Raw genomic sequence first — 115,793 nt, 5'->3', positions numbered from 1 at the left:
TAAAACCTTGCTCTTTACTCTTGATATATGCCAATAAAGAAAAATCTTTTTCACAAAGATCCATTAATAAAAATATTCCATAACATTCTGTACTTCCTGAAGTACTATTGGTACTCTCCCATGTGAGTGCTTTATTATTTCAAACGTAACAAAGCTCTAAACTTACTATCAGTAAACCACTGCTTTAGCAAATTCAATATTAATATCACCTAAATTTAATTTTATTGTCTGATCTGATACTAGATCTAGTATTTATTTTTAGCTCACCTCTTTGCAGAGATGTGTTCTGCAGAGTCGTGTTTTTATGTTATCTAAGCATTTACAGTATATACATGCTAAGTGACTACAACTGTTACTGCTACTGCTCATCAGTCATGGCAATTGCAACAGTAATTTTACACGAATAGTCCCAGCTAACATTCTGAAAAACAACTATCATTGCAGCCAAATAATATTTTTGTGGTTGAGTGCAGCACTTCACAGTAACTGTTAAATGGCCTGACCATCTATAGGACATAAGTCAATTTGATCTGCCAATTCCTATGAACTTGACCACCTATGAATTCATCCACATTTGGCAAGCTTTTTTAGCCTTCTTTGAAAAAAACTTTGAAAAATTACCTCTCTAAAACGAATGCAAAAATGGAATGTAATTTGAGGCTATATACTGTATACTAACTACCAAACTGTGGACACAAAGTGCAAAAAGTCCTACATTAATGTCCATCAAGCATGTTTTTTATAATCAGACAATTAAATTGTCAGTAAAAACATTAGAACATGTAAAAAATCTCCATTCCTATTCTTTTCTCCGTTCATGTTAAGGGTTTGGGTGTTTTCTTTATCCTACTGATGGCTGTCATCTGATTTGCAAGCTCTAATTTCTGGATGTCTGAAATCAGATCTGCCTGCAGTTCATGTCCTTCTGTTAATTTCTCACAAGACAGTGTCTGCTTATATTTTGTAATTAAATCAATATTATTTATGTTTAGGTAATCATTTTCATGTTTTTTTTCAATCCATCAGTTGGTTAATCGGTTTCTTAATTTAAGTAAATAACCAGGAAATACCTAGAAAAAGCCAAATTCAACTTAACTTTCAAGATGCTTTTTCAACAAACCTAGCTCCAAAGTCCTACATACATTAACATTGTTGTGTCAGGATTAACAGTTGCCTTACCTAATGTCACCTTATCTAGTCAGATTTCAGAAGCTAAACTAAACTGACAACGTTCATCAACAAGACAGATTTCAAAATCTGATTGCTGCACTAACTACAGTATATTGGCGAACCAGTGGGTGACACTCTTTGTTCTGGACTAGAATTCACTGTAAAACACTGCTCCAGTTTGGCAGCTAGGAACACTTTACTGGAGTGGTAGTTAGAGATCCCAAATACTTGATCATTAAAGATCTCAAGGCACTGTTCATAAGAGTAGTGGTGTTAAGCTATGTCCTGCATAAATTCCACACTTTGCTTTCACAAAGCTTTCCCCCCTTAGTTCCATCACCCAATTGGTGATGGAATTTCTTACTTCTCCACCTGATCTGCTGTGTAAAAGGCCTACTGGCACATAATACTTGTGACACTTGCTGACGTTCAGGTGATGGATAAAGCAGGACCTCTCTTATGTGTAAACCATTCTGGGATCCTTTTACATGATTTCTGCAATACAAATGCAAATAATTTATATTAATCATATGCATCTGACAACGTTCCTTATGCTTTTACTCAATCTTAGACCCATAACCTCTGATAAACATCTAATACTCAAAATATTTACTCAAGAGTACTTTATAGAATACAGTTTAGAAAATGATATGCTTGATATTCTAAGATGTCTTAAAATACAATCCATCTCACTTCAGTTTATTTGTCATATACACAACTGCGATTAAATATCTGATACAAACACCAAAACATAAACATAGAACAGCAGCAGCAACAACAACTTTAAAAAAGCAAGTCAGACAAGCAGTGTGAGAAGAGAAAAAAACACATCAGTGTGAGTAATAATGTGGGTGTGATAATGTAGATGGATTTAGTCAGTAGTAAGGGTAGAGTTCAGTAATCTGACATCTTGCAGGAAACATCTGTCTTTGAATCTGGAGGTTCGTGCCTTTATGCTCCTATAACGCTTACCAGAGGGAAGATGGGAGAAAAGTGATAAACCAAGATGATTGTTGTTCTTACCAATACTTCCAGCCTTCCTGAGACAGCGCAATGTAAAAATGTCCACAATAGAGAGAAGCTGTATTCCAATAATTGACTGGGCTGACCTGATTGTTCTCTGAAACGCCTTTTGGTCAGACAACGAGCTGCTGCCAAACCACACTGTAATACCACACGTGAGCACACTTTCAAGTGCACCTGTAAATTTGGTAAGGACAGTTAAAGATAGAGCAAATTTTTGTCTGAGAAAGTAAAGGCGTTGTTGTGCCTGCTTTGTAGCTCCAGTTACATGCTGGGACCATGTTAAATCATTAGTAATGAAGGTATCCATGAACATACATGGAGATCATACAAACTCCATGCAGATATTACTCCAGGTCCGAATCAAAACCCGGGCTCCAGCATTGTAAGGCAGCAATGTTAACCATTGTGCCACTATGCCCACCAACAAAACATAGAATTTCTTACTAATATTGCTTTGCAATTGTATGATGAAAGTGTTGAGATAATATCCTACATAGTTCAAGTTCAAGTTCAAGTTTATTGTCATCATACTCATATACAGGTATATGGTTCAACAAAATGCTATTTAGCTAGCTCTCAGACAATAAGTAGTACAAAAAAAACAACAATACAATTTTATAATAAAAGAAAGACAGAGACAAAAGGCAGTGTGCAAAAACAACAACAGGCAATGTGCAAAACAACAAAAGCTAACAGGTAATTTGCAAAACAACATCAGATGTGCAAAAACATGCATCAACAGAATGAAATAAAAGGATAGAAAATTATGGGGAGTGAGCTTTTTGACATGTAACGTATAGGTATATTTCAATGTGTGTTTGAGTTTTTGGTAAGAAAGAAGGCACTGTGAGGTTCAGATCATAGGTGAGATAGGCTGTGAGTTTAATAGTTTGAAAGTGCGGGGGTAAAAACTGTCTCTGAGTCTGGTAGTCCGGGCCGGAATACTCCGGTACCATTTTCCAGATGGTAGAGGGTTATACAGTCTGTAGCTGGGGTGTGTGGGGTCTTTGATGATGCTTAGAGCTTTCCTCAAGCACTGTCTGTCATAAATGTCCTGTTTAGATGGGAGGGCAGCCCCAGTGATGGACTGGGCAGTTTTCACCACCCGCTGTAGGGCTTTGCGGTCAGCAATACTGCAGTTGCCATACCACACTGTGATGCAACCTGTCAGTGTGCTTTCTGTAGTGCATCTGTAAAAGTTAGTGAGGATAGAAGGGCTTTGGGTGATGTTTTGGGAAAGTGGGCTAATTATCACATCAAAAGAAGTGTTTTAATATCTTGTACCTGTGTATATGTTTTTATTCCGTTGTGTACAAAAAGAAATCAAGGTTACATTATCTTCTGGAGTTTATTTGGTTTTAATCCTAATCATGCTGACACATTAATCACAAAATGACACCCGCCTTACCATTATTTGTTAGAATTATAAAATATCATACACTGCAGTTAAGGCTCTGTTAAGAAGGTATTCAAATATGTTTATGTTTAGTAATATTAGCAAAGTGGTACATTGGTTAGTATTGCTGTCTTGTAGCACTGGGGATCTGGGTTCAATTCTACATCTGGGGTGTTCTCTGTTGTGGAGTTTGTATGTTTTCCACATGTTTAAGTGGGTTTCCTACAGGTGTTCTGGTTTCCTCCCATAGTCCAAAGTCAGACTTGCAGATTAATTGGTTTCTGGGAAAATTGACCCTGGTGTGTGTGTTTCTCTGTCTGTTGGTGCCCTACCATAGACTGGCATATTGTCCAGGGTGTATCCTTCCTAGTGCCCATTGCTTGATGGGATAGCCTCTGGCTCCCCTGTGACCCTTTATTGGATAAAGTGGTTACAAAATCGTTGGATTTTTAAATATTATACACAAAATATAATGTACAGTAGCATTATTTGATTACATGCAAATTAGAAAAATATATTTATCTTGAAAGCAAAAAAGAGCTATGAAATGGAGTAACTAATTTCAAAACAGCACTGCATTGCCTGTTTTAAATTAAATGATATAATATACAGCATTCAAAAGTCTTACATTTGGAATATACAAGTGCTTCACTTCCAACAATGAATAATAACCCTCACATTCAAATTAACAAAAATAATTAAACGTTATCATTGGGACTGCAATAACGTGACTTCTTTACTGACATAAGACCCTTGACATCCTTTTTACAATGTATTAATAACAGATAATCCAACAGGAATCTTTCAATAGTTCAGAAATCCAGAGGATCTGAAGCCCCAGGAGATCTATCAATGACGTGAGAAAATTGCACAGAACCCCAGATGCCTTCTCAATATGACAAAGCTTTCATGAAGGGATTATTTATAGCAAATGCCTAGTTCTACAGGAACTACAGGGTTTGTAGTGTATGATGACTGCTGAGACTCTCGTGAGGATGTAACTCTCTAGTCTCTAGGAATGTTAAATATCCTGCAGCAGAGACCTGTTTTTGGCGCAATTAGTTTGATTTTTGTTTAAGTTTTGAAGATCAGGCTATCATATTTATTTCAGTCACAGCATTTTCCATCTGAGATTCAAGTGCAAATGCCACAACTTTGTGATGTTTTGGATTAAATATGTTTATGCTGATCCATCCTTGAGCAGTGCTGTAACAAGCCACAGTTTGTAATTACCCTGTTACACATACACCATTCATCATCTTTGTTCGTGATTTCCATATTGTTTGTATCATCATGCTTTACCAAACTATGGAATAACCTAGATTACTATATAATGTGGCTCAGAACCTTTGCACCTAAACCCTGGTATTCAGTAGCTTTCCTGGCTTTATTTACAAGAAAATAAAATATTCTGTAAAGATATATAAAACGAAAATTCTTCAGCTACTATTAGTACTATTGCTAAAGAGAGAAGAACAATTTCTATAGTACGTCAAGACCAGAAGGGCCTTGGACAGTTCCCCGGGGGTCAATGCAAAGCATGGGAGACCTGTATTATTAACAGACCAAATATTGGTGACTGGGAATCATTCTGAAATCCTTAAGTAACGATTATATCTTGTTGGCATAATAGTGTCTCCCTGTCATAAAAGTAAAGTGACGTAAATTTCATTTGATTAGTAAAACTGAAAAGTCAATAATCTAGATTTGTTCACATAGGCAGATTAAAAGTACTTTCAGCTGCTGATGTATTTGTGGTTTCACAGAAGATCAGGCAGAAAATGTATGTGAATAAAATCTTAAAATCTAAAATTAAAAACTTTTGCTTTAAAACAGATATAACTGTCTATTGTAACCATAGCATGAGCAGTATCACCAGTATCAGGTTACTTTTGCATCTCCCGTCCGTATAAACGTGAAATTTAAAGAGACGACTTAATGAATATTATAGTCATCGAGTATATAACACAGTGTAGGCTCCGAGCTTGTAATAATTAACTGGTGCAATCTGAGACCTCATATTTGACCGTAACTTGTTTTGATAATTTTTGGATAGAATAAATTACGATATGCATTTTTTTCCCTCTGCAAGTGAATTTCTGCAAGGGTCTCGCCCCACCCCCTCTCTGTTCTACACAGGGCGGAGACGGTTGCCACGGAAAAGCCATGAGCCGCAACAAACAGAGAAAACAAAGCAATAGAAGAAGATTGACAGCGCCGTGAACGAATTATAATGCATACTTACAAGGGCGGGACTTCTAGCAAGTTAGTTAGAGAGCGAGAGGGTGAATTGAAGCGGTTTGGTGCCGCTGAGGATAGTAACCTGGTCAGGTCAATGGTATGTAAAATGTATTTTTAAATATATTCTTGTTAGCACTAATCTGAAATTTATCCTGTATTCGTATACGCGTGGCTTTTGTCAACTAAAAAATACTGATACTGATTTTCTTAACCTGTCTGACACTTTTCAGGCCCTGCTTGAGCAGGATCTTGACCTAGTAATATTAGAATACGCATTTTGTACATCCACTCCTAATACTATAAGTTCATTCAATAGTTCGTTATTTTATATCGATTTGCAGCTGGTATATGTATTTCAAATATAATGATGGTAGAGGTAGTGCTAAAAAGTGGTAGTTTATTTGACCAAAACTTGTACAAGATGTTTGGTGTCTACGGTAAATGTAGTCTGTTAACAGACTAATTGGTGGCTTTATTTTCTTTTGTAGGTTTCTAGAGATTCGCTACAGTTTATGCTAGTGAGAAACGTGTAAGTTTCTCTTGAAAATCGAGTTGTCAGACTTATACTGTGTGATGAAACTGAACTTCATAAAAACAAATATTGCTACACACTATTATCAATGGCAAACAAAATTTGGTGAAGCAAATTTGGAAAATTAGTTATTTACAGAATTACAATAAAAAAGATGCAGTTCCAGTTTGAAACGTTTCTAGGCAATAATATATAAATTGAACAAAACAAGTAGAGGGCAAACATCCCATCTAGCTCAATTGATTGCTAGTAGGTAAAAGTGGGTGAGACCTTATAAACAGCTTCTGAGGCTTTTAACCCTTAACAGCTTGATTGGGTAGCTTGTTTCCGCTCTCACAAACCCTCTACTGAAATTGTGAATCCTGAACTCAGTTTTTAAATGCACTTCTTTGGTTCTGAATCAGTTATTTGTGTAGATTGTGTCATTACCTTTAAGGATTTTGATTGCTTTAGTCAGTTATTCTTGTTGTATTCTTCAAGTTCAGTCAGCTTGTCAGTGTGACAGTTCTGTGATCCCAGAAATGTATCTTGTTGATTTGAGAGCAGCAATATGTTTTTTTTTAATGTGGTGACCAAATTGCATTGCACTGTTTTAAATTCAACCTTTGTTGAATATTACTAAAATCTGTACGCACAATCTGAAATCCAAAATAAACAGGACATTTCCTTTTTATTATATTCACTAAATGTCCCTACTTTAAATGGGGAACAAAATATGTTAACTAGGATAATTAACTGAGTAAATGATTAATCTTAATTTCAAATTCTAAGGCTGATAAAGCACTAGGGACACATGGCTTTCCAGTGAATTTAATAAGGTATTCAAAAACAGTTGGCTTGCCCACCTATAATTGGATAAGGGAAGGAACAAATATATTTGTTAACCCAAAAGAAGGAAAAGATCGAACTAATTGTGGGTTTCACCAACCAGTTTCTGTACTCAATGTGGGCTACAAGATTTAAGCTTCAATTCTGAACAAAATATTATGAATTTTTTATCCCAACTAATAAATTTAGATCAAACTGGATTATTTTAGAATAGACATAGACAAGATAACATTACATACCCTCTGTATTATGAAGTAATAGATTATCAAAAATACGGGCGATCTTGGTTAGACTAGATGCAGAAAAAGACTTTGATTGATTCAGTTCAGAATTTTTATATCAAACATTAGAGAGGTTTGGATTTGCTGATGTATTGAGACATTTAATTAAAATCTATTCAAATTCTACAGAGCAAATTAATATCAGTAGACATTTTTTTGACATTTTGCTTAAAGAGAAGGATAAGACAAGGATGTCCCCTGCTAAACCTCCTGTTTTGTTTATACATAGAACCTCTGGCAGAATGGATTAGGCAAGACCCAAAAATTAAAGATTTTCAAAGGACAAGAACATAAGATAGCAAGCATTGTATGCAGAGGATATCCAGCTGTATATTTTTTTTGGATAATTTTTTGGATAATCCTAATGAATTTCTTTGCTAGGATAGTGAATCTACTGGAGACATTTGATATTGGACTATAAATTGAATATATAAAAAAGAAATTGTTTTGTGTGATTATAACCCACTGGATCAATGAAAAGAAAGGTTTAAGCTAAATTGGCTATAAACATCCATTAACTATTTGGGAGTTAATTTATCTGAAGACTTATCAAAACTGTTTATTTCAAAATTCAGCTCTCTCTCTTAAAAGATGATCTAGCTAGCTGGAGTCTGCTTCCTCTCTCGTTGGGATCTAGAATGCAAGTTATTAAAATGATTGTCCTATTATGTAACATATAATATAGAACAGTGGTTCTCAAACTTTTTGGACCAAGTACCACCCCTGATCAAACCAAAGCATTCAAGTACAACCTACAAGTCATCTTCTCATAGGAACCCCAGAAATTCTCAATGACCAACATGAGCGCACATGCGTGCACACACTCACATACACATATAATAAATATTATAATAATAAACTTTATTTGATATAGCGCCTTTAAAGGTGGCTTCTCACAGCGTTTTACAGAATAAAAACAGGAACAACAACAAATAAAAATAAACAATAAAAAAGCACCATTTCAGTAAGAGGGGTGAGCCTGTTTAGTCGAGCAAAGCACATGTGAATTCATTTTTCGAGCCTTGATACAATTCACAACAGAGTCTAACAGATTTTAAATCGTCAGGCATTTTCTTGACGGCAAAGGTCTCGCGGTGGATGTTGCAATGCGTCCATTCATTTCTGGAGCAACCTCTCTAATTTGTGCAACTACACCACCGTGTCGGCTTGTCATCGCTCTAGCACCATCTGTACAAACTCCGACGCATTTTATCCAGTCGATGCCATTCTCTTTGATAAATTCATTCAGAAACTGAAATATGTGCTCTCCTGTAGTTCCTGATGGTAGCGGTTTACAGAACAGAAAGTCCTCATGGGACGTACCCTCAAACTCGTACAGTATCTAACGTAAACAAGCAAATTGGCCAAATCGACTACAGACTCATCTAATTGCAGTGGAAAGCATCTGCTCATCTTAACGCGCTCTACCAGCGTACTTTTGATATCATGCGCCATTTCAGTAATTCTACCTCTCTATTTGCTTTTTTTTTAATACAATTGGTCACTTACGTTCATAGCATGCATTCCTATAGAGTGGTATATAACTACATTGTAGCTCTGTGTCCATTCAAGTATTAGCGCGTGCTGTATTGTAGTATATAGGCTGCGTATTCGACACATCTTAAAATAGAAAATATGAAAACCTGTCCCGATTTTTCAGCGCACACAACAAAGTTTCAGGGTCATATGGTGTACCAGCTGGCGGCGCTCTGCATACCACTCCTGGTACGCGTACCACAGTTTGAGAACCACTGATATAGAACTATTATACCCTTTTCATTGTCTTTCAGTAGACATCTCTACAGAACAGGTTAATGGATGGGAAAAATTGATTTCAAGATTCATTTCTAGAGAAAAGCCAAGGATTACAATTAAAATTAACCACAGTTAACCAAAGAATATTACCAACCTTTTATTGTAATATTATAGTGCAAAATGGAAGGAAATGGTGTCTTTGGTCACAGATGAATTTGCAGTACACAAGGTTCTGGGGGATAGATCACTGGCAAGATTATACAGTGCTGCTTGAAAGTACATCTTTCACATGTTAGATAATTAAAAAACTTTTTTCTGAACTCCAAAATTTAATGAAGATAAGCTGAATAATGGGCAACCATACAAAAATCTATAATGTTTCATTATTTATTAAATAAAACATATGTATTTAATAGAAATTCAGTGATCCCTGTGTGCAAAAGTAAGTGAGGCTTTTCATTCAATAAGCCATTGCACATAATTTAGTATCTATGACAGCAACCAAGCATTTCATATACATTGCCTTCAGAAAGTATTCAGACCCCTACACTTTTTCCAAAATTTGTGGTGTTGTAGATTTATTTCAAAATGGATTGAATTTATTTTTTTGCCATCAATCAACACACAATACCCCATAATGATGAAGTGAAAACATGTTTTTAGCAATTTTTGCAACTTTATTAAAAATAAACAACTGAACAACAAATAAACAACTGAAATCTCCCATTTACTTACAGTGGAGTGAAAAAGTTTTTGGTTTTTACCAAATGTGTCATCTTTTGTTATGGCCAAAAAGATCAATTTTAGACTCATCCTTCCAGAGAACATTCTTCCAAAAATCTACAAAAACTTTTGCAAACAGTGATTTTCTGCAAAAGTTTTCTCCTGGCTGCCCTACTGATTGGGATCCAAGCTGGACAACTTTAGTCTCATGTCCAGAAGCAGACAAAGACATCACATCAAGCACACCTTCTGGTTCGTTGCACATTAGATCTATCAATCTGTTGGAATTAGAATTACAGCACTGCTGGTATGGTTCACAAATGACCTCACTTGCATTTTCACTTCTTACTTGCACTTGCGCTGTCACGATCATCGCTATATTTACATTTCAGAGTCCCAGATTTGAGCCAGTGATCCATAATAACCCTTTTGCTTTTACTGCTTCTTTAAATTACACTGAACTTTCAAACTCAAAGTAAGATGTTCAAAAGTAAGAGCAAAACGGTACGAACAATAATAAGTGAAATGGTTGAACCACACTCGCATGTCAAAAAGTAAAAGGCGTAACCACGCAATCATGACAAATAGTGATGCGCTGGCTGACTCAGTTTCAAAAAAAGATTTTAGATTGGGTTGGGCGGGTGCGGGTTGGTATATGACCAAGCAAAATATTGCAGAAAACCGATCATTTGTCTCTTAAAGTGATTTGAAGGTTTAAAACTGACGTTTTACCATATTTAAGCCCTGTTGGTTGTATCTCAAGGCAAAGCGGGAGAAAACGTAAGCAAACAGACAACAGTGTATTGCAAAGAGAAAAACATAATGGCAACCTTGTTAGAGCAGATCAGGACAGTGAGATAAAAATAAAAAAGAGAGAGGGACAGAAGAGCCAGGTGACAGAAGTTTGGCAAGTTAGTCAGCACAATTGAAGAAAAAAGCACAAGTTACATTATCTGCATCGATTGTGAAACACTTTACAAAAATAACAGACTAGGCTACTTTAGTCTGTTTAAAACAAGGTATCTGGGTATGCTGTTTCTAATGGAGTTGGTTCAGACTGGCTTCGGGTCAATACTTTTATCGTTTTAAATCGGGTTGGGTGGGTGCGGGTAAAAAAAAAAAGCCGACCTGTGCATCACTAATGACGATAGACTGCTGCACGGCCGTAATGACGTCGCTGCCAAAACTGACTGACTGTCTCGTTTTCATTGTGTGACATCATTTCATTCTTGATGCATAAAACTAAAGCACTGAAGCACTAGGTGCTGATGGGGAGAATGAAGAGGCGAGGTGGTCCGCCATAGCTCAAGCGTCATTAAAACACAAAGGCAACAGAAGGATACAGCCAAGGAGAATGAATGGAAACTTTGCCCTTTTGGCAGACCCTCAAGCCAGCCAAGCCTATGTCTAGACTGGTACTTGCCCCATTACTGACTTACACAGTCCCCATAGCGGCTGGTGAAACCCCGATGCCTAGAACCAACACACAGCTCCCTCCTCCCACTATTTGCTAGGGGGAGCCCCTTCGTAGCAGACACTGCAGTATTCTTTCCTCTGACTTAAACAGCTTAGACTTGCTTTAAGAAAGATGATTAGGTCAGCCTATGGTCCACCTGGTGCACGCTCCCGGACCACCCTTTGAGAACCACTGCTCTAAACAATAGAATTTGTGGATGTGAACCCATTCTTTTAGAAAAAGTAAAAGCTACTTTTGATTAAACAAGGGTTTCAGAGTAAATGTTACATTATTGAATTGCATTAATGGTTCACAGACTTTCATGCAGCACTCTGGGTAGTAGTACCAATTAGAATTTGGTTTAAGATAATAAGACCTACTTGAGATATCATTTGTTAAACCGTGATTGGTATAATACCTGCATCGTTTGGTAATTTATCTTAAATGCTTCTCTTGCCTGTCACAACTCTGCTTCTTCTATGCTAATATTATTTAATCTAGAACTTTTTATTGGCTTGTGTATTGACTTCTTCCTTGGTAAGCATCTTAGTGAAATTTTCATTTAATACTTCAACTCTTTCCCTTTTAACATCTAGAAGCCTCCCATTTTCATATCTGAGACACTTACATTTTACTTTTGCTGCTGTTAATTGTGTTTTCGCCTCCATTGGAATATTCTTTTCTATCTCTTTCATTGACTTTTAGGGTCCCTTTTTACCTTTAATTGCAATGTGTTGTACTTCTTTTATTTACCTGTATACTGTTTATTTTCATTAAGTGCTTTCTTTCTCTTTGTGTTTTGCTAAATTGATGTACAATAATCTCAAGATGGATTAACATCTCTGATGAAATAAGAACCAAAAACATAGCAGAATTGGTTATGAACTGGATAAAGCCTCGCATAAAAATATAATGTTAAAATGTAATCATGATAGTATTACAAGTTCCACAGTCATATTTGTCAGGATTCTAGTTCTGAAAACAAAAGTAAAATTAAAAACAAATCTATAAGAACATTCTGGAGTGGTGTTTTCATTTTACTCTAAAAATGCATCCATTTTATTGTGGTATACATTTATCTTTTCTAAAAATATTTGGAAACTCGAGAATAAACATTAAAGTGAATTCATTTAAAGCAGGGCTTGAAATTTGGCGCGGGATTGCAGGTATGCCGCACAACTTTAGTTATTCCCACAAATCTGGCGTTTATAATGCGGGAATTTCCTGCACGCATTTATTGACAAGCTATCTCCCAGGTAGAATTAGCCTAAATCAATCCACATGTATTCTCTGTCAGATTGAGTTTTTCCAGTATGTTGCATGGCACTACAGTATGATTTGGTAACGTTACACTATTTGTGTACATCTCGCATTTGTTATAAATGGACAAATAGGGATAGAAAACGGGTTGATTTTAATTTGAAATCGTTCATCGTTAGTTCAGTGTGAAAGCTTCAAAATCTAGCTAAGTAAATTCAATCAAAAGTCTGCTTTGGCAGAAGGCGAGCTCTCAAGAGAAAGTGCCGCTGAGCCTGAAAAAATGCAGTGATGGTGATGAGGAGATTGACAAAAGAAAACGTGAAGAGAAAGCGCTCAAAGATAAGTTTCAGGCAAGTTGGTTGAAAATATACCAATGGCTTGAAATGAAAAACAGAGAAACGAGCTGTTCAGTTTGCAGCACATTCAGTAGTGTGAGGTTTATATGTTGGTGTTAAAAAAAATCGTGTACATTAATTACACTCAAATGCAGTTGCTCATAATGCAGCACTCAAAAGAAAGTGCGAGGCAGAATCGGATAACAATGCTGTGGTTAATGCAATCGGAGCTGCACAATCGCGTGGCGAGGAATAGGTTAAAGGGCTACTTAAAGTGACATTTTGTAGCATAAAGTTAGCTAATTCAATTTGTTGAACTCATGAGATTCATGAAAGATAGGAATATCCTTTTTTGAAGCATCTTAAGATTTATGTATCAAACTGTGGAAGCTGTCTGAATGATGAAGGTTTGTCAGAAATGCATCAAGCTATTGCAAGAACACTCTTAGAGTTAGATGCTGCTGTATTGACAAGTCCTGTGTTTTCTTTAATATTGGATGAGTCCACTGATATAAGTAACAGTAAGCAGCTCATTACCTATGTAAGGTTTTATAAACAAGTTTTTAAGAAACTCTGAAACTGCAGATAGAGGGGCAGAAACCCTTTGACATGAAGCAACTAATAAGCAAAAAAAATTATATGGGAGCAAACGTGGTGCAGAATGCACAGGTGGAGCTGCTATTATGACATGAAGCCGCCAAGGAGTTTTAAAACTCAGAAGAATTAAATTCAGTATGAACCGGATTGTACTGCACAGCTTACCAGCTTGCTAGTGAGTGGTGCTAGTGATGCAGCCAGATGTGTGGAACAAGTAAAAAGGTTCCAGCAAGACTTGAGGGCAATTTTTTGCAGCAACTCCGCTGTAAGGAGCAACAAGCTTCATGAGTTGCAGAAACAGTCAGAGGAGCCTACACAGACATTTACCATATACAGTGAGGTGGTTCTCAATTCAAAGTGCAGTGTCGGCTGTATGCAGATCACTAAAAGCTCTGAGAGATGTGATAGAACATTTGGTTGCCTCCAGCACTTAGGATAAAGCCAACGGTCTTCTAATTGCTGTCAGACAGTTCAATTTTGTAGCCCTCTGTCACTTGATGAAAGATGTACTTGGACATGTAGTCCTTCTCTCAAAGCATTTTCAAAAGGAAGACAGACTTCTCCACAGTCCAACCGATGGTTCAGTATACTTAAGAGGAATTGGGAGAGGAACTATTCCATCCTGGTCCTTCAGAGCAAGAGTTTTTCAGCTTCCTCGAAGGTAACAACTTTAAAAGAGACAAATTGATTGTCATACACAAAAGCCTGCCTCTGACAACGTGAAAAGCAGATACGTGGGTTACTTGATGAAGAAGAGAAAAAAACTATCATCCTTATCCTAAGTTATGTTCTTGTACCTTCAGTGGAGAGGAGATTGGTAACAAGGTAGGACTGTATTTACAATTAACTTATTAATTGTTGCGTATTAATTATTTCGATATACTTGTTTCATTAGTCTACTATTATTCCCCACCAAGATGTTGAAATCCCCCCCTGTGAGCTTCATATTCACCTTCAAAGGGGGAATTCCCCCTCATTTTCAAAATAAATTTCAAGCCCTGATTTAAAGGCAGGATTATTGAAATCTCACAGTGCAATGTGTGTAGCTTTCAGTAGTTTTAGTTCCAGTTAGTATTGGTCTATATAGTGACATAATGGCATTACATATTAACTCTATTTTTTATTTAGACATGTTTTTTCATTTAAATTAATGCACCAGTGGCAGTGCAGGTCTGGCTGATGAAAGATCATGTCTGCTTTGTTGATGTAGCACAAGCATGTGGAGCCATCCTTTAATGCACTATGGATAAATACACTAAGGTGAGCAAAATTGGGGAAGGATCGTTTGGGAAAGCTATTCTTGTGAAGTCCAAGGAAGATGGAAAGCAGTATGTTATCAAGGAGATCAACATTTCAAAGGTAGGCCATAACTGTTCTTTTTTAGTCAGTTTAGCTGTTGGTCGCATCAGTTGTTTGGAAAACTGGAACATAAGCTTAATATTAAAATTATTATTCCATATTCGAGCTATTTTGTGTACTATTGTAAGTGTCCCTAAGAAAAGGAATCTATTTCGTACACACTAAACCCAGGCTGCCCAAATTGCATCATTTGCTTCATTCTGTAATATTGCTACAAGCAGCTCCTTAACTTAATTGAAAATTAACAGGATAATTAGCAGATATTGTAATGAGCTGATCATATCAAAGATTACAGATAATATCTGTGTTGGAGTAGATTGGAAAGACCACAAATTGAGTAGCCCTACTGTAGTCCATACTCCAGATGTGTTTGGGGAATAAAACTGGAGAAAACAATTCTCACAGCTTGTAAATATTTATTAAAGCTCTGAGCAAGGTGGCCAAGTATGCTGTAAACAAATGTCACAGAACAGATTGCATGTTACATTCATAATGCCATCAGAAAATATGGTGCACATCTGAAATACAATAAATCATGTGCTTTAATATTTTTCACTAGAACTAGTTCATTTTCACTAGTGAAAAATTTCAGATGTGCTCTATTGTGCCCCATAACTTTGGGGAGACTAAATACAGTAATGGTTGTCATTTGGATAGAGATTGTGTTTCAATCCTTGGTTGAATTCCCTAGGGCTTATTAATATCCTTAACTTGTTATACATTGGATTCCTTGGAATACCTATATTTAGATGTTCCTTACTGACTTTTGCTGTGTCCATAAACACATTGCCATCAATACATTTTATCTTTCCTTATGTCATGTTTTTTTTGCTCTGAAGATGTCTAACAAGGAGAGGCAGGAATCGAGGAGAGAGGTGGCTGTTCTTGCAAATATGAAGCATCCCAATATTGTCCAATACAGGGAGTCATTTGAAGGTAACATAATTTCAGAGTGCTTCATGAATATTTTTCTCATGTTGATACCTCAAAAAGAGGCCATGGAGACATGTACAGTTGTGAGAAAGTTTGTGAACCCTTTGGAATTATCTGGATTTCTGCATGAATGGCTCCTAAAATGTGATCTGATCTTCATCTTAGTCATAATAAAAAAATAAAGACTTTTTTATCAAACAACACACAACATTTTACATTGTCATATCTTTATGGAACAAATGGTTTAAACACTCAAGGTCATTGATGGGGAAAAAGAATGTGAACCTCTAGGATAATGACATCTTGAAAAGAGGGTAACTGGACTCAGGTATTCCAATCAATGAGTTAGGTTTTCCAATCAGTTCAGGTGTGGGTTTGACCTGCCCTGTCGTATAAAAAAAAAAAATCACACAATTTTGGTTACCTGCTGTTCACAACAGAATTATGTTGGTGCAATATGGCCCGATCAAAAGAGTTTTCAGAGGACCTCAGAAGAAAAGTTGTTGAAGCTCTTAAGACCGGAAAGGTTTACAGAAAGATTTCTTAAGACTTGGGCCTCCATCAGTCTACAGTCAGGCAGATAGTTTACAAATGGAAGAAATTCAGCACCATTGCTACTCTCCCTAGGAGTGGGTGTCCTACAAAGATCAGTGCAAGGGCACCCCGTGCAATCCTCAAACAGGTGACATGGAACCCTAGAGTGACAGTGATGCAGATGAATGTCCGTGTTCGTGAGTCTACCATAAGAAAAACACGGAACAAGAGTGATGTTCATGGGAGGTTAGCATGGAGGAAACCACTGCTCTCCAAAAAAACATTGCTCCCTGTCTGAAGTTTGCTAAAGACCACCTGGATGTTCCACAGCACTGGAGAAAATGAAACACTGCTTACCAACACCAAAACCTCATCCCAACTGTGAAGCAAGGTGGAGGGAGTATAATGGTGTGGGGCTGCTTTGCTGCCTCAGGGCCTGGATGGGTTGCAATCATTGAGGAACCAATGAATTCCAAGTTGTATCATTAATCTACAGCAGAATATCAGGGCGTCAGTCTGTGATCTAAAACTCAAAAGAAGTTGGGTCATGCAACATGACAATGTGGCTCAAACAGAAGAAATGCTGTATTTTAGAATGGCCAAGTCAGAGTCCTAACCTCAATCACATTGAAATGTTGTGGCGTGATCTGAAGCAGGCCATGCAAGCAAGAGATCCCAAAAATATACACGATTGAAACAGTTTTGTATAGAGGAATGGGCAAAAAAAACCTCCTAACCGCTGCGCAGGTCTGATCAGCAGATACAGAAAGCGTTTGGTTGAGGTTACTGCCAATAAAGGAGTTTCCATTAGTTACTAAATATAAGGGTTCACATACTTTTTCCATCAATGACCTTGATTGTTTAAACCATTTGTTTAATAATGATATGGCAATGTAAAATATTACGTGTGTTGTTTGTTAAATAAGACTGTATTATTATGACTTAAATGAAGATCAGATTGCATTTTAGGAGCCATTCATGCAGAAATCCATATAATTTCTAAGGTTTCACAAACCTTTTCTCACAACTGTATGTTTCATCCACCAGTGTGCAGATCTACATTTAATCTTATTACAGTTGAGCTAATCAGAAATGATTTGATAAAAGGCATTAAAGTCCCTAAACACAGTGGGAAGATTAAGTCATATACTGCTCACAATGTTGGTTATGTATAGTGTGATTTGTACAAAAAAGGCCAAATGAAGAATAGATCAAAGAGGAACTTTGATTAAATATCCTTAGCAACTAAGTGGAGAATGTGCTTTCAAAAGCAGATATCGTGTTCACTGGTTGGTTCATAAAAGAAGAACCCTGTGCATTTTCACAGTTGTCCAGTCTCTGATTTTTTTTTAAATCAAATGCCTTTATTTCAACATTAATGTTTTGACATGTAGAAACCAAGAAATTCGAGCCTGAAGTGTTCGTTCGTCCAGCCAAGCTTTATTGCATGCATACAAGGAACTACAATAAGTATCACAATAGTTATAGTACCGATCGCAGTTCAAAGGGGATATAGTCCTACAGAACTTAAATATACGTTTCTCCCCCCTCCTGTCTTTGATGTAACGGAAGGAAGACACCTTCCTTTGGCATCAGGAGTTAAGTGTAAACATTTACCATTTGGGTAAACATTCACCATTTGGGGGTCAGTACAGGGGGGGAGAAAGCCTCTGTGATCAAGCAGGCGTGATGATTACAGTTAAGCATGTAAAAGCCATTAGCAGGCTCCATCAGACATAATCACATTTTAACCTTAAAACATAGACATCTACATTTGTTTGTATAGTATGAAGAAGGGAAACAATAAATAAGTGATAAAATACTTCAAAAATTGTATTTAGGTGTATCATTTTTTATGTACAAGTTTCAGAAAGTAAGAAAACAGGCATGTGTTACTGAAGTCAGGAATACACAGTTAAATTAATTGAGTATAATGAGATTGCTTATAATACTGTGTTTTTTGTGTACAGAAACTGGCTGCTTGTATATAGTGATGGACTATTGTGAAGGTGGGGATCTATTTAAGAGGATTAATACTCAGAAAGGTGTTTTGTTCTCTGAAGATCAGGTAAAGTATTTCAGTATAAAGGTTACGGTCTTAAAAAAAATTGAAGTATTGATGTAAAAATGTTAAGCTGTTAAAAATACTCCTTCTATTTTGAGTGTGAAAAAAATGATTGAGAATAATGTCAGAACCATAATATAAAGGCTTTTTATGAATTCCTTTTCTGGTACCAATTGATTTAATGGCTTTTAATGGAAAAGTCACTTGAATTTGTTGTGTCATAGATCATGGATTGGTTTGTACAAATCTGCCTTGCCCTGAAACATGTGCATGACAGAAAAATTCTTCACAGGGACATAAAATCACAGGTAAGCAAAATGTAAAACATTGAGGGGTGTTTCTTTTTCCACTAAAAGATACTTAAACATATTGAAAACATTATTTGAAGTATAGTGAAGTCTTCCAAAGATTGTTATAATCTTCTAGTTGGTGGACCGTAGTATGGCAATTTCAATTACAGTGCCTTGTAGAAGCATTCAGACTTACCCAGTTTTCGTATTTTGTTGCTTTAAAACTTGCAGTCATGACAGATTAAAGTAACAGTAAAGTTGTTACATGCTCATATTCAAATAAAAAATACAGAAAGTAAATAGATCATCAGTAAGAAAGAAAAAATGGAAAAGTTATGAATTCATAAGCATTCAAGCCATTTTCTATGGCACACCTTAATTTAGGTTGTCAAGTCCAAAAATGTCTATTTTGGTCTGATCAGACCATAGTATTCTCTTCCATTTGGTCTGAGAGTGTCCCACATGCCTTCTGGAAAACTGTAGTCCAGATTTGACGTAAGTTTTTTGTCACTCTTCAATGAAGCCCAAATTTGTGAAGCACCCGGGCAATTGTCATATGCATAGTTTCTTCCATCTCAGCCATGGAAGACTAATTTCTTTCGAGTTGTCATAGGCCTTTTGGTGGCCTCCCTGACAAGTGCTCTTCTTGTCTGGAAATTGTTTTCGAGGGCAACCTGTTCTTCACAGTTATGTCATATTTTCTTCCTTTCTTTATAATTGACCTTACTGTGCTTTGGGGATTTGTAATGCCTTGGAATTTTTCTTATATCCTTCCACAGATTTTTCAGTAGCCCCATCTTAGATTACTTTAGAAGTTCCTTTGTCTTCATGATGTAGTTTCTGTTGGGAGCTGTACTAATCAGCTGTGAGACCTCCCAGAGATAGTTATGTTTTTACTTAACATATCTGAAACACATTGATTGCACACAGGTGGACTCCATTCAACAAATTAAGTGACTTCTAAAGACATTTGGTTTTAACAGAACCTGTTTATGTATTCACCCATTTTACTGTGATCTACTCTATGCAATCACTTATTATCTGTTCTATAATTCTATAATTAATTTAGGAGAATTTGTAGAATTTTGTTTTCACTTTGACATTATAGAGTGTTTTGTGTAGACCAATGGCAAAAAATCCCATATAAATAGTGTGATTCTATATTGTAAAAGTTAGATGTGAACAAGTTCAAGGGGGTGAATACTTTTTATACTGTTGTCACTCTATTTGGACTTCCAACTTGTACTCCGACACCAAAGCTTTGGTTTACAGCATTGTATGAGCCATGAAAACAAAGTCCTTGGCTCTCAGAAGTTTGTGCTTAATTTGGAGTAGTATTGTGTCTTTCATTTTACTGTATACTGAAAAGACTGTGTAAAGACTCTCTCAAAGGGAGGGGGGAGAGTTCAGTTTCTGTAATGTTGTTGCCTTGTTCTGAGGTCACTTGAGTTCTATTTATCCATCCTATCTCAAAAGCATTTGTAAGAATGTTTTCCTACTTAACCTGCATATTCTTGTTTTTCTGTGGAAACTCAGTCAGCATACGGTTCTGATTGTTAGAAGGATCTGAACACTTCTGCAATGCACTGTACTTGCTACATGTTGTATCATCTCTTTTTTGTGTCTCTAATGTCAGTGGAGTTTAATTTATTTCTTTTATTTTGTATCTTCTTTAGAATATCTTTTTGACCAAAGATGGGACAATACAGCTGGGTGATTTTGGAATTGCAAGGGTCCTCAATAGGTATTGTTTTAAATCAATAATGTTTTAAATTTTGTATAAATTCAGTTTTAGAAATCCCACATTTTTTCTGTGAAGAAACCTTGTGTATTATGTCAAGCAGTTATTCTGCAATACTCAATGCTAACAATGTTAGCTCATGTTTTTAAATTGGGCAGTTGGTACTATATAAATAAGGACTGCTGAGGAAGAGTAGGAACACTTAATGAAAAATCAACTTAATTAGAGATGTCAACTGCCTTCAGCAGTTTTTAATAATCCCGAGTTCCTTGTGTTTAGCATTCGGTAATGGTTCAGTTTTGTTTCAAAGTGAATATAATTTTTTCCTGTGTTTGATTTAACTCCCGTCCTAAATTTTTTAATCTGCTTTTTGTTTCTTTCAGCACTGTTGAATTGGCTAGAACATGCATAGGAACTCCATACTACTTGTCACCTGAAATTTGTGAAAACAAGCCTTACAATAACAAAAGGTAGCATATTCTGTAGTTTTATTTACAAAAGAAGTATATGGGCTATGGTTCTGATTATTGTTGATGGATATTGCCAATTAAAATATCAATAAGAAATCAATTGGAGATATTATGGAATTTTCAAATGACAAAATGTGGCCAGTCAAGTCATTTGTCCTAGAACTTTACAAATGGTATATATTTTACTTTTCTGCTGACATAGGAGCCCGTGTTGTTGGTCCACGGGGAAAAAAATTTAAGGCAATGCTATTTTTGCCTGCAGCTGAACAATAATAATACATCTTTAAAAATTGAGGATCAAGTAATCTTGAGTCACGCCATTGTGATGCCCTCCATCAGAGGCAGTATGATTGAACTAGTATGCTTCGTTGTGGGGCAGAAGATGACTTTTTAAAAAAATTAATTTTACTCCCATTCATTCTGAGTCTTTTGTGTGTGATTTGACAGAATTAATGTATCCTACCTTGAGTTCCCCAAGGCTTGAAATTACTGCCTGTTTGATATTCTGTAAAGAATTATGGTGTTTATAATGTTTCCAAGCCTGAGATTGTATTATGTTTTATATTTTAAATATGATTTTAGAGTAGCTAGGATCTGGAAGTATCATAAAAATGGTAATAAGATCTGTCTTGCATCTTACTTTTTCTTTTTGTTGTTATTGCTGTTGTTAAATGGTGAGATGAATTTATCTTGAAATGTTTAATGTTCTTGAAATGTTAAATTATTCCAACTAAAGTTTTTGAAAAGCCCTTTGGCATAACAAGATGCCAAATTCATAAACATTTAATGGAATACACATGTATTTCTTTCCATCTAATTCAGTGATCCTTTGTAAAGCACCCCTAATTCTGTATTTTAAATTTTAGTGATATTTGGGCCTTGGGGTGTGTGCTATATGAAATGTGCACCCTTAAGCATGCAGTAAGTATTCACGTGTATTTTTCAATGCTGTCTACATAACTGTGCTTGTTCTACACTTTGCAGTACCTTTTTTGATTACAGGACATTATTCCTGCTTATCCATTTGAATGCGGAAGTAATTCAAGGGTTTATTTAGTCAGTTAGATGGATTATATGCAGAGAACCGTTTCAAATAGCCAAATTCACATATATAGCCAAGTCCCCTCCTATGTCATTGCATGATGACATTAGAGAAATCTAGTGTTTCTTTAAAACAAATGTACAAAATTAGATGGTTATGTAGAAAAGTCATTTGCAAATTAGTAAAAAATGCAGGACTTTCCATTACTGAAGAAGTGATAAGGTAGTGCAGTTCTCTTGGTTTTGATAACTTTTGCTAAATGAAACTGATGTTTATGGACTTTAAATCAAATATTCAACTATGACATTAATGAAGTGTTACTGTAACAGTCTTTTCTGATACATTTCTTAGTTTTTCATTACAGTTATAAACGATCTCCAAGATGTGTAAAATTAAGTAATAATACCACATTAGAGAACCCCACCCCAATGATTCTATTTAACAATGTAAACAAATTGATATGATCCTTGACAATAAAGAAAAAGCAGAACAAAAAACAATAGTATACTTTATTCATCTTCTTATTTTTCAGTTCGAAGCTGGAAACATGAAGAATCTGGTGCTTAAGATAATCCGTGGGTCCTACCCTCCTGTCTCTGTGCATTACTCTTATGATTTACGCAATCTGATGTCACATCTCTTCAAGAGAAATCCTAAGGATAGACCTTCTGTAAACTCCATATTGGAGAAGCCTTTTATATCCAGGCGAATACAAAAGTTTCTCACGCCACAGGTGAATGAAGTTTTCATGAAAATTTGTTTTTTTACAAAAAAGGTATTCAGTATTCTCTTGTCAGTTCATTGGAAATAAAATAGTGAAAAATAAGCTCATGCGTTTTAAAAACAATTATTGTTTTTAGTTCCTGATTTTAATATTTTGGTTTTCTAGTACACATGGGATGTCAGCTTAGTAGTGTCAATAGGGAGAGCTGTAAAACGGTGAAATGAGCATATTCCCATTTTTACAGACACTTGAGAAAGTGATGCTGTACTGAATATTTTTATTTACTTCGTAGTACACTAAGTTTTAAAAATATTTAGGCTAGTGAAAATGGAAGTGTCCTTTAAGCATAAGGTGTTCCAACCTTATTGCTTATTATTATTAAGCAATAAGGTTTCAAATAATCATAGAAGCCCATGGATTTATTTGGCTGTTTGTGCTGATTCCAAAATTTCTGTATCTTGGTGGCCAAAATAATTACAGTATTTTAAATGAGAACTTACTTGTGCTTTGTACAGTAACTACAGTGGCTATTAAAATAATTCACGCCCCTTGGACGTTATATATTATTGTGTTCCAAAATGGAATCATTGAACTGTATTTAACTGGGACTTTTTGCCTTTGATTGACAGAAAGCTTTCTATAATGTCATAGTGAAAACAATTCTACAGATCCTCCTTTAATAAATATAAAAAGGCAAATAACTGGTTGCATACATATTCACCCCTTAGTCCATATTTGTTAGAGGCACAGTTGGGAGAAAGTGAGTCTTCTTGGAGAAGTTTCTACTAGCTTTGCACATTTGAACACTGCAATATTTCCCATTCTTGCTTGCAGAATGTCTGAAACTCTCTCAGGTTGAATTGGAAAAGTTGGTAAACAGCAATTTTCAACTCCTGTCACAGGATTGGATTGAGGTTTAGGCTTTGCCTAGACTTCTCTAGAACATTTTTTCTTTTTAAACCACTCCAGCATGGCTGTATGTTTTTTGTCATTATTCTACTGGAAGATGAATCTTTTCCCAAGTCCCATGTCTATTGCTGACTGCAGCAAGTTTATCTCCAAGATTTCTCTGAACGTTGCTGCATCCATTTTAACTTCTATCTTCACAAGTTTTTCAGGCCCGAAAGCAGTGAAGCAGCACCATACCATGATACCGCCACCACCACTAGGGGTAGTGTTCCTAGGTTGATGTTCACTGTCACACTTGCGCCAAACGTAATGCTTGTTGTTGAGGCCAAACAGGTCAATTTTGATCTCATCAAACCATAGAATTTTCTTCCACTTAGTCTGAGTTTTCCACATGCCTTCTTGCAAAGTACAGTCGAGATTGGATTTCACAGTTTCTGCCATCTTAGCCATGAAAGCTTGTAATTCCTTTAGAGTTGTCACAGGCCTTTTGGTGGCCTCCATTACAATTCTAGTTTGGAAATTAATTTTTGTTCATCATTTTTCACAGTTGTCCTATATCTTCTACATTTCTTTATAATGGATTTTACTGTGCTTTGGGGATTTGTAATGCCTTGGAAATGTTCTTATATCCTTGGTGTTTTTCAGTAACCCTATCCCAGATTTACTTTGACAGTTCCTTCGTCTTTATGGTGTAGTTTCTGTTGGGAGCTGTACTTATCAACAGTGAGACCTACTAGAGATAGTTATGTTTATCCTGAACTTATCTGAAATTTAATTTACAAAATTAGTTTTGTGTCGATCAATGGCAAAAGTCCCAAATTACAACATTATGATTCTATATCGTAACAGTTAAATGTGAAAAAGTCCAAGGGGGAGTAAATACTTTTGATAGCCACTGTAGTTATTGGATAAAATGGAAATTTTTTAATGCCTACTGCCTACAGTTTGAGAATTAATTATCTTTATTAATTGATTAATGAGAAACTTTTATCACTGAAAATCTAAATGAACCATATGCTCTGCTTGTATCTGTTAGTGCTGTTATTGTACGGCATGTATGGCATTGTACCAACGGTCCTCAAAACTGCTGCCATTACCCCCGTGCCAAAAGAGCCTAACATGGCTCTCGACAGTCTTAACAATTTTCGCCCCATCTCCAACTTACCCTTTCTTGCAAAAATTCTAGAGCTGTCACACTTCAGTTACATAACCACCTCATGACAACCTTTTTGAACCCCTCCAATCTGGCTTCCGTCAACTTCACAGCACAGAAACTGCCCTGATCAAAGTCACTAACGATCTTCTAATAGCTTCTGATTCTGGTTCTCTTTCTATACTCATCCTTCTTGATCTCAGTGCTGCTTTTGACACTGTTGACCATAACATCCTACTTTCTCTTCTTGAGACTATGTTTGGAGTTTCTGACGCTGCTCTCAAGTGGTTCAAATCTTACCTCTCTGATTACTGTCACTTTGTCTCTCTTAATGGGTACAGGTCTGAAATTGGTCTTGTTAAGTCTGGTGTTCCTCAGAGCTCAATACTGGGCCCCCTGCTCTTCAGCATTTACATGTTTCCACTTGGTTAACTTTAAGTTCACATGGCCTCAGCTTTCATTTCTACGCTGACGATACTCAAATATACATCCATACCAAACCTGACACCGATGTGGCTGTGTCTATTCTATCTAATTGCATCCTGACATAAATATTTGGATGACTCAAAACTTCCTTCATCTTAACTGCGACAATACTGAAGTCATGCTTATTGGCACCCCCCATCAACTTCGTAAAACCAGTCCTGTAACCCTATCTGTAGATGGTTCTGTACTTGAGCTTCAATCTAAATTGAAAAGCCTTTGGGTTATATTCGATTCTGGCTTAACATTCGACCCACATGTGCAGCATACTGTCAAAACATCTTTTTTTCACCTCAGAAATATCGCTAGACTACGCCCTATGCTATCACTAACTGTGGCTGAAAAGCTGATCAACACATTTGTGTTCTCTCGAATTGACTACTGTAATGCTCTACTCGCTGGGGTATCTAAATCTACTTTGAACAAACTGCAGTATGTCCAAAACTCAACAGCCAGAATCCTGACCAGGTTTAGTGCAAATGATCACATTACTCCTATCCTGGAGTCCTTGCACTGGCTTCCGGTCAAATTCCATGTAGACTTTAAAATCCTTAGCTCACCTATAAGGCTCTACATGGCTTGGCACCTCGGTACACGTCTGAACTATTATTGCCCTACTCCCCACCTCGCAACATCCGCTCTTCAAATTCTGCTCTCCTTACTGTCCCCCAAGCCCGTCTACATTATATGGGTGACAGGGCCTTCTCCTGTTATGCCCCCAAGCTCTGGAACACTCTCCCCAAGGATATCGGGGAGTCACCTTCTCTAAACTCCTTCAAATCCAGACTCAAAACCCTCTTCTTTAGAAAAGCCTTTACTTAACTGGTTCTATTCTTCATCCTTCTGCTTTTCTTAGTACCACCATCCACGGTCTCCTCTATATATTGTAATTGTGTTTTATCTTGTGTATTCTTTTTACTCGTTGTTGTCATTCTGTAAAGCGCTTTGAGAAGCCACCTTTAAAGGCGCTATATAAAATAAAATTTATTATTATTATTGTTCAATTTCTAACAGTTACGAGTTCTGTCTCCTAGTCATGTTGCCATACATGTGATCCTATTTCTAATTATCAAATGATATTTTTAAACAAGCTATGTAATGTCTGATGTGTATACTTTAAAATGTTTGTGATACTGTAAAGGGTAGATTTTTTTCTTTTCTTCCTTCTGTTTTGATACATAGCTGTGTGCTTAATTCATATTGTATAGCTTAGTTACCTGTAATCTCTGTATCTGCTAGAAACCAACCTTTTTGTTTCATTTTATCTTAGAACAAGACTTTGTTCATTGTTAATTATCTTATAACAAATAGACATTAATACAGAGAGCAGTCTGTTAATGACTAAACTTTTCTGAAATATTTACAGTGAATTATTATAGTAATCCTTATCTTTTCTCTGCAATTTAATATGTAATGATAAGCAATTATTGCAAAATGATGTAATGCTTTTGTAATGCTCTGTATATATGAAAGTGTTAATTCCATTACGACTGTGCCATCTGGATATTACAAGATAGGAGTTCATAGTCTTAGTTTTGAAAATTCACTGCATGATAGCAGTAACTCGTGGAGCAGATTTCCTGGCAAAATTAACTGCAACCTAGAATTCTATATCCAGTACAGTGCTTTTAATGCTAACTGCACAGTCTGCATTTGCAGGTCTTTACTAATTAATAGGTTTTTATTGACAGTCTACTTCTTTTTTTGCTTTTGTATAGATTTTATACTTGTGCCAGACTTTCTATTGCTACTTATTCACTTTTCTGATCATACTGGTATTATATGCAATTCAGTGTGTGCCACTGTAATCACTTTATTTAATCATACTGTTTCTGCTTTTGAAAAATATGCAGTTCTATGCTTGATCTCGTAATAGTTTGATGTGCAGTATCACATCTTCCATAATTGGTAAACTGATTTTCCTAGTATAATTCTCAGTGCAATTTTCAGATTCATCCGCAGCTTTAAGATCTTTTACCTTTAATCCAAACTCTTGTGTATATATTTATATAGCGTTTGATCATATTTATACATTTGGAGCAAGTCCATGTTATATGAAATGGATCAGCATTTTACAAGTCAACTGAAAATCTTAAAACTTTCTTCCTTCTTTTTGTAGCTTATTGCTCAGGAATTCAGCTATCCAGTTCTCCATAAACAGCCTAAAGTCAGTGAGGCTCAAGTAGCAGCAGGTAAACAAATGAAGGGGTACAGAACACAGGGATATACTGTTGAAATGTGCCCTTTTATCTTAAACATATAATCTCCATATTAAACTTTTTTTAATTTGACAATACTTTCCTCAAATGGTTCTAAAGTACCTATATATTTTTAACTGAAGTAAATCCATTGCATTTTTTAATGATGTGAGTAAATCTCCATTAACTGTCTCCAGCTGAGGAGAAATTAATGTTATTATATTTTTCAGACTGCCTAGTGTTTAATTTGCCCCATACAGATGCAGCCATTCAAAGTGTGCGTTACAGACACGTACCGCAGGTGGCGTCGCGCATTGTGACGCAAGATGATGCTCGGTACCGCGGTAGATATTGAATTTTACCACTGAAGGGAAATCTTAGTAGCTGAGCATAAAAAGAATAGGAGCATACTGTAACGCGTGTCAAGGCCATAAACAATATTAATTTTGGAACATAAACATACAGTATATGGCTGGTCTTGGTACTTTAAAGAAAAAATACACACCAGTATTCCATTTCTCCCTAAACATTTTAAGCATCGAAGTCTTTAACTAAAGAGATACTGGAGTCAACAAGCATACTTTTAGAATTTGATTAAAAGGGAATATAATATGAAATCGCGTATCTAACGAAATTAATAACGATATAATTATATTCATGTACCGCAACACAAGAATAGTACACGCTGTACATTGTCTGTCGGTAATGTTTCTGTAGTGCTTTTTCAGCATTCTGCATGTGACTGCGCCGGTGGCGCTGTGTGTTAGTCTCCTGACTCCCATGTCACACGGTCTGTGATCGAATCCCATGGAACTATGACTTTATTTTTTAACAAACATTTCTTTGAAAAAATGAAACGTTTCCCTTGGTCAGAGATTAAATAAAACCTCACTCGCACCAAACAAATTTATATTTCTAAATATCACAACATGATCGGATTTAAGTCTTTTTAATAACAATGAATAGTCACCTATGCGTTACAAAATAAACATTTATATTGATTTGAATCGCGTTTTGATTTAAATCTTAAACGCGTGTTTAAATATATGTGTTTAAAGGCGATATACTGTATAAAAGCGCTGATTCTTATGGGATGTGTTCCGCCGGGGATTCAAAAAATTTATTTTTTTTAATCGCGTATCTAAGGAAAATTGCAGTATAACTTTGTTCATGCACAAACAGTGGCATGTTACATTATTAATTTGGGTGTCTCCTCTTGCCAGAAAGCTCTAAATTGCATTTTGAGTGCGGTTTTTGACTTTTTCTAAATTGCAACCCATAAATAAAGCTGATACAGTTTAGACTTACTGTATTCTAAACTGTATTACAGCAGCACATTGGACAATGCAACGTAAATTGCAAAAATGCACTTGGAATCTGTCCAAGCCCTACTACGAAAATTATTTAAACTGCGACACTTATCATTCATCTTTAAATAAACTTTATTTTATATAGCGTTTTAAGCGAATAGGTAATTAGATTGCTCATAAACCTAATCGCTTTTTCTACATAAACACAGCGTGATTGCTCTCTGAAAATGCTTGTCCTTTATATTTAGGCTCAGATTTCAACTATAGATCGTATTATTATAAACTTTCTTGGAAAAATGTCTTTTATGTAAACCATGTTTGCTATTAATTCATTTAGGACTAAAATACGTTCATTTTCTTCCAATCGAGTCGAGTTGACATTGGAAGCTTGCCACGCCCGGACTGTTACACCAACGCATTAGCATGTTAAAGCGATTTCATTGAAGAGCCTAGCTTTTTAACTAGTAAGTACTGTACTTCCTACTTTGAAAATACCTGTGAAACCGGTTTAATTCGTCACAGCCAGCACTCCCGCAGAGAGGGGGGTTGTACTCGTTAATGTCCGCGCATTTTGAATGGCTGCATCTGTAGTTCACAAAAATAAGAGTTTGGACATGGGAAGCCTGCTGGAAGTAATACATTTCCTCGAGTGCAGCATAGAAATGTACGTGAGGAAATGTACCTTCAGTATTGGTAATGAGCATAAGAAAGACTACAATTTCAGCAATATTTTTCTATGACATGATAATCACAGGATATATATAAACAGGACCTATATGTATGTATTACTACTGTTTCTTATTCAAAGGACTATAACAAATTCGTTAAGCAAGACCTATCTTTTCCATATCCATGTTGACCATTTCCTAGATTTAATTTCCTTACATATAAGTCACACTTAGTGGTCTAGTATTACTTTGTTCAGCTACAGACCTTTATCATTTCACTGCATGCGGCATGTTATTGAGGTTTGCCTTAGTGAACATCTGAGTGAAATATTAATTTAGTACATCAGTACATATTAATTTAGTATGTCACTTCTGTTTCACTGTCTAGAAGTTTTCCATTTTTGTTTCAGCTATAATTTACTTCATAATTAGTGTTTTTTGCTGCTGCAGAACTAACAATTTTAGCTTCTATGTAATATTCCTTTTAGTTTCTGTCTTGACTTTTTCCTTTAACTGCATCCTGTTTTTTAATAATTTTAGAAAGCCTTTTGTTTTACCTAATTGATTTTTTTAACCAGCTGGGATACAGTCTTTTGCTTTTGAATTCTATTTTTTTGTTATAAAAGCACATAATAATAATGACCTGTACATAAAACATTCTGATTTGACACATTTACTGTTTCAATCAAATCGAATGGTCTGCCTTTTTCTGCTGACTTTAGATGTGTTTTTTTGTTGCAGTAATCTTCAACCGGTCTTTTAAGCTGAAGTTTTACTTCAGTTTTAATGAATATTTTTATTTTATTTTACCCATAGTAAAGAGGCCTACTCAGGGACAGGCATCAGCTTGTGTAGCCCCAGCTCAAAAAATCACCAAACCTGCTGCCAAGTATGGAGTGCCTTTAACTGTGAGAAAGTGTGGAGATACAGCAAAGAAGTCTGCAGAGAGGAAGCCACTAGTGAAACATAAACAGGTGGGAGAATAAAGCTTTGGAAGAAACTACATTAGTGTTCATTATTTAATTCGATCTGATCTGTAAGGGTTCTGGTGTGGTCAGAATAAAGATAAAGACCAGCCCCCAAATTGGCAAATTGCATTCTGCAATTTAGAGTCAACTTAAAATTAATTAGATGAGTATATATTATAGACCTCTGAAAAGATGCTACAGAGTATTGCAAGTAATTAAGCTGTGGTAATGGTTTGTTGAAGTGAAATTAAAATGAAAAATGCAAAATGTTGTGAAGGGAAAAATACAAATAAAGATAAATTAATCAAAGCACCTATAAAAGGGTGTCACAGTTACCTGGTTTTGAAAAATATGCGTGAAACATGTTTTGTGGAAAAGTGAAAAAAGTAATGGGGACTTTCTCCAAAGACTCAATTTTTCCCATTAGGATATAAGGAAAATTGTAAACACAAGGAGGCCATTCAGATTATCTGCTTTAGAACTTTTGTATAATACCGATATATACTTGTTACTACCATCTGGTATACATAACAGCAAAATGAGTTGCATACTTAGACTAGTGAATTGACATGAAGATGTAAATGAATATATTTAAATATTTCTCTCATTGTCTGTGATTTTAGCATATAAAACTGTTTAAGTAGTAAAATACTTAATACATTACATACATAATTCCCTTTCTTTGCCTTGGAGTAGGTTGATAAAGATATTTAGTAATCTAACTTAAGAATTTAAGGCTTTTATAAACAAATGCATTACCAATATGAAGCCATTGCAGTGTGGTTTGCATGGTGATTGGTTTTCTGCACAAAATAGGTATCTAGAGTTGAACTGTGAATACTGTCAGCAGGGTGAGCATCTTGAGTCCAAGATACCTGGGCTTGAGACCCAGTTAGCTAACATACAGTGCAGTCCATAAATATTTGGACAGTGACACAAATTTTGTTGTTTTGGCTCTGTACTCCAGCACATTGGATTTGAAATGAATCAGTGACTATGAGGTTAAAGTGCAGAATGTCAGCTTTAATTCGAGGGTATCACAGTCCTTTTTCTACATAGTCCTCCCATTTTAGGGGACCAAAAGTAATTGGACAATTGGCTGCTCAGTTGTTTCTTGGCCAGCTCTGTGTTGCATCATTAGTTCATGCACAAGAGAGCTAACAAAAGGTCTAGAGTTGATTCTAGATGTGGCATTTGCATCTGGAGTCTTTTGCTGTTGTCTCTCAACACGAGGACCAAAAAAGTGTTAATGCCATTATAGTGGGCCATCATGAGGCTGAAAACTCAGAATAAATCAGAGACATAACCAAAACATTAGGTGTGTTGAAATCAACTGTTTGGTACATTGTTAAGAAGCGAGAACGCACTGGTGAGCTTAGCAATAGCAAACGACCTGGTAGACAATGGAAGACTGCAGTAGTGGATGAACAAAGAATACTTTCAATTGTGAAGAAACATCCCTTTTTTGACTGTTGAACACATCAGGGACACTCTCCAGGATGTAGGCACAGGTATGTCAAAGACTACCATAAAGAGAAGAATACACCAGCATAATCTCAGAGTGTTCACCACAAAATGCAAACCACTGGTAAGAAAGGCCAGGTTACAGTTTGCTAAAAAGTACATAAAAAAAGCCTCTAGAGTTCTGAGACAAAGCCTGATGGACGAAGATTAACCTGTACCAGAGTGATGGAAAGAGAAAAGTATGGAGACAAAAAAGGAACTGCTCATGATCCAAAGCATACCACCTTATCTGTGAAACATGGTGAAGGTAGTGTCATGGCTTGGGCATGTATGGCTGCCAGTGAAACTGGCTCACTTGTCTTTATTGATGATGTGACTGCAGACGGCAGCAGCAGGATGAATTCTGAAGTGTACAACAGCATCTTATCTGCTCAGAACCAACCAAATGCTACAAAACGCTTTACCTTGCAGCAGGACAGTGACCCCAAACATACTGCTTAAGCAGCTATGGAGTTTTTCAGGGCCAAAAAGTGGAATGTTTTTGAGTGGCCAAGTCAATCACCCAACCTGAATCCCATTGAGCATGCATTTCACTTACTGAAGACAAGACTGAAAGCAAAAAGTCCCTGAAACAAGCAGAAACTGAAAATGGCTGAATTACAGGCCTGACAGAGCATCACCAGGAAAGATACCCAATGTCTGGTGATGTCTATGGGTCGCAGACTTCAAGCAGTCATCAATTGCAAAGGATTTGCAAACATGCCAAATTTTATTTAAGATTACAGATGCAGCCATTCAAAGTGCGCGTTACAGACACGTACCGCAGGTGACGTCGCTCAGTATGACGCAAGATGACGCGCGGCACCGCGGTACGTGATTGGTTGACCGACAGGGGCACTCGTGGTCCGTTGGTCTGTCGTAGAAAGACTTACAGTAAACGTCTTTGCTGTGCCCGTTGTAGATATTGAATTTTACCACTGAAGGGAAATCTTAGTAGCTGAGCATAAAAAGAATAGGAGCATACTGTAACGCGTGTGAAAGCCATAAACGATATTAATTTTGGAACATAAACATACAGTATATAGCTGGTCTTGGTACTTTAAAGAAAAAAATACACACCAGTATTCCATTTCTCCCTAAACATTGTAAGCTTCGAAGTCTTTAACGTGATACCGGAGTCAACAAGCATACTTTTAGAATTTGATTAAAAGGGAATATATTATGGAATCGCGTATCTCAAGAATTTAATAACGGTATGATTATATCCGTGTACTGCGGCAGGGCTGTGTAGGGCTGTTTCGCCTGCCTGCTTATGCGAGCTGTCTTGTAGCCTACTGGTCTAGGTGCGTGACTACCAACGGGCAGGTTGTGTGTTCAAATCCAGCTGGTGCTGGACCTTCCAGTTTTATTTATTTATTTTTTAATCGCGTAACATAAACATATTACCGTATGCAAACTGTACTGTATACAGTATGTATATGTATATTTAATGTCTTAACTGTGCCCGTTTAATTGAATTTAAAAAAATTATTTAACACGAACATTAAGCTGTTTACATCTTCCGCCTGAGAACAGTCACCCGTTGCTACCCAACGCAGAATGGTGATTGGCTGACACCATCTGACACCCCTCTGATTGGAGAAAAAAGACGTGCTGGTTTGCTATACATACTGTACCAGGAAGAGGATTTCTTTCTATTCAAAACGTGTATTTTAAAAGTTTAAGAAGTAAAAACCTTACAGCGTACACAGATTTCTAAACTGATCAGGATCGTTATCTTTGTCTTATGCATAATAATATTCACCGCTCTGTCCAGCAAATTAATAATAAACTTTATTTTAGATAGCGTTTTAAACGAATAAGTAATTAGATTGCTCATAAACCTAATCACTTGCTTTTTCTTTTTATTTAGGCTCAGATTTCAACTATAGGTCGTATTATTAATAACCATAATAACAACCAACCAACAAAAACAACCATATAAACATAATACCAACCAAAAACATAGATAACAACCACAATACAAAATCAAATATATCAAACCATTTTACTCTCGCAAAGTCCTCCAATTATCATAATCCCGCCCCTTATGCAAAACCAAACCTTCCTCCCATCCCAGTTTATCCTGTTTATCATAAACAAAATCCACCTCAATTTTCAACATAAAGCATTACACAAAATCAATACCTCAACACTCCATACTCAACAACGATAATTCACAAACAGCCAGAACATGTAACTACACATTCCCAAACAGACCTAATTTCCATAGCCCCGCCCCTTATGCAAAACCAACATCCCTCCCCTGTTCTCTCTCTCCCCTGGCGGTTGTAATTGTTTTTATTTTCAAATAAATTTTAGCAAAGTCATGTATTTTAAAAATCTTAGGATTTTTATATTTATGTCTTTATTTAGTGGTTTCATTAGTGACAAAGGCTAAACTTTCTTGGAAAAATGTCTTTTATGTAAACCATGTTTGCTATTAATTCATTCAGGGCTAAAATATGTTCATTGTATTCTAATGAAAGAAGGGTTCCTTTCGCCGTAGTCGGGAGCCTAGTCTTTAACTAGTAAGTACTGTACTTACTGGGTTTTTGAGGGTGGGGGGAGTGTCTTTCGCTGGAAATCTCGCCTCCTACTTTGAAAATACCCGTGAAACCGGTTCAATTCGTCACAGCCAGCACTCCTGCAGAGAGGGGGGTTGTACTTGCAGTGTATGCAGTATACGCGTTATGCTGTTCGTTAATGTCTAAGCCGGAACATATCATTATATCTCATTTTGTATTTCTTAAAAAAAAATCGTTTTCCCAGCCTAACAGTATTGTTTTTAACCTGTAAATTTGCTGGACAGAGAGGTGAACATTATTACACAGAAGACAAAGATAGCGATTTACGTTGCATTGTGTATCGTGCTGCTTTAATACAGTTTTAAATAATTGAAAGTCTAAACAGTATCAGCTTTATTTATGGGTTTTAAATAAAGGTGATTTAAACGCGATTTAAATCAATATAAATGTTTATATTGTAACGCATAGGTGACTATTCATTGTTATTAAAATGACTTAAATTCGATCATGTTGTGATATTTAGAAATATACATTTGTTTGGTGCGAGTGAAGTTTTATTTAATCTCTGAGCCATACTGATTCTTCTGGAAGCCAGTTTCCGCCAGGGAGTAAAAAAAAACACACTATGGTATTCTCTCCAATGCAGTGCAGTTAAAAACATACCTCTGATGCTGCTCCTAAATGAATATCGTTTATGACCATCAGAAGCTTTATGCTCCTTTTCTTTTTTCCAGTGGATTGAACAGGGAGAGGCATTTCATGATGTACTTTTCACTGTTATAACAACAGTGGCTCTGGAACAGTTTTCAACCATGTCGTTTTATAAAAAGGGGATATATGTACACGTTACTGAAGCTAAAAGTTTAGCCTTTGTCACTAATGTAACCGCTAAATAAAGACATATAGAAATCCCTACGTTACAGACTGTATATGGCTGGTATTGGTAGTTTAAAGAAAAAATACACACCAGTATTCCACTTTCTCCCTAAACATTTTAAGCATCAGAGTCTTACATGTGGTTATTTATTGCATAATTTAATTTTGAAAGCCACTGAGACATCAGGTACTACTGTTGTATTTATGAAAAAGAAACAAAACAAAAAACATACTAACAACTGTGCCATCCTACTCCTTAGTTAATACATTTTATTATTCATAAACAGTTAACATTGTTAGCAAAATATTTTGAATTATATTTAACCCTATTTTTTCTTTAGTTTTGTATTTAACTTATTATATGATAGTCAGACTTAATGTATATTTGAACAATGAAAATATATTTTTACAAGATTTTACATTAAGCACTTAAAATTAATATGGTTAATAAAAGTAAACTGTAACATGCTGTAACAAGATCGGTTAAACTGCAAAGAAAATGCTTTCAGAGAAAATGTTTCAGGTGTGAAGAACATAGATCTCTAATGCAATTTCAACCAAACCTGTTCCCACACACCCTGCCCCCACTACCATTAGAATATACACAAACATTTTAGCGTTTCATTCTGAGCAGAAGACCCTCACACCTGAAGAGTGCTGGCTGTGACGAATTAAACCGGTCTAACTGGCTTCGATCACAGACCATGTGACATGGGACTCAGTAAACTAACAGCGCCACTGGATTTGATAATACCTAACCAAAATCCGCAATATGGAAACAGAACCTGTGTGATTGTTGATAGATGATGTACTCGTAACATTTTTTCAAGACGAACTACAACATTTAAAAAATGACTTGTATGTACTTGATATCTCTAATCAATCCACGGGTCCCAGCACAAAACGAAAGTAAAATGCATACCGTTTCGCGCTTCTTATTAGTTGCTCAAAAGTAATTTGACCGTATGAAATGCATAATATAAACCTAGAAACATATACGTGAGCAGTACTTAAGCACTGTAGTATCGGTGTTAAGACATACCTCTCAAATACTGTAAATCAAGTTAAAAATATCTCAAGACCGATTCTGGTCGTAATGAAACCATGTTTCGTGTATGTTTTCTTTTTCATCTTGAAATAACTCATTTCTAAATACCTTTTTCACTGTTAACATCTTGCAGCAACTTTGCGAGCAAAATATACACTCTGACAGTTCATCCTGCTACCAACATTAAATAAAACAAATCTTAAGATTTCTATATTTATGTCTTTATTTAGTGGTTTCATTAGTGACAAAGGCTAAACTTTCTTGGAAAAATGTATTTTATGTGTTGCAGAAAAAACTGACTTGCTTTAACAAAATATGTTTACAAATCCTTTCACCTGGCATTTTCGTAGTTAGAAATTATGGAACGCTCTGTTAAAAGCAAGGGAGTTTTTATGTCCGTTGCAGTTCTTTTGCAACATGAATATAATTATATCGTTATTAATTTCTTGAGATACACGATTCCATATTATATTCCCTTTTAATCAAATTCTAAAAGTATGCTTGTTGACTCCGGTATCACGTTAGTTAAAGACTTCGAAGCTTACAATGTTTAGGGAGAAATGGAATACTGGTGTGTATGTTTTCTTTAAAGTACCGAGACCAGCCATATACTGTATGTTTATGTTAAGATTTCCCTTCAGTGGTAAAATTAGATATGAATATTCAATACTTAAACGGGCACAGTTAAGACATTAAATATACATATACATACTGTATACAGTACAGTTTGCATACGGTAATATGTTACGCGATTAAAAAATAAATAAATAAAACTGGAAGGTCCAGCACCAGCTGGATTCGAGCACACAACCTGCCCGTTGGCAGGCACGCACCTAGACCAGTCGGCTACAAGACAGCTCGCATGAGCAGGCAGGCGAAACAGCCCTACACAGCCCTGCCGCAGTACACGGATATAATCATACCGTTATTAAATTCTTGAGACACGCGATTCCATATTATATTCCCTTTTAATCAAATTCTAAAAGTATGCTTGTTGACTCCGGTATCACGTTAGTTAAAGACTTCGAAGCTTACAATGTTTAGGGAGAAATGGAATACCGGTGTGTATTTTTCCTTGTGATATTTTAAGCTCTAGTTGAATGATAGGTGTCGCATTTTAAATCATTTTCGTAGTTAGAAATTATGAAACGCCCTGTTAAAAGCAAGGAAGTTTTTATGCCCGTTGAAGTAAAACAAAATGCCTGACAAAGTATGGCTTGGACAGATTCCAAGTGCTTGTACAAATGTGCTAAAGAAATTATACTTTGAGTATACAGCTTGTCCAAAGTCATCCATTATTAATACTATTAGTAATATCTTCGGTAAAGGCTTTGATGCATAAATATTTCTGATAAAGGTAGGTTGTGTACTTTTGTCCAACTGAGCAATCTTGCTTTCATAAAATATACCAACATTTTAATGACTGAAGATTAACATGCTGTAATACACTGTTCAAAATTAAAGGCTCAAATGCTGTACATGAGAGGTTAAGCTCCCCCTGGCGGTTTTACAAGGTGACGCCGGATAGTTTCCGGCAGAGCGTCAAATGACGCGCGATTAACCACGTGACACTGCGTGACACTGCGTGATACCGCGACACGCCCACCGGGGTATGCCGCAAAATAACGCACCCATTTTGAATGGCTGCATCTGTATGTTAATGTGTCCAATTACTTTTGGTCCCATTAAATGGAGGGACTGTATAAAAAGGGCTGTGATTCCTATATGGTTCACCCAATATAGACGTAAGTACCCTCGAATTAAAGCTGGCATTCTGCACTTTAACCTCAGAGCCATTGTTTTATTTTAAATCCAATGTGCTGGAGTACAGAGCCAAAACAGCAAAAATTATGTCTGTCTAAATATGTATGGACTGCACTGTATACTACAACTAAATTAGATGGTCTAGTTGACTTGCATTTCAGAGAGATTGTGTACATTTTTCTAGCAGTGGAGCTTTTTACAGGTGCAGGGAAGGATGTGCAAACTAAATGAATGACATCTCAGGAGCTTGCCATATCCAACTTATTCCAGGCCTTAGTGGAGCTTGAACCAAGCACAAACAGCCTGAAAGAAAAGGGGAGAATTGATAGGCTATAGATGGTAAACACTTGGATTGAGCTTGAACTAGAGAGGTACCAATGTCTTGGGGATGTGTATATGCATGTTGAGGGATATTTAAACTGGGGAGCGAGACATGCTATAGAACACAATGCAGATAGGAAATGTACTGTATGATGAAATCAGGAAGTTATGCAGCAAAGGTGACATTATATTGCAGGGAAATTCCAACTTTCCACACACAAATTGGCATATTGTGATATATAATAGAGAAGCTGAAACTGAGATGGTTTAAATGACTAGTGATTTCTTTTTAACACAGGTTGTAAAAGTTCATCCTAGGCCAGATTAAGTCAATAACAGCATCTTTTCAAACACCCAAGATATATTTAAGGGAACCTATATGATGGAACCACCGAGGAATAGTGGCCATAATTTTTTTGATGTATACTTTAAAACACAGAAATGTGATTAAAATAAAGATGTATTTTTTTAGAAAAACAGAATATGAAGGAATAAGGCAGAATGTTCAAGCAGCAGACAAAAAAACAGATGCATACAGATACATACAAATGCATACAAATGGCCTAATGGAGACAGAAAATAAATAATGCAGTAAAATAATGTGGAGCACAATTTCTAGTCCTACAACGGTAAATGAACAGTACAAGTGGGAGTAAATAATAGTTTCTAAGTTAATAGGGGACTAATAATAAAAGAAGATAAACATATACTAACAAGGTTTCTCTTTTCAGCATGGAATAAACCTATTACTTGTTCCTTTGCATACTAAATTGATGTTTCACACAGCTGTTTGAAAGATGTCAGTAACATCTTGTTTTGTAACTCAAACACTACAGTTTAAGCAGTGGTGGGTGATTTTAGCATAATTCTTACTAAGGTTCTAAGGGGGTGTTATTGTAAATACCACCTTTTACCTGTAATTCTTGAGGAAGTAAGGTTTGTTATTCTTAGATTCCTGTCTATAATATTTCAACAGTCACTTAGAATGGGAACAGTAACCAAAAACTGGAAACTCATAAATTTAAAGGGTAGCATTGGAACCAGGAAACTACAGGACCAGTAGTAGTAATGTTATGGAACATGATAGAGCTAAATTTGAAGAAATCTTAGGAAACAAGGCCTTTATTTCTAACAGCTAAAATGGGGTTATAGTGAGACTATCTTGTCTATCTTGCTAGAAATGTTTGAACAAACAATGAGGACATTAGAGTGTCCAGAAAAGTGCTATATACTGTAAGTGTAAGTTGTTATTATTATTATTATTATTATTATTATTATTATTTGCTTATGATATTAAAATAGGGGGAGTGGCTAACAAATACAGCAGCAAGCGAGATAAAAAAATGGCTTGGGCTAACACTTGGCAAATGAAATACAAGAGTGATCCACACTGGTAGTAAATCTAGAGAAGTGTCGATTCATATTACGGTCACATCGGGAGCTGGACAAGGAGGGCTGGTTGCGAGTCACCCATGTACCCTGAGGACCACCTATACAACTGGAGTAAAAACTATAGTTTTCATAATGTAACATAAAAGGTAACCAAAGGTGGTATTCACACATTACAATTAGGTAGTATTATGAAACTGACCCAGAAAAGAGGCAAATCTAATTACTAAATTAATAATACAGCGATAGACTGCAGTAACTAGGATGCTATTGAAAGCAACAGATAAACTTCTCCAGAATGTAATTACTCGCAATACTTTAATGATTCAGTAGCAAGGAAATCCTAGACAGTTTTTCAGGTTTAGGAGCTGCAGACATCTGCAAGGCTTTGCTCTTAATTTTTTGTCCAGCTTTTGACAAAAAATGTAATGTTTTGTTTATTGAACTGGAGCCTTTACCTTCTGTCAGAAACTGAGAATAGTCATTTTGAAGTTTAAAGGCTGAGAAATGGAGCTGAAACATCTGCTAAAACTTTTTTTGCATGATTCTAACCAAACATTGTGAGTCATATTAGATAAGAAAATCTATTGATTCTTGGTAACTTATTACATATTTTTTATTTCATCTGAATATGTTCTCAGAGTCCTTTATGCTGCAGTAATTATCCTTTAATGGGCTAATTATCATAAACATGCAGTTGTATTTTGACTTTGAATTTAAAAACTGTTAAGATAGCATAATATTGGGCTCTTGAAGTAGTGATCAGCATCACTTGTAAACTGCTTGCCTCACGCTCAATAACTGTGAAATAACATGAAAAGCAGCTTGCCTTGTTTCAAGTTTAGCACACTTCTAATTTTTTATGAATGGGAAACAGTTGGCAAAATGCAAGGTTAAAGTCAACATCAGGGATAACAAGAAATTGACTTGTACAGGTATTGCTCTTTCACTTTTACAAATAATAGATAATTATCAGCAGACATGCAGGCTGTGTTTGACACTCATGATTTAGACTATCCATGCCATCTTTAACACTGTGAACCACAATTTGTAGTATAGTATCTCAATTAGATCTATCCTCATGGCGTTGTTTAAATAATTTAAGTCTTTGCAGAGGTATTCCTTACATAAGAGGCATTTTTCCTCTAAAAAATAAGTGGTTTCCTCTAAACATAAACTGGTTACATGAATGTAGTATACATTGAAATGCTTTACATATACTGAATGTTTTAGTCTGGGCCATTCGGGTTTTTAACTAAATCAAGTGTAAAAGTTTGAATCATCCTAAATATAGTATATTTAAGTATTAAATGAATAACTGCTTCTAAGTTATGTATTTTATCACGATGAGCAAAAATATTTAATTCATTTTTATTATTTTACTCTTTATCTTTTCAAAAACAAGAGGGGATAGCTCACTCATTCCTGTACTATATTACCCTTGTTGGATGTGTTCTTTTCAGTCTAATGCCATTTCATATCTTGTCCAGGCTCAACCAGTCCCAGCGAGGAGAGTAAGTCGTGCTGGAGAAGAGAGGGTAAAGTATGAGGTATAAAGACACAAAACTGCATCACTATTAACCCTACTCCTAACAACATAATTAACATGTGAACTCCCTTCACTCTTTCTTAATTTCTTATCTAGCTACCTCAGTCTCTGCTTTTGTCCTTATCTGCAACCTGAAACACAAGTATGCTTGTTGTGCTAACATGTAGTTTAACTTCAGTGTTTCTCCTTTTATTTTCAAACTACAGGAATTTGTCAGGAAGAAAAGATTGGAGTTCATGGAAAAAGACAGAAAACAAAGGGAGCAAGTGAGTCCACCAGTTTTATTTAAACTGCACCAGAATCCTATTGAACTTACATTTGGAGCTACAGTTTTCATAAGTGTATGTTTATAACAGAATAATCCATCTCAAATAGCATTAAATAAGGTAATGAGCTGTTGTCATGTTATTAAGAAACTACACATCAATATCTCAATGTACTTGATTCAAATGATAAAATGCTACACAAGGACTTCTCTTTTTGAAAAACATGAAAACTTTTTTGCAAGATATGTAATCTTTCTTATGTCAGCTTCTTAGTTATATAGCCACACAATATTACCACACACTGTTGTTGTTGTTATTATTATTGTTATTATATCAGTATCTTGGTAAGTTAATTATTCATTAAAAGATCCTCCGAAGTCATTTTCACCTTTATTTATTTCATTGCACTCAATATAAAAAATAATGGTTTTAAAGTTTTATTCCTAAAGTTGCACAGTAGATATGAATGAGGTATCATCTATATACATGTGTAAGTACAGCGTTATTAACATTGACTGGAGTGTTTTAACATTCTGTATGTGAGACATAGCCTACTAGCAAAATTAAAAAGGCTCCAAATGTTTTATAAAGCATGATTTGCGTACAACTTGTTTTATTGCATTGTACTTTTCAAAATTTGCAGATCTATCTCCTGAAGGCAGGACAGATGAAACGATTTGAAAGAGAAAAGGTAAATTTGTTCCTTTGAAACAGAGTCCTTAGTGTTTCAAATTCTGTTCTATTGTCCATTCTACTGACTATGAAATGTACACTGAGTTTATAAAGTCCTTAAGGGAGACTGATGAAAAACTTAATTTGAAACTGACAAAAACATTTATGCTCTCTTACCAGCTCAATCGTATAAATAGAGCTCGAGAGCAAGGCTGGAAGCATGTGCTCAGCTCCAGCGGAGGTGGAGGAAGTCCTGAGCATAAGGTAGGATGTGAAAGCCTCCTCCTCCTCTTCATACAGATGCAGGATTCTGGAGAAATATGATCTGGCAGCAACCATTCTGTCCACTGAACAAAGTTCTTTAACAGTACATAAAAAACTGTTTCAGTTGTTTTGGTAACTGCTGAACTGTATTTTATGTGATTGTCAGGCTTGTTCTGTTTCAGTATTTTCTTAGAGCTGTATTACCTTAAGAAAAATCATTTAATGTTTTATTTGTCAGCGCATCACTTGAAACAAAAAAGGATTTAATGACTGGCTGTCAATGTGGTGAGTTTAGAATGTAAAAGAGTACATTACAGGAGATCATCATACAGATCTAGCCATTCAGAATGCGCAAGGGATACTCCAATAGTTTGCAGTTGAGCAGCTGCATGAAACTGCGGTAGACTGCAGGAAATGGCAGTGTTTTAGAAATTTTCAGTAATGTGACTACAGTTCTTGATAAAACCTCCAGGGGGAGCTATGAAAGCTTAATGAGTCGTGCGGAACATTTGGGCTGTTACCATGAAACACCTGGTTTCAAATCCTGGTCAGTGCTGAGGGTCAATTAGAATTTAAGCTGTACACTGTTTAGACTTTTATTAATTTTAAACTATTATACTGTAGCTTGTGAACGTGATGCATCTTTTTCGGGTTATTATTTACATAGAGAAAATCCAAAGATAAATTTTGGTAGCAGAAAACAAAAACAATACTGTACATACAGTAATCTAATGTACACACAGTAGATGGTAGTGATAGCTAAATATGAAAACATACACAACAGTATTCTACCCTCTTCATAAATATTTTATGCATCAAAGTCTTTAACTTGGTAACTTACAGTGGGTTCTGGTTTTAATGTGCTTGTTCTAACATTATAAAGTTTATATACTGTACTTTACAAGTTGAAACATGTTATCCTTTTCTAAGAATACGTCGTAAGAACACCACTTGCTGTTATTACAAAAAAAAGTTGTAGTACATAATTAATACCACTTGATAATTATATTAATATGGAATCGTGTAACTAAGCAGCTCAAATATCACAAGTGGACATTTTGGAAACATTTTGACATACGTTTTGTTGTAACAGACAAATAAGTTCTGGATCCCTAGATGAAGTTTAAACAGCTGAGCTTATTGCATGCAAGGAACAGTAAGACCAAAGTACTGTTGGAAATACAGGTACAAAACTTCCAGTTTATATAGCACTTTTCAGCCGCTTCTGATGTAGTTCGTTTCCATGGAAATGGGGAGAGGTCACGGTGTTCGGACAGGCCCCAGGCTTTGACCGCTCTTAATGGTCGGTTTTAGGTTTCCTTCGTTGGGGGGGGGTCTCTAGCTGGCATCTGGAATCCTTATCAGTTATCCCCCTTTCCTGCCATAACTCTAAGCCTGGAATGTCTTGTGTCACAAGAAGTCCAGTCCTTGTGCAGAAAGGAATCAGTTAACCTCTTCTTCACATCTTATATCTTCACATCTTTTTTCTTTTTAAAAATACTTTTATTGTCCTTGTAGTGGTAGTGGACAAAGCACTGTAATGTAGCATGCTGCACCCAGGCGGTTCAAAGTGTTATCAGAGCATTACTTTCAGTTTGTTTCTTATATAGCAAATACATAAAAATAGTCTACCATTACAGCTCATTGTTATACGAAATGCATTTTACCTTTACATAATTGAAGTGTTTAAAATGCTTAATTAAAAAGTTAAAAAAACTGACAGCTTACACAAAGATTCTAAGCTGATCGCGAGGAAGATGTTTTTCATGCATTAAAAGTGTTTTAACTATCTAAACCCAGTTTTTATGGATTTAAAGTCATGCAGTGTCTAATTTAGACAGGCACACGTTATTGTTTCTTTGATTTTCTTTAAAATTGAAAGAATCAGTTGCCTAACTTGCCATACAATATTATGTTACATTTTTATGTTTTTGAGAGACTTTTGAACATTTCAATTGATGCATAAAAATGTAGCCTAATGCCTTATCGCGTTATGAGCTTGCTTACACCTGGGACCCGCTTTATTCAATCTAAGGTTTCTAAAAATGCAACCAGGTACTGTACAAGATATTGTTTAAACAAAAGCTGTGAAGATTTTCACAAATTGTAATCTTTAAAATGCCTGTGGTTTGAAGGCTCTGTGTCATTTGTTGGCGGGGTTATTGACATCTGAAGCATCCTGTCTCCAAAATAGGAGTTTTGATATGAAAGCGGAGGTCATGAAAACAGTGACAAATGACCTTGAACAAAATACAAACAGTTTGAAATTGTTATTATTAATAAGTTAATATTGTTAAGAGTGATCAGATACGTTATTATAGTTCGGTTTCAGTGGTGTTTTTAATATCGCTTTGGTATTCTCGATTATAATTGTAATATATAGTATTTCGTTTTAAGACATGTTGTTAATGCTTGTCTTGAATTGCCGCATTGGGATGCAGTATTTTTTAATTGAATTGAATTAAGCCGGTTGAAGTGTTTTTTACTCCCGCTGTTCACAGTATTCACATTTGCTCATTCATGGTTTCAATTTATTTATTGAACACGCTGTGATAAATAAAAATAAAATGTCAATATAATTTACATTATATTTACTACTTTGTTTTAAAAAAAAAATTGTTGCAAGAAAAACACGTGCCTTGACTGGGAATCAAACCCTGGTCGCCGGGTTCAAAGGCACTCTCCCAAGCAATCATTTCGAGAGTGTGCTGAAACAGACAAGTTAAAATGTTTCTAACATAATCATGAGCGAATGAGTCAAAGAAAGTGGAATACGGTAATACTTTGAGCTATATATTACATTTAGTTCCTTAAATTAATATGGTTATTGATTTCTTTAGGTATGTGATTCCATATTATATTCCCTATTAAGCGGATTCTAAAAAGTATATGTTTCTTTACTGTAATAACGAGTGCAAGTATTCGTAGAAAAGGTTAAAACATTGTAGCTTTTTATAAAGTATATAAATTTAATATTGTCAGAACGTGCACGTCAAATCTTTTCCAAAAAGTGTAAGACTTTGATGCATAAAATGTTTATAAAGAAAGTGGGATACTGTTGTGTATTTTTTATTTAAACTACCCCTACTAGCCATATTCAGTTTGTATAATAAATTTATATTCCTAAATTAATATAGTTTATGACATTCAGAGACGTTATGCCCCTGAGTTTTATGCTCAGCTACCAAACTTTCCCTTTAGTTAATATGGAATATTAACATTTCCATATTAATATTCCATATTAAGTGGATTTAAACATGCACAGTAGAGAGATTAAAAGAAGCAATAGTTTCACTAACATGTAATGCACCACAAGTACCACCTGTTGGTCATTTTGGCCAGCCAATCACGTACTTCTGTAGTCCGCAGATGATTTACCAGGGTACAGGGTTTTACCATGCATTTTGAATGGGTACATCTGTATGAAGCCACCAGTAAGCACATACTTATATTTTCCAAGAGCTGAAACTGCCAAGGCAGGAGGAGTTCCCATCACATCACGTCACATCACATGCCCATTATTGCTATTTCAACACTGACCTTTAGAGCATGTCTTGCTCCGGACTTGTCTTTGATCCACAGTAGTCACCTAGCTGACCAGCAAAAGACCAGAAAAAATAATACTTTTTGCTAAGACATGACAGACAGCTGCTGTCCTAAATCCTTTCCCCTTACAGGAGCTAATCTGACATCTCTTCACAATATCACGGATTCACTTTCTATTCACTAATCTCTAGGAACAGTATAGACCATCAACAACACACTGCTCAGTGGGCAATCTGTCAGCTGGCAAGGCTGCGTGGTGACAGCCTTAGGGTTCCATTGTGGCAGGTGCCCAAAAGGCAGAGAAGCCTTCAGGCATGGAAGATGTAGCCATCTCCTGCTAGATGTTGCCCAGCAAGTATCATTCAGATGCAACTGATTGCCTTTCAAGATCAGAAAGAGCCACACTACCTCAAAGTATAAGAAATTATACAACTTTACAGTTAAAAATATGGGTTGAGCACTTCGCCTTGAGAAGAAATCTTAAATAATCAGTTCATACAAATCGGAGTTCTAGCTAATGAAGGCTAATCCCACTGACAGAATCCATTACAATGATTCACCCAGTGTATCTAAGACTATTTTTGATGGAGAAAGTAAACCCAAACTTTCCAAACCTGATCTCAAGTTCCTCAACATTGCTGCAAGTACAGTTTGTTTCATCAAGAATAGTAAAGATGCATTAAAGTATATAATTGTATGAGATGCCCATAACTGCCAAACCTTTTCTGACGAGACTAAATCAAACAGAAAAACAAAAAAATAAGGTTTCCCGGTCAGCCCCCTGGGGAGTTGCTAATACAATCGAATGCTGGCATATTGTGAATGTATTTTGCTTTCATTTTGATTTTATTTTACTTAAATCTTGGTTTATTACGATTGTCCTATTTTATTTTGCAAATGAAAAATTGTAGATTAAGTACCATATTGCTAAGTAATACAGTATATTGCATAATAAAAATTTAATTAATAGATTTAACTGAAACTCTTTAGCTTGAAAGGCCTGTAATTTTCTTAAAATAGGATTGTCTAAATGGTGGAAGACTAGAAATGCTTTTAAATTAGTTTTTTTTTTATATTTTAGGAAGAAGTAGTTCAGATGGGTAGCTGCGTCAGCATGCATAGGCTGCAAGGGCACAAGTAATAGGTTTATTCAATGCTGAAAAGAGAAGAAAGAAAACACGATGTTTCGGCTGTGAAACCTTCTGAAGAAAGCTCCATGGCTGAAACATTGTCTTTTCTTTTTTCTCTTTTCAGCATGGAATAAACCTATTACTTGTTCCTTTATTTTAGGAATACCTGTAAGCTTTTAAAATCTTGAATAAATGAAATTAACTCAGTGCTTACAAATCCTACTGGTATTTCCTTCTGCTTCTGATGGATAACAAATTGAGTAAATGGCATTACCCGTTCACATGTGAATGTGATCAATCACAACATAGCCTTGTACTGTAAATATTGTATTTTTGGTAGAATATTTTTGTTTTTTTCCCTTCTTATGGAAGGTTGCATTCTTTGGGGGTGGTGGGATCCAAGCATCGGCATCAAACAGGGGGCATTATGAACACTACCGTGCTGCTGTAGACCAGATGCAAAAACAAAAACCTCAGAAAGAAGCTGTAAAAGCTGGGGGAGATGTTTCTGTCAGGTAACCAATTTACTACCATTTCAACCAGTTATCCCTGCCTATAGTCAACCTGCTTGTGAATTAAATGTGTTCTTGTTTGAAAGGGGTGTTCCGGCAGCTGCAGGACCCATCTTTCCCCATGGTGCAGCTGAACCTCCTAATCTCCCTGATCCTGATGCAGTGAAGAGGGAGGTGGAAAGATTGGAATCTGTCTCGAAGCAAGCCAACGTCAGCAAGTCAGTATCTGAATACACCTTGTCCAGACACCTCTGGTCAGCTCTAAAGTTTTAGTTTTTTTTCTAATTCAGAGCTTGGGTAAATGTTCAATAATTTTTTGCATGGAATAATAAGCCTTTTTTTGTTTGTCTGAAGTTTCATTTACTCAGGAGGAAGATGGAAGCGTACTGATTTGAATGATACAGTAAATGAAGTTCATAAAGTATATATACTTCATGTCATATCCATATGCTAACAAGTTATTTTCAAGTAATCAATTAAAAATAAAATCTATGAACATTAGAAGGTGATACTACCATTTTGGGTTCTCATGGTTGCCTGAAGGGATAACATTTTTTTTTTCTTCCAGTCGTGTCTTTTTTTTTTACATGACAAAAAGTTATCACTCCCATTTCTTAAAATGTTAACTCACCACTTTGCTAATAACTTGATTTTAAAACATTCATATTCATTTTAATTGTTATTGTCCAGTTATTTCTGAGTTAAGTCTTCAGATTATTATTCAGATTATATTATTACAATATAATAATGTTGAAGGATAAATCACATATAAACATAACAATTGTTGTTTTGTGAGACTCATTTTTTTTTACAAAACCAAAGACACCATAAGTGTAATTTGTCACTGCTTAATTCTTTTCACTTCCCTAAATAAGATGCCCCACTTAATCCTTCTGTTGTGTGCCTTCAAATCTTTGCAGACAAAGAGGACAAGTGGCAGCAGAAAGGGCTAAGCAGGTGGAGGAATTCTGGCAAAGGAAAAGGGAGGCCATGTTAAACAAGGCTCGTGCTGAAGGACAGCTGGTATGGACTGTTCATATTTGCCCTTTTTAGGATCTTGGGAACAATTCTAACCATTTAGCAGCAGACTTTCTTTGGCAGTTTTAGTTTAGAATTGAACTTAACTTAAAAAATGTTAAAAGAACAGAATCCCAGTGCACCATAAGCAGTATGACTTTTATTAGAACTGTAATTAACTAACTGAAGAACCCAGAAATTAACAATTTTAATTTTCAGATAGGTAATTCTTAAAGTATGTTTTTGGTAGTTCTTTGAATCTGAACTATACAGTACATGCATTGTAGACAAAAACTGAAATAAATTTGGCCATGACATGCTTTAAGAAAAACAATAGGTTGAAAATTTGATGTGCTTTTGTCTGAAGAAGAATGCAAAATAGACTATACCTAGATACTATAGACAAAAGGAAAGAAAACACAATGGATATACCTAAAGAATAGGCACTGAGGCATCACAGTGACTAAACGAATGGTGAAGAATGCTGTTCTGAGCTGCAAATTAGACTTCATTCTCAGCCATATGTAGTTAGTTGTCTCTGTCATGTGGCTGACTAATACTGTAGGTCATCCAGTGAGAACTGGCATCCAGAGCAGGCTGTGTTCTCATGCTGTTCAATTAGACATCTCCAGACAAACTAGACTTCAGCTAATTTCCTACTGAAGGCCAGGGCACCTGTTTACCTCCAGACCATTTTTTAGAGGAAAAGGATATATGTTTTTTTTTCCTCTCGGAGAAAAAGAAGCTTGTGCAGGCTGTTTCTTCTGTGTTCAATATTTTGTTGTGTCTAGGAACACAGAGATTACTGAACATCTTAAATTAACTAATGGTAAAATGTCTTTTGCAGCAGAGCAAAAATTATGTAAGCAAACCTTCAATATATCTCACTAATCACCTGCTTAATCTTGTATTAGGATTTTCTTCTCTTCTCTCATACTCCAACAGCTATTTCAGGAGAAGACAGCCTGAGTTAACACTCATTTCTCTGTGACATCTGCTTTTTTAGATGCTTTGAAACTGTGCTTTTCAACCTTAAAAATTCCTGGGGAGCCCCAGTTCTTGAGGTTTTCTTGCTTTTCATTTATGTACTAAAATCAAATGCCAGTTATTTTGGCCACTGAAGTAATTGTTTTACAGTGAAAATCAAAGAATTGTGTAATTTAGGGTTGGTGACTTCTACAGTCACCATAAAGAAAACATTTTCATTGTGCTTTTTTAAAACATTGGATTAAGTTTTTATTTTAACAAAAAAACATAAATGTTCATTTGTCCCTTGCAAAAAAATAAAATGTTAGTGAAACAAAGAAAAGCAATTCATTCAAAGCAAAGCAATTCAATATATTAAAAAGTGAATTGATAAATTCTTATGAATTTAAAGGAAAAACAACAGAGTATCAATATTTTAAGTCCAGCATTCGTTCTGAAATGTGGTGCATTAAATGGTAAACAGGGTGCCCTGCAAAACCTGGCAGCTATCTATGGAAGCAGGCCAAAGTCTGCAGGAGGTGGGAAAGCACAAAACAAGGAAGAAGAGGTAGGACCCCACTCCCCTCCAGCCTGTCAGATGTTTTATAACATTTTTCTTATGCATGACGCATAAAATAGAGAAGTGAAAAAACCTTGCACCATAAAATAAATAGCTTTCCACTGTGCCACAAAAGAAATCCAACTTTACCTGTCCTGCATGAATGTTTGGTCATGTGTATGTGCAATCTCACTTGAATCTTGGACATACTGTAACCGCTTTTGCTCCTGCCCCTAACAACGTTGTTGTTGATTTTCTTGCATTTAAAACAAATAGGAAGTTGTGTGCATTGACTAAGCTCTTTACATGTTTTTTAGTTAAACTAAGTTCAATTTACAGCTGCTTTTTCAGCTATTTATGCTTATCTATTATCACAGTAATTAAGGTGAATTTTCATATTTTGCAACCATCTAAGTAGTAACCTAAATATTGTTAAATTTTTAAAAAGTAGTTTTTTATTTAACTTGCAGGAAAACCTAACTTATACTTAGTTTTGTCTTAATTATGTTCAGGCACCGATATTTTAGTAATTGTTTTTATGTTTTTTTTTTCTTTCCACCAGGAATATTTGGCTAGGCTGCGACAAATACGGCTTCAAAATTTCAATGAGCGGCAACAGATTAAAGCCCGACTTCGTGGAGAGAAGGTATGTGGGATGGCTAGTGTGACCATGTTTATATAATCTATTAGTTGTTGTTATTATTATCACAGTTGCAATAATTGAGTAAATCATGATATTTTATTAGGTCTTTTCAAGATTTGAGTTTTCCTATTCATATATTACTCTAAGAGGGTGGTTGGTAGAGACAAGATGTCGATTCTCATCAGAACCACATTTCCCAGAAAGCAATGAGGAATAACCTGAGTCACCTGACCAGGAGTTGACAGGAAGGATAGACTTCCAGGGGGCTGTCAATACCTGCTGTTTAGGAAGAAGGCAGAGGCTATGTTATGCGAAGCAACAAGACTATAAATATGCTGGGCAAGCGTTCGAGGTCAGATTCTTCCACGAGGAGGATACCTTTAAAGCGGAGACGATGGCACCGAAACTTTTTGGCGTGCTTTCTCTTTAAAGCCCTGGCAATATACAAAGACAGTACGTACAGTTATAATTCAAAATGAATTAAAAACTACACATCCCAGTTAACGTGGTGCTTGTGATCCTTGCGTTTAACCAACAAAACAGGGTGAAAAATCAGTCACATGACTCGGGCTAAATTTCGAAAGCTTAACCTGCAACAAAGTGAAATTTACACGATAGGCTAACTCAGACTGTCAGCTACACGACTGTGTATGTCGCTTAAGCCAATCCTATTTGGCTTTTTAGTTATGGAGGCGGGAAGACGCCCCCCCCCGGGTACCTGGCTTGTCACCATCTTTAACCGTTCTCTGTCCGAATCACAGCAGGGAGAGACACGTCCGAAAAAAAGTTCATCCCAGCTACAATACAAATATATTTTTGTGGTAAGAGGGAGAAAAACATCAGTATTTACTGCTAGTAATTAGTGTATAATTTATAGTTAAAATCTCGACAAACAGAGCAATGTAGGAATGCTCACTTTTTCTGCAACAGAAATAAACAGGGAAAATAAATCCTTTCTGACATCTCAAATCAGTTTCAATCAAGGTCTCCAAAACAAACAAGAAAAAGCATTTTCAGAGAGCAATTACACTGTGTTTATGTAGAATAAGTGATTAGATTTAAGAGCAAACTAATTTCTTATTCATTTAAAACCAGTGGAATTTCAGCTGAAAAAGATCGCACCAGAGACAGCACTATCTCTGCTTGTCATAGACGTTCAGGAAAGGGTGAATGAAAGAAGTCATGTCAAGTACACTAATTCGGTGATCAATAATAACAGTTGTAGGACAAGAAACAAAAGACAGTGAAAACATAAGCTTTAGAAGGCTAAAACTAAAATTTAGTCTACAAATTAAAGGCAAATGAAAATTAAGGACGTTAAAGTGCTAGAGGTGTAAAAAATACAAAAATGCACCTGGGCAAAAAGTTTTAGAAATGGAGCAGGTGTTACTTTGAAATAAACAAACAGAAAAAAGCCATGACTAGACATAGTGCAGAAGAGGGATGCAGGAACACTTGCTTAGATATACAAAAAAATCACATAAAGGTGTGTTACAAATGAACATGCAAACATGAAATAGATTTGGCAGAGTGAGGAATCAGAAAATTACCACGCATAAAAAACTGCAATTCTGTCGGAGAGCCTTATATGAATTAATAGCAAACATGATTTCACGGAGGGCTTCTCAGATAGTTGGGCATTCAGGTAGTTTGCCAGGGGAAAGAATTTGTAAATATATTTTGTTAAAGCAAGTCAGTTTTTTGCAACACATAAAATACATTTTTCCAAGAAAGTTTAGCCTTCGTCACTAATGAAACCACTAAATAAAGACATAAATATAGAAATCTTAAGATTTTTTTTATTCAATGTTGGTAGCAGGATGAAGTGTGAGGTTGAGCTTAGTGTATATTTTGTCGCAGAGTTGCTGCAAGATGTTAACAGTGAAAACAGGTATTTAGAAATGACTCATTTCAAGGAGAAAATTTTCAGAATAATTATAAATCTAGCAGGATAGAGAAAGCACAGAAAATAGGCAGATTAGCATTAGATTGTTCAGATTAGTATGAAAAGCCATTTAGCAAAGAGGGTGTGAGAAGAGTGACAAACTAATATACTTCAGATCTTTTTTTCTGAACCAGGGAAAATCTGATCATGTTTCTCTGTTACAATAATAAAAAACTATTTTATATAGCACCTTTAAAAGTGGCATCTCAAAGCAATACAGTAGGTGTAAAAACAGTTATAAGGACCACAGATTACAAAGTAAATACATATAAGAAAGACAAGCAGTTAGAAGTGCTACCAAAATTAGAAAACGAAGCAGATACAGACACTAAGTCTTCTGAAAAGAAAGGTTTTGTGTTAGATTTAAATGCACTCAGGGTAGGTGACTCTGATATCACTGGGGATACAAATTCAGAGCTCTGGCGTGCAACTAGAGAAGGTCCTGTTACCCACAGAATGTAGATGTTCTCGAGGATAGGTAGAAGACCAGAGTCAGACAGACAAAGGTGGGGAGTAGACAGATAATAAGCCAGATGGGTACTGAATGAGGATGAGGATTTGAAGTTGACTAAAAACATGATAGTAAGCCAGTGAAAGGACTTGAAGACAGGAAAAATTCATAGTTGTACAGTTGTATTTGAAAAGAAGTTTATTTTGGTTTATACAAAAGGAGATTCCAATAAATTTTATACAACATGTCTACCATTTTAATTAATCTTTCTCTTGCATTCTTTAGTATGACACAGATGGTTCAGATAGCCAGGAATCTAGTGATGAAGCAGAACTAAGGCGAAAGAAAATTGAAGCCCTCAAGGTTTGTAATTCACTGTAATAGCAAAAATAACCCAGAAACTAACCAAACTGGTAACTGATTTTAGTTTCAGATAGTTTTATGTTTCAGTTTATTGTAAATGAAAATCTTACATTATTGATTAAGAGTTGAGGATGTTTCAAAGTGACCAATTCTGGTATTGGACACTAAACTGCAGGCCCAAGCAAAAGCTCGAGCAGCAATTCTGAAAGAGCAGCTGGAAAAGAAGAGAAGAGAAGCTTATGAAAGAGAGAAGAAAGCCTGGGAGGATCACGTAAGATTATTAAATACACTTTTAAACAGGTGATAAAGTCTAATCTTAGTTCTCATATGTTACAACTGAGGTGACAGAATCTGAGGCAATTTTTTAAATAGTAAATTGTGTTGTTAAAGACATTAATTTTATTGTTTTAGCCCCTGTATTTTTTATTGTATTCTGAGGTTTCTTTTTATGATGACCTATGTTAATAAGTATGTATTATACTTAAAATGAATGTTTAGAAGGCAGGACAATAACCACTTACAATATACAACTTAACAGCGGTGTACACTGCCTTTTTGACTGATTTTTGTGTGTGCATCAGTTTTTTTTCACCAAGGGCAGAATTAGCTTAGTTCTTTTACTTGATAATGGGTAAAACTATTCTCTTTGTCCAATGATTAGCAATACAATTGGAATGGAAAAAATGACAATGACACATACTAATAAGTAACTGCTGACTGTTGTTAACTTGGTAAAGATAAAAGAATATGTAGTTATATGTCAGTTTATTTCAGTAGCACTGAGTGCCGTTGTGAGATACTGTGTCTGTCTGTTTGGTCAGCTTGCAGCACGGGGAGTGAAGGTGGCATCTGCTGTGGTAGCCCCAGTGATGGGAGCAAGCTCTGCCCTGCAGGACCCCACTACTAAAGCACAGCCTCCACCGAGACTTGACATGCCAGCCATATCTATGACTGCTGCTTTGAAGGATGTTAGTGCTGTGAGTCTCTTTAACATATCAATCTATGTAAATGTTATGACACAAAATGCAAAAATGGGTCAAGTAAGGAAAGGCTATATGATAAGTATGTGTTGGAGAGCCCATCTTGTGTTTCCTAATAGTACAGAAAATCTGTAAAGGTATACATGCAGTCACTCAGAATGTGGGTGGGGTATTTCTTCCAAAACAAAATCACAGAATTGTGTGTGTTACAAAAGAACATGTGAACCTGAAGCAGATTTAGCAGAGAGTTAGGGGCTTGAATAATCAGGTGCATTTCTGGTAGGGAGACTATGAAGGTTTGATAGGATAGAAAGTCAGAAAGTTAGCACACATAAAGAACAAAGCAATTCAGTAAGAGAGCCCTTATATGAATTAATAGCAAACATGGCTTAATGGAAGGCTTCTCAAACAGTTGGGCATTCAGGTAGATTGCCAGGGGAAAGCATTTGTAAATATATTTTGTTAAAGCAAGTCATTTTTTTGCCACACATAAAATAGTTACACAGTGCCTTTAGTTCCATCCATTTTCTAATCTCTTTATACTTTACAGAGTAGCAGGAGTCTATCCCAGCAAGAAACGGTTGCAAGGTAGAATACACCCTGGACATAATGTCAGTCCATCACAGGGCAGACAAACAGACACAAACACACACTTAAACCAGGGTCAGTATTCCCCTAAGGCATTTAGCCTACCTTGTTTTGGACTGCAAGGGGAAATGAGATTACTTGGAGAAAACCCTCTTGAACCCAGAGAGTACATGCAAACTCCACACATACACTACCTCAGGAATTTAATCTAGGGCCTCAACACGGCAAGATGGCAAAAATAATCACTGACCCACCATTAAAAATGGATGGATATCTTGATCAGCTTTCTAGTTCAAAGATTTCCATGCATAATTTAATTTTGAAATCCTCCGAGACATCTGGTGCTACTGTTGTATTTATGGAAAAAACATGGCAAAAACGGCACGCTAACCACTGTGCCATCCGATTCCTTAGTTAATATACTGTATTTAATTTTTATAAACAGTTAAGATTGTTATTAATTGTTGATTGTTAGCAAAATATTTAAAATTATATTTTACCCTATTTTTTCTTTATTAATTTTGTATTTTACTTATTATTTGATAGTCAGATTTAATGTACATTTGAACAATGAAAATGAAAAAAGCAACAATTTATTTGTGCTTATTTTAATATTGATTACTAATAGTTTATGTTCACACCTGACTTTCTAATTTAGATGTACAGATGCAGCCATTCAAAATGCAAGGTACAACCCAGTACCGCGTGATATTATGTACAATTCACCATGTTTCACCACATTACGTGATTGGCTGGCCAAAATGACCGACAGGGGCACTCAAGGTGCATTGGTTCTTAGTTCAACGATTTAATCATTTAATCTCTTTACTGTGCATGTTTTAATCCGCTTAATATTGAATATTTATATGGAATTTTACAACTAAAGGGAAATTTTAGTTGCTGAGCATAAGAAGAGGAGCATAACGCATCTGAAGGTCATAAACAATATAAATTTAGGAACATAAACATATTATGTAAACTGTATATGGCTGGTATTGGTGATTATGTGTGTGGTGTAATGGCTTAGGTGTGTGCCTTGCATGCTGGAGGTCGGGGGTTCGAGCTCAGCTGTCACCATGAGATTTCTTTTAACAAATAAACATTTCTTTGAAAATTAAAATATCAAATATCATGGACACTATAATGACATTTCTAGAATTTGATTAATATGGAATTCTGTATCTAAATAAATTAATAACGATATAATTATATTCATATACTGTAGCTCAAATCCTGCTAAACTTAAAATTAGAGTATTATTGGACAATTTTGTGAGGCTCTGGCAGAATTTCTCTGAAAACTGATGAGTTATAAAGGAGACACATTGTGTATCACCTCTTTTTACACTTGTAAAAAAGAACAATCCAATGTTAATGCGACACTGAAAATATTAGAGCTTTTGGGCTCACGTGGATTTGTGCCCTACACCCTGTGGGACCGCTGTGTACATATGTTCACAATGCGAGAAATACTGCTCAATATGAGTTCGTGCGAACAACCCGCATATGACCATTGGAACGCAGAACGGCACCGAAACAAAGTAGTCTCCAGTTTTCCAGCCTGTAAGCAGGGAATAAAGCTTTGTTTGATTTCTGAAACCCTTTCTTTATGTCCTGTTTTCATTCAGTTAAGGGTCAACTATATTCACAATACTGCTGACAGCAGGAACATTCCTATTCTTTACAGCTTTTTAAAAACAGCACCCATGATGTTTAAACCTATTTTTTACACAGAAGAGTGACAGCTTTGCCACAAGAAAAATCTCTTTTTCTTGTGGTTTTATTTAATGTTACACTATGCACTAGGATAGCAGGATGCTGTTCATGAGCCAATAGCATTTAAACCACAACACCCACAATGCTGCAACTAAGAGTTTTACAAACCAGGCAGGTGATATTTAGAAATATATATTGTAGTATTTTGGGGTTTGGCGACACTCGTTGACTGAAAAACGGTGCTTTTATTTTTCGGCACAGCCAGCACAACCCCCACGCCCACGCACCAGCAGAGAGAGAGGTGTACCCACTATTGATAAACATACAGAAAAGAGTATTAAAGTATTGGCTACACCTAAAAAACAGTAACCAAAATTCCTACCACCACAAAGCCCTGCTATGCTAAGAGCTGAGCCCAAAACAGAGCCCCCTGAGGCCTCCCTCTTGGTGCCGCCTCCCCCCACGGAGCGCAGTGGGCGTTACACTATTTTCAGAGCCTGAGAAAAAAAGACCTGCTGATCTGTCCTTTATAACAGGAAGAGAAAATGTGATTTTTTCTGTACGAAACGCATGTTGTGTTTATGAAATTCAAGTATTTTAAACATTTTATTAAGTAGTAAAAAACTTACAGCGTACACAAAGATTCTAAGCTGATCACAAGGAAGAAAAATCACCCATTTTTCGTGCATAAAAAGTGGTTATTACCAAATTTAAATCTGTTTTTATAGCTTTTAAAGTCTTGCAATGTCTATGTTAAGCAGGAACACATCATTGTATCTTATTTTTTATTTCTTTTTTAAAAATTAAAAAAATCTTTGCCCAGCCTTCGAAAGGAGATGGTGGATACCACTACCAGGTAGTCAGTGGTAGGGTCCTGTTGGAGAGAGAGGTAGACAGAAGTGTCGGTTAGTTGTCTAGATGCTTCAAAAATATATAGGTCCTTATGCCACACCACAACAGTGCATCTTTTGTCTGTTGGTTTGATTACGATATCATCCCTGTTGCGGAGAGACTGGAGTGTCTGAATTTCTCCTTGGGTGAGGTTAGACCTGTGTTTACTGGGTATAGAGATTGTCTTGGGAGCTTGATTGGTGCATTAGTTAGTGAAATAATCAACTGGTGGAAAACGGCTAGAAGGGGGAGTCCAATAGCTCTGTTTGGGATTAATATTGTTAATGACATCAATAACCAGATTGTTGTCAGCTGTCTGTCAGGAGGAATCGTCAGCAAAATGTGCTCTGAGATGGATCCTGTGGTAAAAGCGAAGAAAATTGCTGTCAATAAGATCTTTTATAAAAATTATACCTTTTTACATCATTAGATTCCGTGCAAAGGGTCTCCCAGTTATTTGGAATGTTTGAGTTAAATCAAAGGATTTGTTGCTGTCGGAATTTCCGGGGTTTTAAATTGAAACTCTAACCAGCTTTGCATCGCCTCTTCTAGGAGTCCTAACATACTTAGTAACAGTTCTTTTCTTATCTTTTTCAAATGAACTGGCTGTAATTGCAAAAAGGCAAATAAACCCTTTTCAAAAACTGGATGATAAGATCTCATCCTCTACTAGAACAACCATAGTGTAGTAGCTTTAAGTACATAATTCAAGGCCCTTACGTTAATTTTAGTCCTCTTTGATTGTACTCGTTTTGTGGCTGAGTTAGTTTTATTTTGTCTGGCTTATCATTGCTGATAAAATTAAATATCTTTTGCTCATACAAATTAAAAAAACCCTCAGGTGGAGATGGGAGACACATTACAAGATAAACTGAGGAATTATTAGTGAATTAAAGTTATTTTACCATAAAGTGTTAATTTTATACTTTTCCATGGTTTTAATGTTTTGTCAATTTTACTTAATTTACAATCAAAATTTACTTTGGTCAGTTATTGCATATTTTCTGGAATAGAAATACCCAACATGGCCGCTGGTCCATTTGACCATATTATTTGCAGATTGCACTGTCGTGAGAATGATGATTTTGCTAAGGGACCATATAGCAAACTAGTACATTTCTCATAATTAGGTTTGAGACCTGACAAACTTGAAAAGCTATTGAGGTCCACAGTTAAAGCTAATAGTCAGGAAAACAGAGGTTTAATAAAAAAAATTGTATCATCAGCATACATGGCTACTTTTAAGTTAAGATTATTTATTCCAAGACCTTCTATTTGCTCATTAAGTCTAATTTTTATTGCCGTTATTTCTATTGCAATTATAAACAGATAAGGGGAGAGAGGGCATCCTTGTTTGACCCCTCTTAGTACTGGAATGTTCTTAGAGATACGAATTATTTAAGGTTCCACATGTTGGTTTATTGTACATTATCTTTATACATTTTCTGATGGATTCCCCAAAATTAAAGTACTGTAGACATTAAAATATATAATCAAGACATACTTTATCAAATGCCTTCTCAAAATCTGCTATAAAGATCAATCCTGGTGTATTTGAATTGTTAAAATAATCTATTATCTCTAAAATTTTCCTCATTTTCCCCAATATATCATTCCTGTAAAAGTCCAGATTGATCCTGATAATATATAATGTTATGCAGCACTTTTTTTAAAATGATTTGCAATAAACTTTCCTAAAAGTTTTGCGTCATAACACTGTAAGATTAAGGGTCTCCTTAATCGCCTGGTCGCCTGGTCAGTACCTGGATGGGAGACCTCCTGGGGAAAAAAGGTTGCTGCTGGAAGAGGTGTTAGTGGGCTCAGCACGGGGTGCTCACTCTCGGTCCATGTGGTCCTAATGCCCCACTGATAACTGATGTGTGGTGAGCATTCTGGTGCACAATGGCTGCCGTCACATCATCCAGGTGGATGCTGCACATTGGTGGTGGTGGAGGGGAGTCCCCATTACCTGTAAAGCGCTTTGAGTGGAGTGTCCAGAAAAGCGCTATATAAGTGTAAGCAATTATTATTAATTATTTTTATTATTAACTCCATGAACTATTGCTTGTTTGAACTAAACCATGCTCCGGCAAATAATCTACAGTACCTCCTATTGCAACACCTGGTTTAACAGGATTTACGTGATAAGCATATTGTTTAAGTGGGGTGGCATTACTGATGTCTTTATCACTGTATGACAAAAGTTTGAGTCGGTCTTTCTGATAATAAAAGAGAGTGCCTTCTAATAAGTTTAACTATGTCTTCTTTTTCAGCTAAATGAGGCGAATAGAAAGTCAAATCAGTCCGCACCTCAGAGTTAAATAAGCTAGCGCTTTGGTCGAAAATATTTTGCATAACAAGACTGCATTTAGACTGTGTACATAAGTAAACAACAGAGTGAGTACCTAGCTTACTTAAAGGTGTAACACCTTTTAAGTAAGTTTCAACTTATTGATAAGCTGCCTGAATTCCTTAATCACATCATATTCACTTACAATAATTCTTCCAGATTTACTCATGCTGGATCCAATTTTTCCTGAAACAAGTCTTTGGACTGAAGTACTGTACATTATATGGTACTGTGCAGTAATCAATTGCAGTATGATATAAATGGTACATAAATAAACAGTCTGATACTGTATGGTTTTAAAATATGTGAATATGAAATATGTTTATAATCAAAATGTAAAGTTAAATTGTGTCCTGATGGCTTTTTGCTGAAATTTCCATTAAAACACAATATAGATTATCTCATTGCAGATGTAAACCTGAAAGAGGCATATTGCGTTCACAACAAGCTCTACAGTATAATAAACCTTTTTATACTTTTTAAACCATAGTTTTTCCCAGGTGGTCTCCTATTCAGGTACTGGCCAGGCTCACATCTGTTTAGCTTCTGTGGGTTGCCAGTTGTGAGCTGCAGGGTTATATGGCTGCTGGCTATTAATAAAACTCTAAACAGTTTACAACTTAAATTCTTTAATTGGGAAAAAGATTGTTTCAAAGGGCTCAGCATTTACCGGGATTCGAAACCAGCCGTTTTCTGGGAACAGCCCAAATGCTTCTTCATGCCACATTAAGCATTCACTGCTCCACCTTGCGGTTTTACAAAAGAGTGCAGTCCAACAACAGAATATTGTTTAAAAAGGGCAGCATGCTGTGGTAAGTTGTGGTGTGCATGGCACAATGTGCTGCATTGTCCGCCATGCATTCTGTATGGCTGGATCTGTAATTGTATGTTCTGATTAGTTTTGTATATGTAATAGCTTGTCTGTTGTTTTGTTTTCACTGGTATCCTGTCCAAGGGGTACCTTGCCTAGGCCTGTTGCCTGCCAGGATAGGCTCAATAGTGTTTTATTTAAATGGTTACATCATTGTGATACTTTAGAATGAGCTGTTTAAAACTAAAACAGTACTTTAAGAAAAAAAAACCCATCCGCTTTCCAGGTTTACTCTATGTAAAGGAGGTTTTACAGTATAGCAGAAATAACCATCTTGATCTTTCTGTAGAGCAACACCTCAGTATACCATGTCTATATTTTGTCTGCTTCAATGTATCTCACTTAGAATGGTTTCATCTTTAGGAGGATCTTCCATCTGCTGTACAAGTATTGAAAAATCCAGATCCTGCAGACATTCAGGTAGGTTTACTTTTTGTTAGCACAAATGTGGTTAATCATAGGTGGTTACCTCATCATTAATTCCTAAAATATGCTTTAAAAATCTCCAGAGCAGTATATACCTTTGTGTACTTAAAATATTGAGGATAGTCAGAAAAACAGGATAACTGAAGCGATCTTTTTAAGCTTAGTGTATTTCTCAGTTGATTTTCCGATTATATATCTATAGAGCCTTTTTAAGTATGTTTTGTTTCTGGTTGCATGGTACACTGCACAAGAATGATTTAATAATTCTGAAAGGTCTGCTTTTGCATTTGTCGTTCAGTTTTCATCATAATTCTGTTCAAAACCAGACTAATAAAATGTCATATGCAAAGTTACACCAACATGCTGGAGTTCTGCTTACTCACTAATTTCAGATACTGGGCTAGTTTTCTCATTCTAGAGAAACACTGATCTTGAGGCATGACCCAAGGGGCTTAAAATATGCAAAATATTTTCCTTCCCTTAACAAGTAAATTTGGAATGCTTTTGATTGTTGCCTATTTCAGAGTGAGAAACGAGAGATACTGCGTAAGTTGAATGAAAATTTGAAGGTCCAGATCCGCACAGTGGAGCAGGCAATCCAGCTATCAGAAAATCCAAACATACAACAGCAGATGATGCTTCAACCCAAGATAGACTTCTCTGAGGAGGGAGCGCCCTCTGCAGGGGACAGGAAGAAGTGGGATGCTGGAATTAAACCTGACATCTCTTTAGCACAGCAGACCCTAGAGGAAACCTTCTTGGCCACATCTGGTGAGCCCTGTCTAAGAAGTACTTTTGATTAATCTATTCAGTCTTCACTTAGCAAATTTATAGTCGGGTTCATATTCAGATAAAAAACACACACGTGAGACTTATGAAACCATTTGTTTAAAAATAATTATCACAAAGGTATTACTTTACATCTCAGTGGATTAAGTAAAGAACTTTTTATCCATGTTTATTAATAAAAACAGTTTCCTGAGTGTTCTAACTTAGTATAATGGTAAATGATATATAAATCTGATCATTTATGGTCTAAGGCATTAAAACCTGGAATCTCTATCCAAGATACCAGACCCAGTATCCAGCTCAGCTGCTTCACCCAAATAATTCTGATGACAGAACCTGGACAGAGGAATCCAACACTTGACATTGCAGACAATGGCCAAGATTTATTTTAATATACCATAAACTCATTGCCTTGTGGAACAGGGTCAACCACCAGTTCTGAGACTGGGACCTCATTTATGCCATTTGGAGTTTTTATTTACCTCCATGCCCACATGATCTACTGTTGTATAATTTTGTTACCTGCTTTATCATTCTGTTAAGCTCTCTGTTGATGTTGTGAAGCATGCTATAGCAAATGGTTAATTGAAATAGTTTCTCTCTCACATAGTATAATTCTGTAATATTAGTATTCTGCTTTGACTAAAATGAAAAAAATGACCAAGAGAATTTTTCTAACAAGCTTTGCTAGTCAGACAATGGATGTGAATAAGTTAGTATGGAAAGCCGCAGGCTGTAGTAGTACTTGACAACTACTGATTCTGTGATTATTTAGTTGCTTGGATGGTTGACATAAAACTAGTACATAGTAGGATTTTCAGGTGAAATGAACATTTAATTACTTTACTGAATTCTATATATGAAGTTTCCACTTAGGAGACCATAATCCCCATTGTGTTAAAGTCAACAGATTCATTAAGTTAAGCCTGTTTGCTGATGTAATTTTTACATTGGCTCAAGGTACAGCATTAATGCCTGTTGTAAATTTTTTCTTGTGGTCCTCTCAAGTGTTTTTTAAATTGCATTTCCAATGTCTAACAAGTGTTCCATGAATAATGTTTAATTAATTCTGGCAGTGATCCTAGGGTCCATAACCTCTGATTTGATATTGAAATTTGTTTTACCAAGTATTTTATTAACTGAATTAAATAGCGAACATAAAGGGATGATTTTTAATGAAAATTTAAATTAAACTTAAACACTTAAACCAATGTTGTGAAATCCCTCACAATTTTGTCATTATAGATAAGACCATGGGAGAAGTCATTAAGCTTGATGCTTCAGATGGCCCAAGGCGAGCCTGGGGAAAGCACCCTGATACCCATGTGCTGAAAGTGCTGGGAGAAGCCATACTGCAGCCACAGACTCTGTTCTTTGGAGAAACAAATTATGAAATTAATAGAAAGCGTAAATCTTTTTTTTATTTTCCACTTACTGAGCATCACTGTAATATGAATCACATATGAATAAAATTATTTCAAAATCATCAGTAAAGATTGACAAATTAAAACACAAGAAAGAAATTTTGAGTCAAGCAATCTTTTGCAAAAAAGTATTCCATGATTTGCTTTGTCAGTAGAACTGTGTGGTTTCAAAATACACATGTAGTACTTGGTTTGTTTCATTTTTTACCATGTTAGTACTGTGTATGGACACATTTTTGTATGCCTTGACCAGAGATTAAGCATAGGAAATAACTTTTTGGTCTACTGTGTTATATGACTGCTTAGTTTGTTTTACCCGTTGTTCACATTGTTTTGATTTAATTCTTAATCTATGCGAAGAGTGCCAGGACCAAAATCAGTGTGCTTCTTTGCTTGCAGAAGGCTTTAAACCAGTAATAGAAAAGACCTGTGCTGTTGGAGATACTCTGGTGGTAAATAGCATAGGTGCTGCAATTGAGAATACTGCTGCAACAAGAGAAAAAGAGAAAGAACAGGACAAACCCAAAGAAAAACCACCAACGGAACTGAATTTATTACCTCAACTTCTCTCTCCTCATGGGAATTTGGATGGTGAGTTGAGACACATTTTATAATGTGTGTTTGGGTAAAGACCATAAGAGTTTTGCATCATAGCTACTGATAATACAGTTGATATGAGAATGTTTGGTATACGAATTTTCGCTAATCTGAGCATATTGGAATTTGTACCTTGTAATTTTTATAAGAATGAACTATCGAACAGCTGTTTGTTTCTGTGCGGGTGACAGCCATTGTGGTTAAGGACGCCATGAGGCAGCAGTGCTTTGTTTACGATCACAGTGGAATCTTCTGCTCTCATTTTCGAAGTGTTTTTTGTGTTTGTTTTGCAGTTGATGTTCATTATAGGGTCTTAAGGAAGAGAAAAAGATTCCTTAGTGTAATAGTCAACAATGATATGCACATTGTTCTAGCCTATCGCTTGGATAGCGATCTATTACGAAAGAATGAAAAATGTAAAAACGAGTTCATTAATTATTTTACAGTTATAGTTGGCTTATTTGAATAGAACTGCATTGTTCACTAAGCTTGCTATTATGGTCTGTATGGTATTATATGTTTAGAGTGATTTTGGAGTGAACTTCTCTTCAATTTGGGACGGGGTGGAATTTTCCCAATAAGAAATAATGGAATTTTTATTTTCGATTTACAATCTCCTGCCTTCCAAACAGATTTTCAGGAACGAATTAGGTTTGGATACCAGGGTATGAGTAGACACAAATTTTTACTCTAGGTCACTTTTTCATCTCTCTAACCGAAATATTTGTGGTTAACTATACTCCTGAACTCCTATTTGTATTCAGAAATACCCTCATATCTTCCCTGTTTTACAATAGAAACACAATTATTGTTGTCTTTCTCTTAATTTTATATTCCTTTTTCGTGTTAACATCTCTTTCTGAAGATTTATACCCTGGTCTTATGTGATTTTTTTTCTCTCAAAAATTTGTATCTGGGGTTTTTTGCAGAGCCAGAGGATTTGGAAGCAGAGGAGCTAGAGCAAGCTTCTGGCAAACCTGAGGCTGCAGAGTCCCTGAATGGTGTTATTAATGCTTGGCAGAATGAATCACTCAAGCTGAAGTATGTGTGACTGTAACTGTACATTGCACTTTTTTTGATATATGTTTTTAAAGAAACATTTTATTCATTAAAAAAAAGTGTATTCAGCAGAATATATCTGTGTTTATATATAACATTTATATGTAGCATATTTATAGCAGCAGTTCTCTCAAAATGCCCCTTTATTTTTTTTTAAGGGCTATGGGCAGAAGTTTACTATTTTATTGTTATTAATTTCTGTATCTTTTTTCCTCATTGCAGTTTTGGAAAACACTGAACCAAATCAGATCTGTAACTAAGAATAAAAAGCTTCAATCTTTTCTTAATTGATAAAAAAATGGTGATGGGGGTCTTCTTGGATATAACATTGCAGGTATGCAAAGACTGAAGCAATTTATTGTTTGATTTGTTTCCTGTCAGGTCACAAGAAAGTAGTATTCCTCATGCTGAGTTGGGCAGTGAGGGTGAATCCAATGAAAAGACAGAAGAAACCAAACAGACAGAGCTTACAGGTCAGCTTTCACTCCACTTGGCACTTTAGATGACAATATTTTGAAAGAGTTCTAATTTCTGTACATTTTTGTTTTATACTCTGAAATGATTATGCTTTTTTCTGTGCCCACATATAATCAGATATTCGGCAATATACCATAGGTTGTCTAGTTGCCACAAATAAAAACTCACTGAGCTTGGGTGAGATGTCCTTGGCCGTCCACTCCAAAACAAATCTCACTAAACTCAGATCTTCAGTTTACCTCTAATTAGTTTTGTACCTTTAGTGAACTATAATGTTAATGTCTTATAATGTATAATATCTTCTAGAACTATATAATAAACCAGTAGTGTATAATGTTATTTACACAATTTGCAAGCACAATGCTGTCTTGTATAGGCAAGGGGGCAGCACCAACAAATAACAAACCACTTTCCTTTGCTTTGTTTGGTCTCAACATTAACAAATGTTCTTTCAAAACATGAAAATCTTTTATTTAGTCTTGATTATTTTCATCAAACCTTTGCTTAGCGGGGAATGTGAGGTGATTTCTTGAACACCACATCTTCAGGGCTTAAACGTCTGTAATGTTACAGTGAAGATCTAGAACTACACGTGACAGAGAACTGACAGATTAATCCAGTAAAATAATTTGTTCCTACTGGAATAATGTTTTAATGTCTAAATCCAGATTAACTATTCATGATATGTTTGCATACACTTCTGTCTTTTCTTCAACATAATGTGTGTTGTGAACATATTTAATTATGCAGGAGATGTTTTAAGCTGTTGCATGGTTATATCAAGAAGCACCTGTTTTGTTCCCTTTTTGGTTTATTAATGAAACTGTATGTTCTCAAATTACAATAATATACAGATGACAGCAAGGAGGAGAAAATATTTCAGACTCAAGCAAGAAGTATTATTGCCTTACTTTAGTGCATGTGAAAGCTTACAAACTTGGGGGCAAGCTAAAAAAAATCATGGTTTACTTTTGTGGAGTTGATTATTATCAAAGTAGCTTGAAATATATATACAGATGCAGCCATTCAAAGTGTGCAGTACAAACCCGTACTGCACGCAACTACCTACATCATACCAAGGTACGTGATTGGCTGGCCAAAATGACTGACAGGGGCACACAGGTGCATTGGTAGGAAGTGGAAAGATTTAATCATTTAATCTCTTTACTGTGCATGTTTTTAATCCGCTTAGTATTGAATATTTATATGGAATTTTACAACTAAAGGGAAATTGTAGTAGCTGAGCATAAAAAGAAGAGGAGCATAACGCATATGAAGATCATAAACGATATATTTTAGGAACATTAACATATTATGTAAACTGTATATTGCTGGTATTGATAGAAAAAATACACACCAGTATTTCATTTCTCACTAAACGTTTTAAGCATCAAAGTCTTACATGTGGTTATTTCAGAAACGTTTTTACGTGGTCCTTCTGACCATATTACTGTACTTTTATATACTTTGTGAAAATTGATCGTTTTAACCTTTTCTGCGAATACGCTCGTTATCGGAGTAAACAAAAGCATACTTTTAGAATCGGATTAATAGGGAACATAATGTGGAATCGCGTATCTAAACAAATTAATAACGATATAATTATACTCATGTACTGTAGCACAAACAGTAGTATAAGACTTTCTATTGATGTGTGTATGGCTGTTTCACTGTTCTTCACGTGACTGCATCTGTGGCGTAATGGCTTAAGCTTGTGTGTTATAAGCCTTGCTTTGGGTTGTGAAACTGTTTTTTATTTTTTTAGGATTTTTTGAAGATAGCACTACAGGTAATACACTGGAATAGGGGGGTCTTCTTCATGACTCAATAGCATTTCAAGCACAACATTCAAAATGCTGCAACCAAGTGTTTTACACACTAAGCAGGCCCTCTTATATTTCACTGTCATGATTTCTAATGTGAATCCCTTTCATAATGTTTTATTATTTCTGGTAGATAGCTCCATTGGACAGGTAATACACTGGGATAGGGGGTGCTTCCAGTAAGTTCTGGGTTTCCTATGTTTTATTTCAGTTTCACATTGGTTCTGAAAGTTAACACTTATGCAAGACATACTGTTTTTTGGGCATATTGAAACTGTTACTTAGCTTTCTTTGTGAGGGGAGTTATCCTGAGAAAAGATGTACTTTTCTTTACTGTTTTCTTGATTTTCAAACATAGCTATTATGCTATGCTGTGCAGTATGGGGTGGCTGTTTACTTATCAATAGTGCCTGGAATCTAAAACCATTAGAAGGGTTACAAACCCAAGAAGCCCAAGTAAAATAATCAAAAGCACAGTTGGACAGATGTTGAAGTTGACCCACAACCGGCTAAAGAACTGCCCCTTGCTGTCTGTATTAAACCTTGTTCACTCAGTAGTTTGTAAAGTGTAAAGTGCTATGAAGAAGAATGAAGATACTCTCACATTTTGATGAAAGTTATAGTTTTTTAAATCTTTTAAATGATGGGTGCTCCTACAGTTAAAGGACCCAAATAATCTAAAAGCTTCACAGCTCAAGGGCAAAGTATCCATAGATTTTCCCAAAGCTATTTAAATCAAATGGCTTTTTTTATTCCTTTTTAGGAACATTTATAGCAAACATATTATGCCTAGGGATGTTTTTTTATAGCAAGAAATTATGTTCTGTCTGTAAAATTGAAACATGTTTTGGAGTACTGTCACAATGCTTTTCTGTTTTAATTATTCCAAACATTTCTGGCTCCAGCATGCCAAACAACATGGTCTTTAACATCATCCCTGAAGACATGGTCTTCCCCCCTTTGTTTTAATATTACTGGATAGAACACTGAATTGCATGTATATTTTATCATTAAAATTGTCACATCTGATTTCTGTTGATGGTTGTGCATGCATGTAATATGAAATACCGATTAAAAAAATATAGATTAAAAAATATTGATTTATCGATAAACACTTTTGTGTTTCCTTTTTGTATTGCTGTTGGATTCCTTTTCCGTAGTTCACAGAACCAATACTCCTGCAGATAAACCTATAGTCCTTCCACTGAACTATGCTTTGTTTCTTTCAAATCTATCTCTACATATCCTGCTTGCAAAACCTACCACTGTGACATTTTGCATACCATACCCTCATCAGACCAGCATTTGCAAAATGTACATATCCAGGTATCTGAAAAAATAGCCAGGTATCTGAAAAAAAGGCTAAAAGGCTTCACATATCAAAGCAAGTTTGTGATGGGTCAGTGGGCGTGCTAGTGTGTAAAACCCTTGGTTACAGCATAATGAGTATGGTTGTGCAAAAACTATTGACTTGTGAAGAGCACCCCCCTATCCCCAGGTACTGCCTGTCTAATGGTGCCGTATTGGAAAAAATCATAAAAAATAAGGAAAAGTTTCACAACCCAAAGCAAGGTTGTATAAGGTGAGGGGGTCTGCCTAGTGTGTAAAACACTTGGTTGCAGCATTGTGAATGTTGTGCTTGAAAACGTATTGACATGTGAAGAGCACCCCCTATCCCCATGTACTGCCACTCTAATGGTGCTATATTGAAAAAATAAAGAAAAGATTCACAACCCAAAGCAAGGTTGTAAAAGGTGAGGGGGGCTGTCTGGTGTGTAAAACACTTGGTTGCAGCACTGTGAATGTTGTACATCACAGGACAGACAAACAGACACAAACACACACACCAGGGCCAGTTTTCCTGTAAGCCAACTAACCTAACAGTATGTTTTGGAGTGCGAGAGGGAATCATATCACACATAAGGAGAAAAACCACGGAACCCAGAGAGAACATGCAAACTTCACACTCACAGGATGGCAGGAATAGAACCGAGGGCCCCAGTGCTGCAAGATACAGATGCAGCCATTCAAAATGCGCGGGCGATACCGCATTATTTTCCGGTACGCTGTACGCAGTCTACCGCAAGTTACCGGTAAATACCGCGAGTTACCGGTAAATACTGCTAGTTACCGTAAATTCTCCTATAATACGACAAGCAAAATAATAGTATCCGGAATTTCTGCAAGGTGGAGCTAATAAAGCTCAACCTCTCATGTTTGAGCTGTGGCCATCAAAGTCTTTAACGAAGATATTACTAATAGTATTAATAATGAATGACCTTGGACAAGCTGTAAGTGTAAACTCAAAGTATTGCCCTGGTCAACATTCTTTTTTTCATTGACCGTCTTTGTAAAAGTAACACCACAGCATTTCGCAATCACGCATTTTTTTCCAATCATGCAAAGTACAGTAATTTTTGAGAATCGATTCACCATGCCTTTCACATGCTCATAAAAGAGATTGATTTAGGAACATAAACATATTACCGTATGAAAACTGTACTGTATACAGTATGTATATGTATATTTAATGTCTTAACTGTGCCCGTTTAAGTATTGAATATTCATATCTAATTTTACCACTGAAGGGAAATCTTAGTAGCTGAGCATAAAAAGAATAGGAGCATACTGCAACGCGTGTGAAGGCCATAAACGATATTAATTTTGGAACATAAACATACAGTATATGGCTGGTCTCGGTACTTTAAAGAAAACATACACGAAACATGGTTTCATTATGACCAGAATCGGTCTTGAGATATTTTTAACTTGATTTACAGTATTTGAGAGGTATGTCTTAACACCGATACTACAGTACGTAAATACTGCTCACGTATATGTTTCTAGGTTTATATTATGCATTTCATACGGTCAAATTACTTTTGAGCAACTAATAAGAAGCGCGAAACGGTATGCCCAGGGCGTTTTAGTTTCGTTTTGTGCTGGGACTCTGCTTTAACAATGTCGCCGTGGATTGATTAGAGATATCAAGTACATACAGATGCAGCCATTCAAAGTGCGCGTTACAGTCACGTACCGCAGGTGGCGTCGCGCATTGTGACGCAAGATGACGCGCGGCACCGCAGTACGTGATTGGTTGACCGACAGGGGCACTCGTGGTCCGTTGGTCTGTCGTAGAAAGACTTACAGTAAACGTCTTTGCTGTGCCCATTGTAGATATTGAATTTTACCACTGAAGGGAAATCTTAGTAGCTGAGCATAAAAAGAATAGGAGCATACTGTAACGCGTGTGAAGGCCATAAACGATATTAATTTTGGAACATAAACATACAGTATATGGCTGGTCTTGGTACTTTAAAGAAAAAATACACACCAGTATTCCATTTCTCCCTAAACATTTTAAGCATTGAAGTCTTTAACTAAAGAGATACCGGAGTCAACAAGCATACTTTTAGAATTTGATTAAAAGGGAATATAATATTGAATCGCGTATATATTTTATGAAAGCAAGATTGCTCAGCTGGACAAAAGTACACAACCTACCTTTATCAGAAATATTTATGCATCAAAGCCTTTACCGAAGATATTACTAATAGTATTAATAATGAATGACTTTGGACAAGCTGTATACTCAAAGTATAATTTCTTTAGCACATTTGTACAAGCACTTGGAATCTGTCCAAGCCATACTTTGTCAGGCATTTTGTTTTACTTCAACGGGCATAAAAACTCCCTTGCTTTTAACAGGGCGTTTCATAATTTCTAACTACGAAAATGATTTAAAATGCGACACTTATCATTCAACTAGAGCTCAAAATATCACAAGGATCCTCAAGAGCACAGCAAAGACTGTATTAAAAGATACTTGTATGAGATACATGAGAATCCAGGCTTTTTTATCAATGCTTTCTTTTCCGTATACCAGATTTTATGGAACCACTTCAGAAGGGTGTCAGCCAGTCAGATTCCAGGAATTGGTACTTTAAAGGAAAAATACACACCGGTATTCCATTTCTCCCTAAACATTTCAAGCATCGAAGTATTTAACTAGCATGTGAAATAGCGTGTGAAAAAGTGGTAGTTTTAAGCTTTTCTGCTAATATAATATGGAATCGCGTATCTAAAGAATTTAATAACGTTATGATTATATTCGTGTACTGCGACACGAACGGTCCCTGCTTCTGCTTCCTGCTTCTATTGTGTGTGTGTGTAATAGAGTAAATTTTTATAGAGAAATGGAGGCTGGACAGTATGCGATACAATATAAACATTTATATTGATTTAAATCGTGTTTTGATTTAAATCGCAAACGCGTGTTTAATTATATGTGTTTTTTTAATCATAATCAGGCTAATGCAACATAAATTGATACAGTATCTGTCTTATTTTTAGTAAATAAAGTGCATTTTTGCACACTATATGTGCAAACGTTTTATGATATGTCGCTGTTGTGAATGTCTGTGGACATGTGCTGGCTGGACAGGAGGCTCCACTGTACACAGAGAGCTTAGAAGACAAAGATATCAACTTATTTTAGTCAAAAATTTATATATCACCTTTAAAAGTGGAATCTCAAAGCAAAGTAAATACCCAACACTGATTGAACCCATCTGCCATGCTAATAAAACACCTTGAATTGATTTGAATTGAGGGAAAGAGGGGGGGGAGGGCGCGCGGCAAATAAGATACACTCCACAGGCATCCACAACAGCAACATATGAAACGTTTGCACATATAGTTAAGTTATTACTTGGTTTTCAAAGTCAGGAGACATTAGAGGCTTGCCACACCCGGACTGTTAAACCAACGCATTAGCACGTCAAAGCCCATTGAGGACCCGGGCGCAATAATTGTTTTGTCCCTTGATTTACTGATCTGCATTAATTATGGAAATCGAGTTCCTGCTCTGTGCAGACGACCTGGTCCCGCTGTCGCCCACAGAACAGAGGCTGCGCCAGAACCTGGCACTGCTGGAGCAGCACTGTCAGACCTGGGCGCCGACAGTCAATCTGGACAAGACCAGTTATGGTTTTCCAGAAAAAAAGCCAGACCCCAGGGAAACAGCTACAAATTCACACTTAACAACATATTAACACCTAACAACGGGAGCAGGGACGAATTAGGCCAGTACCCACTATTGTTAAACATACAGAAAAGAATATTAAAGTATTGGCTTTAGTATTAGTTTTTTATTTAGTATCCTCTGTAAAACGTCTTCTCTAGTTGTCCTGCATATGTATTCGCTAATGAAGCTGTGTGTTCTGAGCCTGGTTCTCTACATTTCTGTATGAACCAGCTTAGAGGGCTAAAGACAGCTTGTGTTTAAATTGAGTGTAAGGTAATTTATGCCTCTAAAGTCATGGTCAGCATTTATTATTGTACTGTGCTGTGAACTTGTTCTGTGCCTAGTCACATTATTTTATAGCGTTTTTATAGCGTTATCAAATCTGGTGGCGCTGTGTGTTAGTTTCTTGACTCCCATGTCACATGGTCTGTGATTGAATCCCATGGAACTACAGTATGACTTTATATTTTAACAAACATTTCTTTGAAAAAATGAAACGTTTCCCTTGGTCAGAGATTAAATAAAACCTCACTCGCACCAAACAAATTTATATTTCTAAATATCACAACATGATCGAATTTAAGTCTTTTTAATAGCAATGAATAGTCACCTATGCGTTACAAAATAAACATTTATATTGATTTGAATCGCGTTTTGATTTAAATCGTAAACGCATGTTTAAATATGTGTTTAAAGGCGATATACTGTATAAAAGCGCTGATTCTTATGGAGTGTGTTCCGCCGGGGATTCAAAAAATTTATTTTTTTTAATCGCGTATCTAAGGAAAATTGCAGTATAACTTTGTTCATGCACAAACAGTGGCATGTTACATTATAATTTGGGTGTCTCCCCTTGCCAGAAAGCTCTAAATTGCATTTTGAGTGCGGTTTTTGACTTTTTCTAAATTGCAACCCATAAATAAAGCTGATAAAGCTTAGACTAACTGTATTCTAAACTGTATTACAACGTAAATTGCAAAAATGCACTTGGAATCTGTCCAAGCCCTCCTACGAAAATTATTTAAACTGCGACACTGATCATTCATCTCTAAATAAACTTTATTTTATATAGCGTTTTAGGCGAATAGGTAATTAGATTGCTCATAAACCTAATCGCTTTTTCTACATAAACACAGCGTGATTGCTCTCTGAAAATGCTTTTCCTTTATATTTAGGCTCAGAATTCAACTATAGATCGCATTATTATAAACTTTCTTGGAAAAATGTATTTTATGTAAACCATGTTTGCTATTAATTCATTTAGGGCTAAAATACGTTCATTGTCTTCCAATCGAGTCGAGTTGACATTAGAAGCTTGCCACTCCCGGACTGTTACACCAACGCATTAGCATGTTAAAGCGATTTCATTGAGGAGCCCAGCTACCAGTTAACACTGTACTTCCTACTTTGAAAATACCTGTGAAACCGGTTTAATTCGTCACAGCCAGCACTCCTGCAGAGAGGGGGTTGTACTCGTAAAGTAGAAGCAGGCGAGATTTCCAGCGAAAGACACCTCCCCCCCCCCCCCTCAAAAACCCAGTAAGCAGTAAGGCTTTATGTTGAAAATTGAGGTGGATTTTGTTTATGATAAAGAGGAGAAACTGGGATGGGAGGAGGGTTTGGTTTTGCATAAGGGGCGGGATTATGATAATTGGAGGAATTTGCGAGAGTATAATGGTTTGATATATTTGATTTTGTATTGTGGTCGTTATCTATGTTTTTGGTTGGTATTATGTTTATATGGTTGTTTTTGTTGGTTGGTTGTTATTCTGGTTATTAATAATACGATCTATAGTTGAAATCTGAGCCTAAATAAAAAGAAAAAGCAAGTGATTAGGTTTATGAGCAATCTAATTACTTATTCGTTTAAAACGCTATATAAAATAAAGTTTATTATTAATTTGCTGGACAGAGCGGTGAACATTAAGACAAAGACAAAGATAACGATCCTGATCAGTTTAGAAATCTGTGTACGCTGTAAGGTTTTTACTTCTTAAACTTTTAAAATACACGTTTCAAATAGAAAGAAATCCTCTTCCTGGTACAGTCGCATGAAGAGAGAGGCGAAACAGCCCTACACAGCCCTGTCGCAGTACACGAATATAATCATATCGTTATTAAATTCTTTAGATACGCGATTCCATATTATATTAGCAGAAAAGCTTAAACTACCACTTTTTCACACACTATTTCACATGTTAGTTAAATTTAATTTATTTATATATTATATATTTATATCTCTGACCAAGGGAAACGTCTCATTTTTTCAAAGAAATGTTTGTTTGTTGATTGTTATCAAAAATGACTTAAAATTGATCATGTTGTGATATTTTGAAATATAAAAGTCAATTGATTGTCCATAATATCGCTATTCTATTTTTTCAAAGAAATGTTTGTTAAAAGAAAAGTCCAGCACCAGCTGGATTTGAACACACAACCCGTGAGTTGGTAGTCGGGCACGTAGACCAGTAGGCTACAGGGGAAGTCGCATGAGGAGGGAGGCGAAACAGCCCTACACAGCCCTGTCGCAGTACACGAATATAATCATATCGTTATTAAATTCTTTAGATACGCGATTCCATATTATATTCCCTATTAATCAAATTCTAAAAGTATGCTTGTTGACTCCGGTATCTCTTTAAAGACTTCGATGCTTAAAATGTTTAGGGAGAAATGGAATACTGGTGTGTATTTTTTCTTTAAAGTACCAAGACCAGCCATATACAGTACTGTATGTTTATGTTCCAAAATTAATATCGTTTATGGCCTTCACACGCGTTACAGTATGCTCCTATTCTTTTTATGCTCAGCTACTAAGATTTCCCTTCAGTGGTAAAATTCAATATCTACAACGGGCACAGCAAAGATGTTTACTGTAAGTCTTTCTACGACAGACCAACGGACCACGAGTGCCCCTGTCGGTCAACCAATCACGTACTGCGGTGCCGCGCGTCATCTTGCGTCACAATGCGCGACGCCACCTGCGGTACATGTCTGTAACGCGCACTTTGAATGGCTGCATCTGTAGCAATGCTAACCACATCGCCACCATTAGAAATGGATGGATATCTTGTCTTTCTAGTTCAAAGGTTTGCATGCATAATTTAATTTTGAGAGCCACTGAGACATCTGGTACTACTGTTGTATTTATGAAAAAAACATACAAAAAGCATACTAACAACTGTGCCATCCTATTCCTTAGTTAATACATATTTTATAAACAGTTAACATTGTTAGCAAAATATTTTGAATGATATTTTACCCTATATTTTCTTTAATTGTGTATTTATTTTCTGATAGTCAGATTTAATGTATGTTTGAACAATAAAAATATACAAAAAATATACAAGATGCGAAGAAAAGTGCAACAATTTATTACAGTGCTAAATTTATTATTATTGATTACTAATAGTTTATGCTAAAACCTAACTTTCTTAATTAGATGCATTTATAACAATGAACTAAGTGTAACATAGCATTCAGAAATACAATCGAGAATAATTTTGTTATACATTTTAGAAAAGTTTCATCTATTTATACACCACAGAACTAAAGACGATTAAAATCTGTAATCTTTCCACATGTAATGACATTAGAAAGTACAATAAGTTCCTGCTTTGTCTTAACGATGGTATCAAAAAGTAGTCTAAGTGGTGAGAAGCCTGTACTTGATGATGATTAAAGGACTTAGAAGTCAAAGAAAATGATTTACGTTGTTTAATTTTAAACACTTAGTTATGAATGCAGATGCAATTGGTGCCATTCGATAGAACAGCCATTGTGCAATACTGAGCTCCGCGCCTCCTCCCTCTCTTGGTGCCGCTTCCCCCTCTGACAGAATGCAGTGGGAGGCACGCTATTTTCAGCCTCTGTTTGGGGGGAAAAAAAGACCTGCTGATCTGTTCTACATACCAGGAAGACAACAAAATATGATTTTTTCTATTCGAAACGTGTGTTGTTTTTAGGTAAAAACCTTACAGCGTACACAGAGATTCTAAGCTGATCACGAAGAAGAAAAATCACCCGTTTTTCGCACATAAAAAGTGGTTATTAACTTTCGAAGCCTGTTTTTATAGTCATGCAATGTCTAAACAGGAACACATCATTATATCTCATTTTTTATTTATTTTTTATAAATTAAAAAAATCATTTGCCCAGCCTAATTTTAAAGACCTACTTGTGGAACTTTTCACAGCCTGTACATAAAGCTATATACACAATACTGCTGACAGCAGGAAAATTCATATTCTTTACTCAGCAGCTTATTAAAAACAACACACATGATGTTCAAACTGATTTTTTTACACAGAAGACTGACACAGCTTCACGTTGTGAATCTCTTTTTCTAAGAAAACATTTGTCAGTCTGTCCGTGGGGGGAAGGGGGACTGTCTTTTATTCGAAGGCTTGCCTATGTTATTTTGTAAATGTAGAGGGTGAGAAAAGACTTGTGAAACCGGTTTGTTTACAAGTAATGTAGGAACAGAGACTCAGTCTTTGTGGAGTGAAATTCGGCACAACCAGCTAGCCAGCACTTCAGCCGCAGCGCAAGGCAAATGCGCCACGTTAATGTAGGGCTTTCGGGCTCACGTGGGTTTGCACCCTACACCCTGCGGTACCGCTGTGTACATACAGTACGAACATGTACGAACATGTTGTGATATTTAGAAATATAAAAAATGTCAATATAATGCCAATAATATTTGCTATTTTAGTTTTTCGAAGAAATGTTTATTAAAAGAAAACTCATGGCGACAGCTGGATTTGAACACCCGACCTCAGCCTTATAAGTCAGTCACTTAAGCCATCACGCCACAGATGCAGACATGCACTAAACAGTGAAACAGAAGTACACATATCAATGGAAAGTCTTATACTACTTATACAGTCTTATACAGTACATGAATATAATTATATCGTTATTAATTTCTTTAGATACGCAATTCCATATTATATTTCCTATTAATCAAATTCTAAAAGTATGCTTTTGTTTACTCCGATAACGCAGAAAAGGTTAAAATGATCACTTTTCACAAAATATATAAACGTACAGTAATATGGTCAGAAGTAGCACGTAAAAACGTTTCTGAAATAAGCACATGTAAGACTTTGATGCTTAAAATGTTTAGGGAGAAATGGAATACTGGTGTGTATTTTTTCTTTAAACTACCAAGACCAGCCATATACAGTACAGTTTACATACAGTAATATGTTTATCTTCCTAAATTAATATCTTTTATGAGCATGTGAAAGGCATGGTGAATCAGAGATTCTCAAGACTTTGTATGATTGGAAACGAATGCATGATCGGATCAATGAAATGCTGTGGTGTTACTTTTTGTCAATGAAAAAATAGTCTTTTAGTTTACAAAGATGGTTACAAAGAATGTGGACCAGGGTAATACTTTGAGTTTACAGTTTGTCCAAGGTCATTCATTATTAATACTATTAGGCATATCTTCGGTAAAGACTTTGATGCATAAAATATTTCTGCATAATTAAAATATTTTAATAAAGGTGGTAGGTTGTGTACTTTTGTCCAACTGAGCAATCTTGCTTTCATAAAATATGCCAACTTTTTAATGTATAATGATTAACATGCTGTAATACACAGTTTAAATTCAAAAGTCTAAAGCATATACAACTTAATTTCTTAATTGAATAAAGATTGTCCCTCAGCAGTGATCGGGATTCTAAACCAGGTGTTTTCTGGTGACATCTCAAATGCTGTTCATGAGAGATTAAGCTTTATTAGCTAAACCTGGTGGTTTTACAAGGTGATTCTGGATACTATTAACATAATCTAATTTACATATGGTATATCGCGGTACGACACGAAATGAGCATACCCCGCTCGTTTTGAATGGCTGCATCTGTATGTATGCACTAATCTTAACATTCTACACATGACTCAAGTTCTAGCTGTGCCAACCCTTTTGTTATGCTTTATTCATATGTGCTATGATAAAAAAAACAACAAAGAATGTATCTTTTAACCCACGAGCATATACAGTACAAAGCCAGAATCAGGGCAAACACTAGACGGAGAATGAGCCTAGTTTTGATTCAAACAATTAGTGCTGTGTCTGAAACTTTGTCTTTTCTACTGATAGCCAAAAGGGAGATCTGTGAGGAGAGCTCAGCATTTGAGCCCTTCTTTCAGAAGGTGGCTTCCCCAGCACACAGAAGGGCAACAGCTCTGGCAATCTTGTCTGCACAATCATCACAAGAGGATTCTGTGACATCTCGGTCACGCTCTGTTTCACCAATTAAATCCAAAGACAAGGACTCTCTTCTCATTGGACTGTCAACAGGTTTGTTTGATGCCAATAACCCCAAGGTAAGACTTTACATCAAGGAATTTGCATAAAAGTGAAAATTAGTTCATATTGTAATTTGATGCTTCTGGCTATCTAATGAGAAGTGGGGATACAGGCAGCCTCCAGAATGCTTTGCTTCATAGCTGGGCTGGTATTGTCCTTCGAGCATTTGTAACTGTCCACCGTTTAGTCCTAGATCTCTCAAAAAAAGTATACAGTGCCATATTTTTATTTTAGGCTTTTACTGTGTTAGCTGTGTTAGTATTAGAAGGGAGGAAAAGGGACAATCTTTTTTATATTTAAGCTTGAATTTTCAGGAATTAAATTTTATACTGAATGAACCACCCATCTTAGTCTTTAGGTGTAGCATTACAAATGTACCTAACTACATAACTGAATGTTCTAATTTGTGCTCTGTTTTTCTACATGTTATTTTTTTCCTGCACATACATTTCTTATGAGTATTTAATACTGAGAGGCATTATAAAAACAGCAAATGCTACTCAATTCTTGTGTTGTTATTTCCACTTATTATTCCCTCACAACTGAATTCTTCATTTACAAAATTCTTTGTATCCTAAAGTTAGACATATTTTTGTTCTGGAAAACTTTAAATGGCAACAATGATAGTTCAGTTTAAAAGAGTTAATAGCTCTTAATTATGAGGTTACTTTAGCTTGGTTCAGGTGTTCTGTCTTGTTAGATTTTCTTGTAATGAGAGCCTGAGCATGTCAAAGCATTAAGGAACCTTTAGGGATACTGAGGAATACCTCTGTTGTGCCAGAAAATGTTCAGTTTATTATCTGTAAGTATAAATGATCTCTTCCTGGTTTCTTGAAAATTAATTACTTATTCTTATCAAAATTAAATCTGAAATAGTAGTTGTACACTCATAATAATGAAGCAAAAGTTTTCCTCATTGGACCCCATCTTTAATTTATTTTTTGTGCTTGGCCCATACAAACAAAATTTAAGAATCCCTCACACCAGTCTAGACATTGTCTGTGAGTATTTATATGCTGTATTGCTAATGTTTTAGTTTTTGGCCATTTCTGTTTCCAAGCTAAAACTCCTGAATATCACATAATTACAAATGAAAATGAATTGGTTGCTTCAGTTTCATCAATTGAGGATTTTGCCTAATTAAATTCCTGAAGCACAATTTACAGGTAATCACTAATCCCAGAATCTATTTAACTGTCCTTTCAGTCCTGTAGCATGACAAATGATATATTGTGCATGTAAATGGTTGTGCATTTATTTTTGCCTTTTGTTGATCAAGAAACCTTGACTTCTGTTCTTTTCGGTACATTGGAGAGCTCCTTCAATGTAATTAATAATATCCCAAACTAGTATCCTCTGTATATTCTTAGAAGAGTACACAAGCCTTTTAGCTCTTGCAATTGAAGTAATACACATTATTTAATATTTTAAAAATGTTTGCATACCTTTATTTTAACATGACTTGGCACTACATGCAATTATCCTGTGTTGTCATATGGAGTATAATCTGAGAGATTCTGCTCTTCAGTCAGACATGTTCAGAACATCAAACTCATGCTAGAGAAAGCAGATTTGCATGGATACTTTAAACCAAAGAAGCTATTTTCATGACCACTCTGTGTATGATGTTGTACTTTTCTGTACCAACTAAGTTCCAAAAATTCACAGCAGATTGATGGTTGGTTAGTGCGCAGCAAAAGGTAGCCATACTCAGTTATACTTTGTGGCATTACGTGGGGGTGTGTTCACTGTGGATTTAGAGCCCTGGATTGAGGCTAATGCATTGCCTTCACAACCACAGCTGTTCTGGCTAATTAATGACAAGCCGTAGCTATGGGGGAACTTTAAGATACATTGAGCAGACCCCCAGAAAGGGAGGATCATTCCAGCGATAGTCACGGAGGGGATTATGACCGAGCGTAAGGCCGTCGTTTCTCCTTCATTTTTATTTTCTTTTTGCCTGTACCACTGTGCATTTCCACCGGGGCATGCTGACCCTTGTACACAGGTTGAGTTTTTATTTTTGTTGTGGCCTAGCGCTCCCTGCTCTCCCAGACTGAATCCCATTAAATAGGGTAAGACCAGTCTGGTTACCCTTTTTTTGTTTTTCCCGCCTCTTTTTTGTTATTTTCGGTTTTCTGTAACCTCACACAGGTACCTCCAGCCCCTCTTTTACCGTTACTTGCCGTGGCTGCTCCCACATCCGCATTGTTACAACTTCTACCGGAAATAAGTGGCTAAGCTTTGGTGTTTGACTTGTCCATAATTTGAATTAATAGTTCTAATGAAAGTTGTCATTATATGACCAATTCTTGTACAAATTGCCTTCTGGTAGGTAATACAATGATAATTCAAGAAACCAAGGGAAGTCTGAATTGGCTTTGCAGTTGCATTCTGCCCTGTCATGGCTGGTGCTGTTTTTGTTATTAACTTCTTGACCATCATTGACGACATGAAACAAGTTCATACTACTCAGAGAAAGCCATTAAGAATATGCATACAGAACACATCTCAGTTAGGAATCAAACGCAGGACCCAGGAACTGGGACACATCTATTATTACCAAGCCCATAGGTTTGTTTTTTTGTGCTATAAAATGTAATACAGTAAACTTTGTTGATAATAATGGATAATGGAATAATGGATAAATGTAGCACTGTTGTTATTTTAATGCTTTCTCATAAAATTGTTTTAAATTAGTAGAGAGTTGTCACAAAGTATTTGAGGGCTCCTTTTAAATGTTTAACTTTCAGATGCTGAGGACATGCTCCCTGCCAGATCTTAGCAAGCTTTTTAGAACTTTTGTTAATAACAATGCAGATGCTCCAGATGACAATCTTGAAATAGATGACATTGAGGATGAACCAGTCAAAGCTGAAGGACACTCGGACTCTGAAGACACGTGAGCATGATGTCATTTTATCCTTTTTGTTTCTTTTTAAGTCTCTTAAAAATATAAAAAACTTTAACATACAATAGTAAGCTTAAAAGGGGTAGCATAATTGTTTTTAGCATAAACATTTTTGAAAAATTGATCTTTTGATATACGGTATATAACTTACTGCAAGTTATTTACCACTCTTATGGGAGTAAATAACTTGCATTTTTCTGACTGGGTGTAGTTTGCCCAATATCCTTGTTATTGCCAATCTATATTCTCAGTAGAATAAACCTATTTTTGTAAAAAAAAAAAACATTTTTAAATAATTAGTTTGATATTATTTTTATTGTTACTGCATGTTTAATATATGAATATTTAGTTATTAAACATAAACAAGTAAAAGGTATGTCTCCCTACATTGTGTTTGTCTTTGTCATTATTTTACATAATAATGGCATTTTTTGAGAAGTTTTGTTAGGTTGTTTTTCCTGCAGTGATGCACAGCTTGCCAGTAAAATATATTGTTTCTGATCTTTAATTCAGTGTGTTTGAGGAGACATATGAAGACCTCCAAGAACTTCAGGCCTCCATGGAGAGACTGCTGCAGGAGCAGCCCAGTGAGGAGTATAGCGAGGAGGATGAGGTTGGATTAAATGCCAGCCCCTCTGAAGATGCATTGGATGGAGAGGAGATTTTGGCTAATGGGTTGGACAGGGAAGAAAATCACCCTAGCATTGGGAGCGAACTCAATGAAGAGTGGCACTCTGGTAAGAAATGAGACCACATTTCCACTCAGAACATTTTAACAAAGTAGCTCTGATCTCCCTCAGAGTTTAAATTTGCTCACTAACATTTTTAAATATTTAGTTTTTAAACTTTTCCCCCTTTATTTTAAGTGTTACATGGACAGACCATCAGCCTGGACGAATTTAAGAGGCCATAGCTACAGTTTTGTGCAAAAGTTTGGGCACCCCTGGCCAAATTATATGTTTTGTTGATTTTCTAAGTGAAAAGAAGTTAACACAACCAGTGCAGCAAACAAACTTAAACTTGACATATTTCTGCTGATATTACCGTCTCACAGCCTCTTATCTCTGGGTCCATGTGACAGTGTGGGTGTGGGTTCCTGGTGGCTTTTCTGCTTTTGATCCAGTGTTTGACCGCGTGCCTCATTGGAAGGGAACCACAGCCTGAAAAAGTACAGTTACTTGCAGCTGACTGGGTCCCATAGCTCCCAACAGAGGTTTCAGAAGAAGATGCACTCGGGTTTCAGGGGGAAAATACGTTATGTCTCTCCACACCTCGAATGCCTGGCACATCAGGTTTCTTGTGATGTACTCGTCAACCCATACAACCCCTACCTCCCCAGACAGACTTGAAGACCATTCCTTTGAGGTGCTCATCTGAGTGTCATCTCATTATCATGGGCATGTTTAGGTCAGTGGCCTAGGCGATGGTGTCTCAAATGAGAGGGAGGTTCCAGCTTACAGATCTCCCCTCCACCCTGCTCATCTGATCACAATTTATTTTTTGAGGCAGTGTGATCCTTAGTCTGCAGTCCAATAACTTGGACATGATCTTGATGTCCATGCAGAGCATCGTTATAAGCCTCCAGTTTTTTAGATCAGCCACATTCCCCCCCCCCCTTGAAGAACAGGACTTGAAGAGTCCAACAGTCCCTCAGCCTAGATGAAGGAAGGGTGTGGTGCAAGTGTCATTCCTGGCTTTGCCTTTGAACAGTGGGTTCAAAAACCAGAGAGAAGTAGTTGCAGATGGAAGGACTTACAACTGCGTTTTGTGTTTATTTTCCTGAGCCTGCCTATTTTTAAAAACCCTGTTATGTCATGACCAAATGAGGTGTCATAAATATACATACTGGAGCTGCATGTTTGCAATGTAATGTTGGGGAATTGTGGGTGCTACTGTAATTTGAAGACAGACTTTGGAATTAAAAAATACATGGCACATGTTTTTGAGCATAAGAAATGTTTCAAATGCGATTAGGTAGTTTAACTCTTTTAGTAGCTAATTGATCCAAGGATCTCTTATTGCCATTTTGTCAAAGAGTGGCTTTAACAATATTGCTGAGTAGCCTGTTCCATATTTCTTCAACCTTTTTACTCAGAACAGTTGAATCAGAATTCTAACAATCATCCATCCATTTTCTAAATTCTTTACCCACAGGGTCCCACCAAGCAACAGGTGTAGGGCAGGATATACACCAGAACGCCAGTACATGACAGGGCACACCCAAACAGAAACAGGCACACACTCAACTCCCAAGTTTAATTTGTGGTGTCTATTATCAACTATTTGTTTAGATACTATTTTTAATAATAACTATAATTGCTTACACTTATATAGCACTTTTCTGGACACTCCCCTCAAAGCGCTTTATATAGCACTCCCCTCCACCACCACCACCAGCATCCACCTGGAACCTTTTTTAGTTCCAGATTTAATGTAAATGTGCTGTCATAAGGTGCAGCAATGGGTCTTGGTAATGGGGTAATAGAAGTTAAACTAATTTGTCTGTAAATACTTGGTTTGGTCATGTTACTTTTTAATAATAATTGCTTACACTTATATAGCGCTTTTCTGGACACTCTACTCAAAGCGCTTTACAGGTAATGGGGACTCCCCTCCACCACCACCAATGTGCAGCATCCACCTCGATGATGCAACAGCAGCCATAGTGTGCCAGAACGCTCACCACACATCAGCTATCAGTGGGGAGGAGAACAGAGTAATGAAGCCAATTCATAGATGGGGATTATAAGAAGGCCATGATTAGTAAGGGCCAATGGGAAATTAGGGAAAGTAGGGAAACACCCCTATACCTTTCGAGAAACGCCCTGGGATTTTTAATGACCACAGAGAGTCAGGACCTCGGGTTTACGTCTCATCCGAAGGACGGCGCTTGTTTATGGTATAGTGTCCCCGTCACTATACTGGGGCATTAGGACCCAAATAGGACCACAGGGTGAGCATCCCCTGCTGGCCCCACTAACATCACTTCCAGCAGCAACCTTAGTATTTCCCAGGAGGTCTCGCATCCAGGTACGGACCAGGCTCAAACCTGCTTAGCTTCAGTGGGTTGCCAGTTGTGAGTTGCAGGGTGATATGGCTGCTGGTTAATGTATTGCTACTAACAATTAGCTATTAGCAAAAAACATCTTGAATGAAAAAAACATCTGTACAAATATAACTATAATTTAAGACCTCAATGTTCAGGCAAAGAATGTGATTGTTTTAATTGTTTCCTTGCTGTTTAGTCATGAACTAGCCTAGACACACACCTAAAGTTTTGCACATCAGGATTCAGAAACTTTTCTTTAACCTTTGTTAAATTTATGGACAAATAAAGGTGGATGCTGCACATTGGTGGTGGTGGAGGGGAGTCCCTATTACCTGTAAAGCGCTTTGAGTGGAGTGTCCAGAAAAGCGCTATATAAGTGTAAGCAATTATTATTATTATTATTAAATAACCATTTGACATTTTTGAGATTTTTTACTGCCACAGCTCCAATTTATGTACACGTTCTGTGTGCTATGAGTACTAAACATCTTCACTTCTTTACATATCTGGTATATCATCAGTCTTATACATCCAGTAAAATGTGAAAAGTAAAAACACCAGAACATCAGGATCCGTCAAAACAAATCCACACCATGCACCTCTGTACCCATGTCCCCTGACTTCGGTGTCATGTTGCATTGTTTGGCTTGTATTTTGAAGTGTTAAAAGACCTAAGATGTACTGGTCTGATCTTCAATTACTGCTTGACATGAAAATGTACAACAAAACACTTTTTTTCCTGATCCTTTAGATATCACAGATGAAGAAGCAACAAGTGATGCTGATGATCAGGATAGTATATTCAGCCGCCTAGAAGAGCTGAGGTTCCATTTGGAGCAGGATATGGGATTTGAGAACTTCATTGAAGCCTATAATAAAATAAAGGTCTGTAGGAGGAAATAGAATTCCTTCATTGGCTTTTTTATGGAGTCAGTTCAGTGAACAAAGATATTCAGGAACAAGCAGAGGTTAATTCCACAGTAAAAAGTATAAAGAACTTTTACACTTTGGCTATGATGTCTTCATTATTTTATTGTTCTTCATTTCACTTTCCAGTGTGAATTTAGCCTCTACTAGTTTCTTTACTACTTGCATGCAGATGCACATTGGTAATTATAGTGCATATGTAAAGGTAATTGGAAGTTAGGGACCCAGTTTAAAAAACATAAGTTATAAATTGAAATTTTGTTCGCAAGATTATTGTAAATGACTAAAAGAAAGGCCAGCCAAATACAATCCATTTTGCTCTAATACATTTTTTTAAAATGTGTTTTGTATTTGGTGTGGTAGGCTATTCATGAAGATGAAGATGAGAATATTGATATTGGGTCAGATATCATACTTAATATTCTGGGAAGTGAACACCAGCACTTGTATCCCAAGATTCTTCAACTTGTTATGGCAGATGGAGCCTATCAGGAGGGTGAGTTTGAATGTTTTGAAAATTCATTTATAAATCTGATAATTCATTTTAAACCTTTGAAATTTCTTTTTCTGTCTTGACATATTTCCACCAACAGGGCTTGCATGCGTGACAGCTTGCAAGGGTAACACACCTCATAACAAGATACGAATGGGCTTTCAAATCTGTTTGTTGATGTAAATTAGTTTGGTTTTCTCCAAAAATTACATTTGACAAAGTTCAAGTTGGTAGCTGTGCCACATGCAAAGGAAAAAGTAAAGGTTTATTCTGTGCTGAAAAGAGAAGAAAAGAAACACAGCATTTCAGCTGTATAGCTTTCTTCAGATGTCAGGATGAGGTGTTAAATTTCAGGCAAAATACTTTAGGAATGATATTATAATGATGCCAATCTTAAAGGAATAGGAGGTGGTTAGAAAGCCTAGTCTTGGAACAGATCCCTGTGAAGAGATGGAATGCCGTTTTTGTGAAAGAAGGGGGCAGGTAGCCCAGGGAGGAGGGGAAGGAATAACAAAGAGATCTAGAAAAAGATTTAGCAGAAGGCATAGTGGGTCACAGCAGAAGTGGGTTGAAGAAGTTCAAGTAGGTAGCACGGTCTGCGTGCGTAGGCTGCAAAGGAACAAGTAAAGGTTTATTACATGATGAAAAGAGAAGAAAAGAAACACAAACTTGTTGCCATAGTGAACGTTTAGCTGATGCCACGGTGGTTATGAGACAACCATTTGGAGGATATGTTTTGACAGTGGGCAAGCAGGTACATTCAGTATGCAAAATACTATTTGTTGTGGTTAATGATAATGTTACAGGTCAATGTCTTAAACCTAGCAATTCAACTCCATATTGTACTCGTGGTCAGAGTTCATCTGCAGGAGGTTACTAACATAGATTAGTCTGCCCATTCTGCAAAACGGAACCCATTTGAAAACTTCTGGAATCAGATGACTTGATGACCGAATGCAAACTTTGTAGAATTGTGTATTGAGCTTGTAAAGAATTCAGTACCTTTGCAGGCTAGCGAATACTATGCTACTGTATATTCGTGAGGCTTCTGTTGACACTGTTATACAGTATGTTGTTTGCTTTGGGTAGTTCATTGACAGAAGAACTATACCCATTCTTCTGTGTTATTGGGAGAAATAAGGTAATGTCTGACTAGCAGTAAATACACAATTGTGGGAATACAATACAAAATGTTAAATATTCTGAACATTTGGTGATTTATATACCAATAGCTGGACAAGATCTATGGATCAGTTAACTAATATCAAGAAAGCTAAATTAAGTGAATGTTTGTTTATATGCTTAAGCGAAATAGATGTTACCGTTGATTATCATACCAAAGTATTATGACAAAATACTCCTTTTTAATATTACTTTTTTTGGTTTAAAATAATTTGCAATACCTAAAAACCATAAATGTTTTTTGGCTAAACATTTTAAGCAAGCTTGATGTACCAGAAAGTTATATAAATAGCTGTATTATAAATATGTATATATAAATGAAAGGGTTTTAATTAAGTCAATGCTAAAGGACAATCTTTTTCCAGTTATAGAATTTAAGTTTTATACTGTTCAGACTTTTATCAGTTTTAAACTGGTTTACATTATGTAATATTTAAATATTTTAATTATGCAGAAATATTTTATGCATCAAAGCCTTTACCGAAGATATTACTAAAAGTATTAATAATGAATGACCTTGGACAAGCTGTAAACTCAAAGTATTACGCTGGTCCACATTCTTTGTAACCGTCATTTTAAACGAAAATACTTTATTTTTTCATTGACAAAAAGTAACACCACAGCATTTCGTTGATCTAACTAACAAGGACAGGATATTAGCTAGCCAATATGATAAAGGAATAAATGACTTTTTTTGTTTATTTCTTTAGCATATTTATTTGAACATTTCCATGATTGTACAAGCACTGAAAAACTGTCCAATCTCTAGTTCGACATGCATTTTCTTTTACTATAACAGACATAAAAACTCCCTTGCTTTTAACAGAGCGTTTCATAATTTCTAACAATGAAAATGATTTAAACTGCGACACATCATTCAACGAGAGCTCAAAATATCACAAGGATCCTCAAGAGTGCAACAAAGACAACAGAAAAAGATATGTGTATCAGATACATGAGAATCCAAGCTTTTTTATCTACGCTTTCTTATCTACGCTAAGAAGTAGTCTTTAAAATTTCTTTATCACACAGTAAAAAGTCAAAATTCTGGGATGTGCGTATACCAGAGATTATGGCACCGCTTCAGAGGGGTGTCAGCCAATCAGATTCCAGGACCGGAATTATCTGTTTTATAATCTGGAATATAATATGTAATCAGGTATCTAAAAAAATTAATAATGATATTAATTTAAGGATCTAAATATCTGAATCTATGTATCTATATAGCTGGTAGTATTACTGTATTTCACTTTCTTTGTAAACATGTTTTGTTAACACCCAAATCACAGGTGGATTCTGTTTTTTGTTATGGTCTGTAGCTCAAATCCTGCTTAACTAAAAATTAGACACAAGAAGAGTATTATTGGACAATGTTGTGAGGCTCTGGCGGAATTTCTCTGTAAACTGAAGAGTTATAGAGGAGACACGTTGTGTCTGCGGTTACCGGACCCAGTGCCTCTCCCGCTGGGCAGCGGTGTTGGGCCTATCTCGCCCGCAGCAGTCCCGGCGCCTCCCCTCTCCCGCCGAAACGCCTCCAGAGGGCTGACGTCAACGCCACGTAGTTGTACCACTGGTCCCTGGGTACATCCAGCAACGCCTGGCATGCCATCCCCTCCAGGGCCGCGGTGAGGTGGCATTATTTCTAAATATCTTAATATCACAACATGTGTACACAGCGAACCCCTCGGATTTCAGCTAGTGCGTAATTACGCATCAAAGAAAAAACGGAGGTTTAGAAAAGAGAATTAGCTCACTGGTAGTTTTATGTGCAAGCTGTGAACATTTTCACAACTGGTGGTCTTTAAGATGCATTTATTGGTTCGCAATCTGACAATGCAATGTAAATCATTATCTTTGCATTCTAAGTCCCTTAATTCACTTTAAGCATAGCTTTCTCACTATTTAGATTTATTTTTCATACCATTGTTAAACAAAGCAGGAGCGTATACTACTTCCTCATGGGATCAAACGTGGAAAGGTTAGAGTAATCGTTTTTATTTTTTAAATAAATTTTAGAAAAGTGTCATTTATACAAAAAACGTTGCATTTAATACCACTCGATAGTTATATTAATAGAGATAAGCTCTCTATTAAAGCTCAGATCAAAGATCAAACAGCAATATCTCATACACAGGGACTAATCTCTGATCTGTGATGTGGTTGAGTGTGAATTATGGCACTTGAGCAGGCAAAGTTGTCTGTGCCTAAAAATAAAAACCGGTTTAACAACTCTTAAGCATACTGTAGTTTTTGTCTAATGTTAGACCATTAGACATGCAATACACTTCCTCGTGATCGTCTTAGAATCTTTGAGTAAGCTGCAAGTTTTTTTTAATTTTATATACACAATACTGCTGACAGCAGGAAGATTCCCATGCTTTTACTCAGCAGCTTATTAAAAACAGCACCAATGGTGTTTAAACCGATTTTTTTTACACAGAAGACTGACACAGCTTTGTGCTGTGAATCTGTTTTTCTAAGAAAACATGTTTCTGTGGGGGGAGGTGTCTTCCTTTTGTTAAAAGTAAACTCATAGCGATTGCTGGATTTGAACACCCGACCTCAAGCTTATACTGTAAATCGGTCACTTGAGCCATCACGCCACCAAGGCAAGTCATGTGACACGCACTGAAACAGCAACACACATAGAGTAATATGGTCAGAAGGTCAACAACATGTAAGACTTTGATGCTTAAAATGTTTAGGGAGAAATGGAATATTGGTGTGTATTTTTTCTTTAAAATACCAATACCAGCAACATACAGTTTACGTAATATGTTTATGTTCCTAAATTAATATCGTTTATGACCTTTATGACCTTCGTTATGCTCCTCTGCTTTTTATGCTCAGCTACTAAAATGATTAAATCTTTTCACTAACGACCAATACACCGCAAGCCCGAAAGCGCAACATTATTAATAATATCTTCTGTGTCGCCTTAACATTGGAATGGTTTTTTTACAAGTGTAAAAAGAAGCGATACACAACATGTCTCCTCTATAACTCTTCAGTTTACAGAGAAATTCCGCCAGAGCCTCACAACATTGTCCAATAATACTCTTCTTGTGTCTAATTTTTAGTTAAGCAGGATTTGAGCTACAGACCATAACAAAAAAACAGAATCCACCTGCGATTCGGGTGTTAACAAAATGTGCTTACAAAGAAAGTGAAATACAGTAATACTACCAGCTATATAGATACATAGATTTAGATATTTAGATCCTTAAATTAATATCATTATTAATTTTTTTAGATCCTGGAATCTGATTGGCTGACACCCTTCTGAAGCTGTGCCATATTCTCTGGTATATGCACACCCCAGAATTTAGACTTTTTACTGTGTGATAAAGAAATTTTAAAGACTACTTCTTAGTGTAGATAAGAAAGCGTAGATAAAAAAGCTTGGATTCTCATGTATCTGATACACATATCTTTTTCTGTTGTCTTTGTTGCGCTCTTGAGGATCCTTGTGATATTTTGAGCTCTCGTTGAATGATGTGTTGCAGTTTAAATCATTTTCATTGTTAGAAATTATGAAACGCTCTGTTAAGAGCAAGGGAGTTTTTATGTCTGTTATAGTAAAAGAAAATGCCTGACGAACTAGGGATTGGACAGTTTTTCAGTGCTTGTACAATCGATGGAAATGTTCAAATAAATGTGCTAAAGAAATAAACAAAAAAAGTCATTTATTCCTTTATCAAATTGGCAAGCTAATGTGCTGTCCTTGTTAGTTAGATCAACGAAATGCTGTCGTGTCACTTTTTGTCAATGAAAAAATAGTCTTTTTGTTTAAAATGACGGTTACAAAGAATGTGGACCAGCGTAATACTTTGAGTTTATTGCTTGTCCAAGGTCATTCATTATTAATACTATTAGTAATATCTTCGGTAAAGGCTTTGATGCATAAAATATTTCTGCATAATTAAAATATTTATGATACAGGTAGGTTGTGTACTTTTGCCCAACTGAGCAATCTTGCTTTCATAAAATATACCAACTTTTTAATGAATGATGATTAACATGCTGTAATACACAGTTTAAATTTAAAAGCTCTAATGCTGTACATGAGAGGTTAAGCTTTATTGGCTCCTCCTGGAGGTTCTACAAGGTGATTCCGGATACTATTAACATAATCTCATTTGCATATGTTAATTTCCGGTATGACACCAAATGACGCGATATACCATGTCATACCGCATTTTGATGTGACACGCCCACTGCGTTTTACCGTGGTGTACCCCGCGTGTTTTGAATGGCTGCATCTGTATCTACACCACTGTTTTGGTATACTGCATCTGTGGATATGACTTGTGATTCGCGTGTGTTGCATGTCAGGAGATCAGAGAGCACTGCTTAAAAAATCCTGTGTATGATTTTTTTCCTTATTGCAGTATATAGCTTAACTATGTGATATCAAAATATGTAATACAAACTATTCCATGAATAAATAAAAGTGTGTTCAATTTAAAACCAATTTATTGAACAAAAACCACAACACGTATAATAATCACAATTCTAAAAAGTAAGTTTTTTACTGCAGTAACGACAGCAAGTATTCATAAAAAGGTTAAAACATTTTTTTAGAAAGTATATAAATTTAATATAGTCAGAATGAGCATGTTAAAACTTTTCCAAAATAACAACAGTAAGTGACCGCGTTAAAGATTTTGATGCATAAATTGCTTATGAAGAAAGTGGTATACTGTTGTGTAGTTTTTTTTAATTTACCACTACCACTACCAGTCATATACAGTATATGTATATTCCTAAATTAATATCATTTATGACATTCAGAGACGTTATGCTCCTGTTATTTTTATGCTCAGCTACCAAAAGTTCCCATTAGTTGTAAAATTCCATGTTAATATTCCATATTAAGCAGATTTAAACATGCACAATAGAGAGATTAAGTGAAGCAATTGTTTCACTAACATGTAATGCACCATACAGATGCAGCCATTCAAAGTGAGCGTTACAGACATGTACCGCAGGTGGCGTCGCTCAGTGTGACGCAAGATGACGCGTGGCACCGCAGTACGTGATTGGTTGACCAACAGGGGCACTCGTGGTCCGTTGGTCTGTCGTAGAAAGACTTACAGTAAACGTCTTTGCTGTGCCCGTTGTAGATATTGAATTTTACCACTGAAGGGAAATCTTAGAAGCTGAGCATAAAAAGAATAGGAGCATACTGTAACGCGTGTGACGGCCATAAACGATATTAATTTTGGAACATAAACATACAGTATATAGCTGGTCTTGGTACTTTAAAGAAAAAAATACACACCAGTATTCCATTTCTCCCTAAACATTTTAAGCTTCGAAGTCTTTAACTAACGTGATACCGGAGTCAACAAGCATACTTTTAGAATTTGATTAAAAGGGAATATAATATGGAATCGCGTATCTAAAGAATTTAATAACGGTATTCGTGTGCTGCGACAGGGCTGTGTAGCGCTGTTTCGCCTGCCTGTTCATGCGAGCTGTCTTGTAGCCGACTGGTCTAGGTGCGTGACTACCAACTGGCAGGTTGTGTGTTCGAATCCAGCTGGTGCCGGACTTTTCTTTTAACAAACATTTCTTCGAAAAAATAGAATAGCGATATTATGGACAATCAATTGACTTTTATATTTCAAAATATCGCAACATGATCGATATTTGTGATATTTTGAACATATCTTCCCTTCTGACAGCGGTTCCTGCTTCTATTGTGTGTGTGTGTGCAACAGAGTAAATTTTTATAGAGAAATGGAGGCTGGACAGTATGCGTTACAATATAAACATTTATATTGATTTAAATCGTGTTCTGATTTAAATCGCAAACGCGTGTTTAATTATGTGTTTTTTAATCATAATCAGGCTAATGCATTTCTACATTTTCTGTATGAACCAGCTTAGAGGTTCATACAGAAAGACAGCTTGTGTTTAAATTGAGTGTAAGGTAATTTATGCTTCTAAAGTCATGGTCAGCATTTATTATTGTACTGTGCTGTAAACTTTTTTCTGTGCCTAGTCACATTATTTTATAGCGTTTTTATTGCGTTATTAAATCCGGTGGCGCTGTGTGTTAGTTTCCTGACTCCCATTATTTAAACTGCGACACTGATCATTCATCTCTAAATAAACTTTATTTTATATAGCGTTTTAAGCGAATAGGTAATTAGATTGCTCATAAACCTAATCGCTTTTTCTACATAAACACAGCGTGATTGCTCTCTGAAAATGCTTTTCCTTTATTTTTAAAGTAGGCTCAGATTTCAACTATAGATCGTATTATTATAAACTTTCTTGGAAAAATGTATTTTATGTAAACCATGTTTGCTATTAATTCATTTAGGGCTAAAATACGTTCATTGTCTTCCAATCGAGTCGAGTTGACATTGGAAGCCTGCCACACCCGGACTGTTAAACCAACGCATTAGCACGTCAAAGCCCATTGAGGGTATTGAACCAGTATTGGCTTCAGTATTCCCCCCCTCAATTCAATTCAATTCAAGGTGTTTTATTTGCATGACAGATGGGTACAAGCGGTGTTGGGTATGTATATTGTAACGCTTACGGCAGACAGGCACTGTGTAAGAGCCGGCACACCAGAGCAGCGCACCGAGGGAGCGTCTGCATTTATAACTTAGTTTTTAAAATTAGTCAAGCAATATGAAGCATCTCCTTTTACTTTTAAGTCCCTTAAATACATTGAGCACAGATTTCTCACCACTTAAGATTGCTTTTGATACCATCCTTACACAAAGCAGAAGGGAGATCTTAGTGCCTGAGCATAAAAAGAATAGGAGCATACTGCAACGCGTGTGAAGTCCATAAACGATATTAATTTTGGAACTTAAACATACAGTATATGGCTGGTCTCGGTACTTTAAAGAAAACATACACACCAGTATTCCATTTCTCCCTAAACATTTTAAGCATCGAAGTCTTTAACTAACGCGGTACCGGAGTCAACAAGCATACTTTTAGAATTTGATTAAAAGGGAATATAATATGGAATCGCGTATCTCAAGAAATTAATAACGATATAATTATATTCATGTTGCAAAAGAACTGCAACGGACATAAAAACTCCCTTGCTTTTAACAGAGCGTTCCATAATTTCTAACTACGAAAATGCCAGGTGAAAGGATTTGTAAACATATTTTGTTAAAGCAAGTCAGTTTTTTCCCCAACACATAAAAGACATTTTTCCAAGAAAGTTTAGCCTTTGTCACTAATGAAACCACTAAATAAAGACATAAATATAGAAATCTTAAGATTTGTTTTATTTAATGTTGGTAGCAGGATGAACTGTCAGAGTGTATATTTTGTCGCAGAGTTGCTGCAAGATGTTAACAGTGAAAAAGGTATTTAGAAATGAGTTATTTCAAGATGAAAATTTTCAGAATAATTGCAAATCTAGCAGGATAGAGAAAGCACAGAAAACTGGCAGTTAGATTGATCAGATTAGTATGAAAAGTCATTTAGCAAAGGGAATGAGAAGAGTGACAAACTAGTATACTTTAGATCTTTTTAAATCTGATCATGTTTCCCTATAACAATAATAAAAAACTTTATTTGATATATCACCATTAAAGGTGGCATCTCAAAGCAATACAGTAGATGTAAAAACAGATAAAAGGACCACAGATTACAAAGTAAAAGTCTTCTGAAAAGAAAGGTTCTGAGGTTAGATTTAAACTGGCCCTGGTGTGTGTGTGTTTGTGTCTGTCTGTCCTGTGATGGACTGGCGCTATGTCCAGGGTGTATTCTGCCTTGTGTCCGTCGCTTACTGGGATAGGCTCCAAATCCTCTGTACTGGATAAAGAGATTAGAAATGGATGGAAGTAAAGGCACTGTGTGGATGGAACTATACACAGTGTTAGAAACCCACTATGAAATGGCAGCATCTCACTGAGAATAAAACATTTTATAGTGCTGGCTTAAGGAAACAGCCTTTCCACCTCTCTTGCACATCAGTATCCATACCTAGTTATTTAAACAAATTGCCTCTAATTATAAACATCTTAATATGCTGGCTCTGTGGATCTGCATCAGCTATGTTTGCCCATTCCTTCAATTCATGTGCATCCAACACACAGTTCAACGCTAGCAACTACACAAAATCTAAAATATGAGCTCTACTTGCCACTTACAATACCAACAGTACCAGCTAACTTTAGTAGTGACATTTTCATGGATCTTTTTAACAATAAAATTTACAACATCAGACTTCAGACACAATTAAACAGGCCTCAAAAAAGTCTGGTACAAACATTTTCAGCATGGAATAAACCTTTACTTTAATGGTATAAACCTTAAATGGATTCATATTCTCAATAAGATTTGATGCTCAGTAACATGACTTAGAAAATGACAGAAGACATACGTATCATGCTTATCCTTCTATTTTTCATAATCGTAAACTCCTTAAGGCAGTTACATTTTCTCTGTTCTGACCTGGAGTTACAGAGAAATTTAAATTCTAATAAGAGATTTGTAATGAGGAAAGTCATACCAATCACTCATACCAGGATTTGCAATTACAATACAAATACTTTCTTTCTGTATGTGTTTATTTTGCAGTTTGAGTCTATGGCATTCCTTTGGGGGTCTATACTCCAAGGCATGACTTTTTTATGGGAACATGACATTTTTTTAAAGTCTTTTAATGCAAGCTTCATATAAACCCTTAGCAGTGGTTACTGTCTGGAGCAGGTACTTGAATGGCACAGATTCATTGAAATGATTCAATTTCTTTTGAAAATATTTGGGATAATACATATTCCAGAAATCACAGCCGTTGAATTATCCAGAAATTAATTTCTCTCATGGTGTATTTAACCCCTCATGGATGGCATTGTATGAAATGAGTTTGTAGTTCCCCATTTGCCTCTATTATGAGATGCTGTGGACACTATTTTATACATTTTAGGAGTGTCCATAGGAAGGTATGTTCTAGAAAGAGTGAACTTGTGTTTTGCCATTATTTTTAATAGGGGCATTACATGTTTACACTTGGTGCTCCTACTAGAGGAGAGGATATGATTAATCTAGGCTTATCACAGAAACTGAAACACATCTGGTTGGTGAGTCTACTGTGGGTAAAATGTTACTGGTACCGCATGTTGTAAAGCTCGGTATTTTCTCTCTTGGCCTGACTTTTTTTAATGTCTGAGTGTTAGAATCCATGTTGTTGCTGGTAAGGGAACGGTAGGTGCTGTGATTGACACAGTCAAAGCCTTGTACAGAGATACCATTGTAGCTGTTTGACAGTATTTTAGATGCCCTTAGTTAAAAGCATGGGAGGAAGTACTACCAAGGGGAGGGGGGGGAGCAAGGATTTTTTCTTTGAGTTTGTGAGGTTATTTTTTGTTATATTGTGTTTCAGAAAGCAAGAAAATAAAATTTACTGTATGATAAAAAGAGAAAGAGCTGGAGTAGATCCTCAGATCAGTTTGCTACCAGCAATCAAACAAAAAAAATGGAAAGAATTGTCTCCTCCTGATTGGAACCTTTCTTACTGTCTTATTATAATTTATCAGGCTACCTTTTAATTTCCACTGAGAGAAGGAAGTCACTTGTCATGCAGCTATTTTATTCTTCATTGCACAATATGCTCTAAGTTAGCAAATGAAACATGAACACTTATTGAAATAAATCAAGAATACGATTAACATGAATGTATAAACATCCAAACTATACTTTATCACATTTAATTATTGGGTTAGCTTTTTATTGAGCCAAAATGTTATAAATGTATGAACGTCTGTAAAATGGAAATATTTATATTTTTCTCTTTTCTGTTACCTGCCTGACAGCATTTTGTATCCCATTCTGTATATTACTGGAAAATATTAGACCCAACCTAAAGAATTCATGGGGGTAGTGGGACACAGTACTGCAAAGAGTCTCCTAAAGGGACAGAGCTATTAGTACTTATGTGTTTGAGTCTGGAGAATATAGTAAACTCTAAACATTAAGGGAATGCATGGAATCGGAAAATATAAATTGCATAGTACACAAGACTTAACTGGTTTTATTCTAGGAAAGCAGACAAGACTGAGTCATGGGACTCAGAGGATCCAAGGCTAGACTGAGTATAATAGACTTCGGGCTTCTATTGTGACATCTACTGTAAATTACAGAAATGTTAAAAGTAAACAAAATAAAGTAACTAAGATGTGGTCTGAAATCACCCCTTTAGACACCCCTTTTACTTCACTGGTGTCAGATATGAAAGGCAATAGTCTCCCGTTCTGTCTGCTGTGTGTTGCAGCAGAGGGACTCCCTGCAGCTGAAAGGGGCAGAGTAACTTGCATGCCCTCTAGTACAGTTTACACATGCACGACTTTAAAAGCTAGCAAGACAGGTTTCGATTCACATTAGCTGGCGAGCCTTGTTAAAAAAACGAATGATAATGTAACATGCCACTGTTCATGAACAAAGTTATACTGAGATTTCCTAAGATACGCGATTAAAAAATAAATAAATAAAAATTTGAATCTCCTGCGGAACACATTCCATAAGAATCAGCGGTTTTACAGTATATATCGCCTTTAAAGGTGGCTTCTCAAAACGCTTTACGGGATAAAAACAACCAGAACAGCAGCAACAACAATATTGTATTTCGTTGCACTTTGAAAACCAAGTAATAACTTAACTATACAGTACGTGCAAACGTTTCGTATGTTGCTGTCGTGAATGCCTGCGTACCCATAAGTATCTTATTTGCCTTGAGTCTGTCTACAGTATCTCTGTCCCACTACCCCCCTCTCTCCCTCAATTCAATTCAATTCAAGGTGTTTTATTTGCATGACAGATGGGTACAATTCTTGTTGGGAATGTATACTTTGATATTTACACCCGGCGCGGCACCGAGGGAGCGTCTGCATTTATAACTTGGTTTTTAAAATTAGTCAAGCAATATGAAGCATCTCCTTTTACTTTTAAGTCCCTTAAATACATTGAGCACAGCTTTCTCACCATCCTTACACAAAGCAGAAACTGTCCGATGACTCACAGTACAAGTGGAAAGATTACAGATTTTAATCGTCTTTAATTTTGTCTTTAATTTTGCCTGTGGAGTGTATCTTATTAAGCTCTAAATTGCATTTTGAGCGCGGTTTTTGACTTTTTTTTTATTGCATTTTGGGCGCGGACAGCACATACAAGGGTTAATGAACTGCGCCAAGAAATTTAAAATAGTATTCTTTAGGTGTGAGGGTAGGAGTGGACCGCAGCAGGCATAATCAGCAAACCAGGAAAACAAAGAACAGGACAGGTGAGATGTGTATCCAGAAAGCGAGTGATCAGAAAAAGGAAATGGAAAACGCAGAAAAAGGAAACACTTTACAGGATAAAAACAATAACAACAGTAGTGGCTGGGCAAACGATTTTTTTTCATCGAAATACAAATTGAGATACTGTACTGTATAATGATGTGCATGAACAAAGGTATACTGCAATTTTCCTTAGATACGCGATTAATGCTTCGTAGGAGGAGGCGGTCTTTTCCTCTTGTCTAACAGTCTGTCCACAAACAAAACATTCCTGTTAGACAAGAGGAATTGAAAAAAAACAATTTTGTCAGTGAAAACCGGTGTGTGTGTCTCTCCCTGCTGGATGTCCCTCTCACAAACTGCTGAATGAATAAAATAATTTTATTGAAAACGCGTTTGCGATTGTCTGGTATTTAATTTGGTCCCTTTTAACTGTTTTTCGATCTACTGTATTGCTTTGAGATGCCACTTTTAAAGGCGATATGTAAAATAAAGTTTTTTATTATTGTTATAGAGAAACATGATCAGATTTTCCCTGGTTCAGAAAAAAGATCTAAAGTGCTACACATAACTTTCTTAATTTGATTTATTTAAAGCAGTGAACTACTGTAGGTGTCACATAACATTCAGAAATACAATCACGTATTTGATAAATAAAAACGATTATAATCTAATCCTTCCACGTTTGATCCCAAAATCCCAAGAAATATAAATCTTGACGGGTAGAAAGCTATGCTGAAAGTTTATTAAGATACTTAGAAGACAAAGATATTGTATCAATTTATGTTGCATTAGCCTGATTATGATTAAAAAATACATATAATTAAACACGCGTTTGCGATTTAAATCAGAACACGATTTAAATCAATATAAATGTTTATATTTGTAACGCATACTGTCCAGCCTCCATTTCTCTATAAAAATTTACTCTGTTGCACACACACACACAATAGAAGCAGGAACCGCTGTCAGAAGGGAAGATATGTTCAAAATATCGCAAATATCGATCATGTTGCGATATTTTGAAATATAAAAGTCAATTGATTGTCCATAATATCGCTATTCTATTTTTTCGAAGAAATGTTTGTTAAAAGAAAAGTCCAGCACCAGCTGGATTCAAACACACAACCTGCCAGCTGGTAGTTACGCACCTAGACCAGTCGGCTACAAGACAGCTCGCATGAACAGGCAGGCGAAACAGCCCTACACAGCCCTGTCGCAGCACACGAATACCGTTATTAAATTCTTTAGATACGCGATTCCATATTATATTAGCAGAAAAGCTTAAAACTACCACTTTTTCACACGCTATTTCACATGCTAGTTAAATACTTCGATGCTTAAAATCGTTAGGGAGAAATGGAATACTGGTGTGTATTTTTCCTTTAAAGTGCCGATTTCTTGAATCTGACTGGCTGACACCCCTCTGAAGTGGTTCCATAAAATCTGGTATACGGAAAAGAAAGCGTTGATAAATACAAGTGTCTTTTAATACACTCTTTGCTGTGCTCTTGAGGATCCTTGTGATATTTTAAGCTCTAGTTGAATGATAGGTGTCGCATTTTAAATCATTTTCGTAGTTAGAAATTATGAAACGCCCTGTTAAAAGCAAGGAAGTTTTTATGCCCGTTGAAGTAAAACAAAATGCCTGACAAAGTATGGCTTGGACAGATTCCAAGTGCTTGTACAAATGTGCTAAAGAAATTATACTTTGAGTATACAGCTTGTCCAAAGTCATCCATTATTAATACTATTAGTAATATCTTCAGTAAAGGCTTTGATGCATAAATATTTCTGATAAAGGTAGGTTGTGTACTTTTGTCCAACTGAGCAATCTTGCTTTCATAAAATATACCAACATTTTAATGACTGATGATTAACATGCTGTAATACACAGTTCAAAATTAAAGGCTCAAATGCTGTACATGAGAGGTTAAGCTCCCCCTGGCGGTTTTACAAGGCGACGCCGGATAGTTAACCACGTGACACCACGTTAACTGCGTGATACCGCGTGATACTGCGACACGCCCACCGGGGTATGCCGCGAAATACCTCACCCATTTTGAATGGCTGCATCTGTAAGTGCCACTTGCCGATCATCTTTGGCCAGCAAATCAGATGCCATGGTAACCTGCAGCCTCAGTCCCACTCACACACATTGTGTGATTCACATTATGGGGTTTTACTGCGCATTCTGAATGGCTACATCAGTATGTACTTATTCTGACCTGTCCAGCAAAGTCCTGTTTTGTAAAATTACAAAATGAAACATACTCTTTTGTAAACTTAATATTTCTTTTAAAATCTTAAACTGGAACTTAAATTTTAGTTTTCACCTTAAACTGGAAAAATAATAAGGTAAAGAATAATTTCAACAACAAATACAGCAATTTAAAATGAGCAAGATGTCAGGCAGCATACCACAACAAGTGCCACAGTATGTTGAACTGCACTGCGTAATACCATTTTTTATTATTTCAAATAATCTTATACAGGACTACACTACTCTGTAAAACTCCCCCAAAGAGGCAGAATCTGTGAAGTGCTGAAGAGATTGTTGATGGACAGTTTCTCCCATTTCAGCCAAAGAGCTCTGCAACTTTGTCAGTGTTGTAGCTGGCCACTTCTTTGACAGTTGCCTTTCTTGTCCGGTTGCTCAGTTTGGTAGGATGGCCTGATCTTAGTAGTGTGTGGGTTGTGCCATGTTTTTTCCATTTTGTTACAATGGACTTCATGGTGCTCCTAGGATGGTTCAAAGCTTTGCCAATTTTTTTATAACCTTCTCCAGCTTTTTTCCACCTAACAACTTCATCTCGAAGTTCCACGGGTAGCTCCTTGCTTTTTAATTAAAGCAGGACTGATCTAATCTGCTGTTTTAGTTGAGACCTCACAAAGTCAGTCATATTTATTGTGGAATCAAGCAATTGAACACAGGTGTATTTAGTGTGATCTCTATAATTGAATACCTCATTCAATTTGGGTTGTTAAAACAAAGGGGGTGAATACTTATCAATTAAGTAATGTTCAGATTTTTATTTTTAATATAATTCTGAAGACATTTAAAAATACTTTATTTCATTTTAACAGAGAGAGTTACTTGTACAGGAGTGGAAAAAAATCCCTTTTAAATATGCTTTATTTTGACTTTGCAACAGCGGAACGAGAAATAATCTGAGGGTTGAATACTTTCTGAAGGCACTGTATACTATATTGACATTTTAATTAATTCTGTATGTCAGTATGTTAACTATTAAATTAATATTAATAATAAAAGGAACAAATAGGTTTATTCCATGCTTAAAAGAGAAGAAAGAAAACACAACTTTTACAAGGCCATGGAGCCTTCATCAGGTGTTAAAATAATGTCGATTTTCTTAATGCTATATATTAATGCTACGTATCAATGTTACTTTACAATATGTAAGACAAATTATGCTGTGAATATATGTTATATTTATTCTAAATAAAATTATTATTATTAATTTATTCTAAAGTCATAAACATTGTTAAGTCCTATAATTTCCCTGTCCCCTGCTCAAAACACTGCTAAGGTGTCTTTATCATGTAAATGGACCTAGAAACATGGCTGACAACAGTGGCGTAGCCAGGATTTTATATCTGGAGTTGCAGGGACACCAGCATAAAACAGTGATCCCAAGGTTGGTGCAACCAACAATATTTAATAAAATCTAGGTGTGTCGCTATTTGACAAAGCAATTTGAGCACAGAATGTAACACAGTGTGCAAAGTAATTCAAATCAAAGATGTTTATTTGCTTTTAAATATAATTCAATATTGTATGGTTTTAAAGCCACTAAAGTATCTTTTGAAGGAAAGCTCAACAACGCTAGGTGTGGCATCATAAAGAAAATGGCTACAAAAAACAAATTATATAAGCATTTTAGATTATAATGACAAAATATTATGCATAGTGGCTTTAATGAGTAGTATTTAAAAGTTTTTTTTAAAAAATTTAATTGCATTTTCTGTTTAAGGGCATATTTCAATTCTCTTACTTTCTCTGAGCATCTGGTTTTCTTTACTGGTGTCTACCCCATGGCACTTAACTCTTTTTCCAACTCTACCATATCAAAGTTCATTCATGTCATTACTTAACTTATTATCAATTTATTTTAATATTTAAAATACCGAGCTATATGGAACTAAAACAAATGTGGGTATTGTATACATATTTATTTTATTATCAGAGACAGAGTCTTAATTATGAAAATATTTATGAAGAAGGTGGAATACTGCTAGACTGTTGTCTACCTTATTTTCCTAAAATGTAATTAATGACATTCAGAAATGTTATACTTTATTTTTCTTTTCAACTGCAAAAATTTCCCTTTATTTTCATGATGCCATATTAATATTCCATATTAAGTGGATTTAAAGTAGTATAACATATTAAATTAAGCTACCGTTTCATTAAGATCTGACACACCACAAAGGTCACCGATCAGTCGCCTTTGGGCAGTGAAAAGCTAGGTTTGGCATGCTGAATAATAACTTGGTACAACAGTTAAAAAATGACATGCATTCTGAATGGAAACATCTGTAAATGTCAGCAATAACTAGAGAAAAAAATTAAATATACTGCTTAAGCAATTATAAGTGTTAGACTCTTCCTCTCCCAATTCTCCCAATACTGCATTTTTTATCATTCTTCTTGGCATGTTTGCTCAAGTTCTCTGAAGTTGCTTATGGACAGCACCTTTCAAGTCTTTCTCAAGATTGTCAATAGGATTCAAGTCAGGACTTTAACTGGGCCACTCAACACTATTCACTTAGTTTAATCCTTGTGTCCTTTGGATCATTGTTCTCATGAAAGGTGAATTTTTGTCCTCCTGACAAATTTCCTTGTGCCAACTATAGCATAATGAAATACACACCAGTTTTGCACTTTCTTCATAAACATTTTAAGCATCAAAGTCTTTTGTTACATACTGTGGTTATTTATGTGCTCCTTCTGACTATATTAAGTTTATATACTTCATAAAAAGTTATAATGTGTTAATGTTTTTATGAATACTTGCACTTGTTATCGCAGTAAAAAAAACATACTTTTAAGAATTTGATTGATAGGGAATATTTGGAATCACGTAAGAAATTGATAATGATATAATTATATTCATATAGCTCAAATTATTACTTTCTTTGTAAACATCTGCATCAAATTGACTCATTCACCCGCGATTACTTGGGATTGCCCTTTTCAGTTATAGCTTAAGTTGTCAAGTTGGTGTAATGGCTTTGGCGTATGACTCGCATTTTGGAGGTCAGGGGTTCAAACCCAGCTCTCGCCATTAGTTTTCTTTTAAAAAATAAACATTTCTTTGAAAAACTAAAATAGTAAATATAATCAACACTAAATTGAATTTGTTGGTATTTCTAAATGGCACAACATGTTCAAAGTTAAGTGATTTATTATAAACTAATAATTTTAAACTGCTTGTATTTTTAAATTGTATTTTGTTCGGGGTGATTTGTCACTGTTTTCACAAACTTCAATTTATTAAACGTCTATTTTCGAGACAGGGTGTTCCAGACCTCTGTTTAATTTCTGAAACTCCCTCTATTCCATGTTTTAACCTTTTCTACGAATACTTGCGCTTGTTATCGCTGTAAAAATCCTCATACTTTTTAGAATCCGCTAAATAGGGAATATAATATGGAATTACTTATCTAAAGAAATGAATAGTGAGATTAATTTAACGATCTAAATATATGTATTTATATAGCTGGTAATATTACTATAATCCATTTGCTTTGTAAACGTTTTATTTTTAATTTGACTCATTCATGCATGATTAGAAACATTTTTAAGCTGTTCGTCTCAGCTGGGTTTCCAAACACCCCATTGGTACAGCGGGTTTGCCAATAGGGGTTCCGTCTAGACGATCCGAGTTCAATACCCGCTTCGGGCACAAGGTTTTCTTCTAACAAAATAAAATAGTAAATATTATGTACACTATATTAACATTTTATATATATATAATGTTTTTTTATATATTATAACACATTCAATGTTAAGTGATATTAATAATGAAATAAAAACGTGAATGACACAGAGCCTGCAACCTACAGATTTAAAGATCACGTTTTGTGAAAAATTTCACAGCGTCTATTTAAATAATATCTAGTACCTGGTTGCAATTTTAGAAACCTTAGTATGAATAAAGCTGATCCAAGATGCAGGTGACTTCATAACATGAGAAGGCATTATGCTATATTTTTTCTGCATTAGTTGAAGCCTTCTGAAGTCTCTCAAAAACATAAAAATGTAACATAATTTTGTGTGGCCCGATGGGCAACCGATTATTTTAATTTTAAGAAAATCAAAAATAGGAAACAATAACATGTGTGCCTCAAATACAGTGGTGTGAAAAAGTGTTTGCCCCCTTCCTGATTTCTTATTTTTTTGCATGTTTTTCACACTGAAATGTTTCAGATCATCAAACAAATTGAAATATTAGACAAAGATAACACAAGTAAACACAAAATGCAGTTTTTAAATGAAGGTTTTTATTATTAAGGTAAAAAAAAAATCCAAACCTACATGGCCCTGTGTGAAAAAGTGATTGCCCCCTAAACCTAATAACTTGTTGGGCCACCCTTAGCAGCAACAACTGCAATCAATCGTTTGTGATAACTGGCAATGAGTCTTTTACAGCACTGTGGAGGAATTTTGGCCCACTCATCTTTGCAGAATTGTTGTAATTCAGCCACATTGGAGGGTTTTCGAGCCTTAACTGCTTTTTTAAGGTCATGCCACAACATCTCAATCAGATTCAGGTCAGGACTTTGACTAGGCCACTCCAAAGTCTTCATTTTGTTTTTCTTAAGCCATTCAGAGGTGGACTTGCTGGTGTGTTTTGGATCATTGTCCTGCTGCAGAACCCAAGTGCGCTTCAGCTTGAGGTCACGAACAGATGGCCGGACATTCTCCTTCAGGATTTTTTGGTAGACAGCAGAATTCATGGTTCCATTTACCACAGCAAGTCTTCCAGATCCTGAAGCAGCAAAACAGCCCCAGACCATCACACTTCCACCACCATATTTTACTGTTGGTATGATGTTCCTTTTCTGAAATGCTGTGTTACTTTTACGCCAGATGTAATGGGACACACCTTCCAAAAAGTTCAACTTTTGTCTCGTCAGTCCACAGAGTATTTTCCCAAAAGTCTTGGGGATCATCAAGATGTTTTCTGGCAAAACTGAGACGAGCCTTTATGTTCTTTTTGCTCAGCAGTGGTTTTTGTCTTGGAACTCTGCCATGCAGGCCATTTTTGCCCAGTCTCTTTCTTATGGTGGAGTCATGAACACTGACCTTAACTGAGGCAAGTGAAGCCTGCAGTTCTTTGGATGTTGTTGTGGGGTTTTTTGTGACCTCTTGGATGAGTCGTCGCTGCGCTCTTGGGGTAATTTTGGTCGGCCGGCCACTCCTGGGAAGGTTCACCACTGTTCCATGTTTTCGCCATTTGTGGATAATGGCTCTCACTGTGGTTCGCTGGAGTCCCAAAGCTTTAGAAAGGGCTTTATAACCTTTTCCAGACTGATAAATCTCAATTACTCTGTTTCTCATTTGTTCCTGAATTTGTTTGGATCGCAGCATGATGTCTAGCTTTTGAGGATCTTTTGGTCTACTTCACTTTGTCAGGCAGGTCCTATTTAAGTGATTTCTTGATTGAGAACAGGTCTGGCAGTAATCAGGCCTGGGTGTGGCTAGAGAAATTGAACTCAGCTTTCCAAAAATGTTATAAACCACAGTTGATTTATGTTTTAACAGGGGGGGGAATCACTTTTTCACACAGGGCCATGTAGGTTTGGATTTTTTTTCCCTTAATAATAAAAACCTTCATTTAAAAACTGCACTTACTGTTTACTTGTGTTATCTTTGTCTAATATTTCAATTTGTTTGATGATCTGAAACATTTCAGTGTGACAAACATGCAAAAAAATAAGAAATCAGGAAGGGGGCAAAAACTTTTTCACACCACTGTAGATATTGAATGGTTTTAAAACCCATTAAATATGGGTTTAGTTAAAAACACGAAATCCACCAAAAAAACTGGTGATTTTTCTTCCTTGTGATCAGCTTAGAATCTTTGTGTAAGCTGTAATTTTTAAAAACTTTTTAATTAAACATTTTAAACACTTAAAGTTTGTAAACGCAACACACATTTCATACAGATACAGTACGATCACATTCTCCTGTCTTCCCATGGTGTAAAGCAAATTATGTGGTTGAAAAAACAGTGCACCGCCCACTGAGCTCAGTCAGAGAAGAGGCGGTGCCATATGGAGACCATTCTGCAGCTTGCAGTGTTTATGGCACTAAGCGTATCTGTCTTTAAAACTTAATAATGGAATGTAAATTATTTCTTTTAATTATCATTAAACATAGCTTTCTCGCCAGTTAGTTTTATATTTGAAACCATCGTAAACAAAGCAGGGGCTTATTGTACTTTCTAATGACATTACACATAAAAAGTTTATACATTTATACATAAACGTTTTTAATTAAAAAAAAAATTTTAGGAGAGTTTAATCTACACAAATATCATAACTATTTTCGATTGTATTTCTGAATGTTGTCACAGTTCAATATTTTATATACATCTAAATAAAGTCAGGTGCATAAATCATTAGTAATCAATAATTAGTATTAGAATTCGCACTGTGATAAATTGTTGCACTTCCACATCTTGCAAAAACATTAATTTACAAGACTGTGTTCAAGCATATGTTAAATCTGACTATCATAAAACCAGGGTTCACTTTTTTTCTGTCCCTACTGTCTCTTACCGCTGCGATTCGGGCACAGAATATTTAAAACTGGGAACAGGTATAGGCAGGCAGAGGGAAGGGGGAGGGGGGAGGCGTCTTTCCACCTCTATGACTAAAATGCCAAAGAGGAATGGCTTGAGTGACATACAAAGCTGAAAACGTTTGGTGCCGTCTTCTCCGCTTTAAAGGTACACTCCTTGTGGAAGAATTTTCACCACGAACGTTTGCCCTCCAGCTAACACACAGAAACAAACTGAATACAAAATGTACTTGCAAGAATAGTGATTACAAACATTAAAAAACATAATTGCTTTATACTGTTATACTGTACAGTGTATTAAAACACTATGAACACTACACTGTGAGTAACGCTGCCCACCTCTTTCCCACATATTTCACTGGTGCAAGGTCACGTAGCTGATTCCCAGCTGGATACAATTTTATCTTACCTCGTGGAAGCAAAACTTCAGATATCTGTCAACATATTTACTAAAACCATCCATCTCAGTAATTTCACAGTGTTAGTCTCACTGTACGCCCCAGTGCTCACTCAGTGTTCACACTCCCAGTAAAATAAAAAAAAAACATTTTCTGCATTATCACCTTGCACCGGGGGTAAGAAAAAGTGCCCGCAGTCATTTTTTTCACTGACAGACAAAGTTGATTAAAACTCATTCAAAAGGGTGTGGTGTGTTAACACAAACTCTGCTTAACAGAGCAGCTTGTTAGAGCACTTAAATCAATAAAATAAAGCTACGGTACAGACAGATTTTAAATTCTTCAAGCAAAATTAGCTGTTTGTCAAAATCTCAACTAACGTTTTTTTTTATAACTCGAAATGTGAACAGTATGCCTCCAAGACTCATTATAGTATTGTAGCGAATACGGTTCGCGCAGGACAATCCACATACCTCCCCCCCTCCCAGCCGGGTCTCGCATCCCGCTGTTCCAAAGCCGTGTGGTTTCAAAGTATGTGTGAAATATCTTTTCTTACTCCAGTTTTTAATCCAATCTATTCTTAATCATCCAGCTATGTAAAAAATACACCAAAAGGATCGCTGTAAAGGTTAAATTCCAAGCTGAAAAGACCAGACTAAACATGTCTTCTTTAACACTTCAGTTTACAGCTCGTCCATGGTCATTCATTATTAATATTGTAACGAACGGCAGGCATACAGATGTTACAAGTCGGTTGCAGTCCAGTGACAGTACAGCCCACTACTCCCCTGCACATAACAGGGATATTGGCTGCATAGTTTATGAAAGTCTTCTGTAGCTCAGCCGGCAAAACGTCTGTTAAGCGACGCAGGAAACCCGGGTTCAAGCTGGGTTCAATACACAGTTTAAAATTATTAAAAGTCTAAAGAGTATACGACTTAAATTCTTAAGTGGAAAAAGATTGTCCCACAGCACCGGGCTTCGAAACTGGGCGTTTTCTGGTGACAGCTCAAATGCTGAACATGAGACATTAAGCTTTATTAGCTCCACCTGGCGGTTTTACAAGGTGCTTCCGTATACTGTTATATTTCAATTAACATGCGGTATGATGCGGTATATGTGCCATGCCCACTGCATTTTAACGCAGCGTACCTTGCTCATTTTGAATGGCTGGATCTGTATTTGTGGTAGTACAGATAGGCTGTCTGAATGTTACTATCTGGAGTTCATATAGATCTTCCGCACCGTTGAAAGCTCCATTGCATTGCAAGTGTCCAAGTCCTGGTTCCTAAAGAGAACTAGATAAGGCCTGTAGAACACGTATCTGCTTCTTATATGTGTAGCTGCTATGTGAGGTATCAGAGTATCAAAAAGGTTTTAATTTAAATGATTTTCAAATTGATTTACTGATTCCAATTTTGCCACTTTTACTGTAGAACTGGTTAGACTAGTTCAGTCCATCATAATTCATATACAAGTTCAAATATCACAGTGTTATAAAATGCTAATTTCTTTTTTAGGAATCTAGAGAATCTGTAATACAATGAGTGGCTGCATTATTAACATGAAGATCTTTTTTTTCTCCCAGACAATGATGAATAGAGCCTTCTCTTCAGGTGAAGATCTGTAAGGAATTGACATCTTCCCAGGCTGTGATGAGTGAAAGAGTGCACAGGTTTTTGGAGCACAGCTACTGGAGTGCAAAAGTCGGTCAAGCATGTAATGGATGCATGGTAAATTACTGGTTCACAGCAGATCATTTGTAGCATCTTTGAATTTTTTCTCATAATTATTTTTCTTTTTCTTATCACAATCTTTCTAATGTGGAAGAATATAATGTAGTACCTAACCAAAGTGTAATTTTTGATGGGTTAATATAGACATGTAGTCAACATTAAATACTTCACCATTGATCAGAAATCAACCTGTAATTTATTTGACTCTGAAAAAGAGGTAAACCAGTTGTACCTGATATTCTTGATAATTTAGGGTTATTAAATCATGAGCCTTCTGTGTAATCTTTCTATTTGACTTTTTTTACGTAATCAGGTCAGATTCCCGAGGCAACAAACCCTTTCATTCTCAAATGTGTACACTTCTTGTTCTATCTGATTAAACCACTTTTTCGATGTTTATTCATACTTTTTTTATTCACTTAAATTGAGAATAATGTATTTAAAAGACAGCCTACTTTGAAGGAATCAAAACGTGTGCAATGATAAGGTTTCAATTACAGTTGACTAAATGTGATAATAGGAATGTTGTATAAAATTAAAAACAGCAAGGTATTTAAATTTCAGTAAAATCGAGATTTTAAAGTGCTTTTTTTCTTTAATATAAATGCTGATATGTATCAATCTTTATAATGTAAAATAAATGCTTACCTTTTGCTAGCATTTTTGATTTTTGTATTTTCTTTTGCTTGGAATAGTTGAGCTACTGTTGGATACAGTTATTATATACCACTGTGAAGTTTAGAAGTCTACAAGTTATCAGTTCATTATTGCTTTAATGGAATTTAACACCTTCTTACAGCTCTTCAAGTACTGACCCTGGAAAAGAGTCATGAGAGGCATACATCAGTGTGAAAAGCTGGTCTTTGAAGTAGTCCTGCCACTAGGGGCCCTGGAAAAAAGTAATAACTTGTAAATATAGTAGGTTCACCAGGTGGTGATCGGTAAATTTAATTGATGAAGGACCTAGACGCTCCATTCTCTCATGAATATAATTAGTAATGTTTAGGGCTTAATAAAGGGTTTCACAGAAAATGTCTGCTGTCTAAAGAAGAGAGCAGATAATGTGTCTGGACTGGAGGGAAGGAAGGAATGAAATGTTTATCTGACTGACCATTGGTTTGTCATTGGTGAGATCATTGATCTCATATCACCAGTCACCTAATCTAACTGAACTTTCTTCTCCACAGTCAGCAGCCCTAGATAGACACATTGTTTTACAACAATATCATTTTAGCTACAGTATCACCTGCAAATAAATTCAATTTCACATGTATGCATTGCCTTTCTTGACATTTAAAGATCACCCAGGGAGGGTATCATGTTTGTTGAACAATCAAATTTATTGTATGTCTTGCAGAAATGCCCTGTCATTTACATTAGAGAAACAAGGTTTGTTGACCTTTTCACGTGTCAGAGCCCTGAAGATCAAAAACTTAATTTTTAATTTAATAAAGAAATACATCATCAACCAAAATTCTCCTTAAATTTAAGGTCAGACATTTTCCCCAACATATCTTTCTCAGTCTCCATTCTTTCTTTCTTAGTCTCCATTCATTTGCATATTGCTGTCTTCCATTCTTTCGCTGGCATTAGTGCACCAGATCTAATTTTATGTAACATTCACATCCCCTGCAATCACAATTTATTTGGTCTACATTACCCACCCCTGCTTTAGAATTCCTGTTCTTTCCCTCATTATGTTTGTTTTAGCTTAATTAGCAGAATCAAATATTTTGAAATTTTGATGTATAGATACACATAGGGCATACAATGTAGTGTATTTATACAGATGCGGCCATTCAAAACAAGTGGGGTATGCTGCAGTATAACACGGTGGGCGTGTCGCATTACACCGCATCATACCGTATGCAAATTAGATTATGTTAATAGTATCCGAAATCACCTTGTAAAACCGCCAGGTGGAGCTAATAAAGCTTAACCTCTCCTGTACAGCATTTGAGTTGTCACCAGAAAACGTCAGTTTCGCATCCCGATCAATGCTGAGGGACAATCTTTATTCAATTAAGAATTTAAGTTGTATACTCTTTAGACTTTTAAATTTAAACAGTGTATTACAGCATGTTAATCATTAAACATTAAAAAGGCGGTATATTTTATAAAAGCAAGATTGTTCTGTTGGACAAAAGTACACAACCTACCACCTTTATCATAAATATTTTAATTATGCAGGAATATTTTATGCATCAAAGTCTTTACCGAAGATATTACTAATAGTATTAATAATGACCTTGGACAAGCTATAAGCTCAACGTATTACACTGGTCCACATTCTTTGTAACCGTCTTTGTAAACGAAAAGAGTTTATTTTTTCATTGACAAAAAGTAACACCACAGCATTTAGTTGATCCTATCACGCATTAGTTTCCAATCATACAAAGTAATTCTTGAGAATCTCCGATTCACCATGCCTTTCACATGCTCATAAACGATATTAATTTAGGAACATAAACATATTACTGTATGTAAACTGTACTGTATATTGCTGGTCTTGATAGTTTAAAGAAAAAATACACACCAGTATTCCATTTCTCCCTAAACATTTTAAGCATCAAAGTCTTACATGTTGTTATTTGGGAAACGTTTTTACGTGCTCCTTCTGACCATATTAGGATTATATACTTTGTGAAAAGTGATAGTCTTTTAACCTTTTCTGTGAATTCGCTTGTTATCTAACAAATGCATACTTTAAGAATTTGATTAACAGGGAATATAATATGGAATTGCGTATCTAAACAAATTAATAACAATATAATTATATTCCTGTACTGTCTGGCGGAATAAACTGAAGAGGTTAGTTAATGCGACACGGAATTATTAAGAATTATCACCTCTTTTTACACTTGAGAACAAATGAGAACATTCCACTCAGTGGGCGGTGCATTGTTATCTAAATCACCTGCTAATTCGTTTTACACCACTGGACGACAGGAGTGACTGTACTGTATCTGTACAGAATGTGTGTTTCAATCAATACAGTAATTGATTAAAATTGCAATCCCGTGTTTAATTAAATGCCTTTTTTGATTCACAATCTGAAAATGAAAACCGTGGTAAAGTCACCTTGAATTAAAAAAAAAAACGATTTTGGCACGCCTGTAGCATTTTCACGAAACCTCCTAGAGTTGTGAGAACACTTGCTTTGTGTATAAAGTACATTGTGAATGTTTTCACAGCCTTCACTTTGTCGTTTTTATGCCATTTTTTTGACCACGCACGAATATTCCTATGTCCGTATCTTCGCAAGGGAATCAGTGCAAATTTTATTTTATTTATTATCCTAATTAAATGACCGCGGGCACTTTCCACCTCCTCTACATTCTCAGAGTAGAACAGACTAACCTTCTAATGAAAGACGGCCCCCCCCACGGACAGGAAAATTGCCCACAGGCACTTAAACTTAATATGGTCAGTAACAGTAAACAGTAACATGGTCAGAAGGAGCACAAACACAAAAAAAACGTTTCCGAAATAACCACATGTAAGACTCTGATGCTTAAAATGTTTAGGGAGAAAGTGGAATACTGGTGTGTATTTTTTCTTTAAACTACCAATACCAGCCATATACAGTCTGTAACGTAGGGATTTCTATATGTCTTTATTTAGTGGTTACATTAGTGACAAAGGCTAAACTTTTAGCTTCAGTAACGCGTACGCCGTAAGGCATACATGTTTGTTTTGGGTTTTGCTTGTTCACATATCTCCCCTTTTTATAAAACGACATGGTTGAAAACTGTTCCAGAGCCACTGTTGTTTCATCAGTGAAAAGTACATCATGAAATGCCTCTCCCTGTTCAATCCACTGGAAAAAATAAAAGGAGCATAAAGCGTCTGATGGTCATAAACGATATTCATTTAGGAACAGCATCAGAGATATGTTTTTAACTGCACTGCATCGGAGAGAATACCATAGTGTGGTTTTTTTTTACTCCCTGGCGGAAACTGGCTTCCATAAGAATCAGTATGGCTCAGAGATTAAATAAAACTTCACTCACACCAAACAAATGTATATTTCTAAATATCACAACATGATCGAATTTAAGTCATTTTAATAACAATGAATAGTCACCTAGGCGTAACAATATAAACATTTATATTGATTTAAATCGCATTTAAATCGCCTTTATTTAAAACCCATAAATAAAGCTGATACTGTTTAGACTTTTAATTATTTAAAACTGTATTACAGCAGCACAATGCACAATGCAACGTAAATCGCTATCTTTGTCTTCTGTGTAATAATGTTCACCTCTCTGTCCAGCAAATTAACAATAGTAATAATAATGAACTTTATTGTATATGGTGCCTTTAAAGGTGGCTCCTCAAAGCACTTTACAGGTTAAAAACAATAACAACAATACTGTTAGGCTGGGCAAACGATTTTTTTTTTAAGAAATACAAAATGAGATATAATGATGTGTTCTGGCTTAGACATTAACGAAGAGCATAACACGTGGGCGGCGTAGCGGTCGGCTCTGGCTACTGTATACCGATACACTGCAAATACAACCCCCCTCTCTGCGGGAGTGCTGGCTGTGACGAATTAAACCGGTTTCACAGGTATTTTCAAAGTAGAAGGGGGCGAGATTTCCAGCGAAAGACACCTCCCCCCTTTAAAAACCCAGTAAGTACAGTACTTACTAGTTAAGAAAGCTAGGCTCCTCAATGAAATCGCTTTAACATGCTAATGCGTTGGTGTAACAGTCCGGGCGTGGCAAGCTTCTAATGTCAACCCGACTATGGCGAAAGGAACCCTTCTTTCATTGGAAGACAATGAACATATTCTAGCCCTAAATGAATTAATAGCAAACATGGTTTACATAAAAGACATTTTTCCAAGAAAGTTTAGCCTTTGTCACTAATGAAACCACTAAATAAAGACATAAATAGAGAAATCTTAAGATTTTTAAAATACATGACTTTGCAAACGCCAGCGGAGAGAGAGAACAGGGGAGGGATGTTGATTTTGCATAAGGGGCGGGGCTATGGAAATGAGGTCTATTTGGGAATGTGGAGTTACATGTTCTGGCTGTTTGTGAATTATCGTTGTTGAGTATGGAGTGTTGAGGTATTGATTTTGTGTAATGCTTTATGTTGAAAATTGAGGTGGATATTGTTTATAATAAAGAGGATAAACTGGGATGGGAGGAGGGTTTGGTTTTGCATAAGGGGCGGGATTATGATAATTGGAGGAATTTGAGAGAGTTTAATGGTTTGATATATTTGATTTTGTATTGTGGTTGTTATCTATGTTTTTGGTTGGTATTATGTTTATATGGTTGTTTTTGTTGGTTGGTCGTTATTATGGTTATTAATAATACGATCTATAGTGAAATCTGAGCCTAAATAAAAAGAAAAAGCATTTTCAGAGAGCAATTACGCTGTATTTATGTAGAATACAGTGGTGTGAAAAAGTGTTTGCCCCCTTCCTGATTTCTTATTTTTTTGCATGTTTGTCACACTGAAATGTTTGAGATCATCAAACAAATTGAAATATTAGACAAAGATAACACAAGTAAACATGAAATGCAGTTTTTAAATGAAGGTTTTTATTATTAAGGGAAAAAAAAAATCGAAACCTACATGGCCCTGTGTGAAAAAGTGATTGCCCCCTAAACCTAATAACTGGTTGGGCCACCCTTAGCAGCAACAACTGCAATCAAGCGTTTGCGATAACTGGCAATGAGTCTTTTACAGCGCTGTGGAGGAATTTTGGCCCACTCATCTTTGCAGAATTGTTGTAATTCAGCCACATTGCAGGGTTTTCGAGCCTTAACCGCTTTTTTAAGGTCATGCCACAACATCTCAATCGGATTCAGGTCAGGACTTTGACTAGGCCACTCCAAAGTCTTCATTTTGTTTTTCTTAAGCCATTCAGAGGTGGA

At 36.0% G+C, this 115,793-nt stretch overlaps 1 protein-coding gene across 7 annotated transcripts; it reads left to right on the top strand.

Annotated features, from left to right (window-relative positions):
* Nucleotides 1-5,860: 5,860 nt before the first annotated feature.
* nek1 (NIMA-related kinase 1) lies at nucleotides 5,861-110,550 on the top strand. 7 transcript variants are annotated; one of them, XM_088922180.1, is made up of 36 exons: nucleotides 5,861-5,930; nucleotides 14,811-14,959; nucleotides 15,799-15,895; nucleotides 18,397-18,494; nucleotides 18,716-18,799; nucleotides 20,458-20,525; nucleotides 20,906-20,992; nucleotides 21,859-21,913; nucleotides 22,567-22,767; nucleotides 27,423-27,495; nucleotides 30,296-30,453; nucleotides 41,367-41,426; nucleotides 41,632-41,691; nucleotides 42,335-42,382; nucleotides 42,544-42,627; nucleotides 47,676-47,818; nucleotides 47,902-48,033; nucleotides 48,736-48,838; nucleotides 49,680-49,694; nucleotides 50,283-50,366; nucleotides 50,920-51,003; nucleotides 53,682-53,759; nucleotides 53,935-54,030; nucleotides 54,581-54,736; nucleotides 61,518-61,574; nucleotides 62,105-62,351; nucleotides 63,615-63,776; nucleotides 64,193-64,384; nucleotides 65,320-65,431; nucleotides 65,831-65,922; nucleotides 78,888-79,114; nucleotides 81,851-81,999; nucleotides 82,522-82,745; nucleotides 85,809-85,942; nucleotides 86,348-86,480; nucleotides 109,743-110,550. In XM_088922180.1, exons 2-36 carry the CDS (start codon nucleotides 14,843-14,845, stop codon nucleotides 109,754-109,756), a joined length of 3,924 nt encoding a protein of 1,307 aa, XP_088778306.1. In that variant the 5' UTR covers nucleotides 5,861-5,930; nucleotides 14,811-14,842; the 3' UTR covers nucleotides 109,757-110,550. The 7 variants fall into 7 exon arrangements, with proteins under 7 accessions (XP_088778306.1, XP_088778461.1, XP_088778540.1 ...); XM_088922261.1 differs by lacking the exon at nucleotides 5,861-5,930 and adding an exon at nucleotides 14,359-14,425; XM_088922335.1 differs by lacking the exon at nucleotides 49,680-49,694.
* The last annotated feature ends 5,243 nt before the right edge of the window (nucleotides 110,551-115,793 follow it).

The sequence above is a fragment of the Atractosteus spatula genome, chromosome 1 (assembly GCF_055471065.1).
Source record: "Atractosteus spatula isolate fAtrSpa1 chromosome 1, fAtrSpa1.hap1, whole genome shotgun sequence".
Taxonomy (NCBI): Eukaryota; Metazoa; Chordata; class Actinopteri; order Semionotiformes; family Lepisosteidae; genus Atractosteus; species Atractosteus spatula.
This window is presented reverse-complemented; position numbering and strand designations above follow the sequence as displayed.

What these genes read in the sequence shown, in the direction of transcription:
- nek1 (XM_088922180.1), top strand. Translation starts at nt 14,843, where the DNA reads ATGGATAAATACACTAAGGTGAGCAAAATTGGGGAAGGATCGTTTGGG. An exon ending in AAGAGAGGGTAAAGTATGAG is followed by an intron (nt 41,427 to 41,631) that starts GTATAAAGACAC and finishes TTCAAACTACAG; the next exon opens with GAATTTGTCAGGAAGAAAAG. An exon ending in GGGGGAGATGTTTCTGTCAG is followed by an intron (nt 47,819 to 47,901) that starts GTAACCAATTTA and finishes CTTGTTTGAAAG; the next exon opens with GGGTGTTCCGGCAGCTGCAG.